We start from the raw sequence: 144,179 nt of genomic DNA on the forward strand, positions 1-144,179 counted from the left end.
ATGAGCTTTTCAAAATCCACCTGAATTTTTACCTCTCTACCAAAAGACTTTGTTCATGGCATATCAAGGGGTGACAGTGTCCAGGCATTAGAATGGCCAAGGACACAGTGTGCAAATTTATTAGATAGACTGGTTCTTGTTTATTTCATAATTATACACTTGACATTTGGAAACTCCTGCCTGTTACTAATTGCTTAATTAAGGTAATCCAAAGTTCATAAAAATCGTAGATTTAACTGCAACCTAAGAGAACACAGTGTATTTCTCTTTATCTGAAATTCAGTTACATCCCATCTCTCCTCCTATGAGTACATGCTCTGACTCCAGTTATTGGGAATGATAAGAGAAGCTCATTTAAATTATTGAAATCTAAGCACTTGATGACCTCTGGGATTTTGTTTTTCCATCTGTGTGTCCACAAGAAGAAGATGTGAAACAGATAAATCAATAATGGCAGGGAACTGGAAATTGACTTTACATTCTCCAAATCATTAAATAAAAGTTTCATTAATAGAGACTTCCATAAATAGACTGTTAGGTAGGTGACCTTCATGAAAATTACTGTTAAGACAAAGGCCTTTTCATTCATCTTGAATGATCTTTGACAAATGAATGACTCTCTCCTGCATGTCTTCATTATTAAGCTTCCCTTGAACCTCCATGGCTTTATCTGAGCTCTAGATATCATCTTTTAACACAAGGCAACCAAATAGCTTTGGTGAATTAGCTTACACAAATAAAAACAGCCAATCTTAGGCACAAATTAGAAAACTCTGGTGTTTTTTTATCAACACTCCCTGGAGTTCACAGAAAAGGAGCTACTTTTAAATAAGAAAGCACACAGAAAATGGCCAAAGTATACCAAAACATGGTGTGACAAGAGCATTAACTATGGGTCCAAATCCTTCCTCTAATTATTGTGATTTGGCCAAAATCATACAGGTAGTTTGTATTTTTCACTGTGCTAAGTGAGGTGAACACAAATAAAAAAGTGAAGATGAAACCCACCTCCAAGAGCCCTACTTTCTAACAAGAGAGACTATTTATAAGGCAATGATGGAGGAGAGAATTTTGGTTTCAAAAGATGCAGGGATGGTTAATGAGACAATAGAAGGGTAGATTCATACATCCTTTTGAGCAGTAATGTCAGTTTTTGCTTTGATTATTATTCCAGAATTTGAAATTCAAGGAAGGAGCTTGGAGAGAGCAAATGAAGAAAAAGGAGACTGAAGATATGGCAGCAGGAGATAATGAGGGAGTAAAGTCAAATACTGCTACAGTCTACCTACCTACCTATAGTCCCATGGGGACTATAAATCATAATAAATAATTATGATTATGATGTTATATTATATTATAATTATAATAATTATGGGGGGCACTCACTAATCAAGACAGCAGGTTTCAAGGTTAGAAATTCTGAAAATGAAAGGATTAAGTCTTTCAAGGCTTGATATGCAATAAATGCCAGATAAAGGCTAAAGGAACTAAGGACCATGGCAATTTTGAGGAAGGAGAGGTTGCTTCTAAATGGGAAGAATAAAACACTGAGGATGTGGTCCTTTGAAATAAAGGCAGAATTTTCATATAATAGTGAGATTTTCTGGACAAGAGAGAACAAAAATAAAAGCTTGGAGGACACAATGCATGAAAGCTGTTTGAGAGAGAGTAAGGAGAATCAGTCATACCACAATTAATTACATGTAGTAAATAAGAGATACTATATAGAATACTGAACTAAGTCCTGATGTTAAAAAGATTTTAAAATGATGCAATCCTACGTTTAAAGAGCTTATATTCTATTAGATAATTGATATATACATATATAATCTGAGGTAGAGTGTGATGGGGCAGAGGAGGAATGCAGACCAAGTGACCTGAGGAAATTAGGGAAGAACATGAATTCTTGTTGGCAAAGGAGGAGGTAGCTGGAGAAAAAGAACAAGGAGTTGGAGGGAATGGGGGAGGGCTTTTTCAAATACATAGCAGTAAGTGAAAAAAAAATCTTCAGTTTGAGAATATACAATAGGACCGTGTAGCATATTGAACAAGTAAAGAGTAATGATGGGAAATAATATTGGAAGTCAAAATGGGGAAGACCCTAAACAGCAAGTGAGCCAAGGAGTTTGGCTTCTGTCCTGGTCACCAAAGATTTTCTCCCTGAAGCAAAGGGTTTGTTTTGTGAAGCAATGGAAAATAAACATGGAAGATAGATAAGCTCCCAAAATTTATATTATATAATGTAAGCTCCTTGGGGGCAGGGTCCAGGTTTTATTTTGATTTAACATAATATATAATCTAACATAATACATTATGTTAATGTTACACATTATAACATATTATCAATTGTTTTATATATGTATAATTGTTCATTAATTGTTAATACAGTGTGAATACATTATTACTACTATGTAGTAGGCAATAATTATAAGAGCAACAATGATGATGATGATAATGATGATAGTATTTATATAGCACCTACTATGTGCCAGGCATTATACTAAGTGTTTTATAAATAGTATCTCATTTTTCCCTCAAACAATTCTGGGAGGGATATGCAGTTATTGTTCCCATTTTATAGTTGAGGAAACTAAGACAGAAAGAGATTAAGTAACTTGCTCAGAGTCACACAGTACTAAATGTCTATAGGGGGATTTGAACTCAGGTGTCCCTAGCTCTACTCAGCACTCCATTCAATGTAGTTTTTAGCTACTTAATAAAGTTTGAATGACACTCATCAATTGGAGAATAGCTAAATGAAATATTCTACATGAATGTGATGGAACATTATTGTATTGAAAGAAATAACAAATAAATAATTCAGAGAATTTTAGGAAGACTTCTGTGAACTAATACAAAATAAAGTTACCAAAAGCAATATTCATGACTACAATAATGTAAAAGGAAAGAAGAAAAAAATTAATAAAATGATGTGTAATTATAATAACCAAGCTTTTCTCCAAAGAAATGAGAAAATGTAGATCCCTCTCTTCCTTGCAGGAGTTAAGGAATACAGATGGGGAAACTTGTATATACTGGCACATAGGAGTTCAATAAATACTAAATGACTGATTGTTTGATTGAATGCTGTTAAACTTGGTTGATGTGTTCAGTAATTTGGCTAAAATGATTTTTTCTCTTCTTATTCTTTGTAGAAAAGAAGGAAGAACACATTATGAGATACTGCAGAGTATCCCAAAAATCTTCATGCATTTCTAAACTTTAACTACACTAAGACTTTTGAGACCCACCCTCCTCCCATATATTAAATGCATTTTACAAACATGAAAAGTAATATGTAAATATTGCTATTAATGTTTGCAAAATGTCGTTAATATATTTATTAGTGTTATTGCACAAACAAAAAGCAAAAACAAAAGACAACTAATTTTTTAATGTAAAAAATAGTGTTTTACGTGCAATGAGAAATCATCTGGTAGTGCTGACCTCCATGAATTAGAGAAGTTTATCTTCATTGCTTTACTTTCTTATCAAGAATTTCCATAAATAGAACTTCAGGTACAGTGTTTAGATCACAACAGTCTCTTCTTTGAAATCTTTTTTGTGAGCATGACTCAGGGAGATATAGGACATCTTATCAGAAACATCTGCAAAGTACAAAGAGACTAAGAAATTATAGTTTTGAAATAACAGAGGCTAGTGATAAATTTCTACCATCTTCCATAAATCCTTCTTCATGTCAACATAGACCAATAAACTTAAAATATGTCCTCAAGAACTCCCACATTCATTCAAGGTGGCAACAGTGGATGGGTCATACAGGACTAATGAAACCAATTTCCCCACTTCAGCTTTTATTGGTTGGGAGAGGTTAACTTCTACCCACAAAGGCCAAACACTATTAAAAATGTATAGGAAATAAAAGCCTTGCATAAAGTACATGAGGATGTGGCAGAAAACAAACTCTTGTATTTGTATCATAGTAAAGAATAGCAAACATATACTTTTAGTTTTGAAACTCAGGTTCTATTTATCTTAGAATACAGTTTTGCTACTCTAAATGGCCTATAAGTTTGTTACTCCACTCTGAAGAAGTGGGAGTCTATTAACTGTTTGCTAAGAGGATGACAAAAGTTGAATTGGGAAATTAAGAGGGATTTTGGTAACATTCAAAATGGTAAGTACTTTTTGAGCATCGTTTTATTATGGCTTTATTATTATAGAGGTGGCTCAGTGGACAAAGTGCTAGGTTTGAAATCAGAAAAACCTGAATTCATATCCAGCCTCAGATACTTACTAGCTGTGTGACCCTTGGCAAATCATTTATCCCTGTTCATTTTAATTCACTGAAGAAGGAAATGGCAAACCACTTCAGCATACTTGCCAAGAAAATTTCATAGATAGTATGGTCTATAGGGGCACAACTGAACAACCACTATTCTAAAAAGTAATTCTTTTAATGAGAATTGACATCAGTGGTAGTAGTAGTAGTGGTAGTAGTGGTAGTAGTAGTAGTAGTAGTAGTAGTAATAGTAGTAGTAGTAATGGTAGTAGTAGTAGTAATAGTAGTAGTAGTAGTAGTAGTAGTAGTAATAGAAGTAGTAGTAATAGTAGTGGTGGTGATGGTGGTGGTGGTAGAAGTAGTAGTCATAGTAGTAACAAATGTAGCAATACTAGTAGCAGTAGCTACTGTAGTACTACTTGCTGTAGTACTTCCATTCTTGCTGAAAACATTTCTGCAGTAAATTGATCAATTTTCTAATGTTATTTAGTGGAGAACACTGAAAAAAGTCTTAGCATTTCTTTGATCATTTAAAATACTGTAGTACCCCAGATTATCAGTGAGGACATGAAATTTCTTGGAACCATTTCTTTAGACCACAAAAAGTATAATACATCAGACTGAAACATACACTAAATGGTGTATGTATGTATATATATATATATATATATATATATATATATATATATATATATAAACCTATTTCTAATAGCAAAATCACTGTTTACAAAATAGGTGACTGAACAAGTATGTTGTATTTGTTGAATGTAATGTTATAGAAATTATTAGTGTTAAGAAATTGCATAAATGAAGAATTCAAGAGAAGGGTAGAAGGATTTGGATGAACTGATTCAGAGTGAAGAAAGCAAAAGGCAGAAAAGCATTTATCAGATGGGTCACATGAATATAAATGTAAATGAAGACTTGCCAAAAAATGTGATAAAATTCAGGTTCCATTACCCACAGGTTCCCTTCCTTTCTGCTAATAAATAATAAAATATAAAACTAGAAAGAAGCACTGTCAAGCTCAGTGGATAGTTTTACTTGTGGGGAAGTACTAAGGTGTGGGAAAGGAGGTAAGGATTGGATGTTTTTTGGAACTGACTAGTCTGTCAAAAACAAAAGTATCAATATTTGAAAAGAATAAATGCCATCAAAAGTTATCAAACGGTGCATACTCTTTGATCCAGCAATGTTACTACTGGGGTTATATCCCAAAGAGATCTTAAAGAAGGGAAAGAGACCTGCATGTACAAAAACGTTTGTGGCAGCCCTTTTTGTAGTGGCAAGAAACAGGAAACTGAATGGATGCCCATCAATTGGAGAATGGAAGAATAAATTGTGGTATATGAATGTTATGGAATGTTATTGTTCTGTAAGAAATAACCAACAGGAAGAGTACAGAGAGGCTTGGAGAGATTTACATGAACTGATGCTGAGTGAAATGAGCAGAACCAGGAGATCATTATACACTTCAACAACAATACTGTATGAGGATGTTTTCTGATGGAAGTGGCTATCTTTGACAAAGAGAAGATCCAATTCGGTTCCAATTGATCAATGATGGACAGAATCAGCTACACCCAGAGAAGGAACACTGGGAAATGAATGTGGACTACTTGCATTTTTGTTTTTCTTCCCAGGTTATTTTTACCTTCTGAATCCAATTTTTCTTGTGCAACCCCAAAGAGTAGCATTAAATGGCTGCCTATCCAGAGAGAATTTATAGAACTCAAAGAAGAATTTAAAAAGAGAGAGACATTGAGGACAAAAAAACAAAAATAAAATTTAAAACTATCCAAGAAAAACAATAGATTATGAAAAGAAAGTTAACCAAATTAGAAAAGGAGATACAGAATCTAAAAGATGAAAATTACTCTTTGAAAAATAGAATTGGGGGAGGGGAAACCAGTGATGCTATTAGAGACAATTAACAAAATAATAAATAACTAACAAAACTAATACAAAGAATGAAAAAATAGAACAGAATGTGAATCATCTTATAAGAAAAACAACAGATCTAGAGAACAGATCAAGAGAATATGTAAGAACATTGGATTACCTGAAAGCTGAAACAAAAAAAAAAAAAAAAAAACCTTGACATAACAATGCAAGAAAATTATCCTGGGGTGATAGAACATGAGGGGAAAATAGAAATAGAAAAAATCCACCAATCACCACCTCAAAGAGATCCTTTATGGAAAACTCAGAGGAATATTATTGCCAAATTTCAAAATCTCCAGATGAATGAGAAAACCTTGCAGTAAACAAGAATAAAACAATTAAAATATGTTGGCACTACAATTAAAATTTACAGGGCTTAATCAGTAGCCACAATAAAAGACCACAGGTACTGGAAATATACCAGCAAGCAAAAGAATCAGGTCTGTGGCCAAAAATGTCATATCCAGGAAATTTGCCCTTGATATTGAATGAAAAAATGGACATTCAATGAACTTACAGATTTTTTATTGTTGTTTATTTCTTTATTTTAAAGTTTAAAGTTAGAAACTGTACTCAGGCACATGTCAACCATGACAACAAAACTTTAAAGATTCTGTACTCTAAAGTTATATGCTTGTATCTCAGAAAACCTAGCAGATTTCTTGATTTCTTAGCAGAATAACTTTTTACAAGTAAATCTGTATTTTAGTCTTTCGTGGGTTTTTTTTGAAATACCCCAAAATTCCTCCCAATATGCCTTCTTCTTTTATCTCTAAAAGACCCATCCCCCAAAACTAAATATTTCTTTACAAAAAATTAAAGAGAGAGAGAGAAATCAGCAAAACTGAAAAATATATCCAAAATGTCTGAAAATATGTACAAGGTACCACAACACTGAAAAGAAATGGAGTGGTGATCTTTCCAGAAGGATTGTTTTAATGCTACAATGTACTATGGGAAGAGCACTTTTTTCTACCTGTTCAATTAAATTTGGTAAATTTCATGAAACCTTTCAAGCTTTCCAAAGGTTCATAGTTGGTACAATGGATGGTTCACAGATGGTATACAGCACACAGATTTCAAAACCAGGGGAATTGCAGTCAAATTCTACTTCTGGTGTTTACCAATCACATGACATTGGATTAGTCCCTTAGCATCACCTTAACAGACTCTTTTCTAGGATTCAGAATGCAAAGGAACTTAGAAGTCACCCAGGCTAAAAAAATATATCCCATTTTAGAGCTGAGGAAACTGAGACCCAAAGATAAAGTGATTTACTTAGCATCACATAAGTAGATCTGGGATTCAAATTCAAGTCATTTAACTCCAAGCTCACAATTGTTTCCATGTCTCTTCTAATTCTCTCCATCCTTTTTGGTCCTCTCAGTGTAGTGCAGTGGAAAAGCAGAGAGATTTTTAGTCAGAGGATGTGGTTCTGCCACTTACAAACCTTGGGTAAGTAAATTTACCTCTGTGTGCCTCAGTTTCCTTTTCTGAAAATGGGAGGATTTGACTGGATCCCAGCTTCTTAAAATATGGTTTACAACCCAATATGGGATTTTACAAATGAATGTGGAGGGTCGCAGAATTATAATTTATTATCAGCAAATGTTTGATTTGTATCCCAATTTTTTTATCTTTATATACCCAGGGTCATATAAAAACTTCTCAGGTGAAAAGTGATGATGAGTGGGAAAAGTTTAAGAAGCCCTGGACAAAATGACCTCTGCATTCTCCCTTCCCCGCCCCAGCTCTGTTAGTGATCCTAAATTATTCCTCTGGTTTCAATTTCCTTCTCTGTAAAATGAGGGGATTATACCAGATGACCTCGAGTTTCTTCTGGTTCCAAATCTATGATCCTAAATTTAACCTTCTAGGTTTCTATTTCCTCTTCTGTAAAACAGGAAAGACTTGGAAAAGATCTCTAAAGTGTCTTCCAGCTCTATAATCCCAAATTATTTAACCTCCCTGGGCCTCAGTTTCCATATCTATAAAAATGAGACTTGGAAAAGACCTCTGAGGTGCCTTTCAGCTCTATGATTCTGTAACTAGAACTAGGTAATAAATTTCCAAATCTCATGTTCTACATTTGACAGAACCCAAACAGAATAGAAGAATGAGTTTGTCTCCTTCCTGTAGCAGAAGCAAAGTAAAGAATAAAATGGATGATGTGGGATTGTTTGCTTGTGTGAATACTGCTCGGGAGACATGGAAATTAAAACAAGCTGCCAAATAGGAAAAAGCCGCAAAAAAGAAATAACCTCTTATCGTTCAGGGGCAAGCATGGCTCCTGGCAGCGGGGCCCTCCGTTGGAGACGATATTGAGAGAGAAAATTACACTGACCTTAGAGGCATAGGTCAAACCTTCCGGCACTGCAGGGAAACAGAGGTAGAGTCCCCCTCACTCAACCCCCCCAGCAGAGGTGCCAAAGGTCTCTCAATACCTGGAAAATTACACAGGTGGAATTTTATCTCTGACATTTCATTCCCCCACCCCGAGAAAAACAGGACCCTCCAGTTAAACAATGACAAGCTGAAAGGAAACATGTCCATGGATGTCATCCTTTGAACAGCTAAGTCTCTGGGGCAGGCATCACAAATGGCATTTCATAAAGCTCTGTATATGTTTGGGCTTTATTGGAGGAGTAGGAAGGAGAGGACTGAAAGTTTAAAAGGAGGAAAATCGGGAGGGAGAGGACCATTATTTTGGCTCTCCTCCTTCCCAAAAGCCATCCATATCCCCTCCATATGTGTCTGAAAATGACAGTTTTACAGCTTGGCTGGAGTCATCCATTTGGTTTGTTGGCCTTTCAGTATAATATTTTAACTGACTATGGAGGTTGAGACGTTTTATGTGCCGAGGGTGGAGAGAGTAAGCCAGCCGGGCAGCTCTATTGTCAGAGAAGCCCGGGAAAGGTGGGAGGTCTGAAATTAGCCAGGCCAGCTGTATTCTGCCACTGAGGCTCAAAGGTACCAGTCTGGGTCCTGCCGGCTGGCCTATTCTTCCCAACCGAGGAGGTAGGGAAGTGGAATAATCCTATGACTGCAAAGAAATCGAGTGGTTTGCACATTATTCTGTTATCGAGATTGCTGCCAACAGGAGCAGTTTCTATCTGAAAGGAAGGAATAGATTTTTAACTATTTTGACTGCCAACAGAATATGAGATAAGGACGAAACCTGTAATTCTACTGACTTAGAAAATCTTCAGAGAAGGAAACTTTTTCTTATCAACATACCTTCTCTACAAATCATAAGTCTTAAAATGCCTGGGAGCACTGGGAAGGTATATTGACTAGCCCAGAGTCACACAGACAGTATGCAAAACTTGAGCACAGATCTTCCTGAACCTAAGATCTACTCTCTAATCATTCTTTCATGGTGGTTATCTTTAAAATATGGCTCCTCTTCATCACAACATAGGGAACTATGAATGTGGAATATTGCAGATTCTATCAGACACAAGTGATGTATTTATCATTCTTACATAATCCATGTAAAACGGGTTTTTAATTTTCTTTAAATCTTTCATAAAATCATAGGTTTAGATTTGGAAGGAACCATGGAGACATCTTATAAAAGAGATCATGATTCATCTAAGGTCACACAGAGAGAGGAATATTCAGAAATGATGGTGCCATCAAAAGCAAAAGACTTAAATAAAAAGAAATTATTTGTGGTGGTGGAGAGGACTTTGGAAAAAATGTCTACCTATACAAATGAGCATTCTTCAATTGAATCAGTATTCTTGGGGAATTGAGAAACTATGAAACTTGACTAAAGTAGTAATGAACTGGCAATGATTAAGCATCTACTATTTGCCAGTCATTGAGTTAAGGGCAGGAAAGTCAAAGAAAGTCATATGTAATAATCCCTGTTCTGGAAGAACAGAGGATGAAAGGAGGGAGGGTATTATAAACTAGGCTGCTGTTATTCAGTTGTTTCAGTTTTGTGACCCCATTTGGAGTTTTCTTGGCAAAGATACTGGAATGGCTTGCCATTTTCTTCTCCAGCTCATTTAACCAATGAGGAAATTGAGGCAAACAGGGCTGTTACTTAGGATCATAACATTAGGAATCATCTGAGGCTGGATTTGAACACAAATAAAAATGGGTTTTCCTGACTCTAGACATGGAGCTGTATCCATTTCGCCACCAGAGACAGAAAAACATGAATTCAAATCCAGTCCCATCAGCTTACTAGCAATGTGACTCCACGCAAGTTGCTTAGCTGCTCTCCGCCTCAGTTTCCTCAAATGTAAAATGGAAATTATTATAATAGCACCTCCCTTGCAGGATTCTTGTAAAGATCAAATGAGGTATTGTTTATAAAAGCAGTTGGCACAAGTTTATTGACTGGCTCATAGCAAATACTTGATAAATGCTTGTTCTCTTTCCTCTCTTCCTCCTCCTCAGAAGCAATATGACCTGATAGATGAAGCAGCTGCCTTGGATTTGGATACAGATGGATTTGCAACTGACTTTTATTAGCTGTGTGACCCAAAGCAAATCATACAGAGTCTAGTCCAATCCTTGGGAAAACTGAGGCTGAGAAAGATGGAATATCTTGTCTAGCATCACAAAATTAGTAAGTGCTACAGCCAGAATTTAAACCCAAGTCCTTTGACACAGTACATAGAGCATCAGACCTAGAATTGCCTCAGTTTCCTCATCTGTCAAATAAGCTGGAGAAGAAAATGGCAGACTGCTCTAGTATCTTTGTCAAGAAAGCCCCAAATTGGATCGTGAACAATCAGACATGACTGAAATGACCAAATTACAACCTCTAAATCCAAATTCATCACTCTTTCTTCTGCCTCAGTTTCCTCATTTATTGAGAGGATAATTAAACCCATAGTATCTCCCTCGGAGACTGTTGTGAGACTCACTTTGAGATAATGTCTACAAAGCACTTTGCAAATCCAGAATCCTCAGAAAGTCAGCTTTTATTATAGAAGCAACAGTGCCAGAAAGAAGTTCTTTGCATTTTGATCCTGATAAAAAACTCGATTTTGTGCAATTCCAGATAACACTGAATGGCCCAGACACTGAACAGCCCATCCGTGACTAGTTCAGAAGTGTGATTACCCTGTCCTTTTTGTGATTGCTCCCAGTCACTTGATACAGAGCATCATACATGCTGAGTTTCCCCAGTGGTACTCAGGAACCCAAAACAGGATGATGAATTTGTTTAAGCCTCTTGAGCAGTTTTCCAGGGACGCAAATGAAATGCCTCGGCATTTAGTTCACATCTTTTTAAAAAAAGAGAAGGAAAAAAAAACCTTTTTGTGGAATACAATGGATCTCATGAGATCTGAAGCATGAATCCTCCATTTGTCTGTTCGCATATTTTTATGACTTTGCTCGATGGAAAATATCTTAACATATTCCAACCCATGCCCTTAACTAAAAAGGAGTCTTCAGCCAAACAAGGCCTCTTTATGAGGCAGCCCTTGAGATCCTAGATGGTTAAATGAGCTGCCTTACTAATGCTTTTGTATGCTAGACATCACATCGTCTTAATCTGAAAGAATGGCACCTAAGAAATGGACTATGGTCCCAACCTCTATCTCAGACTAATATTTTAAAATCTTTATTGCCACATCTAGGAAGTATTTAATGCTTAACTGTAATTTAGACTTTTATTGAATAATTGAAAGGGAAAGGGATATATATATATATATATATATACACACCCACACATATATATATACATACACACACACATATATATATATACACACACACATATATATATATACACACACATACATATATATATAACTGCAACTTTAGAAATGATGGAAAGAATCCTAGTAAAAATAGATGATTTATTAATAATAGTAACATTAATAACTAGCATTCATATAACACTTGCAGGTTTGCAAAGCATTTTACAAATGTCATTTTTAAGTATCATTTAATTCTCACAACAACCATGTGAGGTAGGAACTATTATTTTCCCCATTTTAGAGATAAAGAAATTGAGATTGACCATCAGTTGGGGAATGGCTGAATAAGTTATGGTTTATAGAAATAACAAACTTATTATTGTTCTATAAGAAATGATGAGAAGCCTGGTTTCAGAAAAGTCTGGAAAGATTTATAGGAATTGATGCTAAGTAAAGTGAGCAGAACCAAGAGAACATTGTACACAGAGACAAGATTATGTGATGATCGACTGTGATGGATTTGGCTTTTTTCAACAATGAAGTGATTCCAGGCAATTCCAATAGAGTTGTGAGGGAAAGAGCCATCTACATCCAATGAGAGAACTATGGAGACTGAATATGGATCAAAGCATAGTATTTTCACCCTTTTTGTTGTTGTTTGTTTGTTTATTGTTTGTTTATGGTGATTTTTCCCTTTTAATGTGTTTTTTTTTTTTTTTGCACAGCATGATGAATATGAAAAGATGTTTGAAAGAATTGCACATTTATCCTATATTGGATTACTTGCTGTCTAGGGAAGGAGGGAAGGGAGGAAAATCTGGAACACAAGATTTTGCACAAATGTTAAAATCTATCTTTGCATGTATTTAGAAAAATACTATTTTTAAAAAAGAAACTGAGGCTGAGCATATTATCCCCTATTCCCTTTTCCTGTATCCCACCTAGGAGACTTTTAAAAGTTCCATTAGGATAGAAGTTAGGCAAGGCAATTTTCAGTTGTATTTCAAGAACTTTACAAGTCAAAATGTCCCAGAATAGAATGGACTTCTTTTGGAGCTAATAGAAACTTCCCAGAAATTGCCAATAAGATACTGTATGGCCACACCTCCTTGCTGTTATTCACTCATGGGACTCCATCTCCCATCTCTCTGTATCTTTGTTTTCTCCCTCCCTAACTTGGAATCACTTACTTTTTTCTTCAAGACTCAGTTAAATGCTGCATTCTACAGGATGCCTTTTCTGATCCCCTACAACTGGTGAACCCCTTGCACACACCACCTTCCACTTTTATGTTATTCTACATGTCACATTTCTGTTCACTCATCATCTCTGCCTACTGATCTCCCTAACTTATTTTTAGTCCCAACTAAAACCAATCATCTACAGGAAGCCTTCCCCAGACCCTCTTCATTCCAGTGCCTTCTCTCTGCTAATTATTTAACATTTTTCTATATTCTATTTTCTGTTTGTGCATATATTCATTTGCTTGTTATCTTTCCTAATACAATGTGAAGTCTTTGAGAACATGGACTGTGTGTTTCTACCTTTTTTACATGTGCTTAGTACAAAGTCTGGTATACAGTAGGCATTTAATAATGTAATTAAAATGGCTTCATGATTCATTCAAGGGATGTAGTAGATGCAACAAGAAATTAACTTAAGAAGAAGGTATCAAGTTCCTGCTATCTGTCAGACACATGACATATAAAGATCAAAACAAAACAAGTTTTGCGCTCAAGGAGCTTACATTTTTTGAAGACAATATGTACACAGAGAAGCAAAAATAAAATGAATACAGGGCATCCCAAAAGTCTTAGTGTGATTTTTATGCTATTAAAGCTTAAAATTGTTCTTAAAGATCATTGGAGGTTTAAAGTGGATGACCACTTGTTGAGTATGTTGAATATAGCAGATTCCTTCTAGAGATGAGTTTAACTAAATGACTACTCAGGTTCTTTCCAACTCTAAAATTTTTTGATTCTCTGACCAAAAAAGAAAAATGCATAACTTAAAAAAAGAGGATTTAACAAATACCAAATGCTTTACCAGCTTTTCTCTTGGCTCTCATTGATGAAGGATTCAATTATAGTTAGCATCAATACTTTTGTGGGGAGGAAATACAATCCCAGGGAGACTGGTATTATTTTTCATTTTTAATCAAACTCTCAAGTTCCCCAAGTTTAACTTTTTTTAAAAAAAGTCCTGCCTAATCTTTTCAGGCCTTGGGTTCATGGACTGGTACTCATTTACATGGCTAATTTAAGAGAAATTGACTCTGAGTCCCTTGTTACATTCAAGGCATCTCTGTATTAATTAGTCCGTTAACTCAGTTGGTTAGAACACAGTGCTAATGAGACTGAAGATATGAATTCAATCCCCATACCATATGGGCCTGTTCTGCAGCCAGGCTGTACCTACCTCAGCCAGGCAACTGATAAGGCACAAGGTCATGAAAGGAAACGTACTAGGTAGTATAGATGGAGCATTTCCCCAACTCCACTATGGAGGATGAGGCTGTGGGGAGGTAGAAATGCCTACTAAAAGCAATTCAGGATTGTAATTCTCAATAGGTAAAATCTGAAAAAGCTAGTCCCCCAATTTTTCTCCTTCCTAACATCACCCCAAATCTAAAAGTGGAATGAACCTTGGACCAACTTGAAGAACCACTTCTCTTTGCAGATGAAGAAACTGGGACCTGTAACAGCAATATATGTCTACATGTCTCATCAGATCATAGATTTTTAAAAGGAACTTAGAAGCCATCAAACCTAATCTTTTTTTTATAGACGAAGAAAACTGAGGGACAAAGGATTTTTTAAGTGACTTGGCCAAAATCACAAAAGGACTTGAATTCAGGTCTGTCTGACACTAAACCTAGTTCCCTATTGCCTTTCTCTGGGTCATGTTTATTTAGATGAAATTCCCATGTCATCCACTGTGGTCAGTTAGGTGGTACAGTAGAGAGAGCATCGAGTCTGAAGATAAATCACAATTTTGTAACCAATTTATTCAGTTATATAGGATTATGAACCAGTTTAAGAATATGGGATCTAGAGCTTTAAGGTCTAACTTCTTTCATCTTTCAGGTGAGAAAATGAATGACAAGGTCAAAAAAGTATATATCAGTATATCAGACAGATTTTGAACTCGGCATCTCTGCCTCCAGAGTCAGTATTCTTCCCATTGTATCGTGTTAAAAGCCACGATGTATTGAATAAAAAGCCAGCTTTTCAGTGTTAGAAAGACTTGGGCTCCAGTCCTTACATTGGCTATGTAACCCTCTCCTTTTCTAGTCATATAACCCTGGACAAGTCATTTAATCCTGTCTGTCTCAGTTTCCTCATTTGTCAAATGAGCTGGAGAAGGAATTGGCAAACCCACTCCAGTATCTTTGCCAAGAAAACCCCAAACGGGATCACAAAGAATCAGACACGACTCAACAACAACATCCATTTTCTTCCTTCTCATCATTAAGTTTTCAAAACTGGAGTTTTTAGGGCTCGGTAGATAAATTCCCACAACCCACAGTTAAGCCCCAAAAATGTGGCAGGTCTCTTCTACCATTATTACATCTGACAGGCCCCCGAAAAGCATTTAATATTCATTTCAGTCTTCCTTTCAGACAGTCTTAAAAATCAATTTCAAAATTTTTCTTCTTGATCCTGTCATTTAGTCCTGAAATAGCCCCCAGCTGATTACTTCGGAGAATTAGCTTCTCTCTCTTTTTCCTGCAGTTTGTCAGTTTTACTCACAAGGCTAGCTTTGTGTCAGATTCAACTTGCCATTCATTTGGAAGCTGTTGTTTTCTTGGCCTCAAAAATTTAAAAAAAAGGGATTTTTTTCCAGCTACTTGTCATAGACCAACTTTCTATTTGGTTTAAAAAATACAAAAGCGATAGTTAAAATCCAGCAGGGGGTAAGTGACAAATCAGCTCTAAGAGGGGAAAGGGAGGATTTAAAATTACAGTGACTAAGAAAACTGCATGGGGGCCCTTTTAAAGCCTCTGCTTTCTTAATAGGAAATTAGGAGTGTTAAATGCTGTCTTATTTATTAATAAAAAGTGAAAGTTAAAATGGTGAAGTTGGAGTGACAAGCAACTGAAAACTGTTTTCATGCTAATAAGAAGGGAACTGTCTGAAAAGAGAGGAAAAAAAGTAGCAGCATCTTTTTTTTAAAAAAAAAATGCTTTTGTGTTTGTTGCCATTTCTGGAATGCAGAGATGTATTTCTTTGAAATGCTACTGTTTCTATTCTCACTCTTTTCTTTTTTTTTCAGATAATCTATACATTTTTTTCTCCCTAGTCATATTGCTAAAGTACCAGAAATCATAAGAAGGGGAAAGGAAAACTTACAGAAACTAAACATAAAATGAGTGGGAAAAACACACATTTACATGTTCCTTTATTTCTCAGTCTTTGGGGGCTAAAGGATATGTACCACAAAACAAAGTATCACAGTCAACAAGCATTTGTTAAGTGCTTACTAAGCATCAGGCACCTATTCTAGACATGAAAGATACAAAGAATCAGGAAAATAATTCCTGCTCTTAAGGAGCTCCCATTTTAATGGGGAAGATAATATTTGAAAGGAAATGGAAGGCAATCTCCCAGAAATTATTTGAGAGAAAGAGGGGAATGAGCCCCAGTGTTTCATTTGTGTAAGACTTTGGATGAGAAAATCCTAACCATGCAGGCTGGCAGTTTCTGAAACTTACAGACTCATAGAGATAAATACTAGATAAAGACATAGAGATAAAACTAGAAGAGACCTGAGAGGCCATCTTGTACAACTCCTTCACTTTATAGATAAGGAAACTGTCTCCCCAAGTCATAGAAAAATAATCTAGAGCAAGGCTTTTTAAACTTTTGCCTTTTTGACTAAGAAATTCTTTTAATATTTTTTTTTTCCTTTTGCAAGGCAATTGGAGTTAAGTGACTTTCTTAGAGTCACACAACTAGTAAGTATTAAGTGTTTGAGGTTGGATTTGAACTCAGTTCTTCCTCCCATCACATAGTGCTAAATAAAAGTCACAGTGTTGATAAAAATCAGCTTTTTTAGAGTTAGAAAAACTTGGGTTCCAGTCTTCACATTGGCTATGTAACCTTCTGCCTGCATAAATGAGTTTGAAACTATATCAACTAACCCTGATTAAGCATATCTATCCCCCAAATGTCCTTTTCCCCCAGAGTTTTAGGGATCGGGGAAGGAGAAGTAGGGAGGTGAGGGGAAGACAAAGTCTTAAAGTTGTCTTGCATATCATCAAATATGATCCATCTGGTCAAACAGATTTTCAAAGGGCTCAGTAGAAAGCAGGAGAGATGAAAAGGAAATGTTTTCTTCTTGCCAGATGCATGACCTTTGGGTGGGGTGTGTGCATGGCACCAGTGACACCAAGTGGTCATTTTAACCCAGCACAGACAAGTGTTTCCTAGTTCCCACTCACTCTCCATCAAGATGTGTCCAAATTCTAGCAACTAAAAAAATAAAACTTTGGACTGAAAATTTCCTTAGGACCAAGTATTATTTTACAAAAAAAATCAAATAAAAAAAAACACAGAAAGAAAAAAATAATAATTTGGTTTTTGGTGTATAGGGAGATACAAACAGGAGTAGAAGTGATTTTATTACTACCTCATTAGATTAACAAATATATTTTTTTTCAAAATCAGCTATACAAATGAGGAGCCAGTTGATTTAGGAAAACATAGAAAAAGTAGTATGAAATAATAAATGATTAAATGAGCAGAGCCAAGAGAACATTATATACAACAACAGCATTATTGTTCAAAGAGTAACTGTGAATGCTAAGCTATTCTGAGCTATATGAATATTCAGATCAACTACAAAGGAGCTACAAAGGAAGATACTTTCTACCTCTACAAAAGTCTGATCCTATGGTTTCATATCTATATGTGTGTACATATATATATATATATATATATATATATATATATATATATACCTATGCCCTTGTGTATATATGTGTATGTTTCTACATAAAAAGCCCTGTAATACACATTTCCATATAGCAGTTCTTTCTCTGGAAATGGCTAGCATGAGGACATACACACACATAAAGTCTGTGTCAAATGTTGGTCTTCTCTAGGGCCAGGTTGGAAGGGAGGGGAAAAGGCAACATCTTGGACCTCAAATCTAAGAAAAGTAAATATTTTTTTAAAGTAAGTTAACTATACATAACAGAGACTTAGAGTTTTATGTACCATCTTTTTATAGTGATGTTTTTATGGAAGACTGTTAAATATATATTGTATTAAAAGGACCATTAAAAAATATAGATACATTCATCTTGATCTCAATACAATGAATAATTAACCTGGTCATACCCAAAGGACTTAGGGAAAGTGATTCTGCTATTTGGAGAAATAAACCAAGTATAGAACTGCAGTGCAAGTTCAAAAGCTATAGATTTAAAGCGAATAATAAATTTTAAAAATTTAAAACCCTGAAGCCCAATTACTCATAGGATCAAAGTTGGGAGGAGTTTCTGAGATTGTCTAGTAAGAGGCCTTCACTATAACTCTGAGGAAATAACCTCCCCAAAGTGCCACAGGCAATAAGTAGAAGAGTTAGTATTTGAACACAAGTCTAGTGACTTCGGAGACAGTATTGAATTCAAAAAATTCTGGTTACTGCATAGAATTCAATCTTGGCCTCTATTGGCGAGATTCCCATCTAAATGGACATGCACAACTAGGGGAAAGGAAGGACCAGAAAAGGAGATCAAGAAATGATCTGAGATCTCAATCAAATCAGCCCCTTTTATGGTCAATTTCAGAGGATGAAATTTTAATATTTGATTTATAAAAAGTCATACAGTAAGAATCAAGGAGACTTGAACCTTGGACAGTTCTATCTAGAAAAAGTGAGGCAGGCTCTCAATTTTGCATCATTGTTATAAGAAAATTCAGATCAATAACACCAATAATAAATCAAGGTACAATAAAAAGAAAACTAATTTGGGGCCAAAGGACTTATGTTTATGCTTTCATCTTTGCTGCATACTAGCAGAATGGTCTTCAGCATGGTTTTTCTTCTCTCTGTGCCTTAGTTACCCCAGATTTAAAAAGATTGGTTTGGATTTAAAATCTATGATCCTATAAAAATTATTTACTTTGCAAATGCATTCAAGTAGCCAACTCTTTTTAAGCTCCCTTATGTAGTAAAGCATTTAAAGTAGGATTTCATTTACAAAAATTCTATTTATATAGTTTTTTTAGAAATGCAAAATTGCAAAATTCAAGCTACCACTATAAATGCTCATACTTCCTACTTTTGCACAAAAATCTTTAGATTCACAAGGAATATTAAGCAATATTCACTATGGATCTGCAAACTATAAGGCCATGAGCTTGACTTTGATTCCTGGGAAAATTAAAATGCATCATTAAAGAGATGGTTGGCAAACATCTCAAAAAGGAAGCAGTGATTACAAAGAACCAGTAAGGCTTCTTCAGCAACAGGTCATGCCAAACTAACCTCATTTCCTCTTCTAACAGGATTATTAAACTAACATGAAAAGATTGCCACAGATATAGTTTGCCAAGATTTTAACAATGCTTCTGATAAGCTATCTCAGATTATTCTTATAAAGAAGATGGAGAGATATGCATTAAGTGCTAATACAATCAGATGGATTTATAAGTGGATGTATGGAAAGACTCAAAGAGGGTTTTTAATGATCCACATCAAGATGGTTAGAGGTCTCCAAGGGTATGCTTGGCCCTGTGCTTTTAGTCATTCTTATTAGTGATCTGCATAAAGACATAGATGATATATTCATCAACTCTGCAGATAATACAAAATTGTGAGGGACAGAATAATACATAACATGACAGAATTAGGTTCTAATAGGCTGATTCTACCAAAATTAAATTCAATAGAGATAAAGGTAAAGTCTTGCACTGGAGTATAAGAAATCAAGGATAGCTAGGTTGCACAAAGCCGAGCACCTCAGAATCAATACTTTCGAACTATGGTACTGGAATAGAATTTTGAAAATCCTTGAACAGCAAGGAGATCAAATTAGCTAATTAATTCAGTCTATTCACTGGAAGGTCAAATAATGAAGCTTAAATACTCTGGTCATATAATGAGAAGATGGGACTCATTGGAAAAGTACCTGATGCCGGGAAAGATTGAAGACAAAAGGGAAATGGAATGGCAGAGGATGGAATGGAAAGATAGTGGCATAAAAATAATAAATATAAACTTGGACAGACTTCAAGCGATAGTGGAGGGCAGAAGGACCTAGTACATTATTCATGGGATCATGAGGAGTTGGACATGACTGGAGGAGTGAGCAATAGCAAACTAAGAAATCAACTTCACAAGTTTAAAGTAGAAATACATGGATAGAGAGCAGTTGACCTAGCTCTAAGGTTTTTTGTTTTGTTTTGTTTTGCTTTTTGTTTGGTTGGGGGTTTTTTTGTTTGTTTGTTTTTTTAGTGAACCAAAGCTAAACAAAGATCAGAAGTGTGATGTGGAAGCAAAAGAAGCTATTGAGGTCTTGGGATGAAATAAGAGAAGCAAATCTTTTAGGAATGGAGAGGTGATTGTCCCACAGTACTCTGCTCAGCTCTGCAGTCATCTGGAGTCTGGTGTTCAGTTGTGAGTACCATGGTTTAAGGGGGATAATGATGAGCTGGAGTATGTCTAGAGAAGAGCGACTAAAATGATAGAAATCCTTGACTTCAGGACATAAGAAGATCCTTTGAAGGAACTGGGGATGTTTAACCTAAAGAAGATAAACTTTAAGCATTTAATGGGCTTGTTTGTACTTCATTCTCTAAGAGGATCATGACATCAGAGAGGTGATACCATGACATGCAAAAGTGAATTGGATTTATGTAAGGGAGGGCTGTGCAAGGTGCCTCACTTTACCTTCCAGAGCCATCTGGATCCAGTGATCAGATACAGATCAGGATGACTAGAGATGGCCCTGGATGAAATGGGAGACCTTCATCTTTGTAAGCTAAAGTCTTCCACAGTTTTCAGTTTGACACCCATTCATTGATTAAGGATAGGTAGCAATTGAAGCAAAGAATCTCCTCTTTCACCTATCCAAAAAAAAAAAAAAAAAATCTAAATAAATAAATAAATGAATCTGGGAGGGGAAGACTCTCCTCAGAGTTTCTGGCCAAAGCAGGAATGACTGCTATTTACAATCTGAATCAATCAGGCCCCAAACAATGGAAGCATAATTAAACATGTTCTGTTTGGTCCCACAGAGTAGAACCAGGAACAATGGACAGAAGTTATAAAGAAATCAGCTGAGACTCATAAAAACTTCCTATTAGCTGGTTATTGGATAATGGACCATCTCAAAAGATACTGGATACTCAAGATACTCAAGAGATTCTCCTCTCTGGAAATCTGCAAGCTTACACACAATGGCCATTTTCTAGGTATGTTATATTAGGGATTCCTTTAGTGCCTGGGTTGGCTGATGGAGTCCCTTCCATCTCTCAAAATCTGGAATTCTGTCATCTTGTAAGATTCTTTTGAATTCAAGTAATAATCACAGGATATTACAGTTGGAGGAGGATGGAACTTTCATGTCATTTACTTCAACCTGCCCATCCAACAAAGAATTCATTTCAATTATATTTGGCAGATCAAGGGTGGCCAACTACATCTACTTGCATACTTCTAGTCTACAGGAAAATCACTATCTATAAAGTAATGCTGTCTACTTTGGAATGTATCTCATCGTAAACTGGTAATAATAAGAAATAAAGATGAACTTACATAGCTTCAGTACTGACAGAACTCATATGAATATCTCAAATAAAGAAAAAAGATCCCACTGCATATGCACACATGAATGTATTTCAGAGCCAGGAATTGGGGAGTTCGAGTGGTGGGGTGTGATAGGAGTACATTATTTTACTAACTTTGGCCAACTGAAGTCCATGGCTAGCAATTCACATATAGTATGTTCTGGATTATTTTGAATTCATTTGTGTCCTTCCCTCCATACTATTTACCTACAAATCATACTATTTCCTAAAATAACTCTTGGCCCAAAACCAAAGCTCTGGATTTATAAAAGGCCAGGTTTGATCTTGTTGACTTCTCACAAAAATCTCTTTATATGTTTACACTCAAAGTTTCCCTGCATTTAGGTCATGGCTTATGTTGCATATCCATGAATAAAGTCTGACCTATAATCTTTTATGCTATATGTGTAACTTGAGATTTAACTACAACAACAACAAACAACCACAACAACAACAAAATATTAAGCACTTAACTGAGTGCAACACAACAGTCTTTGGTGCCAGGGACATAAAGATAAGAAATACTACAACTTTTAACCACAATGGATCTACCTTCTAACATGGGTAATGTATGGCATAGACTAATAGGCATGGAACTCTCCTTTTCTTCAACTGCAACTACTTATCTCCCTGATTCCATTAAGTCTCAACTAAAATTTCACCTGCCACAGAAACCCATCCCCAACCCTTTGTGATTCCAATGCTTTCCATTGTTTAATTGCTAACTTTTTATCTAGTACATAGATTTTTGTATATCTCTGTTTGCTGATTGTCTTCCCCATTAAATTGAAAGTTCCCTGAAGGCAGGAATCATCTTTTTGCTGTTTTTTTAGTTCCTAGAATCTAGCATTGTGCCTGTTCTATTGATTATTGTTGTTGTTGCTGTTGCTGCAACTTCTCAATCATATTTGATTCTTCCCAACCCCATTTGCAGTTTTCTCCCAAAGACACTGGAGTAGTTTTCCATTTCCTTCTCTAGCTCATTTTACAGATGAGGAAGTAAGACAAATAGGATTAAGACTTGTCCAGGATCACACAGCTAGTAAGTCTCTGAGGCCAGATTTGAACTCATAAAGAGAATCACAAACCTTTTGGTCCATCTAACTGCCCTGCTTAGTGTACAGTAGACACTTAACAAATTAATTCATTATGATAAGGACAAAGGAGAAATCCAAACAAAATGAAGAAGGAAGAACATGTGAGAAGATGAGACCACTTTCAGGTATGGGATAAGGAAAGGCCCCATGAATAAAGTAGAACCTGAGATGGACCTTGAAAGAAAAGAAAAATCTAAAAAGGCAAGATGGTATAGCAGGCAGAACGATAGAAAATAGGGAGAGCTGAATTTGAATCCTACCTCAGGCACTAGCTTTGGGAGTCTGGGTAAGTCATTTTTCTGGGCCTCTATTTCCTCATCTCTAAAATGAGATTGGATTTGGACTCCAGGGCCACTTCCAACTCTAACCATAAGGCAGGGGGACGATCTACTCAAAAGCAGACAGGCAGAATAGAGAAATTAGGGCTTTAGTTTTACATAAAGTACATAAGGGCAGCCAATTCCTGATGGCAAGCTAAGGAGTGTGTGATGTTACCTCACAGCCACTAATGAATCACTAGAGTGTTTCTGAGCAGAGACATAATGTGGGTCAGACCTGTTCATTAGGAAGAACACTTTGGCACCTGTGTAAAGGATGATTTATGGGAGAAAAGAAAAATCAATCCATCAAAAAATATATGAAGTACCTACTGTGTGCCAATCACCGTGGGAGTCTCAGAGGATTCAAACATGGGCCCACTGATTTCAAATCCAGGATTCTCAAAGACACACACATAAATCAAGCTAGTCACATTTGAGAATGCATTTTGGGCATCAACTACAAGAAGATCTTGGCCAATTTCATCGTATCACTAGATTAACATCAGAGAAAATGTTAAAGCTTTTACCATCAGCCAGGTGAGAAGTGATAAAGGTCTGAACCTTAGCAGTGGCCATGTGTTTGGAAAGGACGGACAACAAAAGGGAAATAGCAACAAAGGGCCTACCATTGTGATAGACAATCCTAACAGGGTCATAGGGAGGAGAGGCAAGACCAGGTCTTATTCCTGCCCAAAAGGATTTTACAGTCTCTTCAGGGAGACAGGATGAACACAATCAAGGCATAAATCATTAAACTAACATTTAAGCTTCCAGCATTGAAACATAAAGCAGAGGGATAATTTGTAGATTTGCTAATTATCATTCCCCGCTACAGACATTAGTCCAGATTGGCTAATGTGAGGCTTAACCAGACTTCAGGGATACTTCCAAAGGGCCCCTCTTGATTCTGCTGCACATTTTGCAGCTCCTGCTATTTAAACATCCTTCCTCAGGCAACACAGCCTATGTTTTGGTATCAGAAGCACATCCCTGGCACCTTCAAAGAACAAAACAGGAAAAGTTGGACACTTCCAATACCAATCTCAAATTATTTCCAAAAATTTTCAAACAAGATGCCAATATGGAAATAAGCTTCCAGGACATACAAAGCATACTCCCTCTCTTCTCTCTGTATATAGACATATATGCATATACTTACTTGAAACAGTTTTAAATAATTTACAATCCCTTTCACACATTCCCATCACAGTTTCTTTTAAGCTTAATGTTAACTAGTAAAGAATCGGCTTAAGAAAATAGCAGAAAGTTAACAGCAAACAAAGGCTTGAAAGAAAATACATAAAAGAAATCCACAAATGCCCTGCACAGTTCCTTATTTTTTTTCTCTCTTTTTCATCCTTCTCCCATTCAACTGCAACTTTAAAACAGCCTCTAAAGCTGAGACAAAGCAGGCAGAAGAGATAGCCTAATGTCAGTTTTTAAAAGAAAATAACCCATTCTTCTTGGAGCAAATTCACGTCAACATCTCCCTCCTTCAGAGATGAATAAAGACATTTTAAAATAAAAAGTCACCATAAATTTTGATGCTACTAAAATAAATCCTCCCAAATGTTTTGTACAGCTTCCACAGCAAAAGCTTCTAAAACAATTATCCCAACATAATACTCTATTTTACAATAACAGTCTGAATGCTAATGCTACAGTGGTATTTCGGGTAATATAATTACACAAACGATATTTGGTGTAATTGAACAAGCTCAAACTTCAGACTTTTCAGGGAACCTGGTTCCTTGAATGTAATTTCTCTGCCAAATACAATGTTGAGGATATAGCAAATATGCTATTTAATGAGTTTAGGAAAATCAAAGGGCACAGTTTGAACCCAGCTGGTACTAATGCTTAAACCTGGAGTGTGTTTGCTTTAGAAGGGGATTCAAAATTTCTGCCATAGCTCGTTGGTTATACCCAGCCAAGATGAAAATGTAGACAGTTTGTTTAAAAAAAAATAGTGCAATTTCAAAGAAAATTGAACTGTTTATAGATTTCGAACTAGAAGGACCCGGAGATCATATATTTTATCTAGAGATTTGTAACTGGATAGATACATAATAGACAAATAGATAGATGGATAGATAGATGAGATAGATACATAGAAGAGATACCTATAAATACAAGAGATAGACAGATAGACATGTAGATAGAGGGATAGACAAACAGACATAAATAGATGGACAGTTAGAAGAGAGACAGACCAATAGAAGAGCTAGACAGTTAGATAGACAGACAGATGGATAGAGAGACAGATGGATAGATAGATAAGCAGGCAGACAAACAGATAGATATACAGATAGACTGATAAACAAGACTGATAAACAGGTTGATAAACAGACAGTTCAATAGTGACAGGTTGATAAATAAGTTGATAAAGATAGATGATAGCGAGATAGACTGACAGATTGATAAAGATAAAAAGGAAGAAGATAGTCTGTGAGTGATTAATAGATACATTGATAGAAATACAGATTGACAGTGTGATAGAGAAATAGAAAGAGAAGTGAATTGCAATCTAATCAGATTCCTTTGTAATCCTTCACATTTTATTTGATGCATTTGAAAACACAATTCTGAAAAGAGGTCCATAGGTTTTGCCAGATTGCCAAAGGAGTCCCCAAAAGATTCAGAAACCTTGAAGATCCAGTCTCTTTCCTTTACAGAGGAGGAAATTAATGCCTTAGAGAGGTTGTGCTTTGCCCAAGATCATATAGGTTCTAAATGGCAGTCACCATTTGAATTCAAGTCCTCTCAAATTCCAAAGCTTTGCCATTCTACCACCTGTCTCTTCTCTAAAAGACCATTTTCCATCTGCTTCCTTTGCTCCACACAGTGCCTGGCATGTAATAGGTGTTTATAAATTCTTCCTAATTGAATGATTGGTTCATTACAATATTTAGAGTATAGGGTTTGGGGGTTTGTTTGGTTTTGTTTGGGTTTTTTTCCTCCAAGACCTCAACTAACAAAACGCTGCTGTTTTCCTGAAAACAAACCGTTGGCAAGGCTGAATGGAATTTTGAAAATCTGGGATGGCTGTGCCCTCTGGAGGTGACATGGGGGAATTGACAAAGCCTGCCATTCCCCAGGAACAATGACTTTTGAAAAGAATTGAAGGTGCACTTGGAAATGCAAAGAAGGCTTAGAAAGGTTTCATTCCTGATACATTCTTTGTGAGAAACTGGTTTTCAATGAATACTAATTCAGCATTTCAATTTGGAAGTGTTCAAATGGACGCAAAACATTTTGGTAGTAGGGATTAAAAGCTTCTGTTCAATATCTGGTCTGCAATGATTAGGGATCACTGCAGAATATTACAAAAACCAAATGAACTGAGGTTCTAAATCAAATATCCTCCATGCTCCTTAGAGAGAATGTGTGTGAGTGGATGTTCTGCCCTCTTTCAAACGTACTTTCCAAAACTCTGGATAATGTTGTATTCTCTAGGCTAGAAAAATATATTCCTACCCCTTTCAGAATCCCCACTTTTCTTTTTCTTTTTCTTTTTCTTTTTTTTATTCCGCAGAACTCCTTTAAAAATGGAACTCACCTTGCCCCTTTAGAAAACTTGCCATCTTTAGAAAAAAGATGAGATATAATGCTGCCTCACACAAAAGCAAGGAAAAGAAATGGGAGTCTGGGATCTGGGATCTGAGACCTCAGGCAAGTCAATTTCAGGACCATAGCTTTGGGGCTGGAAGTAACCTCAAAAGCCAGTTCTCTCATTTTATAGATGAGGCAACTGAGTCTCAGAGAGGGTAAAAGACTTCCCCTGGCTCATACAGTTTAGCGACTATCTGAGATAAGATTTGAATAGTAAACTTCCTAACACTAAGCCTACTGCTCTACTGGGTTGCCTAGATGAACCTTTAAGGTTCAGTTTCTCCTTTTCAGAGAATCCAACCCCAAAGAGGAACAGCTAGATGGTGCAGTGGACAGAGTGTGAAGCCCAGAGTCAGGAAGACTCATTTTTCTAACTTCAAATCTGCCTCAGCCACTCACTAGCTGTGTGACTAGTAAGGCAAGTCACTTAACCCTGTTTGCCTGTTTCTCCATCTGTAAAAGAATCTGGAGAAGGAAATGGCCAAACACTATAGTATCTTTGCCAAGAAAACCCCAAATAGGATCACAAAGGGCTAGACATGACTTAAAACAACTGAACAACAAACCCAAAGTGCAAGCTGGACTAGATTTCCCCTTATGGTTATTTCCAATCCTAAATCTAGAGTTTTAAATGTTGAATTGAAATGTTGCTGGGGCAAGAAGAATTATTCATTATTCTCTACTTGTTGAGAGCCTCAAAAATGGGGGTTAATAAAGATAGAGGTGGATTCTTCATATCTCCAACAACCCAGAAGAAGTTCTTTAAAAACTGGGATTGTTCATGACAAATACAGAAATGTGTTAGAAGAATCACACATTTGTAACCTATATCAGATTGCTTGCTGTCCTGGAGAGGGAAATGGGGGGAGAGAGGAAGAAAAATTTGAAACAGGTTTTGCAAAGGTTATATTGAAAACTATCTTTGCATGTATTTGGAAAAGTAAAATATGATTTTTAAAAAGAGGAAGGAAGGAGGGAGCAAGGGAGGGAGAGAAGGGAGGGGGAAAGAGAAGGAGGGGGGGGGGAGACAGAGAGAGAAAGAAAGAGAGAGGGGGGGGGAAGAAAACAGGAACTGTATCCAGTTTTGTCCATAGTTTACCAAATAAGAAATTTAAACCGAAGAGACCATTAGAAGCCATCTTTCCAAGCTTCTTATTTTACAGACCAGGAACCTGAAAAGTTAAGTGACTTGCCTAAAGTCACACCAGTAGCTTAATAGATGTTTCCTAAATTCACAAATTTGGATAGCAAAAGAAATGTCAACAGGGATCACATTTTGAGCTGGGAAATGTTTCCTTAAGATATCCCTCCACTTTAACAAGAACAAAAGACTCTGCTTCTAAAGGGAAATTCAAGATTTCTTTGTGGTTTCTAATTATTTCCTTAGGTAGAGGTGAACTGTGGCAGTGTCTTTTTTGAAAAGGAGTAGGGATGGGGAGGGAAAGCCAAAAGAAATGAGTAAGTCTGGTCTACAAGGGGAGGCTGTGTAATTAGTATCAGTTGGTGTGTTTGGAGAAATAAGCCCAAATATCAGTGGGATATAATTCTCTTAAGCAAATAGGCTCCCTGCTGCCTGGAGAATGAGCTCACCTCGGTTTTTTACAGTGCTCAGGCCTAGAATTTAGTGCTGTCACATTTATTATTTTGAATGAAAGAAAACTCAGGACACATTTCCCCATCCTAGAAGGAGAGATGTTAACTATCTCAGACCCTCTGTCCATCTGAAGAACAACTTGTCAGTTATTTGAGGGAGGAAGGGAGGGAGGAGAAGAGAAAGAGAGGGAAGGAGGGAGAAAGAGGAAGGGAGGGGAGGAAGGGAAGGAGGGAAGGAGGGAGGGAAGAAGGGAAGGAGGGAGGGGGGAGGAAGGGAGGAGAGGAAGGGAAGAAGGGAGGGGAAGGAGGGTGGGAAGAAAAGAGAAAAAAGAGAGGAAGAGAGAGAGAGAGGGAGGGAAGAAGAAAGGAAGAGAAAGAGAATGAGTTAGGGAAGAAGAGAAAGGGAGGGAGGGAGGGAGGAAGAGGAAGGGAGAGGAGGAAGGGAAGGAAGGAGGAAAGGAGGAAGGAAAAGGGAGGAAGGAAGGAAGGGAAAGAAAGGAAAAAAGGAAGAAAGGAAGATCTCAACATTCTGATTTATTCTTAATTGGTCATTTTCGTAGCTGTGACTAGTTTCAACTTAAGAGACTGATTCAATTTCTGGAAAAGTGCTCCTGCTTCTCGTGGGGGTTTCCCCTCCTCTCCCCTGCCCGGAGCTTCATGTCTGCCCCCCAGTTCCTCTGGAGGTTCTGCCAAGAGCTAGGAGATTCAAGAAATATAACGGGAAAAAAGAGTTTCGCTTTGCCTTCTCTGCAGCCTCGGGGGCTGCGGGGGAGGGCGGCGAGAGAATCTCAACCTAACTTTTAAGAGCTGCCACTTTGGAAGGAGAAAAGAAAGATTCTTTTAAAAATACGTTTTAAAAATCCTTTGCTCGGAGACGCCTGGCTCTCCCGCCCCGTCCCTGACACTTTCCCCCCAGAATCTCCTCCGTGTCCCAGATGCAAAGGCAGGGGCTGCGTGCGGGACTCGCTGCCAGTGCCCCTGGCCCGGGGCTCCCGGCAGCCCCCGCAGCACAGAGCAAGGCCCCCAAGCTGCCCTCGCTCCCGGAGCATGTCCAGGTGCCCCAAAGACGAACCTTCCCGGGAACTCTGTCACCCGCATTTCGGGGAATGAGGCTCCTAACTCGCTGACAGCGCTCCCCACCCCGCGCACGTCCCAAATCCAGGGAGGCTGCCCATCTGCCCCCCCCCTCCGTCCCCATCCCCTCCCGCCGCCGGCCCCGCCAGTGCCATGCTCACCCTGACAGGAGAGGGGACACTCGCGCCGCCTCGGCCGCTGGCACCGCCCGGGGGGACAGGTGTCTCTCCGGAGCCGGAGCCGACGCCTCAGCTCTGCCGGAGGGAGAGCGGGCCAGGGGGCGCGGCGCGGGCAGAAAGCAGGCTCCCGAGGCCGGCTCCGCGAGGCGAGCCAGTGCCGCCTGTCTGGCCGGCTCGGAGCACGCCCTGCCCGGCCCCAAGGTGGCCAAGCGTCGAGCCGCCGAGCTCCTGTGCCCTGGAGGCTGCTCGGGCGCTGGCAAAGTTTGCGGAGTCAACCCGGGCCGAAACCGTGGCCCCCAGCCAGGTCTGGAGCACCTGCCGGCACTTGGGATCTGAGTGCTGGAGAGGGCGGGAGCAGGGGCCAGGTGTGCGTGATCGCAGCCGGGGCCCTGAGCGGTGCAGAGCTCGGGGACCACAGGACCAGGAATCGCACCCCAGCACGCAGACAAGCGTGGGGAAGTCAGCTAAGCTCCCTCAACCTCAGTTTGCGCTTCTGTAAAATGAGGAGCTTGCATCAGGTGGTCTCTGGTGCCCCGTGCAGCCGCGGACATGATCCTTGTTGATCTAGAGAGTAGGGGGCACTGCTCTGCCCGGGCAGTAGGCAGGGACTCCAGAAAACCCTGTTTTTCTGAAAACAGGATATTCAGCATTTTGAGAAGAGGAAAGGGGCATGAGGAAGGAGAAAAGTAGGCTAGATAACCCAGCTTTTGGCAGGAGTAACTGAAAAAGGGTTAAGGTTAAGTGCTGCAGTGAATAAAGCACTAAACTGACTGGATTCAGAAAGACCCGTCTCATACACTTTCTAGTTGTGAGGCCCTGGGCAAGTCACTTATCCCGTTTGCCTCAGTTTCCTCATCTGGAAAAAATCAGCTAGAAAAGAAAATGGCAAACTACTCCAGTTATCTTCCCCAAGAAAACCCCAAATGGGGTCAGGAAGAGTCAGCCCAGACTGAAAAACTGAAGGAGTGTTTAAATTGAATTTGAAGATCAGTCAGTCATTTTACTTTCTCTGGGTATCAGTTTCTTCCTCAGTCTTTCGCTAGATGACCTTTATGGTCCTCTCCATACTAAACCTACTGTCCTATGAAGGTGATCTCTCTCAGCCTCAGTTTCCTCAGGCGTAAATCAGATGGCATGAAAATATGTGCATCACTAGCTTTACTAGTATTATGAAAAAGGGGGATTTTGAAAGCATTATGAAAATAATCATTATCATCATCATTACTAGTTTTCTGGAAAAGGTATCACAACAAAACACTAAATTTTAAAGGGAACCTAAAAGTTAAGAATACTCACCAGACTTCCTTACATACTAAAAAAAATGTATAGAAAAGTGATATTCTACAATATCTTTGTTGAAAATAATCTGTTGGAGAGGCCTTGAAAGATTTACATGAACTGATGCTAAGTGAAAGGAGCAGAACCAGGAGAACATTGTACACTGCAACAACAAGATGATATGATAATCAATTCTGATAGACATGGCGCTTCTCAATGATAAGATGATTCAGGCCAGTTCCAATGATTTTATGATGGAGAGAGCCATTTATACCCAGGGAGAGGATTGTGGGAATAGAATGTGAATCGCAACATAGTATTTTCACTCTTTTTGTTGTTTGCTTGCTTTTTTTTTTCTTTCTCACTTTTTTTCCTCTTTGATCTAATTTTTCTTGTGCAGCATGATATTTGTGGAAATGTGTATAGAAGAATTGCACATGTTTAACATATATTGGATCACTTGCTGTCTAGAAGAGGACTTGGAGGGAAGGGAAGAAAAAAATGTAGAACACAAAATTTTGTAAGGGGTGAATGTTAAAAATTATCCATGTATATATTTTGAAAATAAAAGGATTTACTTTAAAAAAGAAAGTGATATGTTGACATAATAATACTGATATTATCTTACAATCATTACAAAGTACTTTATCTCCACTTATAAGACTTGATTTTGGCAACAAAACCTCAAGGGAAGAGGCAGCCCAAAGGGAGCCATGTGAAGCTACCAAGGATTGGGTTCAAATCCAGCTTCTGATAGGCACTCTGTTCTCACAATTTAGTCAGTGAAGAAACTGGGCCTCAGATTGGACCTATTCTCAAATAATATTTTCCTTGTTTTCTTTACCAAGATGAAGATTTTTGGGTTGGAAGGATAAAATAGAAATGGGGGACAAGAAATTGAAATTCCAGACACTTGAAAAGATAAGAAAATATCCAACTGCCCTCTCAGAATTCAATTCCCTTTCTTGTTCTGGAAGAAGCTTGTTCTAAGATAATGAAATATTTTGTGAGTTTCAGTGCATCAACTATATTGGATGAGTGATTTTTGAAAAATATGAAAGATGCCATGGGATTGGAGGTGGGGAAGGGTTGTCCCAATTTCTGCTCCTCCTTCTCCCCAAAGGCTAATAAATAAGAAAATACTTCAAATTATAAAAGAATAAACTTGACCACTTTCTGGTAAAATTCTAGAATGTGTTATTAAAGGGATGGTTTTGAACTCTAAGAGGAAAAGTGTTGTTGCTTTTTTTAATTTTTACCAAACATATGCAATCAAAATTAGAATAGAAGTAATTAACTGGGGAGAAATAGTTTCAGTTTCTCTGATAAAGATCTAATATTCAATGTATTTAAGGAAGTTATTCAAATTTACAAATTAAGAGTCCAATAGATAGTCAAAGAATATAACAGGTAGTTTTCTAAGGAAGGAATTCCACTTATCAACAGGTATATGAAAAGAAATGCACCATTCACTAATAAGGAAATCCAAATTAAAGCAATCTTGAGTAGTGCCGCTACCCATCATAGTGGCATAGATGACTTCCCCCAAAATATAAATGATTATTATTGGAGAGATTGAGGGAAAAATAGGCACACCAATGCATTGTTGGTGGAACTGAATTGGCACAGTCATTCTGAAAAGCAATTTGAGACTTTGTCCCCAAATTACAAATTATATACTTGTCATTTGATACAGTGATGTCACACCTAAGCAAATACCCCAATGAGAAAAAAAAGAGAAAAAGGAATCCAAAGTAAGTAAAGAAAAGGAGCTAGTTAGAAGCTAAGAGGTTGCCCTTAATTGGAAAAAGAAATCAATAAATTCTGGCATTTTAATATAATGGAATATTATTGCACCATAAGAAATCATAGAAGGGGATTTCAGGTGAAGACTTCTATCACCTAATACAGAGTAAAGTGAGTAGAAATAAAAAAAAAAAAAAGCCTTCAAATAACTTAAGAGCTGTATTCAATGCGATGATCCAACTGGATTCCAGAAAATCAGTGACAAAACATGCTACTTACCCACCTACTGACAGAGATAAGAGAATCAATTTGTAGAATGAGACTTACATTTTCAGATACCTCTTATGTGAGGAATTTGTTTTTCTTGACTATACATATTTATTCCAAGGTTTATGGTGGGGATTTTTCCGTTAATAGAAGGGAAAGGTAGGAGCAATCAAAGAAAAACAAAAGCAACAGGGAAGCTTTTTTTTTTTAGTGCACATAAGGAAACCAAAGGTTACAAAGAGCCCTATACTAACAGAAGAGTTTTGAAAATGACATGTTGAATTGATTATATTTTTAAAAGAAGTTTCCCTGGTCTAGATAAATGTTCTTGCCTTCAATACATTTTAATTCTGACTTGGAAAAAAAAAGCCATAGCTAGAGTTCTTAATAAGATTGTAGATAATGAAGTTGCAATGACAAAAATAATGCCTTAGATGAAAGAATAAGGATCATAGATAGTTGAAAAGGATACCAGAGATGGTAGGACACAATTACCTCCCAACTGGAGGCCTTCTGTTCCCTCCCACATGGGACTGATTGACTACATAACAGGAAGAGTCAGTCTCTTGAAAAAACAAGCCAGCTTGAACTGAGATTTCTTTCTTGAACTGAGATTTCTTTCTTTCTCCTGGGCACTCCTTACTAATGTGTCCAGAGGATAAAAATCACAATCCATGCACAGTGCAGGTGCCACAAAGTTAGGATTTGAATCCAGGCCCTCTATTATCAGAGCTAATGTTCTCTCCTATCTACTATAATGCAAAAGAAAAAACCCACCCATCAATTTATCTATCACTTTATCTCTATATCCATAGACACATATAGATATATTATCTCTTCAAAGGTGAAATTTATTTAAGACTGCCTCCATTAGGGCCAATGACAAAACCACTACTACCATCCTATATAATTGTTATTGACATTGTTCTACAGATCTTCCACAGATCCATCTAACATACCAATTGGATGTCTTCCCTTTTTTTAATAATATCTCTGAGGTAACAATTTACCACTTGGGTTGTCTATTGTTCCTTAATCTTGCTATATGACCTGGCCTTTTTTTTCCAGTCATATATTTCTTGACCATGTCTTTAGTACACATCATGTTGTTACAGCCTAGTTTTGCACATTGCGTAGTTTTCCATTTTAAATTGTAACTCTTCTGAGATCTAAGATTATGGTTTGCAAAGATATTATATCATGGGAAAAACATTGACTGGTACATAGTAGAAATCAGAGGACTTAGAGCTGCAAGTGATTTTTATCACTTAGCAAAAGTTGTAAATTAGGAAACCAAAAGTTATTGAGATTAAATGATTTATCCAAGGCTATAAAGACAAAAGAAAGAACCAGGATTCAAAACCTGATTCTCTTGACTGCAATCAAAAGGTCTTTGCACAGTGCCATCAGTTTGAGATCATTAAAGGCACTATACATTTTCCCAAATGTAATCTAATACAGTCTCTTTTTTGTTACTCAATTGAAACCACTGTTAATTTTCCATCTAAGCATTAGTCTAAGTTATGTATAAGTAAATTTATACAGTGGAATGCCCAATCAACTAACTACATGATATAGTCTAAAAAAAATTTTTTTATCCACTTTGTTTTTGCCTGTGAATAAAGAATTCAATAGATTGAAAAACCTGGAAAGATTTACATTGGCATTGAGTGAAATGAGAGCACTACACACTATACACAGCAACAGCAACATCATATGATCAATTATGATAGACTTCTCAGCAATAGAGTGATCCAAAACAATTCCAAAAGATTTGTGATGGAAAATGCTATCCACATCCAGAGAAAGAACTATGGAGTCTGAATGTAAATTGAAGCATACTGCTTTAAATTTTTTATTCATTTTTTGTGGTTTTTCCCTTTTGTTCTGATTCTTCTTTCATAACATGAGTAATATGGAAATATATTTAACATAATTGTACATATATAGCCTATACTGATTGCTTTCTGTCTTGGGGAGAAGGGACAGAAGGAAAGGAGGGAGAAAATTTGGAACTTAAAATCTTACAAATATAAATGTTGAAAACTATATTCACATGTAATTGGGGAAAAAGTTAAAATCTGAAAATAAATAAATAGATAAATAAAAAGGTAAACATAAAAAAGAGCACTATAGATTTAGCTTTCTTATGCTTATAGATTTCACAAATGCTTTGTTGTGTTCCAGGGCTGGATGCTATTAGTACGTCAGCAACATGAACTTTATTTGGAAAAAATGAAAAGTTTTGCACTTGTAAACAACAACAACAAACAAAAAACTAGAAAAATACAGGTGGATAAATGACTTAAATACAGTTTATCTCAAAAAGACCTAGGAAATTTAGTGGATCTCTAATTTAAAATTAATCAGCAACCTGATGTGTCTGCAAAATTATTAAAATTAAAATGAAGGTAATCTTAAACTGCATTAATAGAGATATACTGGTACATTAAGGAAGATAATAGCTTTGCTATTTTCACCCACCATAAATTTATGATATATAGCCTTATGTGAACCATCTCTCTGTCTTCCTATGTCCTGTCCTACCTGGCTTGAATGCATCTCCTCCTAATTGACTCAAAGAATCTCTTTTCTCCAAAAGAATCATCTTCTAAACAAAGACTTTCCTGGTCTCCCCATCCTTTTATTTCTCCATCTGGATGTCCTGCCCAGCACCTCAAACTCAATATAGTCCAAACTGGGCTTATCATCTCTCCCTCAAAAATCTCCTTATAAAGGAGCCTCTTTTTCTGTGAAGTACCATTTTCTTCCCAGGGTTCCATGTTTTAATTCAGGCTACTCTTTCTCTCCTCTTAATACATTAAGAATCACCATAATCCTGAAGATGGTCTTTCCAGAAGGTCTCTGGAATTCTTCCCTTCCTCTCCGTTTTTTGTACCATCACACCCTGATATGATTCCTTATTATTACACCACTGGATTATTACAAGAGCCTTCTGAGAGATATTTTCCTTGCATCATCTCCCAGGATGCAATAACATGATGTAGAAGAAAGAATAGTCATTGAACTTGGAATCAAAGGATTCCAACTCTACCTCAGTGATCTTGAGTATGGTATGGTATGGTTCTTGGGCCTTCCATATTTTTTTATGTAAAATGAGAGAGTTGGACTAGACGGGTTTTGAAGTCCCTTTCTTCTCTATATCTTAAGACCCTACTCAATTTCTAAGATAGTGCCAGCTAATCTTTCTGATATGATAAATCATGTCTATTCTTTGTAATAGTTCCCTGTAGCTACTGAAGGAAATTCAAGCTCCTTAAGCCTGGTAATTAAGGTCTCCCATAATAGAGTAGCGTTCTACTCCTTCAGCATTAACCTTTCCAAATACTTCAACCAAAATGTACAAAGTCACCTGACCCAAAATATCCATCTTCATCTTGACTTTCCACTTACATCCTGGGGACAACCAAGAATTATAGATGCAAATCTAGAAGGAGCTTTAGGCCATTTCCCCCCATTTTTTATATAGGGAAGCTGAGGCACAATGGTGGTTAATTCATGCAAGATTATACATTTGGTAACAAAAGTGGGCTCAAACCCAGATTTCAAAGACAATGCTCTTTCTACTGTACCAAAGTACCTCAATGAGCTTCTTGGAGGAAGTGAAATGTAAGTTCTTCATTAAAAGAGACTGATAATGGAATAATTTCATGGCATGGGAGGTTGGACTGAATGACCCCTAAATTTCCTTCTAATTCTGAAATTCAGTGATTTTCCTCACCTCTTCTTATTTTGGTTTCCCTAGCTTCCTTTAAATTTCAGCGAACATCTGACCTTCCTAAAATTCTACCACAAGAAGGCTTCCCATTTCTATTTCTAATTTTAATTCGAATCCCTTTTTCTTTGGTGACTCTCTCTCCTGTGTTTATCTTATATGTTGTTTACATATTGTCTTCCCCATTAGAATGCTTCTTGCTGTCTTCTGTAATCTCAATATTTCGTACATAGTAAATGTTTAATTAATGCTTTTTGACTAAACCTGGAATTCAAGCCCTTCTACCTTCTTGTATCTCAACTGTGGTGGCCTTATCATTTCTGGGTACTTTAAGTTCATGTTGTAAGTGCTTTTATGACTCATTTTCTCCACTTCTCATGGTCTGTGTCTATGTGGTGGGATTAAATGTAGGAGAAAAGGATAATATTTCTCTACATCTAGAATATAAGCTTCTGGAGGGCAGAAATTATTTCTTTTTGGCTTCCCAACATCTGGCATAAAATAAATACTCTGTAAATGCTTGTTGAATTGACTTTCGTATATTCACCTGGACCAGTTTCCCCAACCGTAATTTTCCTTTTCTTTTGAAAGCAGTTCAAAAACATCAATTAGACACCTACTATTAAGAAAAAAAGCACAGTGCATTTATTGGATTAAGTGAAAAAAATTTCATCTAGATCCACTTCCTCTTATGGAGTTTAATTAAATAATTAAGAAAACTTAATTATTCTAAGTCATATTTATGCTCAGGGTTGTACATGTAAATGTTCAACTCTCTAGAAGAAAAATGTACCTTTAATTTGCATTATTAAATTTTTCTCTGCATTTTAAATAATTATAAAAATGATAAATCAATCCCCAACTTGTAGAATTATTGATATCTGAGGTGTAAATATTTACACTGATAATTTAACAATCAGCTCTAGTCAGAAGTTTTTTCCTGACGTATAAATGCTTATATTCTGATAATTTAACAATCAGCTCTAGTCAGGAGTTATTCCAGCCCAGCATTGTATCTTATTTCCAAGTATATTCAGCCAAGAATGGCCCCCTGGGCTGACTTAGTCTACAGATGATTCAAGGCTTAATCAAGTAAAGTTATAACAGAAGTGAGTTTGGAGGAACAGCTGTTTTAATCAAAGAAAATGTCACTGTTCTAGATGTCATGAGAGAATAATTGTCCATTAAGTAACCTCTCTAATGTCAGCAATGTGGCACAGAAACATTTTATAGGCTGGAGGGGAGGAGGGAAGACTTACCTACTTAGGCGTAACTATCCTAATAAAGTGCCAACAGCCCTCACCTCAATGGACATTCGCACACGGCCATAATAATTACTTACAGGTGCGTTTCCTGACCACTGTTTTCCCAACAAGCCTATAAATTGACACGATCCTATATTTTCTGGGCAGTTCAGTGACAGATCCCAATTACCTCACTGTTACCATGGTAACCAATGGACCACCTAGGGAAGGGGGAGGAGGGAAGCATAAAGATGAAAATCAGAGAGAGAAGCACTCCAAATGGTCATTAATGGGTGAGCCTTGGAGTGCAATGAAATACTAATTGACACCTTTGGGAGTAGGTCTAGCTATATCCCATCCCTTAGGAATGGGGATAGGAATAAGGATGGGGATGGAAATCTAGGGATGGGAATGGAGGGAGGAGGAGGGGTAGGGTGCCATGTGAACTATCCCAGTCTTCTAGGACAAGTGACAGCTAAAACTTTATAAGCACTTTCTCCTAAGCCTTGCAATGTGTAGCTCTCTCTTATTTGGTTTTTCTCTGTTATTTTTCATTTTCTCTGCTTCTTTTCCCACCCACCCCCACCCCCCACTTTCTGAACACATTAGTTACTATGGAAACATTGGTGTGAATGTCAGAAGAGACTGCCCAGAAGGAAGAGCTGTCTAAAGTCAATTTATAGAATGGCTTGACACTCGTTTCATGTTTGGGGAATTTGGAGACTTTGAAATATTCATGACCACTATGTGGGTGGGTGGGTGTTATCTGTGGCTTCAAAATATTTTTGATATAAGCAAAGGAATCATGCCAAAGATTCTTTTTTTAGAAGAAAAGGGGGGAAATAAACAGTGGCCTTGTTGGGGATTTGGAATCCAATTGATTATCAGTCAACTTCATGGATAATGCTCGCCTTCTAAGTTTTTCATGTGAATTTGAATGGCTATTGGGTGAATTTGAATCTTTCAAGTAGCAATAAGTAAATATTTTGAAGAAAATGATCCTTAACATTTTTAAATAAATTTTATTGCTATTTTAATCAGTATGATTAGATCCCCATCGCTTCTAACCCAAAGAGCTGTGCTTTATATTTAAGAATTTAAAAAGCTGAGGCTAAAACATTTCTGCAAAACTAAAATGTCTAAAATGTCTGACATTATTTGCAGTATTCCATAGTCATCGTTCCCCACATCCCTGCAGAAGTGATATGAGGACCCTTTGCCTTTTGCTTCTTTGGGGACAAACTTAGTCATTTTATCTTTGCAATCTTCAAGGTTGTTTTCTATTATTCTTTTCCTTTCCTTAGCTATAATCAGTGTTTCTGTTATTTTAACTGATTTTTTTCTTCATTTGATTTAATGATTCAGTGGATTGTGAACTACGTTCAGAGTCAAAAAGACTTCTCTTCCTACATTCAAATCTGGCCTCAGACACTATGTGACCTTGTGCAAATCATTTAAACCTCAATTTCCTCATCTGAAAAGTGACCTGGAAAAGGAAATAGCAAAACACTCCAGTATCTCTGGAGAAGGAAATAGCAAAACACTCCAGTATCTCTGCCAAGAAAATTCCAAATGGAATCACAAAGAACCAGACACAACTGAAAAATGACTGAAAAAAAAACTTAATTCACTTTGTATCAGTTTGTATAAATCTTTTGTGTTTTTTATATGTCATTTGAAAATCCACTAAAAATGATAACAAAGGACACTTTTAAGCTCCTTGTGGGAAGTCACAACTAACCAATAAGCATTTATTAAATATTTACTATGTGCTGCACACTGTGCTAAATCCTGGGCTTACAAAGGCAAAAACAGGCACCAGAGGCAATAACAAATGTTTGCTGAAGTCATGGATTATAAGACACAGAGAAATTCAAATGTGATTACTATAAAAATTCAAATCTTCCTTTGATGAATTTGTAGCAAGCATGAAAGCTAGCCCCCCTGTATGTGTTGTGGGAGACCAAGAATCTGTGCCCCTCTCTTGCAATGAACCCCCTGTGCCCATGGTTAGGGAAGCAGATTGTTAGACAACTGACAATTGATAGCTGGGCCTATGTTAGTAGAATTTACCAGAGCATGTTCCCATGATGGCAGGGACTTCTACAGTCTAGAGTCTCCACAATACAATGAGATGTACAGAAGACATACAGAAGAAAAGGAAATCCAAATTGAATTTATGGTTTGATGGACTTGGAACCATCAATTTTGAGCAAATAAAGGAACCAGGAGACTTTTAAATGTTCCTTTTTAAAAAGCCTAGTTTGTAAGCACCATGAAAAGAGAAGAATGAATGGTTTGATCAAAGGACAACCTTCATCTTGCATCTGAGAATAGCTTCAGTTAAAGTAACATCCAGGACTGTAAGAAAAGATCAGGATCATGACCTGTGATTATCTACACCAAGTATGAGACCAAAGATAGCCAAGGGCAATGTGTTTCACTCAGGCTGATCAGAGCACGCTGCAGCCCTGCCAAGCTTCGGCTTTCCAATTCTGTTTAATGAGGCAAATCAGGTAGAGTATGGGAGAGTGGAAAGACAGACCCTTAGAGGTCACCTAAAGTAACCCCCTGCCTGACTCAGGAGTCTGTTCAACAATGTACAAACAATCATAACTCAAATTTATATAGCACTTTAAAGTTTACAGAACAATTTCCTCCAAAATAATTTCTGTAATTTCATCCATCGGTCTTATATTTCCTCCCTAAATCCAAGCCAAACAAATCTAATCTCTCTTGTACACTGGACAGAACTTTCGAGTGACTAAAGACAGTTAACATGAGTGCATACAGTGGATAGAGTGCCCAATGTGAATTTAGAAAGACCTGAGTTGAAATCCAGATACTTATTAGCTGTATGATCCTGCACAATTCACTTCACCCTGTGTGCCTCAGTTTCCTCATCTGTAAAATGAAAGGAGTTAGAGCAGAAGGCCTTTGGGGCTCCTTCCTGATCTTTATTTATGATTCTATGACAAAATCAGAACTAGATGATCCAAAAGGTCAGATCCTTTTCACCCCTAACACGCCACATGACTTCTCTTTTGTAGAATAAATGTTATTTTAACAGTCTCACATTGGGTTTGGAGTTCGCACATGCATCATTCTGCCATTAAATCCTGTTTGCTCCATGCTGTTAAATGACCATAGCATTATTTCTTTATAATGCTCAGTCGATGTTCCATGCTACCTAATCTAATTCCCTTATTTTATAAATGGGGAAACTGAGTCCCAGGGATGAGGAAAATGACCTGAGCAGGATAACATAAACAGCAAATAGCAAAGCTGAGACTCAAGTACAGGTCCTTGGATGCCAAACCCAGCCCTCTTTTCTCTGTAACAAGCTGTATAGTAATATAAAAGCTAGATGATTCTTTTGTGCCTTTTAATACTTGGTAAATCAGCTTAAGATCTGAAAAGAAGAATACAGAGGACCAAAGTCACTGAACTATCAACATCTCCAATATGCCTTTCTTTGATTGCTCAGACCCTGTGTTTTTTTTGGCATTTGCTGGGAGATTCTGGCTCTTAGCAGTGAATAGGTTGATCTAGGATAAAGGAAAGAGCAGATGTAAGAACACAGCAGATGCACTGATCCAAAAGGCAGCAGGAAATGAACAAGCCAGAGAGCACATTGACTGGGAAATATTCAAAAGGAGATTGAAGTACTACAGATGATCTTTGCCTATTGCCACCAGGTGCTCCTGAAATCTGAGCAATAAAGCAGATTGTTGAGAAGTGGGAGAGAGGGAGGAAGGGAAAAGGGAAGGAAGGAAGAAGGAAGAGGAGGATGGGAGGGAGGAAAGGAGGAGAAAAGGGAGAGAGGGAGGAGAAAAGGGAGGGAGGGAGGAGAAAAGGGAGGGAGGGAGGAGAAAAGGGAGGGAGGGAGGAGAAAAGGAAGGAAGGAAGGAAGGAAGAAGGGAGGAAGGGAGGGAGGAAGGAAGGAAGGAAGGAAGGAAAGAAGGAAGGAAGGGAGGGAGGGAGGGAAGGAGGAAGGAAGGGAGGGAGGGAGGAAGGGAGGAAAGGGAGGAAGGAAGGGAGGAAAGGGAGGAAGGAAGGGAGGAAAGAAGGGAGGGAGGAAAGAAGGGAGGGAGGAAAGAAAGAAGGGAGGGAGGAAAGAAAGAAGGGAGGGAGGAAAAGAAAGAAGGGAGGGAGGAAAGAAAGAAGGAAGGAAGGGAGGAAGGGAGGAAGGAAGGGAGGAAGGAAGGAAGGAAGGAAGGAAGGAAGGAAGGAAGGAAGGAAGGGAAGGAAGGAAGGAAGGAAGGAAGGGAATGGAAGGAATGGAAGGAATGGAAGGAATGGGGCAGCTAGGTGGAGCAGTGTATAGCATGCCAGCCCTGAATTCTGGAGGACGTGAGTTCAAATCTGACCTCAGACCTTTAATATTTCCTAGCTGTGACCCTAGACAAGTCATTTAACTCCATTGCCAATTTTTAAAAAATAAATTTTTTAAAAAAGTAAACTATGTTGAAGAATGGAAGGGATGAAATTGGCTAGGCTGGATGGGGACCCCAAGGTTAGCTGGGTTAGCTGGAGCTGGCTGGCAAGGTCTGATAGAATTTAAGGCAATTAAACCTAAATAAACAGAGCAGCAACTAGTAATTGAAGGGCACTCACAGGTGATAGGTTGAGTAACAGCAGCAATCTGAGAGAAGGGAGGCGGGACAGACTAGGCCCAGAACAAATGGAGTGTGAGCTGGGCTGGCACAGGTCAGGCAGGTGGTGAAGGACAGTGTCCTTGTGACCTATATAGAGATTTCCTCAGTTCTGGTGCCTGATGTTTGTTCGCTCTGGATGATCAGTATGACCCAGAGCCCAGGTGACAGAGGATGAGGCAGGACTGGACTTGGAAGTCAGGAAGTGCAAGTCAGTCAATCTTTTTTTTTTTTTTTTTTTTTGGCTGAGGCAATTGGGGTTAAGTGACTTGCCCAGAGTCACACAGCCAGGACGTGTTAAGTGTCTGAGGTCACATTTGAACTCAGGTCCTCCTGCCTTCAGGGCTGGTGCTCTATGCACTGCACCACTTAGCTGCCCCAAGTTAGTTAATCTTTAAAATGAGAGACATTGGACTTGATGGCCTTCAAGGTCACTTCCAACACCCATCTAATCTCAGGATCCTAGGGTAGGATATAACAGCTAGCTAATATGATCTACACACAGACAAAAATTCTCTTTACATCTTCCCCATTCAGTCTCAGGCTTAAGACACAACTCTCAAATCAATGAGGGGTGAACATCCTCATTTCTTTCAACTCATCCTCATACTACATGACCTTATTCTGAATCCCTTCCTCTGAACAATCTTCTAGCTTATCCTTAACTAGAACACAGAGCCCAGCACTGAGTATAAGGCTCAAGATCAGAGGTTCTTAACCTGGCAACCCCACATACAGATTTCATAGGGTCTGGATGAGAAAAAAAACGGGTTTCCTTGTAATTGTTTGTATTTTATCTTATGGATTTAAAAATAAGATTATGAGAAGGGCTCAGCTGGTTCCACCAGATGACCCAAAGGGAGTCATGACATGTGAGGCAAGAGGGAACTTATGATCGGCTTCATCCTGGAAACTATGTCTCCACCTTCCTAAGATCACTTTAGATTTTTTGGATTCCACATCACATTTTTTTATTATCTAGCACCTTTGAGATATTCCATTAGAAGCTTTCTTCTTTCCCATGAAATTAAAGTGCAAATGGTTACTCTTCATATGGGGCAGTAAGGTGGTAGTTCCAGGCCTGAAATCAGAAAGAACTGAATTCAAATCCAGCCTCAAGACACTGAAAAACTGCCTCAGTTTCCTCATCTATAAAATAAGCTGGAGAAGGAAATATCAAACCACTCTAGTATCTTAGCCAAGAATATTCCAAAAGGAATCATGAAGAGTTAGAAATGACTGAACCACAACTCTGTATATCTTTGTCACCGAGCTTGTTCCAAACCCATTGTGTCATGATCTAATTCACAATATAGATGATCTCTAATGTTCCTCCAGCTCTAGTTTCATCTGCATAAGTAGCTTTTTGATGAAGGAACTACCTTTACCAAATCCATAGTCTTAGATCTGCAGGGATTCTTAACCTAGGATCCAAGAACATTTTAACTCAATAACGATATTTCAATATAATCTGCTTTCTTTGTAATCTTATCAATTTTTCTTATGCTGCTAAAAGCATTATTCTGAGAAGAGGTCAGAAGATTTCAATAGACTACCTATGGGATCCAAAACACAAAAAAGGTCAAGAGTTCTTTAGAGAGAACTTGGAATATTGGTCTTAGCAGCAAGAGGCTAGTTTGTTTGTATATATATATAGGAGAGCAATATAAGTCACATGGAAGTTAATGAGAGAGCATGATCTTTTGAGACTGGGAGACAACTTCATGAAGGAAGTGATATTTGAACTGTTCTTTGAAGGATGGATAGATTTCAGCAGGTGAAGGTCAGGTTGAAAGAAGGCAAAGGTCTTTATTGTATTCTGTAGTTTAAATTTTATGAGAGACTACATGGCTTACTGAATGGAGAGCCAGCATCAGAACCGGGATGATCTAAATTCAAGTTTTAGCAGTGATATGGGCTATGTTTATGGTTGCAGGGGCAAGTGCACCACCCCAACCCCAGCATCAGTATGAACAAAAGCTTAGAGGCTGGAGAAATGCAGATGAGATAGAGCTGAAAGGGACCTCAGAGTCCAGTCTCCTTACTGGCACAGAGGATTGAAATGACTTCACACAAAGCTGGTAAATGGAAAAGTCAGAATCAGAAACCAGAACCTCTAGAGCCAAATTCAGGGCCTTCTCTATTATACTATCCTGCCTCCCAAAAGAAGAACAAAAATTAGCAAAAAAAAAAAAAAAAATCATTGTTCAATATTTCAGGGGTATGTTCAGGGGTATGTGATTTCCTCCCCTTCTGGCCCTGCCCTTTTCTCTCAACAATCATGTTCCCTCCATCAGCCTCTCCCTTCTTCAGGTCTTTTCTGTGTATTGTCTTCCCCGCAGTGGGTAGCTATATAGCTAGGATATCGGGTGGGTAGAGCTCTGGACAAGCAATAAGTAAGACTCATCTAAGTGAATTCGATCTGGCTTCAGACACTTATTATCTGGGTGACCCTGGGCAAGAAACTTAACTCTTTGCCTTCACTTTCTCAGCTGTAAAATAAGCTGCAGCAGGAAATGGCAAAACACTGCAGTATCTCTGTCAAGAAAACCCCAAATGGGGTCACAGAATCAAACATCTCTCTCTTCTCCATTAGAATGTATGCTCCTTGAAGGCAGGAACTATTTCTTTTTCCTTATATGTGTATCCCTTGCCAATCTGCACAGTGTCTGATCCAGACTAAACACTTACCCTTCCTTTTTTACTCCAACCAGATTGGCAATTCCTCCATGGCAAAGAGCCTTTCATTCTGTCATTCTTGTCCATATTCTTCCACAAATACTTATGGAAGATTCAACCAATGAGTTTCTTCTTCTTGGTATTTTTACATTTTGGGGGTAATAGTACAGACCCATGGCTACCTGTTATTTTTATCCCTCAAACAATGACATTTCCCAATATATTTTTAACTTATAATTTAAAACAATTTTAACAATTTTAAACAATTTTAAACCTTACAATTATAACACTATATATATATAAATACAATAAACAACTTACAATTTAAAACAATTTTAACAATTTTAAAACGTATAATTACCATACAATATATATAAATACAAAAATACAATAAACAATTAACTTATAATTTTAAACAATTTTAACAATTTTAAAACTTACAATTTAAAACAATTACAATCTCACATTTTAAGATAAGAAAATTGAACCTGAAGCTTCTGACTCCAGGACAATTAGAGCAGGTTGTCGCTTCAGACCTGACACAGGATATAGTTTAATTTGGCTGCAGAGGGAAGGTATGGTGAAAGCAGTCTGCAGAGGACCTATAATGCTAGGTTGAAAGTTTTTAAATTCATGGAGAAAATAGAAAGACAATGAAGGCTTGTGTGTGTGTGTGATATTTATTTGGCAATAGAATACCAAACAGAGAATCAATTATAGAAGAATAAGATTAAGAGGCCGATGTAGTTATGATGATCAAACTCCAAAAGGATAAAAAGTACCATTTTCCTTCTTTCCTTGCAGAGGTAGGGCCCGCTGAAATGAAATATTGCATGTACTGTCAAGACTTTGGATGACATGATGCTTAGTTTTGCTACATTGCCTTTTATTTTTCTTATTCTATGTTGGAGGGGATAATTGAGAAGGAAAGGGGAGAGTAATACTTTTGGAAATGAAAATGATGTCAAAAAAGATTAGTAATAAAAAATTTTAAAACAACAAAGATGTTGTTGTAATGAAGATCTGTACCAGAAAGCTGGTAGTAGAAATGTAACTGGTTACCTCTTGAAGAGGGCATAAATTCTAGACCAGAACTTCTTTACACACACACACACACACATATATACATATATATATATATATATATATATATATATATATATATATATATATATATGTATAAAGTTTCATGACCCCTCCAGTTATACGACCCCATATGGGGTCTCAATCCACAGTTTAAGAAGCTTTGTCTATCAAATGAATCTTCAGGAAAAGGATAACGAATCAGTTCCATGGGTTTTAAGTTTTAAACTCAGCAAATATCTCTGTGTCGCTTCCATAAACAAGTATACTCTAGTTAAGAGTTACTTACATAGGGAGGAAATAGAATTTAAATAACTTGTTCTTTTTCATTCTTTTTAACCTAGTTATTTAAAGGAAGCCCAATAGATATAGCAAAACACAGACATCCAACCTCCTCTTTCTTGTTTTGGCAAGTATAAATATAATGCAAGAAATCAATAAATAAAGATGATAAATAAAAATGTCTTCTAGTTCCCCAAAGGTACAAAATATGTAACAGGTGCCTAGTGACAGAATAAGTATTCCAAAGAGGGGGAAAGCATTTCATTCTTTTGAATGAGAAGATAAACATAATGGATTTTTGACAGTTTAATTTTTTTTATATATATAATGGGCTTGATGTCAAATTTCACTTTAACAGAAACAGCGCCCTCAGAAAAGCTGCTGTGAGGAAATTGCCATCCTCAACCATTCTGGCAATTTTATTCCTGCACACAAATCCCACCTGTTATGGGAAATTCTAATCAGATATAGTTAGAGAACATGTGGCTACAGGAAAAAAATACACATCTTCTCTGTCATCCTCTTTGCCACTGGAGACAGTCCAAAAATGCTTTTGGTGAGCCTATAGAAGGTGAATATACAATTTTAATCATTTTATTTAAGGGAATTATTTTATTCTCCTATGTAATGGGTGCAAGAACATTAAATATAAAAGAATAATAGCAGGGTAGGGATTTGTTGTAGGATTAATTCTACCAGTCAACAATAATAATGATGATGACGATAAAGATAGTAATTTAAAACTTGCAAAGCACTTTACACACATTATTTTATTAGGATCTCATGATGGACCTATGTAGTAGATACTACAGGTCTCACTCCATTTTACTAATAACAACATGAGTTCAGAGAAGCTAATTGACTAACCCTTAGTCACAAAGCCAGTACATTTCTATCAGAAGTGAGATCTGAACTCAGATTTTATAATTCCAGGTATTGCCCACTATCCAAAATAGTACCTCTTAAAATAAGACATTTAATTTCATAAGAACAAATATACTTGAATGTTTCTTGGATTCATAAGGCAATAATTTGGAGTCTTGAGGACCAGGAACTCTGAGTTAGGGACTCAAGGCAGCTGCAATAATCAGAATAAGTAACTCGGACATTTGACTTGGGACCAAGTCGTATGGCCACTCCAGTGAAATTAGAAGAACCTTCAGATAACAGCCCTCAGCAAAGTGCCTTACATGCCATGGTTACTTAATAAAAGCTTATTGAATGAAGCTGAGCTGAACTGAATTTTAGGACCTGTCCTGCCTGAGGTTCATTGTGAACCACAGTTTGCCAATGACATTCAGAATTCCACATTTATAGAACAATTTAAGAAAAGGACTACAAACCCTTCTTGTATTATATAGTATTTGGAAAGATGTTCTATTTGGTTGTCTTGTTAGTTGGAGAAATATATACCAGATTCATGTTTATTTGAGGTAATTATTTATGCATTGATTTTTATAAAGTGCTTTCTAGTACAGAGAAGACCACTAAGTCGGGATTTACATGTGTCAAACATATTTTCTTCCACAACAGGAATGGTAGTCTCATCAATAGCACAGTACTGACATTGAAGCATGTATGAGTTTGTAAAACACTTATTATAATGCCTGACAAATAACAAGTACTACATAATGATTCATTATTATTATTGTTGTTTTGTGGTTGTTATGGAATTTTCAATTTGGTCTCCTATCAAGTCAAGTTAATGAGTTAAGTGCTTACTCTGTTGCCAGGTACTGGGTTAAGAGCTGGAAATAGAAATATAAATGAAAAAATAACCCCAAGTATAAGGGTCAAAAAATGGGATGTAACTTTGAGCTGTTGGCATTCTGCTTGACTTTAGTTGGTTGGAATACAGAAGCTCTGAATTATCAGCTTGACTTTTTGAGGACAGGTTTTAGCCACAGACTAATTTAACAGATAACATGTCCAGTAAAAACGGTATCTCTAGGTATACCCACTGTCCTCAGAGAGGGTATGTCCATCTGTGGGGAAAGTAATGTTTGTTTAATACTCTACTATGCAAAGCCAGCTTCCTGAAGAAACTGAGAAAATAGTAGATTAGCTTTTCTGATTATAACTTTTTTTTCCCAAAAGAGAAAAGATGGAAATGTGGTACCAAATCCAAGCCCCTTAGTAATAATTGTGAATGGAGTGTATACCTTGGTTCATGTGTTTAAAGGCCCTATATTTCTGGTCAAAATTCACAAATGGGATATCATCAGAGCTCAAGAAACATTGTGGTGTAGAACAGACATATCAGATACATTGACAGAAGACTAAAATGTAGTTGGGAAATATTTAACAAAAATAAATATAAATACAATAGAATGGAGATAATGTTAATCTGTGGGTTTTCTAAATCAACATGTGCCCCCCTTGCTCTTTGAGTTTGATACCACTAATATAGTGGACTCTAGCAGCACAGGATTCTCATCGAGGGATCATAGGTCTATAACTGGAAAGGACCTTTGGGGCCAGGAAATCCAAACCCTATGCATCACAGATAAGGAAATGAACCCAGAGTCTCTACGATCTGCCCAGTCACACAGATAGTAACTGTGCCAGAACTCACTGAGTCCTCTAGAGAGCTTCAAATCCAGCCATATCTCCATTGTCCAACACTGTTCAACCTGTGGAAGACTACACACCATCCATTGATAGGAATAGTTCCTGTGTCACACCTGGACCACTTCTTGAATGTGTTATAGCAGGAGTCTGTGCTAAAGAAAGTCAAATTTGGTGATTCCACGATGTAGTTTTACTTTATCCAGAGATCATTCTAAAGCAAAAACTTTAAAAGGTACATTAGGTGTTTTCTTTTTTTTAATCACTACACTACAATGAACTTTTAAAAGTTTTCAATTAGTTCAGGTGGACAGTGATTGAAAGAAAAACTAGTATCAACTACAAGATGTATAGATCAAGGAGTAAATAAACAGGGACAAGAGCTGGCTTTCCTCCTACCCCACCCCTACCCCCAGGACTGTTGTAGTTGCTTCTGGCAAAGTTTATAGAGTCGTGGTGCTCAGAGCAAACAGCCCGAGGTGGCTCTGGGCAAACCATCTTCTTCCTTCAGACAGGACCCACCCTTGTGTGGACAGGTTGTTTAGAACTTCCAGTTGTGATTCCAGTAATGGTTCCTCAAACATCTCCCTTGGCTGCAGTCAGACTTTTGTGGAAAGAGGATGACGTTTTGTTATGGTTTTCTGTATAATTCTGAAATTATTCCTTTCCAAGGCAAAGAAGCTAAGAGCTGTCCCAGATCAAAGAGGAAACATAAGGGCAGGCCCTGCAGGTAATGAAGCTATGCCTAACCTGGGATTTCTTGATTCTGTCAAGGGATGAAGAGATGTATGAGATGGGGTGTGGTGGGGAGAACTGGATTTGCTCAGAAGTCCTTTTGCATTTTAGGGTTAGGGTAAAAGGCCCTCTCTGAGCCTCAGTACCTTCATCTATAAAATGGAGGGGGCTGGACTAAACGGCCTCAGAGATCCCATCCATCTCTAGAACAAAGAACTTGTTACATCCTTAAACTCCAGCTATCATATTTATAAAATGAGGGGGCTAGATGAGATGGCCATTACAATGACTTTCACTCTGAATCTATGACCTAAATGAAGATTCTGGAGCTTGGGAATCTTAGGATTCTAGGCTTCTTCTCAAATGAAACTTAACTTTTTTTTTTTTAAACTCTCACAATTCATTTAATCATTCATTCATTAATTCACTTTCTTATACAATTAATTTTTTTATTTATTGCATAGTTACGTAGTACAGTGAAAAGAGTGCTAGGCCTGGAGTGAGGAAGATATCTTCCCAATTTCAAATCTAACCTTGACCCTGGGCAAGTCACCCAGTATTGCCCGAGTTTACTCATCTATAAAATGAGCTGAAGAAGGAAATGGCAAATCACTCCAGTATCTTTGCCACACAAATGGAGTCAGACAAAACCAAAATGACTGAACAAGAAGTTCTTTATTGTTTCCAGCAATGAAACTAAGGTAAGTTTTTCCTTTACAGAAAAGAAACCAATTTTATACTAGCTTATTACAAAACAGAAAAAAAATAGCCCATTATCAAACACAATGCAGCTTAAATTCTGAAATTAGGGAAATACAAATCTACAATAGCACTTGGATGTTTGCAAGTGAATAGGAAAAATGAGGCAATGTCCAACATGATTATAAAAAATACATTTAAATGTCATTGTGACTATGTTCTGTCGGCACATATGGGGGAAAGGAGGATACTAACTGTGAGAACATAGCCTGTGAGATAGCATTAATAAATGTGGAAAATAAAAGTTCATTTTGAAGAAAGGTTTTCCTCAGAAAAAACAGGCTGCATTCCAATGTGGTTTAATCTTTAGTATTTTCCAGCTTTGACCCTTTCGATACCATGGATATAAATTAACTTGAGCTTTAGGTCAGCCTGAATTTTTCCTTATTAGAACAAACAAACAAACCAAAAAGAAAAACAAAATAAATTTTAAAATGAAGATCTAAATAGCTATACTCACCCATAAACTCACCATCTTCTTATCACTACAGCAAGCTGTTAGAGTTGACAAAACTGAATTAAGGTGTCTTCTCCATCATGTTGCTATTTAACCAAAGTAATCAATCACTTCAGTTTTCTGGGAATTCATGAAGGAATTTCAGTTGCCTATTGGTGTCTGCTAGAAGTTTAGGGGTGGACATGGGAGGGGTGGGTGAAGGAATTACACCTTACAATCCATCAGCAGCCCACAAAGAAAAGGCTAAACTTCCCAAAAAACTGGTGTCTACATTAAGTTCACATTAATTCAAGGTTTATTTTGTTGTTCACCTTCTCTGAAATCTGAAAGATTGTGGTGAATAAGAGGAGACACGCTACATCACAGGACTAGAGAAGGGCCAAAGTCCTTATTTTCAACAGAAAGAAAAGAACAGGCCAGTGAACTTGAACTTCAGTTACTGGAAAATTCTAGCTTGAATGGTTAGTAAACATTTAGAAAAAGTTAACTGATTAAAAAGAACAGAATGATTCCATTAAGAACAGATCCTTGAATTAGAGCCCCAGAATCAGAGGTATGTGATAAATAAAGAGTATTGATTGGCTAAGATGACAGGAAAAAATAATGATGATTGTTGGAGGGGATGTGGGAAAACTGGGACATTGATTCATTGTTGGTGGAGTTGTGAACGAATCCAACCATTTTGGAGAGTAGTTTGGAACTATGCTCAAAAAGTTATCAAACTGTGCATACCCTTTGATCCAGCAGTGTTACTACTGGGATTATATCCCAAAGAGATTATAAAGAAGGGAAAGGGACCTGTATGTGCACGAATGTTTGTGGCAGCCCTTTTTGTAGTGGCTAGAAACTGGAAACTGAATGGATGTCCATCAGTTGGAGAATGGCTGAATAAATTGTGGTATATGAAAATTATGGAATATTACTGTTCTGTAAGAAATGACCAACAGGATGATTTCAGAAAGGCCTGGAGAGACTTACACGAACTGATGCTGAGTGAAATGAGCAGGACCAGGAGATCATTATATACTTCAACAACAATACTAGAATGACCAGTTCTGATGGATCAGGCCATCCTCAGCAACAAGATCAACCAAATCATTTCTAATGGAGCAGTAATGAACTGAACTAGCTATACCCAGAAAAAGAACTCTGGGAGATGACTAAAAACCATTACATTGAATTCCCAATCCCTATATTTATGCACACCTGCATTTTTGATTTCCTTCACAAGCTAATTGTACAATAATTCAGAGTCTGATTCTTTTTGTACAGCAAAATAATGTTTTGGTCATGTATACTTATTGTGTATCTAAGTTATATTTTAATATATTTAACATCTACTGGTCATCCTGCCATTTAGGGGAGGGGGTGGGGGGGATAAGAGGTGAAAAATTGGAACAAGAGGTTTGGCAATTGTTAATGCTGTAAAGTTACCCATGTATCTATCCTGTAAATAAAAGGCTATTAAATAAAAAAAAAAGAAAAAAAGAAAAAAAAAATAAAGAGTATTCCTACATTTTGGCAAAGCATATGATAAAGTTTCATGATATTCTTGTCAAAAAATGGAGGATCATGGCATAATGAGACAGATCATATTTAGGTGAACAATGATTAGATTAGAAAAGACTTCAAAATGGTTCACTGTCAACTAGGCAAGAGGTCTCCAGTGGAGCACCCTGGGGATCTGCACTTGGCTCAATACAATTTTACATATTTATCAAAGACTTGACTAAATTTTTAGGGCATGTGTATTAGATTTGGAGAAAACACAAAAGATGGGAAAGTCAGCTAATATCCTATATATCCAAAAAGATCTTTACAGGTTAGATTACTGTGCTTAATCTAACAAGATGCTATACAGTAGGGATAAATGGAAAGTCTTGTACTTGGTTTCAAAACAGCAACTTAAAAAAATTGGAGAAAGCATGATTGGGAAAAAAAAAAATTTGGAATTCAAAATTTAAAAAAAAAGAAAGTTATAAGATTGATATTACATATAATTGAAGAAAAATTATTAAAATTTCATCTAAAAAAAGAAGTGGTAGAAAGAAGGGAGAAGAGGAGAGGAAGGGAGGAAGTGATCATCCAGGACAATGGCCAGGACAGTGAAGGCCCTTAAGATCAAAGCATGTGGTTTGGCTAAAGGAAATGAAGATGCTTACAGTAAAGAAGAATTAGGGGACACAATGCTCAACCTCAAGTTCTGGGAAGGGCTATCACAACATGGGAAGACCACCCGATTTGTTCTGCTTGGCTTCAGCAGACAAAATAGGGAGCTTCAGAAATGCCTGTTTCAGGTCAATGCAACAACACAACCATTTTCTGGCAGATCTAATTTTTAGAAGGGGGAAGAAGTTGCATTAATGAAGTGCTTACAATGCACAGAAGAAACCTTAAGCAGGTTCAGAAGGACAGAACAAAACTGGACCAATTGTTCATAAAGAGATCTATAGTTTCATAAAAGAACTTCATTTATGAAAATGATTGTTTGTGGATTATCAAGTTCAAGATTAAACCAAGCAATAAGATATACTACTGCCTGCATCTAAGACTTAAAGCCAATGATCCTCATTTACATTCTACAGATTCTACAACCTCTCCTTCTCCATCACTTTTTACCCCCAATTTAACATTTTACACACAGTGATCAAAGTTTTATCTTTTTAACTTAGTCGTGCCATTTCTAAAATAATTAAACATGGCTATCTGTCTCTATACCTGGCAACTAACAGCCTTTTCCTGTAGTACTCTCTTTGTGGCAGTGGGGAAGCGCACAACTAGCTCAAGGCTTTCAACAGTTAGTTCAATGACACTATGAGGAGTTCTCAGAAAAAGACCAAGGGAGAGCCTCTCACCTTAAGGTAGAAGAGGAAGGTTGGGACTGACTTTTGTCTATGGCTGCCACTGACATACGGGGGATTTTGCCCTTTAAAACCTGGCCTTCCAAAGAATCGGAAATTGAGGGAATGCCCATCATTTGGGGAATGGCTGAACTAGCTGTATGTATGAATGGAATGAAATGGAATACTATTGTATGGTAGGAAATGATGAGTAGATAGATTCAGAAAAACTTGGAAAGATTAATACTGAGTGAAGTGAGCAGAACTAGGGCACTGTACATAATAACAGCAATACTGTGTGATGATCAGCTATGACACATTTAGCTCTTCTTAGCAATACGATGATCCAAGACAATTCCAAATTTCTTGTGATAGAAATTTGACATCTGCATTCAGAAATCTTATTTTCACTTATTTTATTTTTTTGTTTGTTTGGTTTTTTCTTTCTTGTGGTTTTTCCTTTTTGTTTAGGAAAAAAACAAAAAGACAAAAAAAATCTGGCTTTCTAGAATCCTGTGAGGAGGCAATAGAGTTGAATGTGAGTGCCCCTAAAACTTTATTAATCAAAAACGCCCTTCATATGGCTGGATAGGAAGCAATATTTCCATCTCAAGTAAAAACTCAGGCATTCACCTACTTGTCATATGTTGAATATAGCAAACTACAACTAAGGTGACCATAACAAAATGACATATCAGTAATAGGAGGAGATCATAGGCTCTTTGCTTGAAAACTAGAAGTAATCTCAAAGACCATTTAAAACTTCATACCTTCCAAATCAGGAAATTGAGGTCAGGATCATTAACAGACATGACCAAGACATGATGGCAACCTAGGTATACACCTACAATATCAACCTTCTATCTGCCAATGAAATTGCACTGAATAGCAGCTTCAGGCGGAATACCTTATTGCCACATCAAGTGCACCTTGAATGTAATTCTTTGGCAAGGTTTTTTGAAACAAGCTGTTAACAAGCTACATCTATGGCATCTTTAAAATACATTTTCCCTAAGACCAGATCATGGGACTCATCCTAATTCCATGTCATGTACACAGAAGGGTTTTTTTATGATTACTGATGAAAATAAAGAATTATAGCTGCAAGAGCACTTGCCAATTGATTATTTCTTATTTCTACTGACTAAAAAATTGTTCTCTGAACATCAATTCAATTCAATTCTAAGAAGTATGGAATTAGACAGTTTTGCTCTCATAATTTATTGGGAGGAAAAAAAAAAAACTGGGACTAGGAAACAAGACCTTAATCTCTCAGCACCTCAATCTCCTTTTCTGTATAAAGGGGAGGTTGGGCCAGACCATCCAAAAGGTGTCTTTTAGTTCTATATCATATGATCCTGTAATTACCTGCTCTGACAAAGACAGAAGTTAATTTACAAATACAAACAGCCACTGAAATCTTTCTTTACCTAAAGTTGGGTGTTTTCAAGATATAATACTTCTATTACTGGGGTATTTTTTCAGGAAAAGTGGTTACTCACGCTTTGTTCTTAAAAAAAAAAAAGTATTCAACATTTTACAAAGCAGTAGAAAACTTATGTTTTAAAGAATATTTTCAGTTTTTCTTCTAACTACTCTAAAACAAAATATAAAAACTAGAAAAGAAACTTCTCAACCCCCCACTCCCACCAATACCTCAACCAACAAGTTCATTCTGAAACTAATAAGGAAATCATAGTTATCCTATAATCTTATTTCATTTTCTTGTATTTAAGTATCTAATAATAAAGCATAGAAATGTGACAATAATCTCTAAGATCAATACTATACTTCTTAAACTACCTTCATAGCCTAATATTTAGAGATGTGTGGGAAAGTGCCATCTAAAATAGTCTAGTAGTATGGCAGAAACTAGGCATTGACCCACACCCAATACCCTATAAAGATAAGGTCAAATTTTTGATGTAGACATAGTGATATTAAAAAACAAATTAGAAGAACAAAATATAGTTTACCTCTCAGATCTGTGGAGAAGGAATGAATTTGTGGCCAAAGAAGAAATGGAAATCATTATCGAACAAAAAAAAGATAATTTTTATTACGTTAAATTGAAAACATTTTTACATTCAAAGGTTCTGAAAAAGGCCCCATTTCTAAAATTATATAGAGAGAATTGACTCAAATTTATAATTCAAGCCACTCTCCAACTGATAAATGGTCAAAGAATATGAACAGAAAATTTTCAGATGAAGAAATGGAAGCTATTTCTAGTTATATGCAAAGGTGCCCGAAATCACTTTTTATCAGAGAAATGCAAACTAAGATACAATTTGGAACTATGCCCAAAGAGTTATCAAACTGTGCATAACCTTTGATCCAGCAGTGTTACTCCTGGGCTTATATCCCAAGGAGCCCTTAAAGGAGGGAAAGGGACCCACATGTGCAAAAATGTTTGTGGCAGCCCTCTTTGTAGTGACAAGAAATTGGAAACTTAGTGGCTGCCCATCAGTTGGAGAATGGCTGAATAAATTATGGTATATGAATGTTATGGAATATTATTGTTCTATAAGAAATGATCAGCAGGATGATTTCAGAGAGGCCTGGAGAGACTTACATGAATTGATGTTAAGTGACGTGAGCAGAATCAGGAGATCGTGGTACACAGCAACAGCAAGATTATATGATGATCAATTCTGATGGACATGGCACTTCTCAACAATGAGACGATTCAGACCAGTTTCAATGACCTTGTGATGAAGAGAGTCATCTACTCAGAGAAAGAGGACTATGGGAACTGAGTGTGGACCACAATATAACATTTTCACTTTTTGTTGTTTGCTTGCATTTTTTTTTCTTTCTCATTTTTTTCCCTTTTTGATTTGATTTTTCTTGTGCAGCAAGATAATTGTATAAATATATATGCATATATTGGACTAACATATATTTTTACCAAGTTTAACATATATTCGATTACTTGCTATCTAGGGAAGGGGTGGGGATAAGGGGGGGGGGGAATTGGAACACAAGGTTTTGCAAAAGTTCATGTTGAAAAATTATCCATGCATATCTTTTAAAAACTAAAAAGCTTTAATTAAAAAATATACTCTAGTAATTTACAATCATAACAATAATAATGATAACAGCAGCATATATATAGACTACCTACTTATATGCTAAGCGCTCTACAAATAATTATCTCAGTTGATCCTCACAACAACTCTGGGAAATTGATATAATTATCATCCCCATTTTCTAGTTGAGGAAACTGAAGCATATGGAGGGGAAGTGACTGACCCAGGTCACACATGTCAGAGAACAGATTTGAATTCAGAGCTTTGGGACTCCAGGCCCAGTGCTCTTTTGCACTGTGGCACCCTCTGATAGCCTTCACCATACAGAACACTGTCCAGATGAGGGAAAGAAAATACCCAGACTCTACGATAAATAAGGGACTGAGTCAACTTAACTTTTCTGGCCCTTTTCCCTTATGTATAAAAGGGCATCGCCCTTACCAAGCAACAAGGATGTAAGACTCTAGATAAATGTGCACCAAGTTAACAGCAGGTTTCCATTCAATATCTATGCACCCACTGGGCATTTAAAACATCATGCAGATTTGGAAGACTGTGACTAAAATATTTTTGCAATGTGTAGTAATATACAATATGCTAATTTTTAAGTTTTCCTTACCTGTCTGAAAGATTACTTTAGTAAAATATTGCAGCAGGTAGTAAAACCATTTTTGTGGCTAAAAGTCACTGTATTAACATCCTTTTTGTTCTTTAATATTTAAAAATCATACTGAGAAAACGAACAATACTGTATTCCTTAATTTTATTTATAGTTATTAGTACAATTTACATTTATTAAATATTTGTCACTTAAAATTTCATCTGTCATATCGTTAAACTATTGCTCACTAGTTATGTTCATGTTATTTTTTTGGGTGCCTTTCATTTTCATCTCAGTTTTAAAAAAATCTAAAAGGAAACTACCTATCAGATATATATAATTTACAATCTTTGGAACAAAGAAGTGATGCAATTACAAATCTCATTTATACTGATGATATTGTAGTTTGAACAGCCTAGAAATCCATCTATACCAATGTTAAAAATATATGCATTTGTTTGGCATTGAACACTGCCAAAGATTTCTGCTGCAAAGTCAGTAAAAAAAAAAAAAAAAAAAAAACTCTACACACATATAAACTGCTGAAAAATGATACAGAAATAATTTTAAAAATAAACCCTTTTATATTTGGAGTAAAATATAGAAAACTTTACTGCAAATTTGTATATTCATTATATGTATGACTTCATTCTAGTTATTTGAATTTTTCTTATTTAGAAAATTGATATTTTCAATGTTATGATTTTATAATTTGTACTTGTCATTATACTTCAAATGCAACTTAAACATTAATAAAAACCTGAATCATTTGGGCATGTAATCAAATAGTTCTAAGGTACTTCTAAAAGTTATTTGATAGTAATATAAAACTTTTAGCAGCTACCAGACAAGCTGAATAATACTGTATTTCTTTTAACTTCCTCCCATGCTGTTTGTCATCACTTAGTTCTTCTGAAATTATTTAATGAAGAGTAGTCTTTAAGTGCCTCTGCATGGGTGTATATATGTGTCGTGCCCATGCGGGCATAAGTGTGGGTGTGTCTGTCTGTGTGTTTCACCAAAAGGATGTACATTTGAATGTAATCAAAGAAAGAACAAATAAAGAAATGAGAACTCTATATTTTGTTAAATTTTTTCATAGATTTAGTGTTTCCTGAATAAGAAACACTGTGTTGCCTTTTCTTTAGTCTAACTAAAATTTCATCTTGTACAAAAATATATTGAGAATTTTTTAGTTTGTCTCATCCTTAGAGTAAATTAGGTTGTTTCAGTAGAATGTAAACTCCTTGAGGACAGGCAGAAGCTATTATTTCCAATTGCCTTTTGTGTCACTTGCAAACTAGCACAGTACCCAGTACACATTCAGTGTTTAATAAAGTCTCGCCTACTGTTGTTACAAAGACATCTAAGTAGTAGTCACCAATGAAGTCTCCACTGATTACAGGTCTAATCATGTTCACTGAACCTTCATAAAATAATTCAGCACATTAACTCCTGTGATGCCAATAAAGAAAGGAAGATTTTATAAAACTCTCAAATAGCTCATTTATCGAAGTAACTTGACCTATAAAAACCAATAGCAGAAGTTATTAAGTACAACACTCTTACAATAAATGCAATAGTTTTAATATGAAATCCCAAAATTTTAATTTTTCACAACAGAGAGAATAATAAATAATGGTCATGTTCTGCTTTGGCCTAGTAATGAACTAATCACTAATCAATTCTGTATTTTATAAACTAATCGCTTAACAATTTCAACTGTCATATTAAAACGAATTTTAGAAAAAGCAGGACATCCCAAATGTCTAAGTTTGAGCAGACAAAAAATTAGAAGGCAATTTGTTAATCAAAAATAGAACTGTGAGAAACCTACATAAAATATCATTTTCTGCAAATTTTTTTTCTTATGAAAAGAGGCACTTAGTGTATACAATTGAAGTTTCAGTGGAATAAACATCCTATGAACTTTCCTATTTTGCAAAAGGCATTTTTTACAGTTTCATCACAAAAATACAATTTTTTTAGAGCAGTCAATTGAAATATAGTGGTGATCGACAATCTACAGTTTAAGTAAAAAAAAAAAAAAAGACTCACAACTCTTCAGAAATCATGAAAACAATACTGAGTCAGAATATTTCTGTGCTGCCAAGGCCATTCCAAATGACAAAACCAACATTTCCAAGTATAGCTTTTAAAAATTGGTCCGAAGTTTTTTGTTCTCTTCTCGTAGTCTTTCAATTTCAGCTACTAAACTTTCATTGACTGAGTACCTTTCAAGTAAGGAATGCATTTCATTCTAGAGGGGAACAAAATCAATAGTGAAAATTGATTTGATAATCTGCACTTTGAGTTGATAATTTTTCCTATCATGATTCCCTTTCTTTCAAATGGATAACATGAGTTCTTCTGTATTCAAGTTATCCTTTGTACATTGCGTTAAAAGAAATGCAATTGAAACTGTTGAGTTTCCTATAAATTTAGGAGCTTTTAAGGCATATTCTTCTAAAAGGATGAATGTGTAAAAACAAGAAAAACAAAACAAAACAACAAACATTTAACTATGTTCGCATATTCATTTCTTTAAACAATTCAAAAAATGTAACTGGTCAATTTAAAAATCAGTTATTTAATCTCCCATTACTCCTTAGATAATTGAGCAACTAGATCGAACAGTTAAGTAAAAAATAATTGTAGATTCCCTTTTGATAGACTTGTTAACTTTCCAGCTTCTCAGAGTACATTTTTATACAACATTTGCAGTACATACCAATTGCATATGGAACTGTTTAATCATCTCCACTTGCAAATTTACAATGTCACGATGACATGCTTCCCTAGGAGAACAAGAAGAACATAACACAGGAAAGTCAATTCATTATATCTTAAAAAGTTATCTACCAACCAACTTCTTGTCTTCATGCCATTTTTAATGGTACCCACTTTAGTTCAAAGCCATTTCAGTATATTGATTCCTACAGGATTGTCAACAAGCTGGGTCAAAAAAATATGTATGATCTCTGCTGTAAATGGGGAGTGGGAGTAATTAGTAGAAGAAATTTTTTTGGAAGTATTCTACAAAGCAGAATTTAGACTTCTCTGTAATGGAGTTAAGTTGTTTGTCCTTATATTACTGTTCTGTAAGAAATGACCAACAGGATGATTTCAGAAAGGCCTGGAGAGACTTACACGAACTGATGCTGAGTGAAATGAGCAGGACTAGGAGATCATTATATACTTCAACAACAATACTATATGATGACCAGTTCTGATGGACCAGGCCATCCTCAGCAACGAGATCAACCAAATCATTTCTAATGGAGCAGTAATGAACTGAACTAGCTATGCCCAGAAAAAGAACTCTGGGAGATGACTAAAAACCATTACATTGAATTCCCAATCCCTATATTTATGCACACCTGCATTTTTGATTTCCTTCACAAGCTAATTGTACAATATTTCAGAGTCTGATTCTTTTTGTACAGCAAAATAATGTTTTGGTCATGTATACTTATTGTGTATCTAAGTTATATTTTAATATATTTAACCATCTACTGGTCATCGCCATCTAGGGGAGGGGGTGGGGGGGTAAGAGGTGAAAAATTGGAACAAGAGGTTTGGTAATTGTTAATGCTGTAAAGTTACCCATGTATATATCCTGTAAATAAAAGGCTATTAAATTAAAAAAAAAAAAAAAAGTTGTTTGTCCTTTATTCTCAAAGAGGACCAAAATGATAAATTCTATACATGCCTAACTAACTACAGACCAAGTGGCCCATGTTCAGATAATAAACAGGAACTCATCTAATTTGGCCTGTTTATCACTACATTTTAGAGACACATTTCATATGGATTCATTTAACAAATACTTGTAGAGTATCTATTAAATACAAGGCAATGTATGGAAGTACTAAGCTAAGCCAATACAAATAAGAGGCTCTAATCTCTACCTTCAAGAGGCTTGGTTGAAATCATGTGCATGTGCAGATGTATGTATGAATATATATCCATGTGAAAGAGAGGGGAGAGAAGAGAGAGAGACAAAGGAGGAGGAAGGGAGAGAGGGAGAGAGAGAGAAAGAGGGAGGGAGGTAGAGAGAGGGGGGGGGAGAGAGAAAGGGGGAGAGAGAGGGAGGGAAAGAAGGAGGGATGAAAGAGGGAGAGGGAGGGAGGGAGGGAGAGAGAGAGGGAGAAAGAGAGGTGAAGAGAAAGAGGTAGAGGGAGGGAGGGAAAAAGAGGGAGAGAGGGAAAGAGAGGGAGAGGGAAGGAGAAAGAGGGAGAGAGAGAGTTCTGACTTGCTCATCTGCTTTCTGTCTCTCATCTCAAAAGCCAGGCATATAGAGAAGAACCTGCCAAGAGTTAGCTGAAAACCACCCTTTCCGCTCTTACCACTAGAACCTCAGTAAAACATTTACATTTTACATTCCTCTCAGGGCAAAACCTCAAACTGCAACTTTCCCCTACAGATGCCAGCCTTCCCCACATCCCAAAACTTGCCTCTTCTGCCTACAACAAATTAACACCTAGCTCTAAGAAATGGGAAGAGTAAATTGGTTCAAAAAATATTATGACTGCAGAGATACTTTTGTTGGGTAAAAATTAAAATAATTATTTTCAATTATACTTACTTATATTTAATTTCCATGCAGCATACCAACAATAAATATCATTAAATGTGGGTCAGATTAACTACTTTAAATTATTGAATTTGAATAAGTTGAAATCTTCATAGTTTATTTTTCAAATAACAGGGCTGCCCATTCACAATCATTAAAAAAGGTGAAAGCAGGAGGATAAAACTGAGGGAGGCTCAGGAAAATGGATTTCCATATCAAATTAATTTGGTTAAATTATTTTGTGGGCAGAAGAATAAAAGAAAATGCCATCAACCAAACAACTGAAGACAACAACTATGATGGAATGAACTAAAAGTTGGATATCTGCTAAGTATATTAAAAATATATAATCTACAACTGAGAAGTTGTCAAAGTTCATCCAAGCTAAGTCTCAATTATGTCAAGGGTTCTCAGATGTTCTAACTGCACAGATACATTCCCATCACCACTGTCCCTGGCACCTCATGATTTTAGAGAATGTCATGACAATCACTTGTCTTAAGAGCATCAGCTTCAGGAAATCCAGGACTAGAGATGACCTCTAAGGGTCCTCCATTACCAATAAAATGTACCCAGTACAAAATGAATATCACTTTTCTCTTGCCCGAGGAGGGATGAGTAGCTGAGGGAGGGAAGGGAGAAGAATAAACATTTAGCTATCCATGCAAAGAAAAACATTACTATGAATAAGTTTTTTCTTTATAAAAAATTAATTATGACCAACAACTACGAATATTGTTAGCCTCAGAAATTTACATTCAAACAAAAACTAAACTGTAGGCTGACCAATCAATAAATATTTGGTGACACAAAGACAAGAAGTGGTTTTTGTCTCTCAGTATCTAAGCGCACACAATGCCAGGCACTCTTCATAAAGGCTTTTTGACTAACTATAAAATAGTCCCTGTCCTCAAAAAGCTTACATCCTATCATGTGAGGAAAATGTATATATATATGAAATACATTCAAAATAAATATAAAGTCACATTTTTTTTAAGGAGGAGGGTAGGGAAAGCCATACATAGCAGCTAGGAGGAATCAGAAAATATTTCATGTAAAAGTACTCACTTACGTAGAGCTTTTAAGAAAAGAAGAAGTCTCCAAACAGTGATGGAGGCTTCCCTGGCCCCAGGGACAAAAATTACAAAATCAAGATAGCCTTTCCTATTTATCTAGCTCTCACAACTTCCTGGCTATTGAAATATCACCTACCCCCTCCTCTCCTCTGTGGAAACATTTAAAATCTATAGACCTTTCATCATTTTCCTTTAGGATGCTCACATATCCAGTATAAGCTTTCTTATTATGACTCTTAAAACAATACATCTCAACAGACGACTACTAGAGCTCTACAAATACCTTGCCAATGTTAATCCATCATGAACTTTGAGAGCTGTTAAAAAGCTGTGTAAGATTAAAAAAAAAAAAAAAAAAAAGGCAACCAACTCATTAATTAAACAGTTTCAAATGCTAGAGAAAAGACATTGAGAAGGTTGTAGAACCACATCTAACAAATTACTTTCTAAACTTTCCAGTAGTATGAGAAAAAAAATGAAAATTAAATGCTTGGGAAAGAAAAATTAGGGACCCCACCAAATTACAAACACATGTGTACTATTCACAGGATGCAAATCTCATAATTGTTTTTGAAAATGTATTTCTCTACTGTATAATAAATGGTATATTTGAGAGACAATCTACAAGTCTTATATTTAAGGAACCTTGTATTATTTTTCCAATTTTGCCAACTTAATTTTGTTACAAAAACATCCAAACCAACAGCCTAACTGCCAAAATGCAGCGGCTAAGTAGTCCACTAGCTGTACTGAATGAATGAGCTTCTTACTGCATGATAATCAGTAAATGCAAAAAAGGCTGAGGTCAATGTGATAAACTACTCCATGTCTGCTAAAGTCTTACTGAAAAATCACATTCAAATTTTTCACTTCAGGACTCAAAGCAGAAACTTCAAAGTACTAGTCACTGCATTTTAATTATAATTTACTTGTGCAATTAACAAGAAAACAACAAGTCAAGAATAGGGAAAATAATTTTATTAGATAATACCTAAAGTCATCCAGTGTGTCCTGTATCATGTTCTGGATAAAATGGATTTGAACAGATGTCAGCGGTATATTTGATCTGTTGCTTCCAATGGTATCTGCTATTTTTTCTGAAAGTGAATTGGCAACTCCAGAAGTGACAGAAGATGTTAACTTTGGATCTAAAATAGACCAAAACACAATCAGATATTAAAAAATATATATATATTTGGCAAATACATACTTGAAAAACTAGAGAAAAAACTAAGTTTTATGACATTTAGGAAGGAAAATGTTTCTAAAATAGATCCCAGGAACTTTCTATTATATTACTTCTAGCAGTCATTTATCTATATTTATAAATTGCCAACTGAATAATGTGATAATACATGACAAGGGGATTTATCTTAAAATTTCTATGAACCATTTATCTATCTTACATCAAACAAACATAACAAGTTGGTTATAGTTCAGCCACAAGAGAATATATGTGTGTGAAGATAAGTAAATATAGCTAGGAGAAAAATGGGCTAAAATGCTTTTAAAATTATTAGACCAACACCCAGAAAGAGGATGAATAAAAGTCAAAATACACAAGAACATCATATTTAGTCATAGTAAATAATTTATTGCTAAGGGACAACTGAATGTTTAGCTAACATTTTTCCTGACGTCTTTAAATGTGATTAAGTTATACATTTTTTGGTTCATGGATTTAAATGTCAAAATTTCCCCTTCTCAGAAAACTATATTACAGATAAATATGTGGAATGGTTCTAAGAATCATTCCATAAATTGTTGTAAAGCCATCTAATAAGCCATCTAATCATAAACAACATCTGGTAGCTAAAATTCTTATAGCTAAATCCTTCTAAGGATTCAAGTCAGATTCATGTTATATATGACACACACTGTAGCATCCTGGGCTGGAACTGACCTTTGACATGATCTAATCAAACTCTTATCCACACAAGAATCTTCTCTGTGACAAATAATAGGTGATCAGCAATAATAGGTGATTTCATAAAGCAGCTTAATCCATTTTAAATAGTCCTAATTTTTAGAGAAGTTTTTGTTTATTTACTGAGTTCAATTTACCTCCCTAAAATTATTGGTTCTTGAGCCATAAAAAGTAAATTTTACTTTTTAAACAACTTAATAAGTCAGTCAACCACATTTATCAGCTATTCCTATGTTTTCAGACTACTATTACTGCACTCCAAGTTTTCCCTTTTCTAGACTCAATGTTTCCACTTCAAAAATTCATCTGAATGGGAAGTCCATCTATAACATCTCCAATGACTAACAAATCAACCCCTACTTGAAAACCTTGAGTGAAGAGAAATCCAATCAATACCTCTTTTTCTGTTTGAGTTTGGCTATTGCCAATTGTTAGAAAGTTTAACTCTATCATCAAAAAACTCTTCAATTCCTATACATTATCAGTTTTGCCTTCTGTCAAACAATAAACAGAACCTTTTCCACAGGACAACCCTTTAATTACTTGAAGGCATTTTTCATTTCCTCTCTTAACTTGGAGCACCGAAAGTGTAACATTACCAAACCATTCTATTGATCCTTTTGTGACATGATTGCTACCTCTCACCATCCTAGAAGCACATCTCTAAACTTATCAATGTCCTTTCCTAAAATGTGGCACTTAGAATGGTACACAATGCTCCCGATGTGTTCTGACCTTGTAAGAAAAAAGAATTATCCTGCCCTTCATTGTGGCCACCATGCCATTTAAGAAGTTGCCAAACCATGTGCTGTCATACATTGAGATTACAATCCAATAAACATCCTAATTTGCTTCTACACAAACTGGTTCATAGCAATACCTCCCACTTGTACAGGAAATTCTTCAATTCCAAGGGAAAGACTTATCCCTAATAAATTTCATTAGAGTACATTGTTAAGTTCTTTTTGGAACCTGAATATCTCACACATTTTAATGATCCCTCCCCTCCTTGAATTGTGTTATCTGCAAATCTGCTATTTCTGACAGTTTTCAAGTTCCCCATAAAAATGCTGACCAGTATAGGGTCAGGACAGGTCCTTAGAGCATTCTGCTAGAGACCTGCCTGCAGGCCAAAAGCCTAATAATGACTACTGTGGGGTTGGTAATTCTATACTGTTGAGAATACTATACTGTTGTCTGGTCTATATTTTTTCACATTATTCTCAAGGATGGCATTGGAGAATATCAAATGGTTACCTGAAAGATAGGTGTACCCAAGTTACAGTATTTCTCTGATCTATTAGACGAGTAATACTATCAAGAGAGGAAATGACATTATTCTGGTATGGCCTTAATGAAGAATTGTGGGATTTTAGGAATTAAAAAAAAAACTTTCCTTTATAAATGTTTCAGTCAAAATCGGGGTGCTTAATCTTTTGTGTCATGGACACATCCACTAGGATGCTTGGGGTATAATGGTTATCAGCTCTTGCAGCAGGAAAATTTGTTCCTGGCTTAACGAGTCTAAGCTCTGGCCTCTGTGGAAAGAGCTTGCCAATCTATTCCTTAAGGTCCAAGGGTTGGCTGTTGGGGTTTTTTCATCCCTTGCTTGCCCATGCCATTCTTTCACCTTCATAGGACTACAGATCAAGAACTAGAAGGGACCACGGAAAACCCTTAGTGCAATTCTCTGATTTTATGATCAACGTTCCCAAGGCTCAGGATTGTGAAGCATCTCGCTCAAAGTCTCATGGGACTAAGTGTCAAAGTACGATCTGAATTCAGGTGCTGATGCCAGACCCCTGTTCTTCCCACTGCCCCACATCATTCCCTCCCAGCCTCTCACAGCCTTGAATCCCCAGAGTCTGTTTCTTCTGTCTTCCCTTAAATAATTTCTCCCACTGATGTTACAACTGGTCACTAATGTGCCCAAAGATGGCTTTGAGCAAACACTACTTCCCTCTGTAACCTTCACAAACCATTCATTTAGCAAAAAATCACTAAATAACTTATTTGGGACCAAATACCTTCCTTGTTTCAACATTCTATTTCTCTGAGATAAATTTATATTAAGCAGCTATGTGCTCTTCTCATCCAGGCAAGCAGGCAGATCAATAGATAAGGGGACATATAGAATCAGCTGAAATACTGACAGAAATTGAAATACTGTCTTATCCATTTACTAGGTGACCCTGGGCGAAGTCCCTCAGCCTCGATTTTCTCATGTGTAAAATGGGAATGATAAAGAGTCTCTGCCTCACAGGACTGTTATGAGAATCGCATGTGATAACTACAGCACTCCTCAAACATTGCTCACCCTGACGATGACCAGCATCCTGCCTGGCTTGGCCTCTGAGCCCCTCTCCCAGGGCTCTCTTGCTTGTCCCACTCTGTCCTCCTCCTGGAGAAGATAAATGAAAACTGGGGATGCCCAGCTTTGCCTCTTCTGTCATTTGTTAATATTTAGCCATTATTCCCAAAAGGGAACCTCTTCCTTCCTTGATCTGACTACCCTGAAAAGGCCCTTTTGGGGCCTTCGTGTCTTTCACAAGTGTTGGATCATTCCAGTCCTTGGCTTTCCCGAGCCTGTCCTTGCAGCCATGTTCCTCACTGCCTTCCTGTGTCCCTCTAAAATCTGAGTCCACAGGAGAATCCCCCATGCAGCCATGTCTCTTTGGAGTCTTGTCTTTTCTTACCCATTAGTCTCCTATTGGAATTTGATATTTTGATTGCATGGAACTTTTAATAATTTGATCATTAGCTATTTCTGATAATAAACCTTAAACCATCCATCCTTTTTTCTTTTGCAGTCACTGGTGGTGGTGATACCAATCACTTTTGCTGCTTTTCCTACAGTCTAAGGTACATGTCTCATGATGGCCAGCATTCCCTTCCATTCATGATTATAAACTCCAAGATTACAAGAGTTACATAGTCAAGCTACATCTGAATCACATCTGGAAAAAGACTCAAGTGCATTGGAATCACCATACAGAAGTTGATTGCTGGAAAATGGAATGAAATAATAGTCATATTTCCTGATTCATCAATAGTAATTTCTTTTCATATTCTTCCAAAAACTGAAAACAAAGTCCCCTTTGACATATGTACTAAACCTAAATACATACTTGTGAAATATTTAAATGTTTATTTTTTAAAAGAGAGAATATGAAAAAGCCTAACTACTATACATCCTACACCTCTTTTCCACACTCAGTGATCTTTATTTATTTATACTTTTAAAATTAAATTTCTAAAACTTTTGAATCTGTGTAAACATAAAAAAGACATCAATAAGCAGCTTTATGCACTTACTAGCTATGGTAGTTCCATTGATTGGGAATTCATGTGTCAAATGGCCTTGAATTTCTCTCTCTGGCCTTTCTGTTTTCTCAGGACTTCTTGCTGCATTGGGTGCTGGAGAGGTATTCAGATTTCCAGATTCAGCACCAGAGGAGATGAACTTGGCAAGCTTCAAATTTACAATAAAAATCAATTTTAGCAATATTATTTGTAGCATCCAATTTTTAAAAAACATATACTAACCTTTTTAAAATTTATATTATTTTAACCTATATTAACAGATTTTTGTCTACTCTGGAGAAGTAGGAGAGAAGTAAAAAAAAGTCAAAAGAAAAGTAGTATTTGGGCCAATTATCAAGATAAATCTTAATAAAATGTTAGAACACAGACTTTCTCAACAAATACAAAGACAGACTGTTTTTGACAGCCCAATAAAGAAAAATTCAGTCATCCTGAACATTTATTACTAAATATCACTTTCAATAGAAATACAATCTGACAAAACAGGATTCCTTGTAAGAATAAAGGTGTACATTTGACTAGTCTCATAAATATCTAGATGTTAAAGCAATTCAAGTGGCATTTTCATTCTTCTTGAACAACTTATATATTGACTGCTTCCCTCCTTTCAGGAGAGAAGTGGTAGAGTACAGGTATAGAAGGTTACATATTCTATCCATGGAAGTCCCTAAAAGTAAAAATGAAGTATTACTCCATGTTCTCAGTAATCAACTGAACTGGAGTATAAGGGGTATATTTGTTAGTTTTGTTATTGTTAGAAGGAATTTATTATGGTGGGCCTTATTGAAATCACTATTGGAAAATAGGGTATAAAAAGTTATTTATTATATATGTAATACATATTATATTATAAAATATCTTAATAGTAATTTGAGACTATCAAGGTGCTTTTTATATGAATAAAAAAATCATATTCTACTGTGTGACTATTTAACTATAACTCATTGGCTTTTCCATATAATGTTTACTAGTTCCACCTCTGATGAAGAAGCAAATTCTTGTAGAAAATAAAATGGTTTTTAAAGTCAAGTAAAATAGAATCTAATTTTAGTACCACTGATTTGCTATATACCTTAGGCTAAATTATTTAAGTGAATTGGTATTTCATGTTCCAATGGATATAAATTCCAATGAATGTGTATGAAGAATTATCTGATATTCAGTTATAAAGCATTTTGTTTTTAAAGGAATTTAAAAAAAAATTAGTCAATCTGAAAGTTGTAAGGTGTTACCTTCAGAGTTGTTTTAATTTGCACCTCTCTAATCAATAGTGATTGAGCATTTTTTTTTATATGAATATAAATACCTTTGAATTCTCTGAAAACTTTTCATATCCTCTGACTACTTATCAATTGCGGAATGACCTGTATTCTTATAATTTTGATTCAGTTCTCTATATATTTTAGAAATGAAGCCTTTGTTTATATAAAATCTTTTTAATTTAATGTAATCAAAATTTTGAATTTCATAATGTTCTCTATATCTTGTTTGATCCTAAATTCTTCCCTTAGCCATAGTTCTGACAGATAAACTATTCCATGTTCTCCTAATGTGCTTATGCTATAACTCTTTATGTGTAAATTGTGTACCCATTTTGACCTTATCTTGATACATGATGTGAGATGATAGTCAATACCTAGTTTCTGCCATACTGTTTTCCAGTTTTCCTAGCAGTTTTTGTCAAATAATGAGTTTTTATACCAAAAGTTACGTAGTGGAGGCAGCTCTGAATTTCTTAACATTCTATTGGTGGTGCGTAAGTTCTGTCAGATTTTTACAAAGCACAAGAAACTTGGAGATGGACTCAAAGATAGACTATATGCTTTCCAGCTGAGAGTTAGCCTTGCTAACTCAGCACCAGAGATGGACCAGGAGGTGGTGAATCATTTTGGTCAAAGAAATTCACGAAGACTAAAGATGCAAAAAAGGTCTTAACCTGCATCAAAGGACCATTAGCCAAAACTATAAAATAGATGTGGTTAAGTATTGAAATGCACTATGCTTACTGTTTATAAAAAGAGACCCCTTCCTGCCCCCCAAAAAACAAAAACAAAAACAAAAACACCAACCTGATGGAAATTCTCCTGCAAAGATACCTGTTTTAAGGGTTCCTTTGATTCCTGTTTTCCTAGCTGCATCTTCTTACTCTCAGTTGTGGCATCTTGGCTTTCATTCTCTTCTGTAAGTGGGAAGTCCATAGAGACATGAAGAGAGCTAACATGTGATACTGGTGTGTTTGTATTTGATGGTTGTTTTCTTGCTGGAAACATCGCATTTAATTGTGGGAGAAAGTCTATGCCTGAAAAGAAAGGAAAAAGATTTCTTTTGTACACAATAGCTATGTACTATAATCTATACTCCATTCCATAAAAGACTGGTTAAGAAACAAATTATAAAAAATAAGAAAGAAAATAATTGACTTCACATGTCATATTTATATATGACATCTTTAATATAAATCTCTCATAAAAGTCCTCACTATTGAGGTGGGGGAAAAAAGTATTGCAAAAGTTCCTACCATCTCCTCGGGCAATTGAGTCCTCACTTGCCTTGTGGACAGCAGCATCTATAAAAATTATACAGTAAAGAAAAAAAATGAAAATAAAATCAAAGCTTCGTTCCCATCTATTCATCAGGAAGCCTCTTAAGGGGAACAAAAAAGAAAATTAACAGAAGACAAGGAAAGGATTAGTGTTGACACTTTCCCTCTTCAATTCTTCAAGCAGTAGCTAAGCTACAAGATAATACCTAAAAAGAAATCCCAAATCCAAACAAAACTTGACCATGCCTGCTCAGTTTCTTCCATAATCAATAATTTATTTTATCATAGATCAGACTCATTTACCAGGCTATCCAAATAAAACTCCCTTTGGAACAAAGAACATTTAAGTAAAAGTGAACTTACTCTATGCAACTCTGTCAGTATATGAATCATTCCCTACTTTTCTCAATGTGCATTTCTTCTTTTCTACATGAAGGTTCATTTAAATAGGGCATTTAAAAGATGGATCTTAAAGGTCAGGAGAAATGTGTTCTAATCCTGACTCATTACACACCCACGAGTAACCTGGGAAAGTCATGGCTTCTTTATACCTCAGTTTCACCCTCCCCATAAAATGGGAATAATGATACTTAGCCTGCCTATTTCAAATAGTTATGGAAAGACCAAGAAAAATTATGAGTGAAAATATTTCAAAATTCATTTTAAAAAATTATACAAGTACAAAAAATATTTTTTTATTTTTAAATTAAATTTCATTTTATTTCCAAACAAAGATCTGCCTTTTCTCATCCTCTTACCTCTGAAACAAAAACCACTATTTACAAACACGTATAGTCAAACAAAACAAATTCCTTTATTGTTCAGGTCCAAAAATATGTTTCTCAGTCTGCATTTCAGTCTACTACCTAAGCAGTACATTTTACTCAGACTGTAAATTATTATTTTAAACAATATGATGTTCACTGTGGGTCCCTACCCTGCCTGGTCCCTTTCTTTGAGTTAAGGAAACTTGCTGTCTTTTTCTTCTTTTTTTCCCCAGACTCGATGACTTCTCTTTAACATGTACTGTGTAGGATGTGAGCAGTCTCCCGCCTCCCATCTGCCAAACTATCTCCCTTCTCCACAGTCAAAACTCAATTCAAACAAATTGGATGGCTGAGTTGAAACACAGGGAATATGAAGAAACAAGTGAAATAAGGCTTCAAAGGAGTACGGTTAGTTTATAGAAAAATTTGAAAGTTACAATATTGGTTTTCTTTGTTAGGCAATGGGTAGCCACTGAAGGTTAACAGGGAGATAATATCATGAGTTCTGTGAAATTATGAACATCAATTTGGTAGCAAGTGAGTACATCCAATCTAGTAATCCTTTCATTCAATTCTAATTGAATCACGGTGTATTAAACCTCTTTTCTCAAGTCATCACATTTGCTACCATGGTCACCTCTCTCTAAATAGAAAATCTATTTTACTGAAAAGACTGAAGTCATCCACTGTAAACTCACTAATCTTCAATCACCAAAACCTGCAGTTTCTTGTTAAGTCCTCATCCATTATCTCCTATGGATGAGGCAGCCCCTCCCTATTTGAGGAAGCTAACCCTTCAATCCTTGTATCCTTGATCTGGCCCCCTCCTGTAGCACCAACATTCCCTCTCTAATTTTCAGTGTCTCCTTCTCTAATCTACATCTTGTAAATATGGTCAAGTCTTATCTCATAAACTAGCATTTTATATATTCTCTCTTCCTATTAATGGGTAAACTTCCAGGAAGAATAGGGTAACACTCAGTACCTTGACTTTTCTCAATATTCTGATAGCTTTAAATATCCCATCTATAGACAGCTACCAAATCTATTTATCCCTTTTTTTTTTTTTTGACTGAGGCAATTGGGGTTAAGTGACTTGCCCAGGGTCACACAGCCAGGAAGTGTTAAGTGTCTGAGACCAGATTTGAACACAGGTCTTTCTGACTTCAGAGGTGGTGCTCTATGCACCTAGCTGCTCTTATTTATCCATTTTTAATCTTTCCTGAGTACATACCCAAATGTTTAGATAGCTCTACCTAGTAATATTATACTGACATGTCAAAATATCTGACTGAATTTTTATCTCATTATGAGGGGGAAAAAAAAAAACAACCTTTTTTTCTTCCCAACTTCTGAATTTCTACTACTGGTGATTTCCAAATTACCCAAGCTTAAAACTTCACCTCAAAACCTTAACTTCTTCCTTTTTTCTTCTGAACCACATCCAATAAATCTTAATTGACTCTACTTCCTTTTGTTGTTGCTGTTATTCTCAGGACTAATTTAAGTGAGCTATAAAACTGTCAAATAACTTTTGAGACTCAAGATCCAACTATGGAACAATCCTTGTTAACAAAGCCCTTGGTCACTAGCGAGAGAGAAGACAGCATTTCTAATCCAGCTGCTGGGTTGCTTGAGTGCCACATTACATTGTCTTGGCCCAGACTACAAATGAAGGTCTTGTTGTTTAAGGGCACCGTCAAAGAAGTGAGCATTTGTTTGTTCTTCTGTACAGCAAGACAAGTTAAGTCAGTTTCCCCAGAGTGGCTGGCACAGAGCAGCTCCCTTCTGCTTAGAGAAATATCCCTTTCTCCTCTAGATATGCAGCTTAGAGCTGAGCTTATCTACAAGCTGAAAGGCCTGTACTCATCTCAACATCTCATCCACAAAGAGGGCCTCAGGATGATGATCTGCAAAGGGTCCCCTTCCCATCAGTGATAAAAAGAATTCTGAGTGAAATATATTTCACTCTGTAGCTAAAAAGATTGAAGTCTCTGAACTGCTCATCTGACATAGCAACTGTAGCTTTGAAGTCTGGGACTCGCATTTCATGCTGATAGCAATCAGTGCACAAAATTTAGACTCTAACCCTAATGTCTAACTCCACCACCTGGGGAGGGAAGCAAGTGGAAACTCCAATGCTACTTCTGAAATTCTCACACCTGCCCTCTCCTCTCACTTCTTTTCTGTCACGCCCACAAAATCATTTGCCTATTTCAGGCCTTTATCATTTAATGTTGAACTATGTAACAGGTCTCCACCTATGATCTCTTACCCTTCCATACCACGTAACTGCCCAAAAAAATTTTCTGAAAAGTGAAAATCTTAGCAGGACATTCCCCCAAGAAGGAAACTTCTGTGAGTTCCTTCTTCCAAAGGTAAACCCCTCTTCAAGTTGGCTTTTAGGTCCTTTACTAAACAGCTCCAATCTACTTTTCCAACCACTTGACAACTTTCTTCCCTCTTCCCCCTCTCTCCCCTCCCCATACTGTGGAGTATGTAAATACTCCACATTCCAGAAATACTGATTACTCATGGTTCTTTCAGGTTCTTTTACTCCTATGTCTATGTGCAAATGACTCTCATGTCTGGAACACACTGGCCATCCTCTTACTTTTTTTTTTTAATAGCCTCCAAATTGTTCTCCACTTCTCAACTCTCTCTATATTCCATATGCTACAACACACAGCTGCTAGTGACCTTTCTTAGTGTGGCCCTGACTGTATTCACCCTCCTCTATAATCAAATATAATTCTACCTAGTCTTTCAAACCCTTACAATCTGGTCCCACCACACCCCTCTTTGGGCAGTCAATGATCCAGTCACACTGAATTCCTTGTCTTTCCTCATACTTCATACTTCTACAATGGCTGGCTCATGTCCTAAATGCACTCCCTCATCTCCTCAAAGAATCTTTTTGTTCCTTCAAGATGTAGTTCAACCAATAGGTCTTGACCTGGAATAAATGAATTTATGTATTAAAAAATATTTTGATAACTATTTCAATATAATTTATTTCCCTTGTAATCTTATTTATTTTCTGTTCTACATTTTAAAACAATTTTCTGAGAAGAGTTCCACAGGCTAGACCATGAGCTAAAAGAGACTGAGTCCCTTTTCTATATGAAGTCTTTCCTGAGCCCTTAAACTGCTCCTCCCTCTCTCTCTAAACTACCTTCTCTTTATATATTTATCCTGTATATGCATATACTGTCTTCCCCTTAATAAAATATAAGGTCCCTGAAGTACAGATATTTTGATTCTTTTGTATTTCTATCCCTTGTGCCCACAGTACTGGGTACATACTAGGTACTATATAATAGCATATGGTAAGCACAGTGATTGGCACATAGTAAATGCTATATCAATGATACACAGTGGTAAAAATGCTGGTAAAATATGTGCTATATAAATGGAATATTGTATGCATGGTGTCTGCAGAAAGTAGGCACAGTAACTAGCACAGGTAGGTAATATAAAAATGCGTCTTTCTTCCCTTCAATGCAAGCTGACTGACAAGTGATCACTCCTTTGCCCTGCTTTCACAGGTTCTCACAGCTTGTGCATTTGTGTGCATGTCATTTACATCAACAGGTCTCAACATCATCTGTAATTGAGGATTTCTTTCAGAATTTTGGTAGTATCTATAAGTCAGCGGTAGGAAACGTATGGTCCATAGGCTGTATAAGGCCCACAAAATCATTTGCTAAGGCAACCACAGGTACAACAAGCTTCCATTGCTTGGGTTATGTCAGTTGATAATTTTGTATGGCCCGTAAATGATGTTATAAATATCCAAATGGCCTTGACAGAAAAAAAGGTTTTCCCTTTCCCCCCCATGCTCCCCACTTTAAATGAAGAGAGATGGGATGGTTCTTGGCTCAAGGGAATAACAAAATTGAGGAAAGGCACTTTCAAGAATGACTTTTTATGTATTCCAGAAATCAACAAACTAGAAAAATAGGAAATTAAAAACAGAAAAAAATCAAAAATAAATTTCTCCCCACAAAATTAAAATGTGAACAATTTCTTAAAGATTTTTAAGTAAGTTGCAAATTATGTGTGTGTTCTCTACTACCTAATATCATAATCTCTTACAAGTCAAACATTGTGTAAATCCAGGTGTAATTAGATCACTGGTCAGTACACTATATGGCCTCAAAAAATAATACTGCAAGTCAAATTTTACCCTGTCAAGAATTACAAATCAGAAGAACTAGCTCAATTTTGTTACAAAACACTTAACAGCTGACATTAGCTTCTAGGCTAATATTTACAATCTTGTATTGGATATATAATCTGTCCATTTGTACCTCAATTTCTACATCTACTTTATCTATTAAGATACTGCCTTATCTAATGCACCTAAAGTAAAATTTAAAACCACAGAGCTGGAAGGAGCCTTACAAATCACATAATCCAGCCTATTTCCTAAGTAATAAATTACTTCTATAACATCACTGACTTGAGTAATTCCAGTGATGAGCATTTCCTGAAGTGGATCACAAAATCTGCCTCTCCATAAGCTTTTATTTACTGGTGCTAGTTCTTCCCTTTATAGCCAAGTAGATTAAGATGCAACCTTCTTTTATGTGAAAATATTTTAAATTTTGAAAGGCAAAAGAAATCATGTCCCATATCCAACCCTGCAAAGGTTTTCTTCTCTAAAATATCCTTTTAGCTGGTTCTTCAAAACAATGTCATATGAATCAACATATTATCATAAAAACTCTGAGAGTAGCAGAAGCACCCAGACCATTATTATGGGTTATAGTACAAAGCCGTCACCTAGGGAAGCCCCTCCTAAAGACAGAGCCAGCCACTTCAACCAATTGCCAAATATATGTCACTCACATTAGCAGACAGGTCAGGATACTGAAAGCAAAGAGAAACACTAAGGGAGAGCATGTGCCAGGAAGCTTCAATTCCCCTCACTACAACCAACCTTACTGACAATCATTTTCCTTCATACCAAGAGCCTCAGGAACACCAATGCCCCTCCAAATCATGAGAGCTACTAGCCTATCCTCTATAGCCATCATTGTAGGAAGAAATTGTTGTAGAAAAAGAGTTCACTTTACTTGTCAACACCAAAAACTACTACTGACCCACTGCCATTAATAAGCAGATTAACATATTACTGAAAGCAGCATCACTACTCCCAATCCCACCCATTCCCCTCTGCCACCAGACCTCAAAGCCACCAAATGAGGAAGTCACTCTGGAGAAGAGGCTGGCCACCCTCACCAAATGACAACCAACTGCAACACACGGTGCAGACATGGCAGCCTAGATGAAGCAGCAAGGCACCCTGAGGCAGAGACTACTATTACTCCTAAAACTACCACCCTACCACCTTGACCAGCATTCTCTTCTTAGACTCTCATGAAGAAAACCTGGAACCCTGAATCCAAGAGTTTGGAAACAGCAATGCTTCCAGTTCAGTGCCCACTCATGACCCAGAGAAGGAATCCCTGTGCAAAGGCAGCTGGGAACTGCTCCTGTAGGGGCTCCAGCCACAGCTGCTAAAGACCAATGAGAGAAATTCAAGTTGCCAAAACCCTAGGCATGGTCAGAATATTTAACATCAGAAAGTGAGATGATTTTCTCAGTGAAAAGAACTTTAAAGAAGAGGTATGGCCGTCTCTTTGGAGCTATACTCTAAAGACTATGAGGCCTTCATATCTGACCTGTTCCTGAAACCTTCTTGAGAGCTGGGATCCTCTATTCTATTTAAATCCCCAATGCTTTGCTTGAACAGTACTTTGCATACTACAAATGATTAATAAAATGTTACATGCACTTATTCTTCATAGCTACCTTCTTCTGGACAACACACTCTAAGATGTGGTATCTAAAACTAAACAAAGTATTCCCAAAGAGGTCTAGTAAGGACAGGACAGAAAAAGGACTGTTATCTCCTTCATTCTACTTCTAGAGTTCTGTTAATGGAGCCAAGAAATTTCACTAATTTTTACTTTATGGTTGAGGGTTGCAGAAGACTTGGGTTCCTCAGGGCAAATCAACTGTGCACCTCATAAGATACAAATGCTATAATATGTGCAAGAAGCCTTGGAAAAGTTAATGCACTTTAGAAATACTAGCTATGATTATGATTCAACCATATTAAGCTTGTAATTCACTATACCCCAAAGATCTTTTTGATAATAATTGCTGTATGGGTAGGGCAGCTAAGTGGCACAATGGAGAGAACACAGGGCTTGGAAAAATCTGAGCTCAAATCGAGACTCAGACACTTACTAGCTGTGTGATCTAAGCCCATTTACCTCAATTTCCTCATCTGTAAAATGAGCTGGATAATGAAATGACAATCACTCCAGTATCTTTGCCAAGATAACCCCAAATGGGGTCACACAAAGAGTCAGACATGACTGTAAAATTGAACAATAATGACAACAATAACCTGTAAAGATAGATTTTCCTCCAAACTACAACTTGTATGGTCTTCTAAAGCCATATGAGGGACTTTATATTTATTTCCAGGTTGCATTTTATTAGATTTGGCAGATCATGCACCCTCATCCAGATATTTTGTAATTTAATAAGGTTATTTTTTTCAATCTTACTGTTCTGAGAATCAAATGACAACATATGTGAAGTAGTTAAACAAATATATACCTGAGTATCACCTATGTTTATATCACTTCACCATTTACGAAACATTCATAAAAACTCTTTTGGAGAGTTGTAAAAAGGGATCAAACATCATTAACAGTGTTTTACAAACAAGGAAATAGAATTAGAAGTGATCTTGACAGATAGTATGAAACAGTGACTTGGCTAGCTATAAGAACTGGGAAGAAAGCCTCACTCTGACTTTTATCATGTGACCCTAGTAAAGTTCTTTCATTTCTCTGAGCTAGTTTTCCTTCTCTGGAAGGTGGAGATGATCCTTGAATTATTCCTGAAACCAAAATAAGGAAAGGACTCTAGTCAAGTGAGCCATTGTGGTTTGATCTTCTTGCCTCTTAGTACAAGACAATCAGGGCTCTGCTACTTGTGACTTCTGTGATCTGGATCAAATCACCTCCCTTGTCTTGATCAGTTTCCTCCTCTGTAAAATGAAGGAGTTGATCTAGATGACCTCTGAGACTCCTCCGGTCCTAGACCTATAATTCCAGGACTATGTCAGTAACTGTATAAAAATATTCTATTAATATTTTGTTCCAACAAATATAACATACCAAGAAGAAAATCTTTTAAGGAACTCAAAATTGTGTGAAAAAATAATTCCAAATGTTTCTTTACCTCAATCCCTATATCAATCAGTCTTTTGCCATGTTCCAAAGATGTGAAGAAGGAATAATCAAAGTTGCAGTGCAACTTCATCTACTAAAGTTTTCTGATTACAATTAATAAAAAAGACCTCCAAAATGTGAACAAAAGACTTACCATCTCTCACAGGTGAGAAAAGGTCCCCTAAACTACTTCTCCCTCCAGAATCATCAAAGCTGGAGAGATCTGAATTCTTCCCATATTCTGAGTCTCTAGATGGAACAACATCTGGATTTGTGCTGCGAGGCAAGCCTTAAGAAAAAAAGATAATATAAAATCAAGTTTTCCATTATGTGGAATTAGAAGCTAGATCTGAGTTCAAAAAGTGACCAATTTTACCTGTGTTCTGGCAATGTGGCATTTAGAAATGGCATGGTTTCACCAAGAACAACACAAACATTAGTACAAGGAAGCACAGAGAGTAAGGTCCCATTTCTCCAGCATCTTTTGAGTTCTATAAAGTTGAGATTTTAAGAGAGTGGAAGCTTACTCTTTCAAGGACCATGATACTGTTTATCCTAACCATTTCTGATTAAAATCCTGGCCAGAAAATATAATTTCCTTCTCTTGTTTGGAATATTGGGTGCTATTTAACCTTTCCTTGAAAATCTGTCATCACATTATTATTCTGGACAGGAAACACAGATAATTTGGATATATAGCCACAAATGGGTTCTGAAGGGAGCTTAGGGCCCGCCCCCACTATCGTAGAAGAAAGACTAATTTAAGGCAGGTGCTCAGGTACCTGTTTTGGACTCTTAGTGCCCCTGTCTGCTTTTTTCTATTTTAAAAAACTTTCCTATTTTATGTATCTGTAACTATGTTCCAGAAAGTCAAAGTTGCTAAATGACTTAGTTAATAGTAGTGGTTGACTCTAGGAAAGGAAGAGGCTTTAGTACATTCTTAGAGGAGAAATACAGAAGATGCTGAAGAATGATCACAGTTGCTCTCATGCTCCCAAATCCTGTTGGTAGATCACTTGTTTCTTAATATTATCTGATAAGAAACTATGGAACCCAATTATTTACAAAATTAGTGCCAGCCAGAGACCTCCAGGAGAACCAGGAATCAAAAGCCATGATCCACAAGTTTGGCCAAAATAAGATGCCTTAAATAGGAGTATATCAACAACCTGTCAAGTTTCAGCAATCTGGTTTTTCTAAAACTATTAGTGACCAAACTTCCAACAAACATTTTTGCAAAAAAGTCCATTTCTAGATGTAAGACAAAAATCTGTGCAACGAGCTAACTGTCATAGTCGTCATAACTGTTGCAGATACAAACCACATAGATTCCAGAATAAAAGGAGACAGCTCTTTAGAAAAGGTACCTTTTTAAAGAAGTTTAAAAGATGTTAGAGAAAAGTTTGAACCACCCAAACCAAAGGAAGAATTTCCAGTAGGCATTTAATAAAATCTATCTTTTTTTTTTTTCACTAACAAAAACTGTTGTTTATCCTTTAGTATAAAAACATTTTTTGTAAAAATATCTAAGATTGTAAGGTGTTTGCACATAGATACAATATCTTATTGCTGAGTAAAATTTAAAAAAAAAATTGTGGAGAAGGGGGAGCAGGTAGAAAAACCTCAAAAAATATTAAACTGATATAAGTTTCTGTTATTCATCAAAAAGCATCAAAGAAATACAGACTCTCCAAATTAGGACAGAATTTTGAAGCATGAATTCCCCAAACATTAATCTCATCCAAAAATGGTAATTTGGTTTCTGTTTAAATACCTACAGTAATAAGGAACTTACTACCTGCAAACAGCAACTGTCACATGGAAATATTTCTTTACTTAGCCAAAATCTATCTACTTTTGGCCCAGTAACCTCAGTTTTTCTTCCCTCAAGAGTCAAGCAGTATAAATGTGATCTTTCTTTACACAACCATCATTCAAATATATGAAGATACCTTTAAGGTTTTCTCTCTCTCCTGAAGGATTCTCTTTTCTAGGATAAACATCCCAAGTACCCAATTGTTTGTTTTCATGACAGGGAGTGATCCTGCCAAGTATCATTAATAGCAAAAGAATACCCATGCTAAGTAACAGTAATGATAATAATAAAAACAACAGTAGTTGTTATAGCAGCAGCATTTTCCCACTTCAAGGTATGTCACTCAATTTAGATGTTACTTCATTTAATCCAAATTTCTATCATGAAGCCTACTAAGGGACCTTCATGAATACACAAAGGATTCTTATAAATCTCAAGAACTATGCATAATTTCAAGATTTACCACTTAACCTTTTTAAAGTTTACTCAAAACACAGTAATAACAATGGTTTAAACAATAAATATTTTTTTAAAAAGTTACATGTAAATTTACTCTTAGTATAATGAATTTGTTTAAATGGCCTATGGTCTCTCTGTTTCTTCACACAAGCTCTAAGATTATTCACATGACAAAAATTATTAATTAACATGATGAGAAATGTTCTGTGAAACACTTGTCCTCTCATTTAGAATGTTATAGTTTGCCCCTGTTTAAAAATAAAAAATCTTCTGGAAAGAAGTAACTAATGGAACTTGGCTCTGAAAAGTCCAGAGCCAAAACAAATGAATAATTAGACTGTACTTTTTTTACTTCCTCAGGAGTGTTGTCATTATTAAACAATTTTTTAAAAAGTACTAATTCAACAGCACTAATTTATAATTCTTAAAAATAACTATAATACATAAATTAATTTCAAATCCTAGCAAAAATCATTTAATACTATATTGGGGGGAAAAACACAATTTTTTCTTAAGTGAGCTGAAATGGTATTTCATTGGATTTTTTAATGATTAGTAATTTCCCCTGTAACAATCAGGATTTATGGGGATAATATAGACATCCAGAGCCAAAATAAAATGACTATTTAGTCATTTCTAAAAGTACCCATCACCTCAAACAATGAGAAACAAGGGCTGATCATGTGAGAGCAAAAATGTGGTGAATGGGTTGAGTACTCCACTATCACCCCACAATGTCAAAGGTAAAGTCCATATACATGGGACAGAGCCCCCAGACATATTTACAGGAAGGAATGAACAAAGTTCTCAATATAAGATGAGATTCTCCTTATAGGAAGGAATGCTTAAAAGGGATGAGATCACAGATTTACATATTTTAGAGACTGAATACCTATTAATATCCAAGTCAACAAATATACCATCTATTTTTACAATCATAAAGGAAAGCATATTCACAAACTATGCAACCCATGAAAGAAAATATCTTTGCTAAGTCTCTTATACTTTAAAATTAAAATAGACACATACAAATACTTCTTTACCAGAAAGTAATTACTATTCTGGAAATGGCCTTGAGCACTGAAGGCATCAATAAATACCTGTTGAATAAGTGAAAAATGGCACCTCCATATGCTCATTTCCATACCAGCATACATTTAGAGTTTTTTATTTTTCTTTTACTTAGCTCTTGGTAGTTGCTGATGTGATATATTTCTTAGTAGATACTAAAAAGGCTTCCTTCCTTTCAATAATTTAAGAATGCTGTACCACTGTACTCTATTATAGGCAAAAGCAAACGAAATAATTGGTCAATGCAGAATGAAGCAAAGTAATATCATGGAAAAAAAAAAGTTTATCCCAAAGATCTACCTCTATGTAGTTAAAAATATATATATATATATATATATATATATATATATATATATATATATATATGTCAGTGATTTTCATTTTAGTTTAAAATGCAGCTTTTCTTTCTTAGCCTTTGGAAATGACAATCAGAAATAAACTATAAAATAAAGAATGACTTACTTAACTTGGGAAGATTAAATCCATGTTGGGGGAGTATGTTCCACCTTATCTCAATCTCATAAATCTGAAGGCTCTTTGGTCATGCTACTCTATATAATGTTGTAAAAGCCTAAGCACCAAGAATTTCTGTAACCAGCATCATTCTGTCAGTTTGTAGGTCGCCATTTTACTGTGTACACTATTTTTATTTTTAACATCTTTTATAAAAAAATTTTTTTTTAATTTTACTTAAAATGAATATAAAAAGAAAAATAAATTTAAACAAAAATGAAATAAAATAAAATAGTTCACAGTTTCAGGGAAAATTCTGGCTATATAAATCAAATGAAAAATACTCAAAATATTAAAATACTAAAAGAGATTTACCTGATTTGTCTGGAACAGCCACTGATCCTTTCCCTTCAACTGAGGTCATGAGCTGAGATAAAACAGCAGTACCTGATAGAGAAGTTGGTTCTCTGACAATTCCAGAATTTTGGACTGGTGTGCTGCTCACTTTACCCGTTCTTTTGTTCAATGTAGATTTATTTGAAGAGCCTTTATTTAAACCTGACTAAAATATAAGATGGAATAAGTGTTAAAGTTTTGATTACTAATACTCCAAACTGGGCAGTAACAAGCCACAAATGTCCTGAGCTTTTTATTTTTCTTTTTTGCTAGAGAGGTCAGAGTTCTCCCATATCAATTTCAGCATTTTTAAAGGCATCTGTACATTTTTTTTTTATTTGCAAAGTATTTTTAAAATAGAGATTTAATAAGGAAGAGAGAATATCTGAGAAGTGAATGTACAAATGAAGACAGGCATCTTAAAGATAATATTTATCACACAGATATTAAAAAAACAAGATCATCATTTAAAATTTAATACAAAATAACATTATTCAAAGCATGTTTAAAGTCTTGAACATTAAGATCAATCTTTCAAGATTACTGCCATGATTTTATTTAGCAAAAGCTAAAATGATAAAAGGGAATTTCTCACCTTAGGAAGGACAGAAGAGCACTGAAATGTTATACACTGCACAGATGTTTTGTGAGCATGGACGGTCTTTACTGGAGAATTCAACATCCTTAAGTCATATTGATATATTTTCCCACGGGAAGATCCAATTGCCAACGTCGCTCCATCAGGCATGAAGTCTACTGCAGTTAATGGAGCCTCAGCCACTAAAGTTCTCAGTTGTCTTCATAAAGAAAAGAAGACATAGGTCTGTCTACATATAAGCATATGCTAATACAGCCTTTAAATATCTCCTATATCCAGAATGTCATAAGAATTTAACTCTGCAAATACAATAGTCTAAACAAAGCAGCATTTCAGAATTAAGCCTAAAATATCTTCAATATGTAGTCTACGTACTTACTTATAAAGGACATTTTTTATCCTATTTTCCTGTTAACTTTTATCCGTGTTTCCAAAAAGCATGTTCCTCACATCACTGCCCAAGTTTTTGTTGGGTTGGTATGTTAAACTAGTAGCAGAAGGAACCACCTAAACCCCACTGGCACATATGTCACCCACTTTCCCATTTGTTCTCTGCTCCCTCACAATTCCTTTGGTCCCTGGGTTGAAGATTTTTAAGCATGATCCTTTCTCCACGCTCCCATTATTGCTCTACCTATACATCCACAGCAAAGAGAGCTAGGATGCTTTCTTAACAAGAGAGCTTTTTTTTTCCCTAGCTCTTCTTAGCTGCTCATCTCTTAGATTTGAAAGCAACTGAGAGGAGAACAGAAACAATTTTCCCCAAAGTTAAGAAGTTACATAGTATTTGGACTGAAGCAACAACCTATAACAAGTGATGCTTCTAACCTAAGGCTAGGCCAAATAGGAAGGAAGGAAGAAAGAGTCTGAAATGACAAAAGACTTATTCTAACAAACCCCATTATTTAACCAGATTACATTAATATGAATACTGAGGAACTAAACTGAGTAAAAAAAGGACATTATAATTTATGGAGTCCCATCAAATTTGAGTAGTCAAGGACTTCAGTAAAGAAGTCCTTACAGTAAAGTAAGATGGGTTATAATAATGAATATTCAGAAAGCTATAAAAGTAATAGAAATGAACAACTTAATACTGGGGCAAGAGGTTCAGCTGGGACATTCTCTCCCATTACTTAACAACATTTTCTTTTTCCACATGAATCGCACAGTTAGGGGCTCTAGTCATTCTATAACACCCTGGTAGCTATATTTATGAAAGACCAAAATTAGGTCACATTAGAACTCAGACAAGATGGTACAGAATAGAGAATTTGCCAGATACGGTTACTATTCTAACACCAACATTTTTGGTAATTAATTTTTCCTAGTGTATTAAAACAAAATAAACCCTGTTTTAAATTTCACATCCTCTGTTGCTTTATTGTGAAGGCCATCCAATTTTTGAGATAAAAATTAAGTTCATATGCTTAAAATAAGAAATAATTATATTTCGGAGAATTTCTTTTTAAACACTGTATCATCGTAATAAAAATGCTATTCCTGGAAAAACTTTCTAGTTCTTGGAATATCTTGTGTAAAAAAAGAAAAGAAAAATACTATCTTGTTTCAAACCATCTGCTTAACATCTCTGGTGCTGCTAAAAAAATTTTCTAGATGTCGTATAAACCACGAATGTACAATCTAATTAATATGGAGTAATATTTACTCATTACTAAATTTAAGAAAGGTGAACCACTTACATCTTACTTGCCGTGTCATAGAGAATGATTCTTTTATCCAGGCCTATGGTTACAAGCAGCATGTCATTGACGGGAGAAAAAGATATTCCTGAGGCTGGAGCTTTGTGGCTACATTCAAAGTTATGGTATGGACTTTGACTATTTACATCCCAGAGAGTTACTACTCCATTATCAGACACACTGCCCAGGAGAGATTTCTTAAACAGGGAGTACTTCAACTGACGAATGGACTATTAAAAACAAAGCAGAAAACATTTAAAGCATTTTATGAATGCAGATAAATATACACATGTACATACACAGATATTGATTAGTAACAGGCAGACACTGGGTACCCATGAGGTGGTACCTTACAGGCAGTATTCTAATTTCTACAACAGGAACTTCCAAGTATTCCCAGTAAGTAGCATATTTAATGGTTAAGTTCTAGCCTCTGCCCTCAAGAAGCTCTTAAGCTAATGGGAGAAAAGAGGAGAGGAATACTTTGCCACTAATCACATACAATGGAAGGTACTAACTGCTATAAAAGAGATATACAAGAAGTATGATAAGAATATATAAAACCACAGAATCTTAGAGTTGGAAAAGGACTCTGAAATCACTTAATATAACCACTCTGGGATTCCCACTGCATGGTACATCACATTCAAATGCACGGCTCTCCACTACACGGCCCCACTTTGCCTCTGTAACCTCTCCTCGGGGTTACTCTCCTCATGAACTCTATACCCTATCCCTTCTCAATTGAGGGCCTTTTGGGATCCTTGTCATCGAAAAATATTTCCTCTAGTTCTTTAACTGTTAACATCCTACCCATTCTTTAAATCCAAATACAATGATGTCTTTTTTTTTCTCAATAGTATTTTATTTTTTCAAATACATATAAACATAATTTTCATTTTTGTAAAACTTTATGTTCCAAATTTTTCTTTTTTCCTCATCTCCCTCCTCGCTAAGAGAGCAAGCAATCTGATATAGGTTAAACATGTACTATCCTTTTAAACATATTTCCATATTTGGATGACATCTTTCAATAACTCAAATTGTAAGGCAGGGAGCTCCTCTACAAAGTTTTCCTTTTCCTCAGATCAATAATGACCACTCTCCCCGCAGAGTTCAGAAAGCATGTTCTTCAAATTTTACTGTGGAACAAGACAGGGAAACAGTATGGGATAAAAGCACACAGAGAACTATATTTGGAATCAGAAAGACTTGGGTTCAAATTCTTCTGTTATCACTTATTAGAGCCTTGTGATCAAGGGCAAATCATTCCATTTCTTTAAGCCTCAAGAGTTCTTACCTGCTGTAAGATGAGGATACTCATACTGTGTCTACTTTATTACAGCTGATCATTCCACCTAAGCTCCTGAATTTCACTCACTCACTGCTGTCCTGTGCCATGGGTCCTGTCCTTTTAATAGAGACCGAACAAAATCATCAAGGCTCTGCTTGAATATCTCCTGAAATGGAGATCTCATTATCAAACAAGTTATGTGATGCCATTTTTAATGCAGAGTGTGAGGTAGTGAACTCAAAGTCTGCCTGCCTCTAACTTCTGCCCTATTTGTACCTTTGGAGGCCAGACCAAAAAAAACTCTCAAATGAGTGAATGTCATGATTGCCATTCTCACCCTGCCCCAGCCTCTCCTCTTTTCCACAACAAAGCTCTTTGGATCCTTCTGCGGGCCCTCACCAGCCTGGACAAGCTCCTGCTTAACCAGCTCTTGTACAAAAGGTAACAGCTGGAACTGAAGCCAGTTCCCCAGATGGTCCAACCAGTATGTTGGCAGGCACAACTCAGATACAACCTCAGGCATCTGCCTTTATGGATGCTGTGATGTCACTGTTACTCATAAGGGACTTGCAGTTTTAAAAAGGAAAAAAAAGGGTGGGTCTTTGGAGCTGCTGCTCTCTAGCCACATGAGTCCTTCTACTGTACAACGGCTTTTTCCTTCATCTTGAGTGCATCATTTTAATAGCACTACTAAACTAAAGCCACTCATTAGGTATAAAGCATTATTAAAGCCTGCTGAGATCTTTTCAGATTCTAATCTCATCATCCACCACAATCATCAAGTCCTCCCAGCTTCCCAACACCCACAAATAAATTAAACATGTCCTCCAAAGAAACAGAACAAAATCTAGGACCTAGGACCTAAGACAGCACCCAACTGTGAGAGGCAAACTGCCCCTGGTGGCAAGGGTACATTCTCAAAGTCAGGAGAAACTAGGGTCAAAAACCCATCTCTGGCCTTGGGTCACTCAATAAACTTCACTAAGTCTCAGTTTCTTTCTCTGTAAAAACAAGAATCCTAATACTTGCTGCAATTACTTCACATGGCTTTAACAAGGTTTAACTAGGATAAATATATGTCAAAGACTTTGCAAATACTTAAATGTCAGATAAATGTCAGCTCTTATCACTCCAGATTTTATCAAAGATATCTAAATTTTACTACCCTCTAGACTATATATCTCTATCTTGTCCACAAGGATATCATAAGAATAAATGTTTTTAAAAAATTTATTTCTTAACCACTTATTAGTGTCTATTTTTAATAGACTTTAATAATAAAGCAAAACACTGCTAAACATTGGAAGAAACAGAAAGAGAAATGAAATACAGTCCCTGTACTCATGGAGGCTAAAAACCTCATAGTAACACGTGAAATTTATGCCAACTCCCTGATGAATGATGGCTCAGTGTAATCACCCAATTCCTTTTCAGCGCTAACAAACCAGCTCTTTAATAATCCTCTAAGAATTTTGCCAGCTTCCTAGCCTATGGAGCTAATCCCTTTTCTGACAATTTAGGGAACTTAAAAAGTTCCATGGCAGCGTTCCTCTTCTTCATAATTCTCCACAGGTTGTCAATTGAGGCTCAATAATCATGTTGGCAAGTTTTAGTCCACCGGGATAGAATTACCTGGGTCAACTGAACTGACTGCTCTGACCAAGAGGTCCTCTTAACTCATTTGTGTCTGGTTTCAGCTGCCTCTTATCCATTTTTGCTCTATCCTTTTAAAATCTAAAGATCATTTTTCTTGATATAGAAAACAGAAACAAGGCAAGAGTTCAATAGTTTGACTTTCCCTTTCATTCACTAAAATGTTCACACATACTCCAGTGAACAATCAAGATGCAACTCCTTATCCCCTTTTTAAAAAATCTTCCTCTTTCAGGCCTCTATAATATAGGTAAGGAAATACTATTGGTTATTCTGAGATATATGAAAGGTTTAGACCCAATGGGACTTAACCTTCTTAATGCCTATTTACTAATCATGCCCCCTGCCTACCTGACCTAGCTTCCAAAATTAGACTTGTCTTTTTAAAACTTGAGTACAGATAATTTATTGCACAAGCCCCAGAGGTTATACATTGACCTTTCCCCTTCATTAGGATCATATATAATCATACTGTAAACATACTGCTGTATTCAAGTTCTCTTTCACAGTGTTTTTCTTTTAGTCTCCAGCTATGAGATTACACCCAAACTATTTTTCAAAATTTTGAAATCTCTTTTCTAAATTCTAAAGCACAGGCAACAAGATTCACTCAACAATTATGAGATATATACTAAATATGCACTCACATTTGCAAAAATCTTTGTAGTCCAAATGTCCAATTCCACTGAATGATCTTTCTTTTTTGTTTTGTTTTTTCCTATCATAAATGATACACCCTCTATTTACCAAAGTTCCTGTCATTCCTACAATTCCAACCACCACCTCCCTATTTGATTAGAATTAAATCCAGGAGTAATTTTGTTCCTTGGTTCTTCTATTTTTCAAAAGCTGAATGAATTACCGAGAGAAGCAGTTTTCTACTACGTCTGGTCTTTGGGCTATATTGTCTAGATTTACTATTATACAATATTGCTTCCTATTATACTTGGAGAAAAAGAGTCTAATACATCCTTCTGAAGACTTGATAAGATAGGTACTGTGACTTTTAATGAGGCTATTTAATAAGATAAGTTTCATATATTTAAAGAGTAACCCATAGAGTATTTCAACTATTTCTCATGTTTGTTTTCAAAAGGTACCAGAATTAACTGATTTCAGTTTTACTTTTACTTTCTCTCTTCCCTTTTCTCCCAGCCAGAGATATAAACATGATCTAAACTAACTAAAAAGTAGATACCAAAGAGAGACAGACAGGAGAAAGAGGACAAAACAAATGGACCCATCAAAATGAGATCAGATTTGTCTTAACAGATGTGAAAACACCATGTTAAAGAAACGTTACATTATTAATAGCCTAATAACATAGTCCTAAAGAAAATTTTCATAATTATAAATATAATTCCAGATATCAACCATCAGATAAATATGAATTCCCTCATTCTTGTTCCATGTAGCACCACCAGTCACAATGTTTTCAAGTAGAAATGAACTGAGATTCATGTTACCAAACTCCTCACCCCATTTCCCTATTTGTTCTGGTTCCTAGGTACTCTTAGGTGGAGAGAAGACTACAACGAATTAATTTCAGTGACAAGAATATCTGATTCAGGGTAAGAAAGCCTAAGTAACTTGCTATCCATGAAACCCTAAGTAAATCATTTAACCACCACTAGCCATACTACACTCAAAAAAAAAAAAAAAAAAAGTACAGAGAGAAGACTAGATTAATTCAGGAATCTTAATCTTTTAATATATATTGATAATAAAATTCTAATCTATAGTTGATCCCTATTATAATCTTACATAATTTGTTAAGCATTTAAAACTATTACTCCAAAAGGAGATTATAGGCTTTACCAGATTGCAAAATGGGTCCATAAAACAAAAAAGGGTTAAGAAACCCCTGACTAGATAATTCCCAGCACCTAAGTCCTATGATTCTTTGATTCTAAGGACAGACAATGGTAGGAGAATAAGCTTCTTAGGCAAAACTATGTCTTTCACCTTCTTTTTAAGCATAGCCTGAAAATTTTTCTCTGATTTACCTGAATCAGCACTGATCCCTCCTCTCAGGTACAATTCTTTATCATCTAAGGATTCAGTTTATGTCACATTCATATGATTTTCAAATCATTTTCTGATTTGGTTTTTGGTGTTGGTGGGTATGTATATTATTTCACTAACCAATCTAGATCTTTTTGGGAAAGAAATCCTGATTTTATCATTATTGTCTCCCTCTGTCCCTCCTTTAGTGTGCTCTGCATACTAAAATCACTAACACATCACTAACAATCAAAATAACTTGAGTTAGAAAACCCATACAAATTCTTTTTCAAAAGGGCTAAAAAAGCTTGTCACCAGGCAGCATTATCACATCACCATATGCTCCTTTTACCTCTTAGACAAATCAATACTCTGGCCACAGAGGAAATGCAAAAGGCTGTTCTCAGTGAAATGAAGGCTGAAAGGACAATGCTTGTGGCATACCAAACTATTAACTGTATAATAACATTTCACTGAAAACAATTCAAAAAGAAAGTAAGACAACTAAATAAATGGGATTTCATATAAATGTAATGGAACTCCAGACAAGGACAAATAGATGCACACTTTGTGCAACTACACTTACAGTTCTATTAAATACACATGGATGAGAACATTAGGAAAATTCTTGCGGAAACCATTGCTCTAAATATAAAATCTTTTGCCAAATAAAAATGGGGAATGTTCTTAGGAAGCAAGCCTTAAAAAAAAAAAAAAAAAAAAAAAAAAAAAAAATTAAGCAAATTGGAGCCAAAGTGGTTTAAAACATTATATGTGTAATTAACAATTATACCCATTTAAGTCAGTCTATTACAGTATAAGCATATGTCCTAATAATCACCTAAATTGTATTTTCAAATGTCAAAAATTCTTTCAAAAAAATGAAATATAATTTGCAAAGAGTTTTCTATATATAGCAACATCTTAAAAATCTTAATGATACTTAAAAATGATCATACTAAAACTGTTACATTTAAAATCTATTTTGAATATAAAGCATCAAATATAATAAAATGTTTAATTTCCAAACTCCATTTCAAGAAATAGATCTCGGGGTTGACTAATCACTAATTTGTATGCCCAACTAGTTACAGGCAATTGAAATCCAAGTTGTCAACCATGGCATTTTTGCAAACACTGCAAGACTTTTTCCTTTAGAAACATATTTATAATCTATAGAAAGCTCAATACATTTAGAATACCTCAAGTTAAGATACTTGAAAGTAAATTTCTTAATATATGCAAATCTATTTCCAACAGAAAATTGAGTTTCTTTGATATTACTCCATAGTATTGCCAATTTCACTAAAAAAAAAAAAACAAAAACAAAAAAAAAAAAAACTAATTTCCTAATTTTTACAGGCTTCAGATTCTTAGTTTTTTAAAAGAGTCCATGGAATCAGTAATATAGACTACATTAATGTACTTGTTGAATATACCCTTCTAAGCAAAAGTAATCAACATAAAAAAAGAGCAATAAATTAGCCAAGTGTTTTTCAATTCTTAAAAGTGTTTTTCTTAATAGAAAGAAACTGAATTGGTCTTCATGGCTGCATACGAAATCTTATTTTTAAGAAATGAGTGCTGTTATTATAGTTCCCTGTCTCCCCCAACCCCCTACTCTGAAGCTGGGTACTGACAGCAGCCCAGTGACGCCATATGGCTCTGAATCATGGAACACAAGGTCCTGAATAATTAACATGACAAATAACTCAAAAGGTAATGGGAAAGACAGATGGTGGATATAACTGCTTACAGTCAGCAGGCTGTAGCACGCTACCAACAATGCCTTGCATGAAGGAAATGACATAAAAGGCATTATGGAGGAGGACACATATAACTGGGAAAGGAGATGAGCTGGTTGTGTTAGCAGGAAAGAGTCAACAGAGAAGTCTGTGGGGTGCCCTGGAACCTGAGAACAAGAAGGTAACTTTCAATGTGTCCAACAGTTTCCCTAGGGAAGGAATCACACAAGATGAGAGAGGGATTACAATCCATATCAGTGATAGAAGCACTTTTACCAATTAAATTATTAATCTGTCAAAATATGGGGGATATAAACTTCCATCTCACTTCTGGGGAGGGGGAAAGTTCCCCTCAGAAATAATGCTCCCCTAAAGAAGGGAAGAAACTGAAGCCATGAAGACATAAATCTATAGGCATAATCTGCCTATGACTTCTCATTTGGGAGTGAGACAAATGCCTCCTCACCTACATGTTAGGAAATAACACTAGACTCAGTTACATTTTCTGGGTAATATCAGTTAGTTTGAAGAATAGCCCTGAGGGTGGGGGAGGAGGAGAGAAAATAGAACTAAGAAATTATTTAAGTACATATAAATAGGAAGGAAAAGTCAAAAGTCTGAAAGTCAAAGTTTAAGTCCAGTCAGTTCTCTATAAAGCAGATTATATGGTTATAGAAGTCAATTTTTATATTCACTGAATATTAAGAAAAAAAATTTAAATGTTTTAAAATTTATTGGGAAAACAAAAATAGCTTAAGAGCAACTTTAACTGATTGATATCATTATTTTAATAAATCTGATATACCTAAAAAATGCTAATGCTGCCCTGCAGCACAACCTTTCAGACTTCTCATGTGTATAACTGTCAAAGATCACACAGCCCCAGTAGTTTGGCCAAATAGAAGTGATGGAAGAGAAATCTCTTGAGCTCTGACTTATTTCTGACCTTAGGCAAGAAACAAGCTCTCAGCATTATAATTTCCTCATCTACAACCTAAGGAGGATAGGAACTGGGTTCTAACAGTTCCATGGTAAAGAAAAGGGAAGTCAATGACCTTACAGATGTCTAAAAATTTTAAGGGCAATAGTCATTCAGTTATTTAAAAATGTGAAGGCGCTCATGTGGCTTTCTTTTTGTAAAATACCCAATTTAAAAATACTTTAAGAGGAGCTGGTATATGAGAGAAACGAGATTATTAATAACCAATGATTTGGGCAAGTCCAGATTTACCTCCTTTTTCTAAAGTCCTCACTTCAAAATTCAGTCTAAGAAGGTTGAATTAACTTTCTCCTCAAAGTAAAGCCCAGGAACATTACAAAAAGAATCTTAAGGAGGGGAAACCCATTGTGCTCCATACAGATTTCTGGGGAGGAGTTGGGGCAAATACTTTGAATAGATTGCCAAGGCTGTGCAAGTTAGAAGTAAAGGACATAATCAGAGCTCATTACAAGTTCAGCCTTTTATTGTAATAATATTCATTCTCTCTTATTACTTGTTAACCAATCAGAGTGGATTGCCACGCTCTGCAATATCCTTTTTTCAAAGCTAGGAGCCCTCCACCATGGAGTTCTTTGGCATGTGAGAATGCCACTGAACTCTTTTATCAAAGAGCTGACATTATTAATAAAATTACTAATTACCCAGAAATTATATGTCTCAAACTTTGTAAAAGTCACATGTGTAAGACTTTGGAAAGGGTGGAAGGGTAAGTAACTACTTTATTCTTATATTTTTCCCACAATTAGTAAGGTAAGACAGCAAGGAAAAAAAAATCTGAATCCTTGGCAGCTAAGAATTACAAGGCATACAGGTGTTATAAGCCTTTGATTTGCTATCTACTACATTTGCCTCTGTGCCCTTGAATTAAGAGTAGATGTGAGTCAAAAAGAAGTGAATGAAACCACTCCAAAAGGCAAAAGACTGGAAAAGGTATTTTTTTCAAATTCTTAGGGTACATGTTAAAAAGTCCTACTCATATCAACAATACCTGGCAAATATTTTGGCCTTACAAGTAATTCAACTCCTCTTTGGGTGACATTTCTTTCCTCATTGTTCATCAAAAACAAAGTCAGTCCCAATTATGCATAGGAGAAAGGATGACAGCTTACTTTCTTGGTACTCTGCTAGATTTGTAAACTCATCTATTTCTTTTTGTATTATTTGTATCCAAGTCTATATAGATCTCCCTCTAGGTCAAGAGTTCTAAACTTTTTGTATGTCAGAGACCCCTCTGACAATCTATTGAAACAGATCTCTTTAGAAAATAATGTGGGTTTTTTTTTTAATCCACAAAATGAAACACAAGATCACAAAGGACATTAATTATTGTAAAATACAGTTATCAAAATATTGGGGGAAAAAACCTAAGTTCAAGGACTCCAAATTAAGAATCCCAGCCTAGTCTTTTAAAATTTCCTAAGTACCAATCCTGAATTTAGGAAGACCCTCATTCTACAAAAATAACATAAACTAAAAAATGACTTATAAAAATTTATTCTGAACACTAAATTTAAATTCTTCTCATATACTTGACAACTGTCTTTTTCTTTGCTTCATTTCTAATACATACAAATGAACAAACATCAAAAGAAAAGGAAAAGCCCTCAACGATAGAGAAACCAAATAATTAATTCTCAAGTACTCAAAAGCTAACTAATATGATTTCCAATTATGAATTTAAATCATAATTTGTCCTATTTTGACAAAGAACCATTTGATATATCTTAAGTAAGGGCAAGACAGGCTCTAAATAAACAGGCAATACATTTTTTATAAGAAAAAAGTTTTGATATCTATAATAAAAGTGAGGAACAGTTAGTATAGCATTTCTCATATGAAAGACATTAAATCTATTAAATGCTATGGGTAAGTACAGGTTTCTCATGTCCACATCCACTATTTACATGATAATACTGCAAATGGCACACTGGGGTAATAGCAATTAAATGCATACCCCTCACATGAGTCATATACACAAAAGCCACTTATAGATTATTATTCACTAAATGGCTTTTGAAGAATTAAATGGCCACTGAGATCATTCTTTATATTGAGAAAATCCAAAGGCAATGTTAGAGAGCTAAAAGAAATAAGACAGTATTGAAAGCTGACAACTTTCAGACAGCATTTAAAAGCAATTCCAAATCACTTCTAAGTTTTAGAAGTTTCTCAGAAAAATTTTATTAAATGCTTACAGAGACTCGGGTTTTCCATTAATCAATTTATACTTAAATTAGGGAGTATAATAAAATGTATAAGTAAGCCTAAAATTACAAGGAATAGCATTTAGAAAAAAACTGTTACACGTGAGAACAAATTATACATACATCTACGTATGTACATATGAAAGTATCTAATACCTACACATAGATATGTACACATTTATATTTAAACAGTCAATGTAAACTTACAGAAAAAGAACAGTAAAGAAGAAGAAAAAGAAATCAAAAATATTCAAGATATGGCCTTGCAAGAAATACATATTTTAGGATTATTTTTTTTTTCCTTCTTAAGAATCTTAGCTTCATTTTCTCACCATGTCAGTAACAAAATGAGAAGATCACATGTCTTGATGCCCACCTCCCCACACAGGACCAACTAGAGAACAAACAAAAAAGTTACAGGATAAGGGAGCATGAATGCACTACAATTTGTCGGTGGGAATAGATCACTGAACTATCAGAGTAATGAAGATAAGAAACACCAATAAAACAAAACTATAGATAAATGTGTGTTTATATTTATTTTTTAAGAATTGGGCTAATTTCTTTTGTATACATATGTCCACATTTATCATGCTGCACAAGAAAAATCAGATCAAAAAGGAAAGAAAATGAGAAAAAAAAAAACAAGCAAACAATAATAAAAAATTTTAAAAAGGTGAAAATACCATGTTGTGATCCACATTTGTTCCCATGGTCCTCTTTTTTGGGTGCAGATAGCTGTCTCTATCACGAGTCTATTGGAATTGGCCTGAATCATCTCATTATTGAAAAGTGCCATGTCCATCAGAGTTGATCATCATCACATAATCATGTTGTTGCTGTGTACAGTGTTCTCTTGGTTCTATTCACTTCACTTAGCATCAGTTCATGTAAGTCTCTCTAAGCCTTTCTGAAATCATTCTACTGATTATTTCTTATAGAACAATATTTCATCACATTCATATACCATAACTTATTCAGCCAGTCCCCAACTGATGGGCATTCAATTCACTCACTTTCTAGTTCCTTGCCATTACAAAAAGGGTTAATACAAACATTTTTGCACATGTGGCTCCTTTTCTCTATTTAATGATCTCTGTGGGATATAGATCCAGGAGAGACCCTGCTGGATCAAAGGGCATACAAAGTTTGATAGTCCTTTGGGCAGAGTTCTGTATTTGAGCTAATATTTAATACACATATAATAATTAGGCTAGAAACCTAACCCAAATTCCAAGAGAAGTTTTCCAATATCATTTCCTAGTCTGTTTTAAAGGAAAATAACCAAACAATATACAGATGATCATAAAATATATAACAGAAAATGTTGATTACAAAAAAGTGAAAAGCTTTTGTATCCATAAAATAAATGAAGTTAAAAGAATTAGAAGGGAAACAGCTAGGGAAGAAAACTTTTGACAACAAATTTCTCAGGGAAAGGTTTAATATCTTATATAAGGAACTCCCATAAATATCTAAAAATCAGTAAATAAGGAATATGAATAGGTAGCTTTCAAAAGAAGAAATGCAAGCTATCAAAAACCATATGAAAAATATTCCTAATCACTAATAAAAAGAGAAATACACATTTAAAAACACTGAGGTTATAACCCCATACCAATCAGATTGGCAAAAATAATAAAAAAGAAAATTGACATCTGTTGAATGGCCTGTAGCAGAATAGATACATTGCTGAGAGAGTTGTGAATTGATCCAACCATTTTGGAAAGTCTTTGGAATATTAATTATAATTTTAGTATCCTCTGACCTAATTATTCCACTACTAAGCATATACATCCAAAAGATACAAGACAGGGGAAAGGAAGATCCTGCATGTACAAAAATATTTATAGCAGCTCTTTTTGTTGAAGCAAAGAGCTGGAAAATAAAACAGATGCTCATCAATCAGGCATGGCTGAACAAATTATGGAATATAAGCATAAGGGAACATTATTGTGCCTTAATAAATGATAAAGGACCTTTTTTTGCGTTGTTGTTTTCTTTGCATGGGATTTTTCCTCTCTTTTTTTCCCTTTGGATATGATTTTTTTTTTTTTTTGCTCAGCATGACAAATATGGAAATATGTTTAGAAGAATTGCACATGTTTAACTTATATTGGATTGCTTGCAGTCTTGGGGAAAGGGAAGAGGGAGAAAAATTTGGAACACAAAGTTCTTCAAGGCTCAGTGTTGAAAACTATCCTTGCATACATTTATAAAAATAAAATACCATTAAAAATAAAAATTAAAAAAATAAAAATAAATGATAAAGGAGATTGAATTCAGAAGAAGTGGGGAAGAACTGCATGAACTAATGTAAAATGAGCAAGAACTAACTATATGACAATAATAATGAAAGGAAAACTACTATGGAGAACTATTCATAAATAATCAACAAAAGAAAGAAAAACTATTATGGAGAACTCTTCATAAATAATCAACAAAATAGCTAATGGGATTCCAGAAGGCTGGTAATGAATCACAATGCACATTTCTTATCAAGGATGTGATAAAAGAATATTGATATAGAATGAGACAATTTTCAAGGTAGGCCAATGTGGGAATTAAGGAGCTGAGGAGAACAGTGGTGAGGAGAATGAATGAGGAGTAAATTAGTAATGGTAAAAAGATTTTTTAAAAAACAAGAAAAGGAAAAAAGTCCATAAAACAAAATACAAATTTTATATATACATACACACACACATATACATATATGTATATATAAACATATATATGTATGTATATATATGTGTATCTGCATGTATGTATATATATATATATATATACACACACACACACACACAAGTGTATGTGAGAATATGTGTGTGTAAAAGAACAAAAGGAAATTCACAGGCTGAGAGAAAAAAATGGGGACAGTTTGGTTATTCGCATAGTCTTAAAATATATTTTTTAAAAACAGTACATAATATATAATACTTTCTGCTCTTTTTTTATATTGATATGTTCATTTTTGTTAATATTTTTTAATTTAATAAAAAAGGAACAGAGGAGCATTTGAGTTAGTAATTATTTAATTTTAAAACAAATATTGAAATTAAACTTTTGCACAATATTCACTTAAGATATTCCAAAAGTTTATTTTAAGATTCAATGACCTCATTATGGAAGAGGAAAGTCCTTTTTTTTCCTAAAGAGTATGTATATTTTAGCCAGAATATTTTAATCTGAGATGGACATTGCTTGGTCATGCCTTAAAAGGGCAATATGCTGCTCACCGGTGTCCTTTGCTCTCCCATTTGGGATTGTTGACACGTACCACAATGTAGGTAAAAGCCTCCCATTTACAAGCTTCATTTCGCCTCCACCACCCCCAGGGACAGATAGATGTCAGTTCTCATCATAGCCTATGCTCTGTGCTAACTCCATGACCCAGAATTCTGAGAATTATCTTGGATCATCACCTTGTTTCCCCTAAACCTATTTTTATCTTCACAATGAGCTCTCATCCCTCTAGCGTCCCTGTTCTCTCAATCAAACACCACTGCTTTGGTCTCCCTTTCCAGTCAATAGCCTTTTCAGGTTATTGAGTTCAGTCATACATTGTACTCTATCTTTTTATCTGCTGCAACTTAGTCCTATTTGCCACTGATATCTTGCCAAAGCCTAAATTGGTACTACTCCCAAATACTTGTCTTCTTTATTTCTACCTAAATACCTTTGAATCCCCATAGGAAAAGTCTCATAAAGGCACTATGTCCACTACAATTCTGTGATACTCAATCTTGACTTGGCCCTCACTGTTTCAATCCTTTTGCTATTTTAGCTAATTACTTCCTCTTCATATTCCCTTCAGCGCTATTTCAAACCTCTTCTATCCTCAAAGCCTCCCTTCATTACTCCAACTCTCCTTTCTAACAAAAGATCTTAGTTCCTACATTACAGAGAAAATTAAGGTCATTTAAAATGAATCAAATTCCCTTCCTTACTTTACATTTAGTTCCACATCAAATCCTCTTCTCTCATTTGCTCCAGCTTCTGAGAAATAGGTGGCCTTATTTCTTTTCTCTACCTTTTGTTATTGACCCTATCTGCTGTAACCTCTAGGAACTCGTCCCCACAACTATGTCCTCTCATCTTCAACCCTTCTTTATCTATAAGCATTTAATAAACACCTATTATGTGCCAGGTACTATGTTAATCACTTAACAAATACTGTATGGGGTCTTACAACAATGCTATAAGGTAGGTGCTATTACTACTATCCCTATTTTAACTTGAGGAAACTGAGTCAACAAGAAGTTAAGCAATTATATATACACTCACAACCTGAGATACAAAAGGTACACATTCCCCATACTGAATAAGTTGCCAACTCTAATCAAAATGGCACAATTTCCTGCATATCTGTTCCTTTCTCTCCACTCTCACTCAGCCCCTTATTTTAGATTCTCATTTCTGAACTATTATAACAGGCTTCTTCTAATTGGGCCTCCCATTTCCAGTTTCTCCCCTTTCCAATCCATCCTTCCCACAGCTGCCAATTCAACTTTCAAAGACAGATGAAAGTAGGTAACTTCTCTGCTCAAAATTCTTCAGTAGCTCCCTTCTACCTCTGGAATAAGATAGAAACTTCTTAGCTTGGCATTCAAGGCTTTTTGCAATTTGGCCCTCACCTCCCTTTCCATATTTAATGAACTCTCACTTCTTATAACATGCTCTGTGTGTCAGCAAACCTGGCTTACTAACTTTTTCATATACTTTGATCTCCCACCTATGGCTATATTCCTTTAGAGTTCTCCATCAGAATCCCAGGAACCTTATCATCTTGGGATACTAAATGGCCTCAGCACCCACCCCTCAACAGCACACTCTGGTCAGAGGGCTGAGTCAAGGAGGTCCTTCCCAAACCTCCATGAAAGGCCTTCTCCAGCCCACTCCTTTAGTTTCTCTTTGGATGTGGTCTTCTTCTCCTGTTAGACTATATGCTTCTTGAGAGATACCAGCATCCTTTTTCATGTTTGTATTCTTAGTACTGAGACATTACCTGACACATAATAAGTACTTAATAAATATTGCCATTATACCTTTCACTGCAGATAGATGAAGCCTCTTCTCATCTCCCTAGATATCCTCAAGTTAACTTGCATTTACATACCTATAAATATATTATGTTATGGTCCCCCTAATTTCATTCCTTGACTGGCCAACACAAAGTCCCAGACCAACTCCACGGGGTCCTTGTGTGAGCCCTGATTGTCTTATGATGAATGTAAATAGCAATTTGCTTCTGCCTCATCTCTTACCAAGCTTTAAATAAAGAATGAGTGTGCCTTCAGTCAAACTGAGACTGGGAAGGATCTTAGATTTAAAAGGCCAAAATCTCCCACCAAATCCAGAGCCATCTCCTTGTCCTGGATGGTTCTGGAGAAGGTGATGCTGGTGACTGTGCACAGTCCTCCCTCCCTCAGATCCAATCCAAATTTGATATCACCAGATCTGATGACACAGAGAATGAAGGACAAACAGCAGCAGCCTTGCTTGGAACAAATTAAGCTTCAAAGAGGCAAGGACTATTTCATTTTTTGACACTGGATTCTATAACTGGTAAATAGTACCACAGGAGGCAGTCACTGAATCAAATCTCTATTAGACTGAATAGGTCTAGAAGGCTGCCTCTGATTCTTCTGCCACACCAATGTGCCAGGCTTACCTTTTTTAATATCTACACTCCTAGTTATCACTCTTCTGATCAAAATCTTCTCTATCTCTAGAGAATAAAAAGCACTTAATAAATACTTATGTGCAAAACACTGAGCTAAGCACTGAGAACACAAAGAAATAGGAAGAGAAATCCTTGTCTCATCTCAAGCACCTCACAACCTAACCATCCAAAGTGCAAACTTATTTCTCTCTAAAGGAGGAACGTAAGACTGCACAGTCTGAAATCCCTGTATGTTTCTATCATTCCTTCATGCAAATCTGCCTCTCCAAGCCAGCCAAACATACCATTCGGTTCCCATCTATGACCTGTGACTTGGAATTCAGGCTTCCCTATGCCTGAATTTCCAGGTGCTCCTATCACCTTCAAGCCACTGGAGCACGACAGGTCTTAAGGCCACATGTCAGGAGGACACCAGGGGGAGAAAAAATGTTCTCCTTTCATTGAAAACCTTCTATGCTAAAAACCATATCACTGGAAACTAAAAATCTCCCTTATCTAACATGATTACATGGCCTTGGTCCAGTCATTTATCTTCTCTTAGCCTCAGGATTTAACTAGATCTAGGATTCTAAGATGTCTTTTACTTCTAACATTTTGTGATTCTATGACATGTGAATCCTTCACAATACTAGGATGGTGCTGTTCAGCTTAAGTGTACATCACATGCCATACTGTCCACATAAGGTACTAAGTGCAAAACAAACAACCCCACAAGATTTTAATACAATATGTGAAGGTTGCCAAGCATCATTTAAAGAACAGTAGCCACTATTCATCACAAAACATAAATCAATCTCTATGGAGAACTTGGTGAAATCCTTTTTTTTAAGACTCTGGGTTTTCTAGCAAATAAAAAAAGAAACCACATTATCTGAAAAAAGTGTTTAGCAATGAAACAAACTTTTATATAAAAATAGCTTGATAATCCAACATTAGCCTGATTTAGCTTTGATAATTGTTATCTTTTCATTTATAAATAAAGATAAGAGTAAAAAATCTTTATTATCTACCAAGAACCTGTATTAAAACATTAGTAAACATGAATATCTGCCATCCCTGCACATGAAGCATAGCAAGTGCTTTTTTAATTATCATAGAAACCCTTCATAAAATCTTGGAATCAAGGGACAGGATATATAGACCTTTGCCAGCTGCTGACGCCCAGGACATTTTATCTGCTTATACTCACACAGAATAGCCCAGTTGTAACTGCATATTTTGGCAGCTGGGTTCTCAGTGTAGAGAGTGCTGGGCCTGAAGTCAGGAAAAATCATCTTCCTGAGCTGTGTGACCCTAGGCAAGTCACTTCACCCTGTTTGCCTCAGGTTCCTCATCTGTAAAATGAACTGGAGAAGAAAATGGCAAACAACTCCAGTATTTTTACCAAAAAGTCCCCAAATAGGATCAGACATAACTGAAAAATGACTGAACAAAAAAAACTAACATATTTATATGGATTATCCATAGGATTAGTTATTTGAAAATTATGAAATACTAATAATACTACTACTTTTAAAATAATATAAAGTGTTTTAAAACAACTCAAAAAAAATCATTTCAATCAAGAAACTCTGGCTTGCCTTCATTATTCAAAGTGCAATCCAAAGTTGAAATTAAAAATTTTTTTCAATATTTTAAGAATTTTAATGGAGTGCTTTCTAAAAACAAATCCACAACTTGTTTTCATTTAATTGTTACTTGGAAAGAAAAGTAAGATATCTTGGAATTTCTGAATATATGAGATAAGAAAAAGCATGTCATTCTTAGTGACTTAATTGATGGCTTTTTTTTTTTAACAGAAGCTTAATAATGTTTACCTTCTTATTGTAATAGTAAATTGAAATACATGTGGAATTTTTTTCAGTCTTATTTTATTCAGAATTCAAGAAATAAAACAAGCATTTCAAAACATAATAGACAAAAAAAAAAAAGATGACTGCACCTAAACTCAAATTTATTATGTATAACCTTCTATTTCTCTAAAATTTATAATAAAGTTATCAGGTAACTTTTTCCCTCATTCTTTCTTCCCTTTCCTGCTCTCCTCTAGAGATGGCTATACAAGCTTATGTACACACATACATGTATATGTATGTATACATACACATATACACATATATATGTATGAATGAATATATGTGTATATAAATATATAAAATTATACATACAAAAATATGTATTGCATACTTCTTTTTATCATTTCTTTCTCTGGAAGAAGGTAACATCTTCCTTCATAGATCCTCAATAGTTAATTTGTATATTTACAAAAGTCAAAATAATGACTTAGTCACTCAAAGTTACTCTTAAAAAATAATGCTATTACTATCTACAATGTTCTTTGGTACTTCTCATTGCACTCTTCATTACTTCATGCAAATTCTATCCCATGTTTTTTATCAACTCATCATTTTTTATAGCACACAATCACATACTACATGAAATTAAAAACGTAATCAATGCCCATACTATACCTGGCCATTACCATGACCAAAAGGAGTACTGGATAAATTGGTAGTTATGCTGTGCAAAATAATTTCACCACTTATAGATCCAGAAGCAATGTAGCAATCATTCCAATTAAATGTTACACAAGTTACTTCATCTTTATGATCCTGAAAGATAAAATAAAATAGAACAATGCCTAGAATTTGTTTTATTTGTCTATTTTTTGGCTGCTAGCATTACATGTTTTTGTCAATCTAAGATTCTTTCCCTTTAAACATGTCCTCCTGTCTAAAAATTATATAAAGGCTAATGGAATATCTATACAACAGTGAATTTTCTTTGAATGGGGGTTAAGCAGAGTCAGGGTTGGGAGGAAGGGAATAGTTAATAATACACTATGGGGAATGCTGTCCATTTCCTTCATTTTAAGAAAAAGTTCAGAGCTAGAGAGAGATGGGAGCAATTTGGCACCAGAGATTATTCATGATACAAAAGTAACTCACTATCATACAGCTAGGAACAGATTAACATTAATATGAAAAACAAAAGCCATTACTCCATTTTTCTATAACACTAATTAAAAAGCATTTTAAAATCACTATACACAAGGCACAGTGCTAACTGTTATTGACACAAAGATGAAAATGAAACAGTCCCTTCCCTCATGGAGTTTGTGTTCTACTGAGGCACATGTATACAGATAAGTAAATGGAGTGGGAAGAGTCGGCCTAGCAGCTAGGAAGATGAAGGAAGCTAGGGTTCATGAACCTATCACATCTAAGTCAAAAAGATTTTCTGAGCATCTTGTAAGGCTCACTACTCTTTTTTAAATCAAATGAAGTAGCTGTTTCAAATGGGCAATAACTGTAAGGGGAGGAGAAAGGAAAGGAAGTAAAACTATTGTTTTAATATTTCAACTTTTCTTGATAATAATGCAAACATCTTTTTTTATGAAAGACAAGTATTTTCCTTGTTTCAAATATGGAAACTAAGGCAAAAGTTATGTGGCTTGCAGGAAAAAAGGGGCATGTAAGTAACAGAATTGAGAATACAATCCTAATTTTAATTCAAGTAATACTCTCCCATTCTCTCTCCCTCTCTACAATAAATGTATATATCTAAACATGGTTTTATTTTATCACTTCCAATTTAAAAACAATCTATATCACACTTCTAGGAAGAGTTTGTTAACTTTCCATTAATCTATTATATCAGACACATCTTGTAAAAAGTTGATGATATTCCAATCTCAGCTAGAGAGAAAGCCATTCTTTTTTTTGTAACAGTCATTTCCCTAACTATAGTGAACTGAGTTGATGACATCATTGTTATTTGTCTCATTTCCAAGACAAAATGACCAATATAAAAATTTACCCATAGGTATTCACATAGATTTTAGTCAATTTTAGAAAGTTAAAAACAACAATAACAAATACACTCCAAGTGTTTGTTTTTTAAATGTAAAAAATAAATAACAAAAACCCAGCAGTAGGAGAATATTTTAGAGGACCTGAGTCAAATTTCTAATTCTGATGATCTGAAGGGTCCAACAACTGTCATTACTATTCCCTCTCTCATTTATTCAAAGACTCTTTCTTTTCTTCTTTATTAACTTGGTGGCGACAGCAAATAATGCTTTAATAAGCAATGATGGGATGATTCATTTTATTCAAAACAAGAAATTTTTATTGTAGGGTTAAAATAGGCATACAGAAGAAAAGACTTAAATGTGACAATAATTAATAACTTTCAAAAAACGGTATGAGAAAAGTGAACAGGAGGTTTGTGTCTAGAGAATTTTATTAATATCTACTTCTTTACTGAGTCTCACAAAACTAAGAAAAATTTTAGTTTTAGATTGAATGCTAAAAAATCTTAAAAAGCAAAACTTGGTTACAAAAGCAAAAAGAGAAAAACACATGATTTCTCTGAGAAGTCTAGTTGACAAACTAAGATAAAAATAATTTCTTACCTTAAGAGATCGATGAAGTCTCTTTGATTTTAAATCCCAAATATTAACAGTGTTGTCAAGGCCTCCGCTTACCAGATACATAGATGTAGAGTTTAAGTTTATACATGTCTGCTTTTGCTACAAACAAACAAAACTCAAAATGAGCACACACATAAATTCAAACTACAAAAAATTAATATGCAATTAAATAACAATATTCACTGTAAATTAACCCAATTTCAAGTTTTTTTGATTGGCGGGAGAAGGGGGAAATCTTTTCAGTAAATCAAGAACATCAACTCCAAGATTTTTGCTATTAGATTCCAAACATATACTGTGTCACACATACAGCAATGACCTCTGACCTTCTGAGAAGGATTTGTGTACTCATCTAGCTAGCATGTATTAGGCTCCAACTCCATTTTCCTGGCTCTACTTTATAGCGAGAACACATGTTGGGCAGTACAGGAGGTTTCAACAGCCCATTGTGTGTTTTGTTTGTGCCAAACTGACATGCTATCAAAAATATAATTTCAATGGATAACTGAGCATTAGATGTATCACATATTAAAGATCCAGCAGATCTCAGAGGTTTTTTTATCTATGCCTTCTATTTAAGCCATTCTGACATTTCAATGACCTATAGGCCAGAGTCAAGCCAGAGAACCAGGAACAGCTTCCCACTGAATTACAAGGTCAACATATTATGTTTTTAAAATCATGTCATCAGAGAGGTTTCTTTTACTTACAATATAATAAAAATAGGAACTCTCTTTTTAGTCAATAGATCATTTTTGTTAATCTAAGGTATTTTAGCTTATTATATTCAGATTCCTTCTCCTTCCCTCAAGTAACAGAAGCTTTCTATGACTTAGGGAAACTCCTAAACTCACTTTCTGCCCTGCCCTATCCTCTCATGCTCTCTGCCTTACTACCAGAGGTCAAAGTCAGATCTCCCTACTGTAGAATTTCTCATATTATTAAACTATACAAAAATTGCACAGCCTTCCACTTTGCTGGCCTCAGGGCTCAAGACTCATACACACTTATCTCAAAAGGTTTTTTGTGAGTTAGCCTGGGAAACTGATCATCATTTACAATAATGGGCTAAAAGGAAATAGAGTTACAACCAACTGACTTACTAGTGAACCTTTGGAATACAACTCATTTCTGCAATGGACAGCATCTTAAGAGAACCGAGTTGCTTTGTTTGTTTGTTTTAGGAAAACAACAACTCTTAAGCCTGGTTATGGAATGTCAATATATCCATGAACATACTTTTAAGTGCCTTTGACTATAATAATCAAACCCTGATGATCCTATGAAGATTTTTATAAGAGTTGAATAAAAGCCTTGAAGATTAACAGAAATCACTCCATTGGATAGGAAAGGGCTTACCACCAAAAGTTCATCTTTGATAGTCTATTGGAATGTACAAGAGAGATACTTAAATATCAAGTTATTTACAGTTAAAAGATTCTCAGATCAACATCTTCTAATCTAGATGCAACAGCAGAATTTTATAGATGCCAAAAGGGAAACATAAAGGAAAGCACACAGAAATTCTAGTCATATAGAATGGAAATAATTGTGGTATGCAGAGGAACTATCTTGAAATGTGTAGCCAGGCAGCCTCAAATTCAGAAGTCTTATTTGATCTTTATCAATAATATTTGCCATCAGGGTCATTAGCCTATTCATCAGTTTATTATGTGAAGCAAAAAGATAGGATGGAAAGAACATGCCATGGTATCACAAGGCCGAGTTCAAAATCCAGTTCTAATTCTTATTAATCATGTGACTATAAGTAAGTCATGGAGGAAACTGAGGCTCAAGTACCTTCATGTGTAAAATTGAGACAACTATGTGCTTCCCAAGGCTATTTGAGGATCAAATAAAGAATTATACCAAAAGCCCTTTCTCAACTATAAAATGCTCCAGAGACACCAAGTATTAAGTATTCTGTTATTCTTCCACTCAGACCCTCCTCCAATTCTTCCTCATGCAACAAGAATGGCTCTGGGTCCTCAACTGTTGTGCCAGAGGAACACAAACAGACCCCACTAAACCGGAAGGCCTCTGAATAGGGGTCCAGTGAAAAAGGAGCTGCCCAGGGACCCATCTGGTTTAAGATCAGAGAGGCTCAAAATGTTGTCTACAAAGTGATGGGATTTGGGGCCTCTGTAATTCTTGAATCCAAATCTGCTAAGGAAGGGCTGCAATGTTAGATGGGGTAAAAAATATCCACAGCAAAGAAATTATGGATTCTTAAAGCATTCACCTTGTTAAAATTCTTGAACTATTAGAGCAAGCATAAACTGTACTAACTAATCACGGATGTTCTTCATTTGATGGGCTCAAGAAAAGCTCTCTTTTTACTTTACAAATATAATTAGCCAACTTTCCATGACTAGGACTTTGATCTTTATGGCATAAATTTTCTTTCTTTGTCATGATTCTGTATTCTCTGCAAATTAGAACTACAATAAGTTTTTCTGGAGGTCAGACAGCTTATCTTCGGAGGAAATTCAATAGGTTGGTCAGCTCCTGGATAAGTGTATATGAAATAAGTCAGTGTGTACACAGGCTTGTACATAAAGCCATAAAATATACATGTTAGCATCATTCAAATTCAACACACATGTGCGAGGCTCCAGAGATAAAAAGACAAAAACAACAGTCCCTGTTAGGAGTAACTTACTGAAGAAATAGAACATATATATGAAAGGACAAGATAATTTTAGGAGAAAGCAAGCAGCAGAAACTGAGGGAAAGGACAAGAGGGAAAGATCAGTAGTTTCATGGCAGAAGTGGTACTAAACTGCTGATCTTTGAACGATGTTAACAATAGGACAGGCAGAGATGAAGGAGAGAGATCTAGCCATGGAGAATGGCCAAAGTATGATGGCACACAGCAAAACAGTTTGGACTATAATGGAGAGAAAGTAAAAAGAATAAAACAAAGCTGAAAAGGTATCAAGAAGTCAGATTGTAGAAAACCTCAAAAAATAAGATGGGAAGTTTGATTTTTATCCTAGAAATAATAGGAGTCACTGAAGGCTTTTGAGAAAGCAAGTAACATGAAACTTATGTTTTAAAAGATTGTTTTGGCCATAATATGGAGGACTGCCTGAGAGCGAGATTAAAAGGAAGAAGATTAATTAGGATGCACTACATTATTCAGATAAGAAGTGAAGAAAGTCTGCTCAAGAGTGGCTATTTTAAGTTTGTAAAAGTAAGGTCAGAGATGAGAGATGCTGAAGGGGCAGAAGCAATGGCATGGCAACTGATTGTTTATGAGAAGAAGGGAAGAAGTCGGATAAAAGAAGAAAAAGAAAATTCTTAAGGTTACAAACCTGAATACCTGGAAGAATGCTGGTACCTTCATCAGAAAGAGGAAAATTTAGAAATAGGTTTAAGGAGCAGCAAACACAAGAACAAGCATTGATTAGACACTTCCATGGCACTACACAAAGCAGCAGGGACACAAAGACAAAAATGAAATCATCCTTCCTGAAGGAGCTTATGTATCATCGTGGTACATGTGAAGTATGTGAAGTACAAAATAAATTATGAGGTATGTTTGTGGAAGACAGTGGGTCTCAGGTTCAGGAGAGACTTCTAGAAGGAAAAATCCAAGAATCACTAGTGATAAAGAATTAGAGGTTGGGCAAGAGATGTGGACCAGATATAAAGGTTTCAGAGCCATTTGCAGAGAGATGATTATTGAGCCCTTAGGGTAAAACCCTATGTGAGCAGCAAGAGAAAGTTTACAAAGAAAGGAGACTCTGGGACATGACTGTATGGGGCATCCACTCTAAGGGACAACAGATGATGTCCCAGGGGCAAAGGGAACAGGAAAAAAAAAAATCATCAAACCGATAGAACCAGAGAACAAAGGCACAGAAAAAAGGGAGGAGGAAATATGCACAGGAAGATGGAAAGAGTAGAGAAGGGTAAAAGTTGCAGAGAGGTCAAGGAAAATCTCCTTGTCTATTATAATAAGAATCTGGCTACTGAAGGTAAACTCTAATCAGGATGCTGAAAAAAACATCTTTTCCACATGGCCATTCAGAGGCCATTCTTTTCATCTAACACTATTCCAACATCCAGGTATTAACTAGAGAGGTGTTTTAGTTTTCTGTGCAAAATAGACACTGCTAGATGCATCTTTACAAGTTAGCTTATCCTAAGGAACAGAGAACTGTTTGTAGGGTGAGGCTTTATTAATGTGATTAAGAATCGCAATTACTAGATTTTTAAGAAGTGGGATCTTGTATCTCCCCCAAGATTTTTCCAGCAATGAACATAATTTCTGATGCAAAAATAAGACAGCTGGTTAAATAAGTCCATGTTGTTTCAAGTATGATATTTAACAGAACATGTAAAAAATATTTAATATTTTCTGTTTAGTTTATATTTTAAAAGATGTCTTTAAATATTTGCATAAGTTTAATGCTTTAAATGATATAAAGTTTTCAAACATTTGCCCATGTGGATAAGGGAGTTAACTGGCTATAAATGAACAATCTGCCTCAGAATCTCATTCCAATATTTATCTGGCACCTGCTCAATGTTATGCACTGTGCTAGGCAACAGGAAAGCTGGAAGATAAATATAAAGACCCTGCCCTCAAGCCATTTATAATCTATGAGGTATCTTTTACACCTACATGAACAAATAATACAAATGAGAATATATATGCATAAGAGGGTCCAATGCTATAGTATAAATGAGAAGAAATCATTATCAGTTGTGATAAACCAATAAGGCTTCATAGAACAAGTGGTTCTTTAAAGTGCCTTTGGAGAATAATTCTGATTTCAAAAAGATGGAGAAGGACATTTCAGGCCCTTTCCCAAGAGTTAAAAGAGGCAGGAAAACATAATCCAATATGTGGTAAGTAGTCTAATTTAGCTGTAACAGAGTTCACTAAGAGAAACAGGCCAGGTGTTTTCAACTTTATCAAGAAGGCAATGGAAAGCCATTCTAGATAATGGAAACGTGAGCAGATGTCCATTAAGAATGTAAGATAGTCTACTTTCTTAGGACAGACTGAAGTCCAGGGTCATTTGAAACAAGAGGCTACAACAGTAATCCAGCCAAGTGGCAATAAGAGCTTAAATATGGTGCTGGGTCAAGAAATACAGGGAAGATAGAACATAGCGGCAATAATAATGTAATGACGATGATGATGATGATGATAGCTAACATTCATAGAGCTGCCAAGTAATTTCATTGGGAAGTAGGTATGATCATTATCCCATTTTACAGATGAAGAAAATGAAACAAATAGATGGAAAGTGATTTGCCCAGGCTCACACAGCTACTAAATGTCTGAGGCCACATTTGAATTTAGGTCTTCCTGACTCAAGGTCCAGAACTCCATTGTTGCCACCTAGCTTTTCACTAAGAGGACTAATGGTAGCTTATTTGTGCATCTCAGTAGTATTTCATTCTATTTTATTCTACATACCAATCATCTCCCATGCTTCATAATATCCTTGATGGCAAAGTGCTTTATAACTTGGTATTCAGCCTTATGAAAATACCTGAAGGACATCAAAGTGACTGGCCCAGGATCACCAAGCTTGTAAGTATCAGGGTCAGGATATAAAACATAAGTCTTTCTAAATCCAAGTTCAGCTCCTTCCCAACACCAAGTCACATTTGCTTCTACTGGCACTCAACTAATGGTTGATGAATGGATTATGGGGATCCAATGGTACAAATGGCAGAGAGATACCATATAATGAAGCATATTCACTGATTATGGCCCCCAAAAAAGTTCTTTGCAAAACCAGTATCTACCAGCTTCTAGTCATCTCTGCTTTTATAAGAGATATTTCTCCCGCCTTCAATCAACTTTTTTGGCATAGGTGGCTATGAACACAGATTTATGTTTTCTCTATCCATGAGTCTAACTACCCTATTGTTTACCACAAAAGTCAGCAGAAAAATACTGACTGACCTTTAAGCCAAACTGGGTTATACAGAATGCCATTTAGGCTTCTGAAATGTATTTAACTGTTTATTCCACTGGCTAGAGATTATGGTAATTCCAAAGGCTTAAAAACAGATATAACAATATTCTAAAAACAGTAACAATAAAACTAAGCAAGGCAGTATTATCTTAAAAGCCTATTCTATAATCCAAACAAAATCAGGAAGAAACAAGAAACCTCAACTAACAAATCCCTTTGGAACATTGCTCTTTTTAACAAAACTGTACTGAACATAAAAGGTAGGTCCAATCTTCCTAGCACTACATTAAAGGTAATGGTAGAAGTAGAAAGAGCAGGATTAGTTGAGATAAGGTCCTCTTGGAGGTGAACCAGGGCCAAAAGAAGGGCTGAATTTCCAGAGCTAGGACTGATTTGATCTTTTGAGAGTCAAAAAGATACTAGCAGACCCCAACCATGTTCAGTCTCCTAAAGCAGTCACTGAGCACAAAAGATCAGAGGGCCACAGTGGTCCTCAACTGAAGGGAGAAAGAAGGCAGCTTGACTGGACGACAAAGGGAATATAAACTCTAGAATATGTCACTGAACCTTTTATAGTGATTCTTCCTTCTTATAGGAAACTAAAAAAAAAGAAGCTTATTATTATGGAATATTCTTTTAACCAAGAGGTTTTACATTGTAGTATATTTTTGCAACTACTTTATTGTTCCTAACAAATAATAAACTATTTGATAAACATTTTTTGCAATTAAGTGCAAATGTCATATACCATAAGGAAATAAAGCAAAGGAAAAACCAAAGAATAAAAGTCAGGAATACTTACCCCTTCCGCCAGTTCTAACAGTGGAACTGGTTTACATTTGCAACTGGAAATAACTATTTTATCACCACTGGCAGATGCAGTCACCAAAAAATTATCTAAATGAACAGTTATGGAATATTGAACAATACATGAAAATCCACTCAAAGTTCATTTCTAAAATATTTTTAGAGCAGAAGCAAAATCTGGAAAGAGAAAGAGCTTTTTAAAATTAAATTTGGAAGAATGTTAAAAGAATTATCTTAAGAACCAGTAGACTGGTGCTTTTTAAAGTTATTCCAGTAAACACTATCACTTCTGGTTTTATTGGCACTTGAAAGCATTTATAAATCCACTTCTCTGACACCTCCCCCTCCCTTTTTTTTTTTTAAAAAAGGCAAGTCAGCATTTCAAATTTTCTCTCTAAAATATCACAATAAACTCAAAAGCCATAACAACTAATATCAACAATACATCTCATCTTTGAATTTGGGCTCAAAACAGACCCTAGTCCCCTTGGCTGTCCCATAAATAAGAAACTCCACCTCTCTGCTTTGGATATTCTCTCTGCCTATTCCTTCTGGATCTGGAACACTTTCCCTATTCCACTCTGGCTAATGACTTTCCTGGCTTCCTTTAAGTCCCAACTAAAACCCCAGCTTCTACAGGAAGTCTTCCCCAACCCCTCTTACTTCCAGGGCCTTCTCTCTATTAATTATTTCCTATTGACTCTGTATATTGCCTGCTTTATATACATTTGTTTGCAAGTTATCTTCCCCAATAGACTGTAAGCTCCTGGAGAGCAGGAGCTATCTTTTGCCTTTTTTTGTATTACATTCCAACATTTAGCATAATGCCTGGCACATAGCAAGCACTTAATAAATGTATATTGTCACATGACAGTAAACAGAGTAAAGCATTCTCATCTATATTGCTCTATTTTCCCCCATCAGAAAGATAAAATAAATCTAAACCATTTCTGAGTTCTCTACTAAGAACTGAGACTAAATAACCTGATAGAGAATACAGAAAAGATGCTAATAACCATAAACATTAAAACAACTTAATTTTAAGATGGAAAAGAATCACTACATCTTTCTTTGGTTTTTTGGGTAGGAAGGGCAGCAGCAGAAAGCAATAGGGGATTAAATAACTTCGCCTAGGGTCACATAGCTAATAAGTGTCTGAGATAGGATTTGAACTCAGGTCTTCCAGACTTCAGGCTGGTTGTTCTCTCTATCCATTGTGCCATCCTACTAAATCTTTCTTAACAAAATGGGATAAGAAATGAATAAATACAAAAAAACAATTTGGTTAAGCATTTTTTAAATCACAAGTAACAAAAATTATAAGATATTACTATAACTAATGGGAATTTTATTTTGCTTGCAAGCAATAAATGAAAGTTTCATAAGGTTAGAAACAATTTTTTTTTTCTTTTTTGGGAACATTCAAAGACTATGTCTAGATAAAACTAAGAGGGAGAAAAGGATTTAAGGATTTTTTTTTTGTACTCTAGAAATCCAAGTTGTATTGCTGGAGATTATGCGTATTCTTTCACATAATGATGTACATAAAATAATTAAGATTTTGCCATTGCTTTGCGATTTATTTATACAGTTAGATTAAAGAAAATATTCCTTCTTAAATGAATGGATAGTATTTTCATTTGGGGCTAAATATTAAATTACTGGAAAAATTTTCCTTTCTTACTTTCCATTTTTTTTTTATTTTAAACTTTCCCATAAGGAAAAGGATAACTGCATGTGTATAAAGATATATGCATGTATACATATATGTGTATGTATGTGTATATGTACATCTATGCACACACATACATATATATATGTAAAAGACATTTTCCCTTTCTTATTTTCATAAATCAATAAAAACATTATGATTGGAATGACAAAGTTTTAGATAGGAATCTCGGGCATTAATTGTGTTGACAAGCCATTTAACTGGTCCTTCGTTTCATCTAGAAAACAATGAGCTTAAACCAATGGTTTCTAAAGTACCATTCAGCTCCAAATTTATGGTCCAATTAACAAAAAAATTAATTTCTAACCCACCTGGCAACATCAGTCTAGCATATGTTCACAGAATAATGAATTTATTTTATATTTGAGATCTTTTGGCATTAGATGTAGAAACACTGTAGTATGGACTTTTTTTTAGGAGGGAGGTCACTTGGATTTCTTAGAAAATTAGTTTAACAAACTAATAACCAAAGCTTAGGAATTCTTGGAATCATGAAAAATACTAGTATTAACTGGAAGATGAAAAAGAGTTCAAAAGACTCATAAAATGAATAAAATTTTCTTAATCCAGTAATTGTTACTAAAGTAATATCTTAATCCAATATTTTAGTTAACATTCTACTTCTTTAACATAGTATCTTGAGAAAGTCCTAAGAATTTTTTTTTTTTTAACATTTAAAAACTCAGGTTACCTATACCAGAAACTACTTATAGCAGTATTTTAAAAAGTATATTAAAGGTTAGGATAACTATGTCACAGAAAACTAAATAATGTATTCTTATTTCAACCTTCAGGACAAATAACAAATGGGTACAGTAGACAAGAAGCTACATAGTGTCTGACGGCTAGGAAAATTGAAATCCAAGCAAAATTCATGATGTAGGAAATAACAGGTTACTTCCATTATCCTTATGATCAAAGATATTAAAGTTAAAAGATACCAAATGGATTTTATAAAGCTTGGCATAAGTACCTTAAACATTTTAATATACTTTTGATAATGGGATTTTGCTGTAGGAAAATCAACTGTTGAATTTCAGCTTCTCCATGAAAAATTGTATTTTCAAATTCCTTGTTGTCATAATTAAGCAAAGGAAGGAATGAAATTATTTATTCAAAAAGCCTCCTTTTTCCTTTTATCTATTTTCTCCCTTTTACCTATCCATACATAAAAGTGCTATAGCAGAAAGTATATTCGATTAGGAAACAAAATGCTATAGCAGAAAGTATATTCGATTAGGAAACAAAATGCTATAGCAGAAAGTATATTCGATTAGGAAACAAACTGAGTTTCCAGTCTAATCCCTATACTAAGTCTTTTCTGAATCTCACTTTGCTCATCTGTAAAATGAAGTCTTACAAACTGGGGAATGGCTAATCAAACTGTGACTCATGGAGAAAAGGAAATGTGATATTGTACCACAAGAAAAAATGAATATGAAGATTTCAGTGATGCATGGGAAAGGTTATATGGACTAATGCAGAGTGAAGTCAGCAGAACCAAAAAAAGATTGCAATAGTATAAATTGGAAAGGACAAAAAAAAAAAAAAAAAAAAAAAGGCAAATCTAGAATGTTATATGATTTAAATGATCGAACTTAGTCATAGAGGAAAAAAAATGAAATGCACATGTGCATACACACACACAAACACATATACACACACACCTTTCTCTCTATTTTGCAATGGTAGAGGACTATGGATATGTAACATTTATATATACTGTCAACTTTGGTGATGTGTTAGTTTAATTTTTCTTTTTTCCTTTTTAAATTCATTACTAAAAGGGATGACTATCTTGATAGAGAAAAATATATTCAGAAATGAAGGAGATTAAAAAAAAGAAGTTATCAATAAAACTTCAAAGAAAAATAAAGGAACTAGAACTTAATGATCTTTAGTTCCTTCTATTGCTAAACATTCTCATATTCTGATTCTAATTATTTCTCCCAAGACAAAGGAGATAATCATGTGAACTTAGAATCCTAATAAACTAGTTTAGACTGCTGCTTTGTACCAGTTTGAGATGAGATAATTTACCTCCAGCCAAAACAGAAAAGAAAGGAAAAGTTCTAAACAGAGTAATTAGATGAAACAATTAGGCAACTTTCCACCTCTTCCATAGTCAAATCTTTATCATGTGTCTTCATTATTTTGTTTAAAATGCTGCCGATTTCCAGACAGAAAAATCTCAGTTTCAAGGGCTTTGAGATCATCTAGTTCTACTACCCTGTTAAATGTATAATTTTCCTCTCCAAAATCCTTTTCAAGTATTTTTGAGCGGCAGTTCCATCTATAGTTCTTCTTTAACGTAAACCAAAACCTGCCTTGATAAAACTTATGTTCATTGGTCCCAATTATCCCCTTCCAGTGCCAAGCAGGATGAGACTAACTTCTCTTCCACAGTAGGATCCTTCAAATATATAGAGAACTACCATATTCTCCCTCTAAATAAGAGCCTCAAATGCGGGAAAATTACATCTTTATTTTCACTAACCTCTAACTGAAGGAAAACATCTCCTTTAATTGTGAATGGAGGCAACAAGTATTATTCCAAGGAAGCCTTCACTTGCTAAAGGGAATCATGACACATGTAAAAGATTAAGGAACCCTATTTTAAACTCTTTTCTCTAGGCTAACCTATCCTTAGTGCTTTAAGCTGATCTCATTTATCCTCAACCCTCCTCTCCAATCCCTCAGAATTGTTTTAACAAGTATCTGATTATATTTTGAATTATTATACTTCTGCAAAAAAAAAAAAAAAAAAACCTCAAATATACAATGTTCTTATGAAGTAAAGGATACTATTGCTACTCCAACACAAAGAGCTGATTCCAAGTGATGATGAATGAGGATTGAACTGCTCCACCACAGTCATAGAGGATGACTCCCATATTTTAATATCATCCCCCGAAGAGGCAAATCTGATGCTTTCTTGCATGACTGCACCTACAAAAATGTGAAACAATGTACAAAAAAGCATGCTGAAATGAAGTTGATGTGAACCAAATAACTGTTTCCCCTCCATAAAATAACAACAATCAGATCTCATTATCCCAAAATCTCAATCATATGGAATATATAGCGGAATACCAGGAATCCATCATCATTATTATACAACCTAACATTTACTTAAGAGTTTTACAATTTGCTAAGTGCTATTACATACATTATCTTATCTGAGTCTTTAAAAAGCAATGGGAATTATATACCCTAATGTCATGAAACTGAAGGTCTGAAAGGTTATTACTCAGTGACACAGAGCAAGCACAGAAGGAACATCTTAGGGTTTGGAGCTCAGGCCATCATCTGACTCAAGGCCAGTGCTCTTTCCACTACACTACACTGCTATCTCAGTCAGCCTCTAATCAACTCACACAAAATAACTTTACTATTCTTTATCATACACACTTAATGTCTCAGACCTGGGACTCAATACTAAGAGTGGACCTCAGAGGCTATGTCCTATACAGTGTGAGCTTCTTGAAGGCCAGGACTGATTTTACATTTTCTCTTTGTACATAAAAAGCCTTTCCACACATGAAAGCCAAATTGAGCCTGTAAACTAAGTAAAAATCATGTCATCTCTAAAATCGTGGTAGTTAGCCCACCTCTATCTGTGAATCAAACATAGGCTTCTGATGCGCATTCCACCAGGAGCAGCCTAACGTAAAGGTTGTTACTTGTGTGATCTTGTCAACATCTGTTCTCTATGCTTGCTTCTTAATTTCTAAAATGAGGTTGTTGGACTAAATTATTTCTAAGGTTTCTTATATCTCTGTCATCTATGATACCAGGTCTCCCTGAGGACAAGGAGCACATCCTTTTAGAACAGTTCCTGATACATATTAAGCATTACTGAATTGAACATCTGTTGGGGGTCACCTCCAGTAAAGAGGGGTTGCCTCCCTGTTTAGAAGCAATCCTGGGTTCTTTAATTCAATAAAGACTTCTCAAATGTCCATTCTTAGAAAGGAACTGCAAACACCAAAGGGAAATAAAAACAAAGATGAAACAAATCTTTTCCTTAAGGAGCTAACTTTTATTGGAGTAGGGATGATATCAGGGGTGAACTGGAGCCAGCTCAAACCAGCTAGCCATTGTTAAATTTTCATTGTGAACATCTGCACATTGAAAATTAACAAATAGCATTGAATTTAGTTTCATTTGTTTCATAATGTTTCATTAATTGTCTGGACTTAAGTGACAGTGCAGATTAAATTTTAAAGATTGTTACAAGTACACTGAAGAGGGCAAGCCTGTTAAACATTTACCAGCATACCACTGAATGACACAGAAAAACAACATATTATAAATACAAAACAAAGTTATACAAAGTAATTTTGAGAGAGGAAAAATGAGGGGGAGGGGAAGGATGCTGGAAAAGACTTCTGTACAAGTGGCATCGGGCTGTAGAAGCTTGGCAACTAACCACCACTAGCAAGACAGGGAGGCAGCGAATGGAAGTTTGTGAAAAGGAGTCATAGGAAGGTTGCTGGTACAGAGCACAAGGGATGGGTGAGTTCCACCAAGTGCAAAAGGCATCCTTTGATCCCCTATTTCTGAAGATCACTAAGTTATACAAAGCAAATATGCAAATTTGAATAAGAATGCCCCCAGTGTCCTTCATGTGCTGGGCACCAGGGAATATGGAGACAAAATCATCGCAGTCCTAAAGGAACTTCCCTTCTACCAGATGGATCTTCCTCAGGGAAGTAAGTACCCACCCAGACAGTGAAAACACCTTTCTGAAATATTCAAAATCTAATTTCCTGCAGAGGAAGTGCTAAGTAGTCATAAAGAGGCAGCCTATGATATGGGAAGACCTACCTGCCTCTGAGCTTGCTTATTGGCTGTAAGACTAGGGATATACCAATGAGCCTTTCAATGCCCCCAAATAACTCTCTAAAGAAGTAACCTGTTCTGTAAGGTGAGCAAGGAGATGTGGAGAGCTCCTACAGGGCAAATCATAGGATTAAGATCTAGAGTGGTGTGGGACCTTAGAGACCCTCAAGCACAATCCTCTCATTTTAAAAATGAGGAAACTAGGGCCCAGAGAGGCTAGCACTGGGTTTGGAGTCAGGAGGACCCAAGTTAGAATCCAGCCTTTGACAATTATTTCCTGTTCGGCCTTAGTAACCCATTAACCTCTCTGGAACTTCCCTCATTTAGACCAGGTTCTAGATCTATGAACCTATGAATCTGGCAAATCATTTCACTTCCAAGGTCCAAGTTAAATCTCATCTGTCAGATGAGGAAGACCCATGCCTGCAACTTCTCCCTTCTCATCTTCCCTGGCCCCCTTCAAGTTCCCACTTTCTACAGGAAGCCTTTCCTAATCTCCTCCCCCTCAATGCTGGCACCTTCCCTCTGGGAGGACCTAAAGCCTGTCCAGTCTACATTTGTTTGGACAGAGCTGTTCACTCATTGGATTGTGGGCTTCTTGTGAACAGGAGCCGTCTTGGGTCTTAATCTGCAGCCCGGCACTCAGCACAGTACCCCGCACATAGTAGGTGCTCAATAAATGTTACCCATCATTACCATCCTCAGGGCTGTGCTTGGCACATAGCAGGCTATTAATAAATGCTACCCACCATTATTTCCACTGCTTTGCCCAGTGCCCCACACATAACAGACTATTAATAAATACTACCTATCATTACTTCTAGCATGGGCCCGTCCCTTGCACATAATAAGCTATTAATAAATGCTATGCATCGTTATTTCTGGCACTGGCCCAATGCCCAGCACATAGTAGGTTCTTAATAAATGCTACATATTATTTCCAGCACTCAGCCCAATGTCACGCACATAGTCAGCTGTTAATAAAAGCTACCTATCCTTAGTATTTCTGCCACTAGGCCCAGTGCCCGGCACATAGTAGGTTCTTAATAAGTGCTACCTACCATTGTTATTTGCACTGCTTGGCCCAGTGCCCGGCCCATTGTTAGTTTTATTAGCATCCTCCTCTTTGCTTAGTCCGGTGCTGGGCACATAGTAGGCACTTAATGTTAATTTTTACGATTATCCCCAGGGCTTCACCCCACACACAGTAGGTGGTCCATAACGGGTCCCTCCCAGCTCTAAAGAGTCCCCCGCTGGCCGGAGAGAGGGAGAGGGGTCACCGGCCCCAGCCCTCGGAGGCTCCGCTAGAGCCCCTCTATCTCGACACTGGGCTGGTCCAGAAGCCCCCAAGGAGGCTCTTTAATTTTCCCACACTTGGCACAGTCCCTCGGGGCACTCCGGGACCGGGTAGTTCCAGCTTTCAGGGCTTCCGCAGCACCCGCTCTGACCCTCCCCGCCCCCACACGCACTGCCGCGGGGGGGAGGGGGGGGAGGAGAACGCGGCCCCGCGCCGGGGCTTCCAAGCCCCGGCACCTCAGCGGCCCGGACGGGGGAGAAGGGAGTCGCGGGACGGGCGAGCCGGCGGGCAAGAGCCCACGTCGCTGCCCGGGCCTCACCTTTCCGTCGCCGGGGCTGAGAATTAGGAAGCCGGCGACGGGGTCCGCAGTCCAGGGCCCCGCTCCAGAGCGCGACTTCCGGCTCCCGCGCGCACCGGTTAAAAACTTCAGGGATCGGAAGTCCCGCCTCCCTCTCGAGCCCGCGGCCTCGGTTCCGAAGTGGCGCGTGCGCGCTCCGGGCTGGGGCGTGGCGGGGCGTGCGCGCTCCGGGATGGGGGCGTGGCGATGCGTGCGCGCTCCGGGATGGGGGCGTGGCGATGCGTGCGCGCTCCGGGATGGGGCGTGGCTGGCTGGACTTTTCAGAGAGGCGCTGCGGGGCGGACTCCCCCCACTCCCCAGGTGAGCTAGTCCAGTCGCTTTCCCCACCTGGGTTTCAGTGTCCCCTTCTGTACAGCGAGGAAACCGGGCTGAATATCCCGGGAATATCTCAAGCTCAGCCAATTTAAAACGGAAATCATTAGCCCCCCTCCCCCCAAAGAATCAATCAACGGATCGATCAGTTAAACACCTCCTGTGTGCCGGGGCCTAGACTTAGCAGAGGAGGAAATATGGGCAATGGAAATAATATTCATTTTTCCGTCGAGGGCGCTGCTGCCCATCACCCACTACTCCTTTCTCAAGCTTAGTCACGCCCCTTTTCTCACACCCATCCCCCCCTTGGCTGATTGCCAGAGCTTCCTGCTTCCACATCTCCTCTCCTATTGATACAGGTAAGAAATACTTATAAGGGTGTGACCCTATCCCTCCCATGGCTCGAGAACCCGCCCTAGATTTTGTCCCTTCCGAAGTGGCGCATGCGCGCTTCGGGCGGAACTATTGTAATTTTTAATTTTTTTCTACTTTTTTTTTTTTTTTTTTTTTTTTTTTTTTTTTTTTGCATCTCGATGTAGCTGCCAAACTAATCTTCCTAAAGCTTTATTTCCGATCGTGTTAATTTCACTCTCAAGACTTTTCAGGGAGCCCTTATTGCCTCCAGGATAAAATAAACAGCTCAAAAAGGCGCGTAAAGAAAGCCATTCACAGTTATTTTCAGAGTGACTTCACACTATTTCCCTTCAAGTCCTCTATGTTCCAGCCAAACGGACGCTGCTTATTCTTACCTAAACTTGACATTCCCATCTTATGTCTTCGCACCTTCCTTTGCGAAAACTCTATAACTCCTAGGCCTGAAATGCACCAGATTCTCACCTCTTCCTCTTAGAATTTTTAATTTCCTTCAGTGCCTCATCTCAGGTGTCACTTCTTATGGGAAACGTTTCATGATTCCTTTAGGTGTGAATTCCTCTCTCCTTGAATAACCTTACAATGATTTGTCTGTACTTTGTATCTCTAGGATCTATCGCTGTATCTTTCACATATTATGGACTTAAAATTTTGCATTGAATTGATAAAGTATGGGAGATCAAGAAAGAGAACCAAGATAAGGAGTCAGGAAAGCTGGGTTCAAATACCAGTTGTGATGAGCAGTCTCTACTCTAGATCTTGATATATTTTTTTTTTTTTTTTGCATGAATCTTCCTTCCTGGAAATTTCCAGCCTCCCAGCCAATCCCTGCCAGCTCTGTGCCTGTGATGTCAGAGGCAAAAAAGACAATCAGACACACCTGTTAGCAACCCCACCCTTTAGTGTAAAGCCTCTGCCCTCCTTTGGCCATTAAGCTGACTTCTTGTATGATATGAGACCTAAGTGAGCTTGCACTGAACTCAGATGAGTGTGATATAACTTGAGTGCCAGGTAAAGAGGGCTCTACTTGAGGAGATGCCCATCAGTCAGGGAATGGCCGAATAAGTTATGGTATGTGGATGTAATGCAATATTATCATTCTGTAGGAAATGATGAGTAGGCTGATTTTAGAAAAGCCTGGAAACATTTACATGAACTGATGCTGAATGAAGTGAGCAGAACCAAGAGAACATTGTACACAGAAACAGCAAGATTATATGGTGATCAGCTTGATGGACTTGGCTTTTCTCAACAATGTGATAATTCAAAGCAATTCTAATAGATGGGATGAAAAATGCCAATCACATTCAGGATAAACTTCTGGAATTTAAACACCTTCACAGTCTGAACTCAGCCTATCTTTCCAGACTAATTTTACATTATTCCCTCTTAACAGGAATGTGAAATTCTGTTAAAATTGGTGTACCCTTTGATGTATAGAGAAGGGGAGATTCAAGTCTCAGACTCTCCTGGGAAGCATATCTCCCCAGACAAGTTAAGTGGTATCATCCAACTGGACCATTTCTAGAGCAAGCTGAATCTCTATTCAAATTCAGGCTGAAAAAGCCTTCAAAGCAATTGCATTTGGGAGATCTTGGTCTGATCAGCTCACATTGCTCCAGCCCTCCCCCCTCTCCTCAGCCAAGATCTGCTCATATAATAGGTTTCTGTTTACTCGTTTTTTTGCAAAATGTCCAAAGCAGGACTATCCATACCTTGTCCCTTGGTATAGCTGTCAGGACCCTGCCCACTGAGAAGACTTTCTCTTCTCACTGCCAGCCTCCATTTCCCTAATAGGACTTTGCCACTAAAGAAGTCAGTCTCTTAGTAAAACTGACTTCTCATCCAACAATAAACTTTCTTTCTGCCAGTCTAACTTTTCAGGTTCATGAATTTTTTCACATTGAACCTCTGTGCCGACCAGAAGGGGTTTCCTCAACACTCTCTGCACTGCCACTAACCTCATCAAGATCTTATGTTTTTCTTGTATGTGTGAAAAATTTACATTAATAAAGTTACATTTTAGCATTGGTGACTTGTGTGCTTCATCTCTGGAAATCTCAAAGTTCTAAAACAAGCTAGAATGGAAGAAGGCTGGGCTACTGTAAGCATCTTAGGGTATACTTCATATCCTAAATATTGAAAAGGAGTATATCTGAATTTTTTCTGGAGCTATATGCAGTTTATAGCTCCTTAGTATTTCTATGGTCTTTTGTAGACATGCTTTTAACATTTGCTCCTCAGGTGCACACCCCAATGTAATGTAATAACATTACTTTTGGAAATGCTTTTCTTACTGGAGTAAGAGCAGTAGCAACATACATTTGACACATAGTAGGGATATTTTTCATTCCCTGTGGCAAAACTGTCCATTCATATCTTTTATAAGGCTCAGCTAAGTTAACACTGGGCATTGAGAAGGCAAATCTTTTCATGTCATCCTTATCTAGAGGGATAGAATAGAAACAATCCATAATGTCTATAACCCAAAGAGGCCATTCTCTAGGCAATTGAGTAGGAGATGGAAATCCAGGCTGAAGAGTTCCCATAGTTTCCATCTGTTCATTTACTTTTCTTAAATCAGTCAACATCCTCCATTTTCCAGATTTCTTTCTTACAAAAAATACTGGGGAATTCCAAGGACTTAGAAAAGGTTATAAGTGTCCTTGGTCAAGTTGCTCCTGTACTATATCTAATAAGGCCCGAATTTTATCGCTACCTAAGGGCCACTGTTCTATACACACTGGTGTATCAGTTTTCCATTGGATAGGAATGGGTGAAAGTGTTGGCAGGCCTTCAACAGCAGCCCTGCCTAAAAAACTGAAATACTCATTTGTAATCCAAATTGTTGTAAAATGTCTCTTCCCCACAGATTGATGGGGGTTTTTTCAACTATAAAAAGAGTAAAAACTCCTGTTTCACCTTGAAAAGTCCATCTCAAAGGGGCAGCACTAACTTTAGCTGCTATTGATCCTCCTACACCAGACATTTAGGTGTCTGCCTTAATCTTTGGTCAATGACTGGGTCAATTGGCACCTCTAATGATTGTATGATCCGTGTCTACCAAGCCTTCTAATGGTATGCCATTTATATAGATAGCATAGGTCGGTCAACTGTAACAGCTGCTGTCCAGTATATTCCTGGATTTTGTTGTTGGGAATCAGAATCTGGGCGACTATCACCAGATTGCTTATTAGGAATCTGTATCAGTAAATTTGATGCTACTACTTCTCCTGGTTGATAAGTCACATATTGTCTACCTATATTAGTGACTGGGATATTATCTACATATTCTTCAGTTCCCCAGATCAGCATATGGATGAACCCTGTTTTGTAAGTACTCTCAGGAGGGGAAATGGTCAAGCCTACTCTGCCTGGAGGTAAGGGATCCATAGGCTGGAGAGGAACAGATTTCACCTCTCCAAGGGATATCTCAGTAGTCCTAGCTGCATACAACTCTATTCTCCCATCAGATTGTTTCCTGGCTGATTGATTATGTAATCCCTTTCTCCCATCATATTGGTTCTTGGCTGATTGGTCATGTCTGAGTACTGACCTTCTAAAGGCTCTCTGGGTGTGTCATCAGCTGACATCATGCCCGAAGTATTTTTTGTTTGGGGCCCTGGGGCTGAGCTTCCCATCCCGTTTCCCTGAATATATTCTGATGCCTAATGGAAGCCTCTGTTGCATTTTGGACATGGGGTTTTGGGTCTTGTTCTCCCACCTTGTTTTCTCACTCTGTCTCTATGCCAGCATTGAGCTTTCAGATACCCTAGTTTACCACACTGAAAGCACTGATGAGTCTCTCTGGAAGTCCCTTGCCAAAAGAGACCTTGTCTTCCCATGTTCGGATCCTGGGAAGTTTGCATCATAGCCTTGTGTCATCCTAGTATAATTCTTTTACAAACCTCATTAGCATTTTATTTAGCAAGTTGCCTTATCATAATTTCTGTTGCTGAATTTGCACTAATAGTTCATATGACAGCTGTCTGCAGACATCCCACAAAATCATCAAAGGGTTCATTTGGCCCTTGTGCTGTTTTTGTGAAGATCTCTCTTCTGTCCTGTTTACCTGGGATAAAGCCCCATGCTTTGATAGCAGCAGAAGCAATTTGCTCATATGCCGCTATGGGGTAATTAATCTGTGCTGAAGTGTCTGCATAAGAACCTACACCTGTTAGTTGGTCACAGGTGATTGGAGGATTAACTCCAGTTTCCCTATTTCATTGGGCTTGTATCCTACAGAGCTCACTATAGTCAGAAAGCCACAACAAGTTTTGTCCAGGTTCTAAGCATGTCCTTGCTATAGATTTCCAGTCACTAGAGGTTAAAATTTCATAAGTCAAATTCTGTAATAACATCTTTATATAAGATATTGTAGCCCCATAAAGAGTGCAAGCCTTTTTCAGGTCTTTGATGATTTCTAGATTAAAAGGAGTATATCTTCTCTTTTCTTGACCTGAAGAGTTAAGCTGTTCAATTAGAGGATACATTTCTATTCTCAAATCAGCTGTATTCTGCCCTTCTTCTATGGCTTTAAGTAGTACCTTTTGCAATCTAGTCATAGGAGAGGGTGATTGTTGGGAGAGAGGTGCTGGTGATATCACTGCTCCTCCCTCTCCTCCTCCTCCCTCCACCCAGAAAGGTGAAGTTGATGTGGGAGGGTCAAGAGCCTGCTCAGGTGTAGGAAGAGGTGAAACTGGGCTGAGAGAGTGAGAATCATCGGGCCCTTCAAGTTCACTTAACTCTTTATGCCCTCCAGCAATATTTCTATTATCCTCTCCAGTCTCTTCTTCTTTCTCCTCACACTTCCTTATGTGACTGTTCTTAAAACTTTTCTTTTTTCTAGAACTTGCAGGATTCTTTAAGGGCAATTGTATTAACTTGTATATATAGAATGTTTCCTTAGAAACTGAATCAGGACCTTTATCATTGTAATATTCACTTAGTTGCTCTCCTACTAGTTTCTAATTATCTGCCTCTATTTCTTCTTCCTTGAAGAACCAAGGGGACATGAAGAACCAAGAGTCTACCAATCTGCTCCCAAGTTACAAGCAAACTTTGCCTCTTTATCAACCTAAGTATGCTTTCTATAGAGCTCCCTTGGGGTGGGGGTAGAGGAAAATCTTTTCCTAATATCTGCCCCATTTCAGCTAGAAAACAAGAGTTACTAGTTTAGCTCTTAACAAAGTAAGTTCCCTGTTTGTCTATTAAAAAACTCACCTTATTTCCTGGTCACAGGGACTTCTTCAGTGAAATTAGGGTCCATGGTCCACATTGGGCACCAGTTGTGAAGTACAGGCTAGCTCTTTGGAAGACTTCAGGATCAGCCAGAGTCAGGATGAATTAAAGTCCTTGGTCTTTAGGGGGAGAAGTGAAGGATGTAGGCAAGCTGCCCCAAGGCTTGCCAAAGATCTCTCCTGGATTCTGGAGTCCAGCATCTCTAGTCTCTCTGCCACCCAATGACTCTGGCCTCTCTCACCACACCCTCAAATCATTGCCTACCATTATTTTAGCACCAAACATTCAGCAAGCACCAACTGTGAGAAGAGCCATTTATCCAAACATATGCTAATAGAGTCATTGTCGCACATTGAATAGGTAATTAGCCTTAAGTGCTCGGTTGTCTGATTTCAAGCACACCTTTTCACTCTAGAACTAGTGCTAGAGTCTTCCCAAAAACACAACAAGGATATGACAAGATGTCATAGATAGAATATAGATTGGTAGATAGATAGACAGATAGTTGTTTAGCTACTTCATTATTTTTTAACCCATTGTTATATGAACATATAAAAAGCAATGATTATTTACACAAATGATGTAATGAAATGTGCCTACGTTTTTTGAAGCAATATATAGAGACTTTTAAAACATGACAAGGAAAAACAGATTTAGAGCACTATGACCTCAGAGATTGAAGAGGGTTGATGATTGAGATCTTAGTAGCAATTGGTAATATAAGTGCATATAGTCAAGTAAATGACATCAAGAAGGGGCAAAAGTACATATCATGGCCTGATCTGAGGTTCAAGGGCATTCTTTTAATCCTTGGAAAGATCATCATCATCCTCATCATCAAAATTTACAGTTCTCATTTGTGTATCACTTTAAAGTTTAAAAAGCTCATACTTTATAGGTCTGTGAAGTAGTGCAAGTATGATTATTCCCATTATAAATATGAGAAAACCAAGTGACTTGCTCAGATTACATAGCTAATAAAAGCTGGGGATGTAAATCTAGATTTCCTGACATGAAGTCTATCACTCTTCATTACACCTTATATTAGAAAGGACAAAGTAGAATCTTCCTTATGGGAGAAATAGGGGTAATGAGCAAGGAATAAAAGCAGAGATTCAGATATAAAGGTTGGGACTTAGTAGAAGTAGAAGAGATTTAAGAGATAGCAAGACTAAATCACTATTGATTAGAGAAATGCAAATTAAGATAACTCTAAGGTACCACTTTATACCTCTCAGATTGTCTAAGAAAACAGGAAAAGATAATGATAACTGCTAGAGGGAATGTGGGAAGATTGAGACCAAAGAGCAAATTGCGTATCTTTTGATACAGCAATATCTCTACTGGATTTGTAACACAAAGAGATCATAAAAAAGGGAAAAGATTCACATGTGCAAAAAATGTTTGTAGCAGCCCTTTTTGTAGTGTCAAGGAATTGGAAACTAAGTGGATGCCCATCAGGTGGAGAATGTCTAAGTAAGTTATAGTTTATGATTGTAGTGGAAATATTATTGTTCTATAAGACTTAATCAGCAGGATGATTTCAGAGAAGCCTGGACTTAAATGAACTAATGCTAAATGAAGTGAATAGAACCAAGAGAATATTGTATACAGCAACAAAATTATGTGATAACCAACTGTAATGGACGTGGTCCTTTTCAACAATGACGTGATTCAGACCAATTCCAATAGACTTGTGATGGAGAGAACCATTGACATCCAGAGAGAAAATTATGGGGATTGAATGTAGATTACAACATAGTTATTTTTATGTTTGTTGTTGTTTACTTGCATTTTGTTTTCTTTCCCATTTTTTCCCTTTTTGGTCAGATTTTTCTTGTACAGCCTGATAAATGTGGAAATATATTTAGAAGAATTGCACATATTTAATCCATATCAGATTACTTGCTTTCTAGGGGAAAGGAGTAGGAAAAAGGGAAAGAGAAATTTGGAACACAAGGTTTTGCAAGGGTGAAAGTTGAAAATTGTCTTTGCGTGTATTTTGAAAAATAAAAGGCTATTATAAAAAAGAAAAGAAAAAAGTATATACCTTAATTAAAAATAGTTTATTGCTTTAAAAAATTGTAACAAGACCTGAAAGACATGGGAGTACCAAAGAAGCCCATACACAGGCTAACAAGCAAAAATTAGAACCAAACATGGAACAACAGATTGGTGTAAGATTATAAAAGGAATACTACAAGTTTACATCTTTTCACCTTACTTATTTAACTTACAGGCAGAGTACATCATGAGGAAATATCTGGTTGGACAAATCAAAAGATAAAATTAAGATTGCCAGGAGAAAAATAAAAAAATCTCAGATAGCCAGGTAATAACTCTGAGAAAGTAAAGAAGAAATAAGAAGTCTCTTGATGAAGGTGAAAGGGAAATGTAAAAGCTGGAAGACCCTGATGTTAGGAAAGATTGAAGGCAAAAGGAAGCAATAATTATGATCTTGGACTGACTTCAGAAGATAGTGGAAAATAGACATACCTGGAATTCTATGGTCCATGGGATCATTAAGCATTGAATTCAGCTGAATGATAGAAAACAACAAAAGAAAGTAAGGTTGGAGATACAAGATAAAAGTCTATGTTGCAATGGACAAGGCAAGAGCCAGGCTATTGATCAGAGTAGGACTAGAAACAAAATTGATTTGTTGCTGAACCCTTTGAGCTAATAAGATTTAGCTGAAACAACTCCTGTGTTTTCCTTGACCCTGGTGATGAACTAAGAGTAGGTAGAGAATTAAGTGACCAAATTTGTGGAGACTGAAAGACTAAGAAAGAAATCGTGCCAATCATTCATCACCCTGGTTTTGGGTTAATCCTTTATATTCCTTGCCCACAAGAAAAATATACTGACTTGAAATTCCCAGGATGTGTATATGTGGGTCTATACTGAATGGATAGATCAGAGTAACCTAAAAGTGACTTTGTCTATATGAACAATCTAAGGTAGTATTATTAAGACTAATGAATAATCCAAAGTGATTGAGGGACTCTGGCTTTAATACTTGCTGTGTTATTTTGAAGTAGCTTTTGTTTGACAGGTGGCTAAAGAATTCCTAGACATAATCCTGGACTGAACAAAGACTAATCTTATGTATAACTTCAATCATCATGTGTAACAATCTTAATGATTCCCTATTATATAACCTGCAAATAAATCTTCCTTGTCTAGATAAAATTCACCACCCTTCTACCAACTGAATTTATTAACCTTACATTTCACTTGTTTTCTTTTTACTTGTTCTCCCCTCTTATCGAGTAAATCTTAGCTTCTGCACATGTGGATTCCTCCACATCAGATTGTTCCCATTATGATCCCTAGTCTCTCTGATCTTTAATCTCCCTAGCTACCAGCTTCCCTACTTTCTAAAAACAATCTTTCCCCTTTTCTTAATCCAACCAATATTGTCCAATATATTCTTCTTGGTTAAACTCCTTGAGAAAGCATTCTACATGAAGTGAATTTCCTTTCTTACTCTCCTCTAAGTCCTTGTCAGTCTAGCTGTTCACCTCTTCATCAATTTAAAATGCCACTGTTGCTCCACTCATATATTCACCTTAGTTCAGTCCCTTCATCACCTAGACTATTGCCTTCCTGCTTCCCTTCTCTCCCCACTCACATCATCCTCTATCATTCTCAGTTGCAAAAGAGCTATTCCTAAAGCTTAGGTTTAAGCATGATAGCACCAGCTCAGTGAGCTTCAGTGGCTCTCTGTTACTTACAGAACCAAATATAAAGCCATCTGTTTGGCATTTAAAGACTGCTTTTCCAATCTTACACTTTACTACATACACAATAATCCAACTACAGGATGTACATGGTTATTTACGTGAGAGCTCCTTGAGGGCAGGGACTGTATTTTTGCCTTTCTTTGATCAAATGAGGTAATATATGTGGAATTCTTTATAAAGCTTAAAGTCCTATCTAAATCTTTTATGTTATACTTGATCCTATAAAACACTTTAAAGTACATAAAATACTATATAAAGCTTCAGTTCCCCATCTCTTAACACAGTACATCATAAAAAAAATTAATGTTGTGATATAAGAAAGAATTTCCAATAGAGTACAGAGATGCTACAAGGCAGCATCATTTTAGCATCATAAATATAGAATTTCAAGAGACCTTAGAGACCATCTAATCCTACTCCTCTTTGTGTAAAAATAAGGAAACTGAGGCCCAGAGAGGTTAAGTGTTTTGTGCCCAAGGTTTCAGGCAAAAACTCCCTTATGGTATATACACAATAAGCAATCAAAAGAGGAATCAAGGCAGGAGTGACCTGGGTTGGATCCTTCTGTTTTATCTCCAGAGTCTAGCACAGGTCCTTTGCACTTCATAAAAGGCTTCAGATACATAGTACTTCATAAGTGCTTAATAAATGCTTGTTGGATTGATCATTGCTGTGGGTTTTTGTCTCAGATTCTTCATCATTAGATATAATATGGAAACAAATTTTAAAATGTTGGAAACATTTTAATCTCTATAACATATCACTAAATATAAATGTTATCTCTCCACATTTAATGATGTCATTCAACCTTTTTTTTTTTACTCTTTTATAAAAACTGCTGTGGATTACTTCCGTCTTAAAGCTGAGTTAATGTAAGCCAGCTAGAGACCCAAAAGTACTTTTAGCTGTTTTGTTTGAGTTGTGATGATGCTTGCTTCTCAAATAAAGATTAAAGATTGATTCAAAGAATGACTTTTTGTATCCCATGCAGCAGTTGATTGATCACGGTGCTTGAGGGAACTTTAGCACAGCTGTACTCTCTAGACCTCTACTGAGAATACCCTGCCCATATCCATGTCGGTTCACTTTGCGGTCACTGATGCTAGAATATTTCTTCTGAACATAAAACTTTAAAATGTTCTATATCACTCATCACAGTACAATGTCATAGACTTTGATTCAATAGCATCAAGTCATAACATCTAATTGGTCCTGAGCACACTTCCTGCCCACTTCTCATAATATGAAGGATGCCTCAGACTTGTTTTGTGAGTAGGTTTTAACTTTCAATTTTTTTTGGGGGGGGGGGGTTGGAAGCTCTTTTCACTTTAAAGAAAAAAAACTCATAATAGATGATCATAAGAACAATCCAGTATCTGATCACCTCTTGTGGGTTTTTCCTTTTTAATTCCTATTTTGTTACATCTTTTGTAGAAGAGATTTCTTTTTCTGTTCATTTGCAGGCTGGAAAATTTTTATATTGCTATGTTTCACCTGGACTTTCTTATAATTTGTGAGGGAAGAGGATTAGCAAAGAAGCTATCTTTGAAGAATAACTAACAATGGCATGAGTAATATGAATAAAGCTGCAGTTTGAGATGAATTAAGTTGTATGGTTCATAACCAAAGAGGTGGAACAGAGAAATTTGTTTAAATAAGATTCACTCACTTAAATGGATTACCTTTCTAATACATTTTTGAATTCAGGAGTACATGCTACTTTTGTAAAAAGAAACAAGAAAACTCATATAATCAAAGCAACAGTAGGAGAGTAAATGAGCAGTAGGCAATCATGTTCCTAATGTTAATTATAGGAATCTACAGGAGACTTAGTTATGGTAACCTAGCTAAAAGAGAGCATATATGTCATTGTGGTTAGAGTACAGGTCTTCAAGTCAAGAAGATCTAAGTTCAATCCTTGCTCTTGAGAGTTACCTAATAACCATGTGAATAAGAATAAATTACTTTATTTTTCAGGTGACTCTCTAAGACTAAGACAAATTACCGACCCAACTCAGTGGAGAGAAGTACCACAGCAAGAAATCCTCTTTATCAATGAAATCACAGGTCCAGACAAAAACTAAAATATTAGCCAAAATATGTGATTCCCCACCCGCCAAAAGATCACATAATTCTGTATATAAGTCCAGTTAAGAGATCACATAATTCTGTACATAAATCCAGTTAAATTTTCTTTTTTGAGTTTCTTTCTCTTCAAGAAATTTCAAGCATTTTGTAAATACCTTATAAGTAGTAGCCATGTCAAACATGTACTGATGGAGAAATTAAGACAAAAGTCCAAAATTATATTGTGAAACTGACTCATAGTATTATATGAGCTGAAGGGGATTTTAAAGATGCCATCTTCCCCATCTCATAGAAACCAGTTTTCTAGATTCCTAATCCACTCTAGCAATACATGCTAGAGTTGGCAATTAAGGGCCAATCTAAAAGCTCCTTGTTCTAGAATAATTGTTATGTACAATATATTCATAAAATTATAGAGCCAGAGGTAGAAGAAATCTCAAGAGTACATGAAATATGGGGCAGCTAGGTGGTGCAGTGGATAGAGCACCAGCCCTGAAGTCAGGAGGCCCAGAGTTTAAATTTGATCTCAGACACTTAACACTCCCTAGCTGTGTGACCCTGGGCGAGTCATTTAACCCCAATTGCCTCTGCAAAAAAAAAAAAAGTACATGTAATACAATTACCTCATTTTACAGATGAGGAAACTGAGACCCAGAGAGGTTAAGTGCATTACCTTAGGATCTACAAGGTAGCATAAAACACTATGTTTGCATTGAATAATTCTAGATTACAATAATCATTGCATATATGTGGACCAATGTCAAAGGGTTAGGAATTCTAAGGCTTCCGTTTTAACAGGTATGCATTTCAACAAAAATAAAAAAGTAATCCTGCATTGTGATTCTTAACTCTATCTTATGGTGGGAGAAGCTGTATCCTAACAGTTGGTATGAAATGTTATAATTAAGGAAGAGAAAATAAAAGCCATTAGCACACTGAGGCATCTGAAGGTGTTTCCCCATTTAGGAATGCTCATACTCCATCTGGATAGCCCTCCTTCTCCTCCTTCAGCCCTCTCACCCTCTCCCATCCCTGCAGGTGGCTTACAAGGTGGCTAGGGAAACCTAAGCAGTAGTCTGAGAATTCAGTAGTGTCTGATGTGGCTGTGATGTTTCCATAGCAACAATGAATACTGCATCTTCAGGTTGTTGCCTGAGACCTCCTTGTATTGAAATAGTGGAAGACCTATGGAGGAAGAATCTAAAAACCTTCAGTATTTCTCTGCTTCCCATCACTGCCCGAGCTATCAGTATGCACCAGGCTAGCCAGAGCCCATATAACAACTAATTAAAATTGTTGGCTGACCTAGTGCTGAATGACAACTCAGTTTATGATATTGGTGGAAAAAAATAAAGGACATAGTCTCTTCTCCCTATGAAAAATCCCCAGTTTGTGCAAAAGAAAACTTTTTTTAAAAATCAGGGACAGGTTTTTAATAAATATTTTGTCACTTACAAACTGTAATAATGCTCTTTTGGTATGAATTACAGATCAAGAGGGGAAAAAAAGAAAAGAAAGGGAAATCTCCAGGTGGAAAATACAAAGTGTAATATTATCAGGAAAGAAATAAGCCTTCATCTAATGTGCATCTGTGTGCACTGCTTGTACTGAGGTATATAAATTCACAGTTTGGAAAAGTGACAAAATTTATTAAGGACCATTTAGAAATTTTGTCTGCTTTAGATATAAAGTTTCCCTGTCTTGGTTTTTTTCTTGGACAAGAGCAAAGCTGTGTAGAAGCCTCATCTGTGTGCTTAATGTGATACCTCATTGACCAAAAAGAACAATATCCACAATTCCTTTAGCAAACCATTTCCTTTCAACATCAAAGATATGAAAGAGCCTGGCTTTTTCAGCGACATTTGGTGCATGCACTCTTTGTATCCCATTTATTTCTAGGACCACATAGTAAGCAGTGGCAAACCAAAGTCCTCACAAGAAAGCAATTGCCAGCTTTGAGGGTGGAATCATCATAGGGAAATACCAGAAAGAAGTGTGACCAAGCTCCCCAATATAGCTTCTCCACAAAGATCTTTAAAAAAAAAAACAGACTAGGTTCTGGTCAAGAAATCCCAGTAAGTTATATTCCCCCCCACCCCAGCTCAGCATAGGGAGATAGAGTTCTAGGGATAGAATATAGCCAGACCCACACAATCTATGAGAACTGAAATAAAAAAGAGGCTAGGCTGCAGAGAAAGAGGTCCCAGACACCATAGGAATAAGAATAGAGAGCAGATTAAGGTAGGGATCACTTTTAAACAAAAACTAAAAGAGATGGATTTAGAGCATCACCAATATGGTAACTTGTTTTCCTTGACTGTGCATGTTTGTAATGAAGAACATTTCCCTTTCTTTTCCTTTTTCCTCTTCCTGATCTGTAATTTGCATCAGAAAAACATTACAGTTTGTAAGTGACAAAATATATATTTAAAAAAAAAACAATTGGGGATGGGCAGGAGGGGAAGGAAGAAAAATAGTTTCATATGAAAAAAATTTTGGAAGAAAGGAATTGGAGTAATTGGACACCTAGGTGGTACAAAGGATGGATCCAGCATTGGGCTTGCAGTTTGAAAGATTTTGCTAACTATATGACCCTGACTAGATCATTTAATCTTTCTGAGCCTCAATTTCCTCCTATGTAAAATGGGAATAATAATAGCATCTACCTCACATAGTCATAGTTTTGAGGATCGAATGTGGTAACATGTAAAGTGCTTTCAAAACCTTAGAGTGCTTTCAAAATACTATTATTATTTTTAGAGAAATTGTAAACAAGGTCATTCTTTTAAAAAAATAATACAAAGTCATCAGAAAACTTTATGACAATCATTTCTTCAAGATTTGGAGTAAGAGTTCTTTCTTTTATGCAGTTTTTGAGCACTGGCTTTTCCAAATAGCCCTATAGCTATTTCAGTATCTCACAGAAGATTTCCTGTTTTTAGGGACAACACAACAGAATTCCTATTTCCAGGAGAGCACATTAAAAAGACAAGCATATTAAAGCTTTTTTGGACTGTGTGCATGTTCCAGCTTATGGCAGTTTGGAATTATAATCGTATAAATAGACAGTAAACACCTACTATGTTCCAGGTTCTTTGCTGGGCACTGGAGACAGAAATGCCAAGAATAAAACAATCCCTTTTCTTAAAGCACTTATCTTCTTTCTCTGTTTCTTGCTCTGGTGCATCTTTTTTTCTACACATTAAGCATTCATGAGCTGCTAAAACACTAATTACTGGGAGATGCGATACTAACAGACCAACTGTCTGCCTCCAATTTCTTTTGTTACCTTTAAAAAATATTTAATTTATCCAATCCCCATCAACTGAGGGAGTTTTCTCTGGAGGTGGAAACTGCAGAAACAGCAACTGTTAAGGAATCCTTCAGAACACTTTTCTGGCTGCCTCTAGCATTGTCTCTCTCATGCCCAATTCCAGTCCACCAAGGGAATGCCACCTGGAAAATACCACTGGCAAGAGGCACCTCAAGATGAACAATCTAATTATAATATAGAGGCCTGATTAGTCTGCCAACTTCTTCATGCTTAGTACTTCTCCTGACCTATAGCTAGCAAAATCCTAGCTCCCTTTCAATTAATCTCTGACTGATAGTTGCCTAAGGCAAAAAAAAAAAAAAAAAAAAAAAAACCCAACCTCTTTTCCCTGCTTCTTCTCAGTCCTTAGTCCTGCAATCTTTCCACCTTTGCCCTTTACTTCCACTGTGCCCTCTCCAACTTCTACTTTCTCTTAAACTCCTCTTCATGCTAATTCTCTTCCTTTTATCCTTTCCAAGTTTTCCATAGAAACCTGCCTTTCTCTTGAAGACAAAGGGTCCCATGACACCCTTTTCACAGGTAGCTGTTACTTCTATTATATCCAAGTAGGGGACCTATTGATGGCCACTCAGTGACAGCCAGAGAGATTTGGGTTTAAAGCACAGTCCTTAAGCAAGAAATTTAGTCAGTAAACTTCAAAAAGTAAACCACAACTTTCATTGATCAAAGTTTACATTCCTTTGGGCAGGGAACCCACACGCAAGAGTATGATACCCTGTATGGACAGAGGGAAAAGAGAGAAAACAAAGAAAAACCTTGGGCTTTTAAAGTTAAGGTCTTTAATTTAAGTCTTTAAGTTCTTTTAAGTCAAAGCCTCCCACTGCATCCAGGTCCATCTCCAGCCATCCTGATCTATAGCTTACCATTGGTTCCAGATGACTCCAGAGGAGAAAGTGAAACTGGTGACTTTGCACAGTCCTCCCTCAATTCAGTCCAATTCACTTGCATGTCACTGAATCACCTTCCTGATATGGTTTTCTTTGAGAATTAAGGACAACAGCAACAATTACTACCACCATCTATGCCTATTTCTGAAACACTCAATGCCACATGACAGCAGAGTCCACTAAAAATTTATGTTGCCTAACATCCCCTTATCTTTCATTGGTGGCCATCATCCTTTTGTCCATCTTGTTGACTGTTACACTCCCCAGAGTGGCTGTTTCAAACATGTTTTTCTCTCCTCCAGCCTCCAGTGCTACTCCTATCACTCTCTCTCAGTGCATGACCATGAAACTTAATTTACCAAGAAAATTGGAATAATCCTTCATGTACTCCTTTATGTCCCCTCCTCCTCCAAACCTCAGAAGCTTTTTTTTTTCACCTCTACCTATATTTTTCATCCTTTTCCCTAGTCGTGTGCTGAGATATACCTTCTTTCTTGGACTAACCTCTCTATTTGTGTTCTTGGTCCCATCCCTTACTGTTTCCTTCAGGAACTTGCCCTTTTTTCACCGTGTCATCACCACCTCCACTTCCCTTTAAAACACTACATCACTGCAGAAGTCCCTGGCCCCTCTGCCAATACCATCAGCTTATCCCCCTGCCATGGCTAACAAGCAAAAGCAGCTTTTGATGAGGCTTTAGAAAATAAGTGATTGACAGGAATGCAAAATACATATTGACTCCTTTGCTACTTAGAAATAAGCTCAGGTCTATCTTTTTTTACCTTTCAAAAACCTTCCATCAACGCTATCATCTTATCATTTAGATCTTCTAAGTGTTAAAAAATTTTTTTAGAATTTCTAACTTCTAATCTTCCTTGATCTAACTGTAGCTTTTGACACTATTGAGCGCTCTCTCCACATGAATTCTCTTTTTTCCTCTTTGATTCCATGACACTCTTAATGCTTGATTCTCCTGCAACCTCTCTTCCTGAGATTGTCATCCATCTTCTGCCTCTTTAACATAGTGTTACCCGGTGTTCTGTCATGGATATTTTTTTTCTTTTTTCTCTAACACTTTCTGGTTCAATCATCACCTTTACACAAATAACTCCCAAACCATAACTATAATCTATTTCCTTCTCATCTCTACATTTCAAAATCTCTTTTTTCTCTTAAGGCTCAGTTCAGTTCTTCCCAGTTCCACACTCACCCCAAGCCTGACTCTGTGATATGTGGTATATAAGCAAAAGCACTGAATTGAGAAAAAACAGGGTAGTGTTAGAGCTACCACATTAAATCTGAAACATAAAACAACAATACGACCTATATATTGTGAAGTTTCACAATTTCATATATAATTTCTTTCTGTTCTTCATTGAATAGAATGATCATGTTTGCTAGTATTTTCCAAGTTCATAAAAATTAAAAAGGAAATCTTACCAAAAAAAGAAACAAAAGTTTTTCTTAGGGAGCAGAAATATTTAAAGAAATTTTATTCTTAGTAATGGAATAGTCCAATGAGTACTAGTGAAAAAAACATACTAATCTTTCAGTCCTCTTAAAGTCAGATTTTTTAAATTATTGTTTTATTTCTACTTCCATTTCTACTTCCATTTCAAAAATCATCAGAGATTTTTACAAGAATTTATTATCTCTTCCTTCACTGCCACCCTGCTTAAACTTTTTAAAAAATCTCTCAAATATTCAAAATCTGGCAAAAACAAATGTTCACATTGGCTATATCCAAAAATGTATGGCTCATCCTTCATTTTAACATTTTAAGTCCATCATTTCTCTGACAAGAAGTGGGTAGCATGTTTCATCTTCAGGCCTTTGAATTCATGATTAATTATTGCATTTATAACAATTCTGAAGTCTTTCAAAATTATTTTTATAAAGTTGATTGTTTTATTAAATCTGCTCAGTTTACAACAATTCATAAAGATTTTTCCAGTTTCTTTTGAAACTGTCCATTTTGTCATTTCTTATGACAATAATATTCCATTACATACACATATCATAATGTGTTCGTTCATTCCCAAATAGGAGGATATCCCCTTAAGTTTTCCATTCTTACTTCTATGAAAAAAGTTGCTTTAAATGTTTTATACATATAGGTCATTTTCTTTTTTTCATTGAATTCTTTGGGGATATTCCTAAAATAAAGGGAATGCACAATTTAGTGATTTGGGGAACATAGTTTCAAATGGCTTTCCAGAGAGGCAATACCAATTTATAGTTCCCCCAATGATGCACATTGTACCTCTTTTCCCACAGTCCCTACAACATTGTTATTTTGCATTTTTGTCATCTTTGCTAAACTGATGGATTGAGGTAGAGTCTTAGAGTTACTTTAATTTGAATTTTCCCAATTATTTGTGATTTAGAGTTTGTTTTTTAATATGATTGTCGATAGTTTAGATTTTTTCCTTAGACAACTATTTCTTTATATCTTTTGACCATGGTTGTTGATAGCTTAGATTTCTTCCTTAGACAACTATTTCTTTATATCTTTTGACTATCTATTAGGAAATGGTTCTTAATATCGTAAATTTGATTCAATCCTTTCTATCTCTTGGATAAGAGACCTTTATCATAGAAACCTGCTGCAAAGATTATTTTTCTCCCTGTTAAAGATGGGTAGTTTTTTTTTTATAATCATTAGCTATAGGAGAAGATGGGGAGTGGGTACCAGAATACTCATCCTATTAATAGTCCCTCTTAACTTCAGAGTTAATACAATAGTGATTTCTTTAAAGTCATCTTTTTTTACCTTTCCTCAAAGGCAAGCTATGTATGGGAAGAACAGAGAGGAGTATGAAATAGGTATTTTATCATTATCATAATTTTTTAAAAATGTGAATCTGAAAGTACAAGTTGCAAATTACAAGATATTTCAGATTAGAATAAATTCCTCTGTGAGACCAGTCCTATGCACCCACAGCTTATGAGGATCACTTTAAAACTAAAATTCCATGCTCAGCCCTGGAGTCACTATTTTGTTGAGTTTTTAGGCTAGAAAGACAGAACATGAACCTTCTGGTTCCTTTTAAAGATTAGGACAACCATTTAAGATTTCTGAACTTAAAATTCTCTATCTGTAGAATGAGAATAATGAAATCTGACCAACCAGACAAAGATATTAGGAAGATTTCAGATAATGGATATAATTTAACTATAGCTCTTATAATGCTGGGGGTCAAGAGAACACTACCCTTTGGCCATATCACCACTAATCTTACCTTTGCCTTATCATTTTTAATTAGATCTATTTTTGCTTTTGCTTTGTCTAAGAACATGATTGGTAGCCCTATCTTTTTAACTTCAGCTGAAGCATATTAGATTCTGCTTTAGACCTTTATTTTAACTTGTTATATGTCCTTCTGTTTCAAGTGTGTCTCTTGTAAACAACATATTGTTGGATTCTGGTTTCTAATCCATTGTGCTATCTATTTCTGTTTTATGAGTAAGCTGATCTCATTCATATTCATTATTAATGATGATTTCTCCATTCCATTTTCTTTGGTTTCTTTCTCTATAGATAGATAGATAGATAGATAGATAGATGATACACATTTATCTCTCTGTCTGTCTCTTTTTTTTCTTTCTCTTTCCTTCCCTATTCCTCAAAAATCTATTTTGCTTCTAACCCCTGTTTCCCCTTAATCTGCTCTCCCTTTTCTTACTCCTCTCATTTTCTCTTATTCCCTTTGCCTCCTGTTTCCCTATGAGGTAGGTTACATTTTTATACACAACTGAGTGTGTATATGTATTCTTCCCTCTGAAACAATTCTGATGTGAGATTCAGTATGGCCCACCATCCCACCCCCATTTTCCCTTCCATCGTAAAAGTGCTTCCTTGAACATCTCTTTTAAATGAGAAAATTTTCCCCATTCTGTTTCTCCCTTCCCCTTTCTCCCAGTACATTCCTCTTTTCTTATCTTTTCATTCTTTTTGAGATCATTCCAATATGATCAATTCACAGCCATGCCCTCTGTCTATCTAAATTCCTTTAACTGCTCTAATAATGATAAAGTTCTTAGGAATAACAGATATCATCCTATATAGGAATATAAACAGTTTAGTTTCATTAAATCCATTATGATTATTTTTTCACATTTACCTTTTTTTGCTTCTCTTTGAGTTTTCTGTTTTAAATGTCAGATTTTCTATTCATCTCTGATCTTTTCATCAGAAATGCTTGAAAGTACTTTATTTCATTAAATATCTATTTTTATTAGTTTTTCTAGGAAATTATTCTTAGTTGTAATTCTAGCTTCTTTGCTTTCTGGAATATAATATGCTAAGTCCTCTGACTTTAATGTGGAAGCCACAAAATCTTTTGTGATCCTGATTGTGGTTCTGTGATGTTTGAAATATTTCTTTCTGGCTGCTTACAATATTTTCTTCTTGATTTGGGAGTTCTGTTGTTTAGCTATAACATTCCTGGGAGTATTTGTTTTGGAATTTCTTTCAGGAAGTAATAGGTGGATTCTTTCAATTTCTATTTTACCCTCTGGATCTAAAATATTAGGGCACTTTTCCTTGATAATTTTTGAAATACGATTTCTAGTCTCTTTCTTTGGTCATGGTTTTCAGGTAGTCCAATTGTTCTCAAATTATCTCTCCTCAATCTATTTTTATATTCATTGTTTTTTCCTATATTTCATGTTTTCTTCTATTTTTTTCATTCTTTGACTTATTTTATTTTTTCTTGGTATATCATGGAATCATTAGTTTTCACTTGCCCAATTCTAATTTTTAAGCAATTATTTTCTTCAATAAACATTGTTATTTCTTTTTCCATTTGGCCAATTCTGTACTCCTTTTACCATTTGGTCAATTCTTGTTTTTTAAGATGTTATTTGCTTCAGTATTGTTTTGTGTCTTTTAATAGATGGTGAATTCTCTTTTTATAATTTTCTCTTTGTTATCTCAAAATTTATTACTGTTACCTGGGAGGATTTCTCTCAGGGATTAACAATTGGTCATCTACAATTTAAATGAGATATACACAATATTTAAAAAGTTCAAAAATTCAGATCCCTTAACATATTTGTTATATAAACTCTTGTTGGAAATTATTTAATTCATTTAGTGTCTCTAAACACTATGAGAGATGGAAAATTTAGAGAAGATATAGTCCATAATCTTCTGGGCTCTCAGTCCTGTGGATGGATAAAACATAAACGAAGTACAAACAGCTGTAACATACAATTATGTGACAAGTAGAACAGAGAAAGTGGCCTTTCTGGGTGGAAGTTTGTAGAATTAATAGAATTATATCCACAAGGAATTCTAAATTACTCAGTTTACACATACAGTAAATGTCTAAAGAAGGATTTCCAGATCTTCCTAATTCAAAGTCTAGAATTTAGCAGGGAAAGATTGTTACCAACCTGGGGGGAAAAGGAAAAGTTTCATGAGATAGGCTTTAAAGAATAAATGAGGATTCAATAGGAGAAAAAGAAAGAAGGAGAATGCATAACTTAAAGAAAAGAGACAACTGGGATTTGTCATAATTCATAATTTCTGAAACTTATAGAATCTTAGAGAGCTAGAAGCAAAGCATGAGACATCTGGACAATTTTCACCTTTAATCAAACAATAAATACCTTCCATTTTATCTAGTCCAGGGGATGCTAACCTCTGAGGGTCCTATTGCTGGCATATTCCTCATTCTCATCCCATCTTTCCTTCCTGGCATAACTACAATAGATTGAAAGGGAAGGGTCAAAGGAGACTGTGGGGAGTTAGTGATCAGCCTGGTCATACTCATGGTGTCCTGAGATCTCTGTTTACTCCCTAAATTTGCTCCACAAACAAGAAATTCCCAATTAACATCTCTGGCTGAAAGGGATCTTAAGAGATTTCCTAGTTCATTCCTCTGATTTTACAGATGAAGAAACTAGAAATCAGTTACCCTGATGGTTAAAAGGAATATGAATACAAATTGCATTGTACTTTATTATAGCTTCTACCTGTGGTCTTCATAAAGCTTTCCCCAGACTTAATCAATCCTTATCATCATTAATGAGAAAAAAAATCACTTCTTCCCATTCGAGTGTCAGGTTTTAATCTATTCCTTAAGGTCACATAATTTTTCTTCACAGCGTCCAACATTCATAATTTAAAATTTCAGCTCTTTCACTTTCCCTATTAAGCAATTATTTTGATTACTTCATTATCTTAAATTTTTTCCCTCAAGACAATTCAGGATGGTTCCTGACTACCATAAGTCATGCAGATTTCCAATACATTCTCACTCCCTTTATTAGCATGATCTGCATTAGCAAGGAATTCATTTTCATTCTGAAAGCTAAAAACAATTTCATTATCTGATCAAAATTATCTTCTCATACACTGTAAGAAACTATTCTCCTAATTTGTGGTCTCATTAAGCATTTCATCTTCATTCACTGAAGAAAAGAATGTCTTCATCTCTCACTAAGCAGTCCTTCGTGCTGTGACTCGGTTGACAATATCTTTAGCCAAGGATTGTCATGTGACTCACTTTCTTTTCCTCTAATGTAGTAAAAAGCTTTGTACAATTGCAGTTTGCATACTGCCTTTTTGATATAATATGATTTTTCATTGGTATCTAAATTTATTTAATTGCAGCTATTTGGAGCCAAAAGGGACTTTCCTTAGGAAAGGAGGATATTGAGTTGGCCAGGGTAGATGAATGGGGGTAAGGAGGGTGTGGAGAATATTCTATCAGGAAATAACAAAATAAGAATTATCAGATGTCCATCAGAAAGAACTCACTATGGCATGTGGACATGCGTCAGATCACCAACAGAAAAAGAGGGACAATAAAATGAGCAAAACGACTCAGAGCAGGATTTCAAGAACACCATTTTGAGAATGAATACTTTTTCTTTCTTAGATTATTGCCATTGTCTCCTTAACCTGACTCCATGCTTCTTATCTCACCCCATTCCAGTTCATCCTAGTATTCCCAGGAGTAACGCTGACCCTAGAGTCAGGAGACTTGACTTCTCAACTACGAGCTACTATTGACTACCTGTGTGATATATAAAATGAAACCATGGGATAAGACAAACTCCCTATTTCTTTCCAGCTCTGAATCATTGAGTCTGGAGTAATTAATGCTTAGTTCTCCTCCCAGGAATACACTGTTCAAAATTCTTCAATTATGAGTGGAGAATTCTTTTAGACATTCAAGGCTCTCGATGACCTTACTCCAACCTACTTCTTTTACTTTACCACATATTACCTTGTTGTCTTAAATCAAGTCCAAACAAGAAAAATCTACAGTGAGGATCTAAGTTGTTATTATTTGTAGCTAACACCGTAAATTATAACAAAGTGACCTTAGTGAAATACACTGCAGTGTGAAAGGTTCTGTTTAAGTTTCCCTACTTTTAAAAAATATAGAGAAGAAATTCATATATTGCCTACTCCATGGCAGGGCTACCAAAATACCAAAGTCCTCATCAGTAGGTAGATTTCCACAATAATACTACTTCTTAGAGAAGTACAACTCCAGATAGGACAATCTTAGCGTTAAAGGACTAAAGAAAGTCATGTCCTGCTGCCCAGAAAAGTTGGACCTTTTGATTTTCTAAGACAGTTCGGGTCTGAGATGAAATTCATGTGAAATGTCTGTTCAGCAACTATACCAAATTGTCATAGCTTCTTCAGGGAGTAAAGAAGCATCTAGATGCTTTATGTTTCCAGATTAATTCATGGTTATGAATCTTTTGTGGCA

General features: G+C 36.2%; 1 protein-coding gene across 4 annotated transcripts; it reads right to left on the reverse strand.

The window, feature by feature from the left end:
• Positions 1-56,905: 56,905 nt before the first annotated feature.
• Positions 56,906-120,574, reverse strand: NEDD1 (NEDD1 gamma-tubulin ring complex targeting factor). Of its 4 annotated transcripts, none has more exons than XM_031940415.1 (15): positions 120,425-120,574; positions 116,769-116,912; positions 112,227-112,321; positions 105,462-105,578; positions 103,516-103,656; positions 85,462-85,691; positions 83,756-83,957; positions 83,140-83,326; positions 79,120-79,254; positions 70,916-70,963; positions 70,494-70,696; positions 68,389-68,545; positions 64,138-64,294; positions 60,226-60,292; positions 56,906-59,754 (listed from the first exon to the last, which is right to left on the reverse strand). In XM_031940415.1, exons 2-15 carry the CDS (start codon positions 116,902-116,904, stop codon positions 59,650-59,652), a joined length of 1,980 nt encoding a protein of 659 aa, XP_031796275.1. In that variant the 5' UTR covers positions 116,905-116,912; positions 120,425-120,574; the 3' UTR covers positions 56,906-59,649. The 4 variants fall into 4 exon arrangements, with proteins under 4 accessions (XP_031796275.1, XP_031796274.1, XP_012406026.1 ...); XM_031940414.1 differs by having other exon boundaries at positions 70,467-70,696; XM_012550572.3 differs by having other exon boundaries at positions 70,467-70,696; positions 119,870-120,492.
• Positions 120,575-144,179: the final 23,605 nt, after the last annotated feature.

This window comes from Sarcophilus harrisii, chromosome 5, assembly GCF_902635505.1.
Source record: "Sarcophilus harrisii chromosome 5, mSarHar1.11, whole genome shotgun sequence".
NCBI classification, from domain to species: domain Eukaryota; kingdom Metazoa; phylum Chordata; class Mammalia; order Dasyuromorphia; family Dasyuridae; genus Sarcophilus; species Sarcophilus harrisii.

What these genes read in the sequence shown, in the direction of transcription:
- NEDD1 (XM_031940414.1), bottom strand. Translation starts at nt 116,904, where the DNA reads ATGCAAGAAAGCATCAGATTTGCCTCTTCGGGGGATGATATTAAAATA. An exon ending in TTGGTCATGGTAATGGCCAG is followed by an intron (nt 85,692 to 103,515) that starts GTATAGTATGGG and finishes TGTTTTTAATAG; the next exon opens with TCCATTCGTCAGTTGAAGTA. An exon ending in TATGACACGGCAAGTAAGAT is followed by an intron (nt 83,958 to 85,461) that starts GTAAGTGGTTCA and finishes TTCTTTATGAAG; the next exon opens with ACAACTGAGAACTTTAGTGG.